Here is a 144,179-nt window from a genome sequence, read left to right as displayed (position 1 = left end):
TTACACTGGATGGTTGTTACCAGCGGCGATACTGGGTCTGCTGGTATTTCTCTATGGTATCGTCACCATGGATCAAAATGTTATTGCTCAAGAGGTCTGCAGTGAACAAGCTAAAAAGTAAGTTGAGAACGTTACTAGAAATTAAGGGATAAGACAATGGGCGATAAATTGACATAACTATTCCATGGTGCTATACAAAATTACCCCTTATGTTGATTTAATTTATTGGTTGAAAAGTTTGGACACTAAATTTAAAGCAACCAATCAGGATTGTATGAGTATATAAAGTTTTAAGCCATGAAAGTAAAGAGCGTGTGTATAAAACTTTATGTACTAATGTAGTTCAATGTCCCCTCAACCACTGATTTTGACACAAATTAAAGCTCATCAAAACTTTGTCACCACTTTCTTGTATTTGCAATTTAATAGTTTTAGATTTAGAAATATGATTTTTTTTGTAGATTGTAGATAGTTTAACACGTTCTAGTAAATCAATTTCCATTTTTTACATGTTATTTAATAAAAATAAAACTGAAATCTAACGTAGTGGTGGAAATCCTGTGAAACCCCAAAGCCCCTAGAGACTAGGTACGCAGTCGCTAGTATTATAACTTAGTGCAAATGTAAAAAGGCTTAACTTTTGTTTTCTGTAAATGTTTTCATGAATTTGTTAATAATTAATGTTGTTTCTACATGTCTATCCAACCAGAACTCAATCATTTTTCTTTTCAAAATTAATGTTATTTTAATAGTTTTGCTTTGAAGTAGACAACCACTGCGTTTAATTTAAAAAAAGAAGCTAAACGTGTATTTTATATAAAGTAGCGTGTTTTTTTTTGTCTGAAGCTAAAGATTTCAATAGGTAATTACTTAACTGATTGAATTATCATTTTTGGGAAATTTATTTTTTAATAGGCCAATGGATGGTTTTAGGCTATTTTATTTTTAGATTTAAACTTTATATTTTTTTGCCATTATTCTGCCCCCTTCCTAGACTGTGAGACTGTAGACTGCCTAATGAGTGACTGTTTTGAGACTGTAGAGTGAGGGCTGCTCAGAAACTCTTGAGTTCAGACTGCGTAGAGACAGACAGACAGACAGACGTACACCCTAGTTAGTAAAGTTAGTTCGTAAAGATTTTTAATGTGTACCTATGTGTCCACTCTGTGAAAATATTAATTATGATTATCACTCTGTGAAAATATCAATTATAATTATATTTTTAGTGGAAATATGTGTCCACTCTGTGAAAATAATAATTATAATTATATTTTTAGTGTAACTATGTGTCCACTCTGTGACAATATTAATTATAATTATATTTTTAGTGTAACTATGTTTCAACTCTGTGAAAATAATAATTATAATTATATTTTTAGTGTAACTATGTGTCCACTCTGTTACAATATTAATTATAATTATATTTTTAGTGTAACTATGTGTCCACTCTGTGAAAATTGTCGAACTTGGGACCTACATCAGGTATGAAATATTAAAAACGATTATGTCCAATACAAGCCAATTATTATTAATCATCTTAAAGCACAGCTGTTTGGACCCTAATAGTTATACTTAGCTGTATTGTCTGTCTCTTCGTCTGTATGTATGTAAGTGGATTGGAGTTTTTCAGTCCGTGTGTCAATATCTCCATCTGTCTGTCTGATTTTCCGGGTGTCTGTTTATCTTTTTGTCTGTTTGTCCGTATGTCTGCCAGTCTTTGTGATTCTTAACTTTTGCCTGTCCATTTGTATGTCCGTCTGTCCAGAATACGATTAAGATCTCACTAACAGATTATTAAACTATTGGGTTCTGCTGATAAAGTTCACATTTATGTGACCAGACGTAAATAGCATTTCTAAGAAATATTATTCATCGTATATAACTGGTTTTAATAAGCTAGTTCCTCGTAGTTACTTTTCCATTAATTTAGGTGAGTGTTCACGTTTAGGTTAATATAAGAAAAGTTAATGTGAAAATTGTGAGAAATTAACTTTCAGCAAAAAGCTTGAAAATAATTTAGCAACTTCTTAGTAATTTTAGTTTCTTTTAACAAGAACAACACAATTTAAAAGTTACAGAAAGTTTTCTTAAATGAATACAAATCAGTTTTGATCAATTGAAGATTTGTAAGAATACGCATATAACAGCCGGCTGCAGCTGTGTGTTATTAGATATTACTGAAAATAGACACCTCGGCTTGAATTGCTTGGTGATGAATTTAAACAAAAAGTTAGGCAGCTGCAATATGTTTTTTTTTTGTACAGTATGGCTTGGCTTAATTTACAGGCGGCAGCATTTATGGCCTAAGCTTAATGCGGCATAAAAATGCTGTAAATAAAGTTTTATTTTAAAAACTTTGGATTAACGTTCTTTTTATCGTATAAAACAGAAAAGGTTGCTACGTTGATTAAAGTAATTTAGTAGCCAATGGGCAACCATTGTAATTTTTAGCGTGCATTGTGTAGAATACAATACAATGCAGGCAATTTTACTGCAGCAAGCACACAGTGGGATAAAATTAATAGAAAACAGAACCTTAAAAGATTTTTCTGTTGTATTACAAATTATCAAAAATAGATTTAATCAATTTGGTAGATATAAAATACGTTAAAAAGTATAGAATGATTTGCTACATTAAAATTTGAAATATGAATGAACTTTTCCTTTAGATATGAGTTGTGCTAAAGTGGTATAAAAACATAAAAATAAAAATATGCTTTCTTACACCAAACTGGATCACTGTGAAATAAAAGCCTAGAACTACATATACACTGTGAATACGCATTTAACTTAATATTCACTGTAAAAACTATAATATGACATGTGAAAGCATATGATAAATGCATTTTTATAGATATGTTTAACTTATTTCACTATTGTAAAGTATTTTTTTTTTTGTTTGTTTATATCTGTAATTGAAGATAACGTAGTTTTCCTTCAGTTGAATACAGATAAAATTTATTTATCATATTCGAATAGCATAAATAGCCGAAATCACCCTAATAATTAAAGTAATAGGTTTTTTGTTTGTGTTTTAATGTAGGCTTTACATCACTTACAGCATTTTACAAAATGTGGTTAAATTTTAACAATACATCACAACAGAAGGGAATGTAGAAAGACATCTACAAAAACGAGTGGTTTACCTAAATGTGCCTGATCCAGCACAGACAAAAGCTACAAAAATAAAGGGGGAAGGGAGTATGAGGAGCTCTGAAGGCACTTTAAGTGAAAGTACCTTAAAAATATTTAACTTATCAACCAAATTTTATGATTTTGTTTAGATTTGTTTTTACACGAAGCTTGCGTATCTGTTTGACCATCCTGGAACTGTTTTCTACGCTGTTTTCATGTCGTTTTGGGGTAAGTTTATTTAATACACCAAGTGTGTTCTATACAGTTTAGTTTTCTTAATTTGACAGTCTAAGTTTAAACTCAAAATTACCACTTCTGTATATTATAATTAGTGGTTAAAACGTTTGGACACTCAACTTAACTCAACTCAAGAAAACGTCATTATAAAACTTTGGGGACCAGTGTAATTGTCCATCATTGTCCATCTCTCTTATATCACGAAGATATATGTAAAATACCAATTATCTGGATAGGACTTCAATAAAGCCTTCATGAAAAGACCTCCAAAAAATTTTATTGTACATTTCCTCAGCCATATAACAATGAATATTTTATTACTGGGAACTTTCACCAGATTTTCATGACCTCTACTAACATATAAATATAAACTTTAATGAAGGTTAATATTAATGTCAGGCAATGACATGACAATCGCATTAAATTGTCTGTAGAGTACATAATTATTTTTGATGTTAGGTCATGGCATGACAAATATGTATATAGTGCGAAAATGATAGTAGTAAAGTTACTAATTTTGTAAGGTTAGACATGACAACTGTCTATATAATGTTAAAAAATTGTAGGGACAATATAACTACATTTACTTATATATCTAGTGTTAATATAACCTTTAATAAAGGTTAATAATAATGTCAGGTCATGACAACTACATTTAGTTACTATATAATGAAAGGTTATTCGGAATTTCAATACATCAGTTTGGGTAATAACAAAAAAAAATATATAATAGAGGGGCTAATATTATATAATTTTTTTATAGACGTTTTCTATTTTGCCTGTCTTAATATTATTTTCTATTACGGATCAGAATATGTTTTTAAGCAATTGAAAAAAAGAATATAATTTTAGGAAAACTGTTTTTGAAATTGTTTTATATAATATTATATAAAAACTGTAATCTATGCATGTCAATATTACAAACAGTATCTCTATCATATCAACAAATCTGTTTTTGTCCAAACCATAATTTTTTTTTTGTAGATACTTTTATCAAAATCTAAATACTTTTCTGTAACTTGAATCAAGCTGATTAAGGAAAAATAAAAAAATATTATTTTAGATGAAAATAATCACATAACTGTTAAGGTTTATGTGTGATTATTTGAAAATAAAGACTATAAAACCCAGATATGATTCTGTTTTATTATGTAATATTTTCAGCTGACAAAGGAAAAGTTTAAAATGTAAAACATTTACGCTTAGACTAGTAAGTTTAACCCTTAAATACCTGTTTAGTGTTATTTAACCCTTACAGATCGGGGGGGGGGGGGGCGGGGGGGGGCGGGTCATATTGACCCCCCCTCTATTTTTTCAATGTCATTTTTTTTGTAGGTAAGATAGAGAGTTGTGACTTCATGACTTTTTAAGTTTAGTAATTATACGTCGGCAAGAGTTGATTTTATTAGGATATCTGGTCTGTGTCGGTCGTGGTGTCCGGTCAAAGTCGGTTGGGTAGCACCAAAACTAAAAAAAAATTCTAAATAATTCTTAATTTCTACATTATGACTTTGTATATAAGATAGAAACCTAAAATTTTTTGGTTGAATACTGAGATATCAATGACCTTATGAGAAAAGTGGTGTTATGACCGTTTGACCGCACCCTGACCGACTTTATGACCGATTTTTGTCCGGCTTTTACTACAGACATATATCATGAATATCGTGGCTTCTATTACAGCTAGAGACCTATAAATTTTTTTGGTAAATCCTTGAGCAATAATAAACAGAAAAAATATTAATTGGCGCCGCCAACCGCCGTTTTACCGCCGTTTTACCGCCGTAACCGCCGAAAAAGGCGGTTTCCGTTATTTGCCGTTTTTTGGCGATGATCAGAAAAAGTAATTTTTTTGTTATGAAAAATAAAAGTTCGTCGTAAAATTTGGTCATCCTAGCTGCAAAATTGGCCGCTCTACAGCTGTTTTAAAATTTAGCGGCTGGCCGCTAAAAAGCGGCTAAGGAGCGGCCTGACTGCTATGAGTAGAAAAAGTAATTTTCTCTAAAAATACACATGAACCACCAGAAAAAAATTTTACGTCTTTATCTGTAACAGCCGAGATAGAGGGGGGGTCAATATGACCCCCCCCCCCCCCCCCGATCTATTAAGGTGGGAATAGGGGCCCGATCTGTAAGGGATAAACAGAAAATTTCAGGGTTAAAATTTCACTACTTTTACAAAATAGAAAAATGTTGAATATAATTTTATGAAACAACAGACCTAACTTAATTTAATTAAATGCATTGATTGGGTTGTTTACTCCATATCATTTGATCTTTTCAAGGGTTGAATCAAGATTTATTTCCTTTATCTTTCCTTTCAACTCTAGCCTATAGTAGTGAGAAATCAAACGTTATTTAGTGAATAGGCCGGAAATTTGTGCCCGACCATTTTCATCCAATATTTCCGTGTCATAAGAATATCATATTTTCATTTATATATATGTGTGTATTATATAAATAAATGCCTGATACATGATATTATTATCATAAATAAAACTTCCTTTTCTGCAGTCATTGGTGGAAAAGTTTGGACACTGATATGTTGTGCTATTAGAGTAAAACACTAGAGGGGGAAGGGGTTAATCAACTGTATATCTCAATCTCAAGGACCTTGTGCCGACTCTCAGTTGGGTCTTTGAAAATCAAGCAATAGTGTATTGATTAAAAAAGGGGGGCAGGTAGTTATCTGTATATACATCTGTACCATAGATCTATTGTTGTGCTACCCAATTTGAGCCAACAAATGAGAGAACGAGTTTATAAAACTTTGGGGACCAAGAATATAAGACCATCGATTTCAAAGACATAATTGTTTTATAGGTTTGAAGTGAACTTAGATTATTAAATCGAACGCTTTGTGGTTATCTTGTAAATTTAACTTTGTTGGTTGTTTGCAACGCAGTTATAAATATTGGAAATTGCGTTGCATATATTTATCGGTTTTAGGATTACATGTTGAAGGAAAATCAATTTTCACTAGTATATCTTAAGATGACCATAATATGTCAATATTTTTGATCAAATACCTCTTAAAATTGTACTATTTTAATTTTTAAAACGAAAATTTGTTGTACATTTTTTGAGATAAGGATAATAAGAGAGTATTTTTGTTTAGCTGTGACATTTCTGGAGTATTGGAAGCGCAAGTCTGCTAGTCTGGCACACCACTGGGACTGTATAGGATTCCAGGTAATGTTCTGGTAGTTTGTAGCACCACGGGGACTGTATAGGATTCCAGGTTATATTGTGGTATTTTGTAGCACAACTAGGAATGTATAGGATTCCAGGTAGTGTTCTGGTAGTTTGTAGAACCTCTGAGACTGTATAGGATTCCAGATAATGTTCTAGTAGTTTGTAGCACCACTGGGACTGTATAGGATTCCAGGTAATGTTCTGGTAGTTTGTAGTACCCTGAGCCTTTATAAGATTCCATGTAATGTTCTGATATTTGTAGCACGAGAACCACTAGGACTGTATAGGATTCCAGGTTATATTCTGGTATTTTGCAGCACCACTGGGACTGTATTTGAATACAGGTAATGTTCTAATAGTTTGTAGAACCTCTGGGACTGTATTGGATTCCATGTAAAGTTCTGGTTGGTTGTAACACCATTGGGACTGTATATGATTCCAGTTGATGTTCTGGTAGTTTGTAGTACCACTGTATAGGATTACAGGTAATGTTCTGATATTTGTAGCACCAATGGGACTGTATTGGATCCCAGGTAACGTTCTAGTAGTTTGTTGCACCACTTGAACTGTATAGGATTCCAGGTAATGTTCTGGTAGTTTGTAGCACCACTAGGACTGTATAAGATTCAAGGTATGTTCTGGTAGTATGTAGCAACTCCAATCCTTTACTGGATTCCAGGTAAATTTCTGTCTATTATTCGATTAATTATTTATCCATAAACGTTTTAGATAAAAAGACTTAAAGCTATAAAAAAACAGGAAAAGAAAATACCAGGACACATTCCATTGCCAAGTTTTTTGTCTGAAGAAGATAATAGAGTAGGACTGCAATAGGAATAAACAATATGGCGATAAACAAAGATATTTGATCATTACATTCCTTAATATCTTATGATTCTTTAGTATTGCTATTTAGTCAAGCTTTTCCGTATAGGGTGCAATTGCCTTTGATGTTGGAATTGTTGTTCGTTAAGTTGAAAAATTTCTATAAAGCAAAAAGTTTCATTTCATAACTCAGGTATTTAGATGCATAAGACAATGGACAATATATTGTTGATGATAAACAAAACTACCCCTACTGTAGATTAAAACTTTTAGATACTCATACCAAACATAATTTTATAAAAGTTCTCAAAGTTTGAAGCCTCAAATAAGGAAACAATATCATAGAACTTTGAGTACATGTTAAAATTACAGCCCAACATTCCCTCCATTCCTGATAGTAATCAATTTTCAACTCATTCTAATTTAATGTAAAACAGCATTAAATCAAATTGTTTTAAATGGATATACAAAACTTCAGATAATTGCTATTAGAGTTGAAATTTATATCTTACTGCTACAGAAATCGTCATACGGAAAGAGTTTGTAATCGTAGTGATGTCTATATTACGTCCTAATTGATGGCGGAGAGCTATCCTTATTTTCTTAATAGTTTATGTATGATGCTAACTACCATAGAGTAGAGTATGTATATCATTCTCGTGTCAGTTTTACAACTTATGCACTTAGTTAACAGCAAGGCTTTTACACAATTAATTTTGTATGTCCGTGCATTAAATTACAAACCATTTTTATATTCAAAATTAATTTAAGGATTGTAAATTATTTAAACTGTACAATATCATATTTTGCGAATTAGCAAGGGATCTTGAGGGATAAGTCAATGGCCGATAAGTTGATGATGTAAATCCCAATTGTGTTAAACATAAAAATATCGGTAGATTTAAGTTATTGATTAAAAAGTTTGGACATTAGATAGAGCTAAGCAATCAAGTTTTAAAGGCAGGTCCAAAAACTTCAATCCAGCTATGAGAAAACTCGTATTTAAAACTTTGGGTACTGATATAATTTACAGTCCAATGTTCCATCCATCCCTGTAATAAGACAAAGATTGTTTTATGTTTTTAAACTCCTTGATTACTTTTAGTGCGAGCTACGCTGTCAAGAACTTTGTTGTTCTTGATAATTTTATATTGACAGTGTAATAATATGAAAGTGTTCTTATCTTAATGTTGGAAGGATATACTTTTTTTTGCACAGATTGGGATTACTTCCAGGGATATAAGGATATGACAATCCAATGGACAATAACCAACATCAACGAGTGATATGTTACTTTTCTGTTGATTGTATTTTTGAAGTTAAGAAATTTTTAAAGGTAAAGTTGCAAATATTGTCAATAAAAAAAATTCCAATTATACACCTGACATTGTAATTGACATAAGCACTCCAACTTGTCGTCAAAAAATAATTGACTATACTTTTCTAGTTTTAGAAAAAGCCGCAATCGGTGGCGTGCATAGCGATGTATTAGTGGGGGAGTGAAACTATTTGGGGGTAAAACAGAGGAGGGCAGTCCTTTAAGTAGGTATTGACCCCCCCTACACTACTCTAACGCACGCCACTAGAATAAATTTTTAAGATTAATTTAAAAGTATCATTATACCAGTCCCTGATTATACACTTCAAATATCTGTTTATGGATTATTATCTTAATGATAGTCCTCCATTTATTGATATTATTTTCTATCGTCTAATAACTATTATTGTATTAACATGCAATTTAGTAGTAATATATTAAAGACTAAGTCTAAATCAAATTTAATCAAGTTGCTTCACCTAGTAAAGTTTAGATACACAGTAAAAGTGCTTTTTTGCCTGATAGTTACTTATTAAGTTCATCATTGATGTCTTACTAACGGAAAAGGCATTGAGTTCGAGTCTTGTCCACGCTCCATCATTCTATAGACATAAAGATAATACTTACGGCTTATATATCGCGTGACATGAATATTTCTTAGGACTAGTAGTAATGCCTGAGCCCTTGGCCAGTTGCAGTTCATCAATCTGGACCTCCATAACCTCCAGGATGAAGAGGATGGTTGTCTATTAAAGGGTATTCAAAAAAACCAATCACTCACAATTCAAACCATCTTAACAACTTCAAAACGTGGAGATTGATCCTATATTGTTTAGAGTTTTTGATGGGGCATGTAAAATCTTTCTATAGATACCCTAACCAGATTTCTAACTCAATTAGTTTTGGACCAAAACTGTTAGGTTTTTATTGAAAAAAAGTGAAGCGATTGTTTTTTTTTTCCCAACACCTCTTAGGGAAAACAGTAAAAGTGTCGAACTATGACGTCAGAAAAAATTAACAATTAACCAATGAGTGGCCGCTATATATTTTACCACAGTGAATACAATTATTGGTTAATTGTTAATTTTTTCTAACGTCATAGTTCGACACTTTTACTGTTTTCCTCTTAGGCGTTAAATTACCTATAACCTGGTCGTTATTCTCTTGAAAAGATGTTCCTAAATGTAAAGAACAAACAGCGGACCAAACACCAAGGACCTAGTTACTAACTTAAACTATGTATTAATAATTTGTTACTATTCTACTACATTCTAATTTTCCATAATTCAATAACAACTCCAATTTGGTTGATAATACATTGGTGTAATAATACATATTCTCTTTAAAAAAAAGAAAGACTACTGATTATATGCAATGTAGTGCACGACTTTCCTCAGAAAAAAAATGTATTATTTTCCTAATTAACTTTTCTGTTAACAAGAAAACCCTATTAAGCATGGCTCTGTGTAAATTGTAGCAGCATAATAATAACTAAAAAGAGGCTCACTTTGTATTTAACGGTACTTTGTCAGACACGTGACATTAATTATAAGAGTATAGGATAATGCCTCAGCATTTAAACAGGTGCAACTTATTGTAATACCAACTGTAGGCCGCATTGAGTCAAGAAAAGCGGCAAATTTACCGCCATTTGGCACCTTAAAATGTTTCAGAATGTAAGCAATGCAAGTTTAGATATGCATCTTGGTTTAAGAAAAGAAAATCGATTTCATTGCGGTATATTTACGGCTGCCGAGCCTTGCAAAGAAAAGTATACAGTGCAGTGTAAAGAAGCAAAAAAGTTTTTCTTTTCTTAATTAATTGTTTTTCATAGTTGATCATCTTTATCGCATTCCCTACAACTTTGCAACAGGAAAAAAAACAAAATGTATAAAAAACTTTTTTTGTATAAGCTACTCCAAAATTAATGTTGATTGCCTGCACGTTTCTTTCTGGTTTTTACTGCGTTAAATCATAATTATGTCAAGAAATATTAAGATAAAAACTTTTAACATTCTGTTTTGGGGAAATTTATCCATTCTAACCACCCCAAGACTTGACAAAAATGTAGGTATAAAAAACAATTTGAGGTTGTTAAAAATTTTAACATATGCATTACTCAAGCTAAATAAAGTAACCTAAAAATGTTCTTTCAACGTATTATAGAAAATCTACAAATATCAGATAAATGCTAAACAACTCCAATAGATACTGCATAATAACTATTTACTGTTAGGTTTATAGGGATAGGTCAAGGGAAAATTATTCAATCATCTCCAGATGAGATATTAGTTATTTCTCGCATCTTATTATAAAAGCTTTCAGTGGACATAAAAATTATAGGATTAAAACAAGTATTTTTAGCCCCGAGATGCCAAAGGCACGGGCTGATTCATATGATAATAGCAACCTAATTTTTTAATGATATAATTTCCCATTATCCTAAAAAATTCATATATTTTCAGCTGTCTTACTACATATATAAAATTAAAAAATAACTGCCCTTTCGTACCAAAATTTCTACACTTTTTATTTATTACAAGCCCCTAGCCTCTAATTCGCCCCTGGCCTCTAATAATCCCTGAAAAGTAGAGCCCAATCGGTTCAGCGGTTACTGAGATCTTAAGCTTCAGACGGATAGACGGACAGACAGACGGATAGACGGACAGACATCGTTCTACTTTGTATTATAGATTTCTTGGATCTTTCAATAGATTATCATGTAACATTCCCTTTACCCAATCCCCTTCCCTCCTAATTGATGAACGAACTGACCTATTAATGATGCTCATGTTACCAATCTAAATCTTCCCCTGCCAAGATATCCACGTATATACTAAATCCATTATTTTGTTATGCAGGATGAGGAGGAAAGACCGCGGCCTGACTTTGCAGCGAAAGCTCCATACCTGGAGAAGAATCCTATTACTGGAATCCGGGAGCCATCCTTCCCGAAGGCCATCAGGCTCCGCAGGATTGCTGCGGGAAGTGGACTTATACTTCTCATGGTATGTACTATACATTTTTTTATTGACTTGCTGCTTCACCCAAGGACTCTTGGGGACGAAGGGGAAGTGTCAGAATAATAGTCTAAAATCACCCCAACTAATTTTTAAAGGCTTCCTAAAAGGACAACAATATCAGACCAACTATTCCAGAGATCTTTAGCTTCACACAGAAAAATCTTACTACTTTATAAGTCATCCTTTGTCTCATCATCTTTACTTTAGTTACACAAAAAGTATATTTCTCTTTTTAATTCTTTTCTGAGAAAAGAATGGCAAATGCTCAAACTTTTCAGATAAGCATGAAAAAAACATTAAAATTAAAAACTTTTGATTACTTTTCTTATTTATTTTCCTTTTTAGCTTATATTTGTGTTATAAAGAATAAAAATCAGCTGATTTTGGATACTATTCAATTTAGGCTTTTTATCAATACTATTAAAATGAAAACTATATTAATCTTATTTTCAATTATTCCTTATCATTCAATACAAGAATTGAGAACTTTTTTAATGTATCTTTCTTTTAACAAGGTTAACAACATCCATAAAAGCGAATATCTGAAACGTTAGGACAGACGGACATTAACACTTGAAGAGTGTCAGAACTTAATAATCAGAATATAAATATATAAAAGTCGAGACAAACTTGTAAGTAAATTTGTTGAAAAACTGAATAAATACAGGATAATGTTTAAGGACATACTTACATTTTACGACTCTTGATTATAGAGATGCGTTGCTTATAACATTGTACTTTGTTGTACTAGGAATCAATAATATTTTTTTTTATTTCAGATATCTCTTGTGATAATTTTTATCTTGGCTGTGATAATCTATCGAACCCTGGCGTCCATCTACCTGTTCTCCAGCCCAAAGACAAGACCTGTAGCACAAATATTAGCCTCCACTTCTGGCGCTGTGGTAAGCTATTTTCACGTAATTCGTTATTTATTACTAGTGGCTCCGCCCCTATCGATGTGTGCTCCAAATAAAATTAATTTAAAAGTAAATATTAAAAAAAAAAAGTGTCCATTTTTTGTGGGTTGTCACATCCTCCAGGAAAAAAGGTTATCGGATCAGCTGTTACCGAGAACTTGAGTTACTGACAGGCAGACAGCCATCATACTTTTTTGATGATATAGATTACCAGGGATCTTAAGGTATAAGACAAAGGGTTGTAAATTAAAGAACTTTTTCTGTAGATTAGAATAATGGGTTGAAAAGTTTAGGCACTGCTATTTGAATCAGGCAATCAAGATTTAGAAAAAATGGTTAAGCTTATTTGAGCCAACGAATCAGATAAAACTTTCATGACGTTGACGATATTGAATTGCGTTGCATGTAGCTATTCATTAGGGTTCAATTTGCAACCCCCCCCCCCTGGCAAAACCCTGTGCACGCTACCATACTGAAACGGCTTTATCATGAGTAGTTTCTCTACTGAAAACGACTTCGTAGAAATTTAATAAAAAAAAAATTTAGTTGATCAGCAGTATGAAACAATAAAGAATCTTTTTTTTTTTTTATAAAATTATGTATATTTTTCATTGTAGCCATTGATAAAATTATTGATAATTTTTTTTTATAAGAGGATTATATTTTTTTGTATTTATTTACTAAGTATATTTGCGATTACTTTTATTTAATGAAATCTTCTAATTTTTAACATGTACAAAACGGCCTGCTGTATTGCATCAAGATCCATGTCAGATCTATATAGGAAATAAATGTCTATAAATGAGCTCAAGTCTTCCAAGAAATATATGTTTAAAACTTATAGTGCTCCAATAATCCATAATAAAAATCCCATTGGCCAGAACGATAAGACCCATTATTTTACTCTATTAAAAATAAATTCATTTTTTTCATTTCATGTTGCTATTTACATTATATTGAAGTATTTAATTTCTAATCATGAAAAAGAAAATTTAAATTTATAATATAATAAATTTAAGAAAACTCTGTTTTAAAAGAATTCGATTGTGGCGACACTTTGTGTGTTCAAATATTAAACTAAAATTGTAGTAATCATATTAACCCTTTGGTGATGGTATTGTAAAGAAAAAAATATAATTTAAAAAATCTTTTTAAAACCATTTAAATTATTAAATATTTACTTTCTTTAAATAGTAATGCCGGGTGAGGAAAATAGATTTATTGAGAAATAGATATGCATATAGAAAACTAGCCAATAGATAGTTATATCGAGCAAACTCTAGTAGATATATAAAAGAAACATTTAGTTGAATGAAAATACTATTAAGATAAATATTCGAATGAATCCAAAGAAAAATGAATGTCAGATTTTCTAAGAAACCAGGTCGTCAACATAAAGCCACATTATTAAAAGCTCAACAGTTTATTAATTTTAATGATCTATCGATAAAAATAGCCTTCTGATAAAGTAAACTCAGGAATTAAATTTTCTTCAAAAATGGTAGTCTATTTAAGCCTAAAAAAGAATACAATTGAAAATGAAACAAGGATGACAACATCCATAAGTAGCGAAGCATAAACAATTAAATAAGAATTTAGATATTAGTTGACAAAAGCATAAATATTAGGAAAAAATCACTAAACCTTTTCAACATTTGTTAATTTCTTAATATTTATTTATATTTCAGTACTATGACTAACAGACTGACGGTCAAAGTAAATTACATACTGGATGCTCAAAACAACGGGAAATTTAATTTTGATATTTATAACTACAAAAATTTAAAAAAAAGGACCATAAACACCAAAGATATGAAGAAAAATGTGAAAAATATAAAAATAGCCAAAAACCTGCAAAAAGGCAGTCTGACCGCCATTGATGTGTTCTTGAAACAAAAGGAAATTTAATCTTGATATCTATAACTGAAAAACTTTGGAAATTGGGCCATAAACACCAAAGGTATGGAGAAAAATGTGAAAAATAAAAAATAGCCTAAAACCTGCTTAAAGGCAGTCTGACCGTCATAGTTGTTTTCTTGAAACGACAGGAAATTTAATTTTGATTCTATAACTGAAAAAATTTTGGAAATCGGACCATAAACACCAAAGATATGGAGAAAAATGTGAAAAATACAAAAATAGCCTAAAACCTGCTAAAAAGCGGTCCTATCGACATTGATGTAAGATAGTTAATTGTGCTCCTTGATAATGGGAATGTTGTCAAAAAATTTCAGCCTTTTATCTTTTATAGGAGCCGAGAAAATCACGTTTCCCCCAAACTAAGACGGACATACGGACAGACGGACATACGGACATACGGACAGACGGACATTTCAAATTATAGAGTAGCTTCGCTACTAAAAATATAATCTGAAATAAAGTTATCCTTTGCCGTAAGTCATAAATAATTAGGTTAATGGTTGTTATACCAACAAAAACTTCTATCACCATTCCCAGTTAGATTAGCTATTTTAGAGATCTAAACACAATGACAGACTCATTATTAGAAGCGAAGCTACTCTATAATTTCAAATGTCTTTCTGTCCGTATGTCCGTCTTAGTTTGGGGGAAACGTGATTTTTTCCGCTCCTATAAAAGATATAGGGATGAAATTTCTTGACAACGGTCCCATTATTAAGAAGCACAATTACCTATAAAACATCAATGGCAGTCAGACCGCTTTTTAGCTGGTTTTAGGCTATTTTTGTTTTTTTTCACATTTTTCCATATCTTGGTGTTCATGGTCCGATTTCCAAAATTTTTTCAGTTATAGATATCAAAATTGAATTTCCTGTCGTTTAAAGAAACCAACTATGACGATCAGACTGCCTTTAAGCAGGTTTTAGGCTATTTTTGTATTTTCACATATTTCTCCATACCGTTGGTGTTTATTGTCCGATTTCCATATTTTTGTTTCAGTTATAGAAATCAAAATTTAATTTCTTGTCGTTTAAAGAAAACAACCATGACAAACAGACTGCCTTTTTGCAGGTTTTTGGCTATTTTTAACTTTTTCCCTTATTTTTCCATATCTCTGATGTAGATAATCCGATTTTCCAAAATTTTAAAGTTAAGAATATAAAAATTAAATTTGCTGTCGTTTTAAGAATACAACCATGGCGGTCAGACTGCCTTTTAGCAGGGTTTTGGCTATTTTTAAATGTTTTACATATTTCCCCATATCATTGGTGTTTTTGGTCCAATTTTAAAACTTTTTTGGGATATCAGTATACACTTTAAATCTACTTCTACGTATTCCCATCCATATTTTTTTGTGCTTCGCTACTTAATGATGTTGTCATCCTTGTATTATTATTTGTCTTAGATACGTTAAATATCATTTAGAAAGTTTAGAATGGAGAATTTATACAAAAATTTCTTTACTTCTTTCGTCAAAATCATATCGAAATTAAAGGGTTTATACTATAAAAAGTGATCTTGACTGACATTATACCGACATATCAACAATCTAATATCATTACATCTACATACTTTTGTTGGCATATTAACGACACAATTTAAGGACAAACAAAACGAGTAAAACAAAAGTTGGCGACCCTGTTTGAAGGCTAAGGTCCGTGTGTATACTCTGAATAAGATTTCTTATCATTTTCTCTACTCCAGAGGTGGATTCTTAAACAAATTAGGATTGCTGAATCCGGCTATGGTAGCCAGATCACCAATTTTTTTTTGTACAAATTCATTTATAAATTAAAACATATTCGCTCTAAAATCATAGAATGGTTATTAAAATAAAGATTTTATATAATTTTTGTATATTTCTAATGTGATTTTGGAGGATTTTTTTACATAATCAGTTCTGGTGATCTGGCTACCATATTTTTTTTAGAGAATCCACCTCAGGTCTTTTCATCCATACTTACACACTATATATTGGTTTATATACGTCATATAAAAAAAGGATGACAAGGATACATAAGTAAAAATATCCAAAATATGAAAAAAAGAATAATAAAGCTACTTGTCCTTTCATCTATGAATACTCCATTACCTTAGAAAGACGGACAAATTTTAAATCCGACTAAAAACACCAAAGATATGTATGTATATAGATGTTATATAATCAAATATTGCCTGTTAAAATGTAATGTTAACAAGAAAAATTAAAAGTATTGCTTTAAAAGAAGGAAAGAGTTGTAATTTTTTGCCAATTCATATTTTAACACAACTTCCTCCCTTCCCCCACAAAAGAAAATTTGGATCAACTGCAGTTCACGGTAAAATATTCCTGGTAACGAATATTTCCAAAAATCTATGAATTTTAAAGGCTGCTAGCTGCCAAACGGCTGAACGTACGAATTATACCCGCACACTATTTTAAGCTTCATAAGAAGGCATACAATAGCCAAGATCCAATGATGCACATGGAAAGCTTCACTGAAGAAAAAACGCGTAAAATTGTTTTTTTTCGCGCATTTCTCTGCACTGCGAGATAATTATGCATTATTGATTTTTGGCTATTCCAGATTATTTGTAGGCCTTCCTATGCCACTTAAAACAGTATGCGGGCCGGGCATGATCTGTACGCGTAGCCGTTTGGCAGCTAGCAGCCTTTAAAATTCATAGATTTTTGTAAATATTCGTTACCAGGAATATTTTACCGTGAACTGCAGTTGATCCGAAAATGTTTTACACATGCTTCTGGTATTATTTTGTGCACCAATAATGTGTACAATGTAGTAGTGAACAAATATCAAAAATTTATTTTACTCAATATCCTATGTAACTAAAAAGATTCAATAAATCCATAAATTTTTTATGCCTAAATTGTTTTTGAATAATATTTTTTATAAATAGTCTTCTGTTAAGATTAAGATTTTTCCAACGCAAACAACCTATTAAAAATAATATTATGTCAAATATATTCAATGTTAAATACTAATGGTTTAAATATTAAAATGTCAAAAATAAGTATTTAAAACTTGACCGATTTACAACGAATGGAGGGATAAAATAAGTCCAAATAAAACAAATAGAAATTCAAGAATATAAAATTTTGTAACACATGTAGATAATGTTATTTTGTATTGGTGTAGTGTATACTATATTTTCTAAACCTCATTAATTCTTGCAATATAAGATGCTGCAACACCGGTATAGGCAATTTCTAGTGGAATATTTTCAAATAAAAGCTTTTCATACATAGTATGTACTGCACTATGTTCCACGGGTGACAAAAAATCGTTTTTTACATTTTGGAAAATACACTTTTAAACAATTGTTTAGTAATATACACAAGTTTTTGGAAATAAAGCCGAAAGAATTAGCTCTTTACTATGAAAAATAAGAATTTTATGTGTAATTATACCAGAGGTATGGAATTAAGTTCCTTTTCATCATTGTTAACAACTATTTTTAAGGTCAACTAAACTACATTTCAAATCAATGTGGACCCTTTATTTTTAAAGCTATTTTTAAGTATTATATATTTTTGGAATCAGTACGTATTAATTTATACGCTTAGCCTTTAAAAGTAGTCAAATTGTCATTTTTTGTTGTAATTGTAGGTGGTTTTCTTAGCATACCCGATTTCTGTAGAATAAACAATTTTCTTCTAATGAAATTTTTACGTTTGGTTCCAGATCTTTTAAGACCAAAAAAGTCCAAGCAAATCCTCTTACATGGTGATATTAGATGTATGTATAATATCAGAGAACTTTACCCTGTGTATGCGAAACTATGCGAAGTTTGTTTTTTTAAGCCCCAAAGACACTTGGTCTATCAAAAAATAACAATTTTTCAAGATATAAAAGTAATTTATTTTTCTACTTATTCCAACACATATTCAATTAAAGTAAAGAAAAGTTTTAAATAAAGATTATCCCTAAATGTCTAGGCTCTTATCTGAACCATTATACCTTTTTTTCATTGGGGGGGGGGGGGGGAATGCCTTACTAATATCCACATCTGAACCCATTAAAGCTAGAAGTTTTAAAAATTTTATGTGGTTTCCTAGTTCAAATATATATTCTTATTTAATTCGTCAGCATTATTTACTCCCTTCACCCTTATATTAAGCAACCTTTTTCCAAAGGTGCCCTCATACTTATTAAAAAAAGACAAGTAGACTTTGTATTGTTTAAGTTAGAAAATGCTTCCTTTCAAGTAAATTGAAAATAAAATGAAAGTTAGGGATTATAGGGATTAGAAAAAGGCCGAAAAATTAATGTACATTCCCAATGCTGATACACAAAATTGCCCCTTCTATAAATTACAATTAGTGATTGAAACGTTTGGACACTCAACTAATAAACCAACCAATCAAAATTCAATAAAAGTCCCACAAAATGTTATGCCTACAAATAAGAAAACGCTATTTTGTGAATTTGGGGACTATTTAAATAAACAGCCTATTGTCCCCTCCCTCCCTACATTTACACACAGAAAATAAATAAGAAATAGGCTTATCTGTATGTAAACTTTAGATTAGAAATCTCAAAATATAAATTTCAGCGGCGGCGATCGGCGGGAAAACGGCGGCAGATTTTCATATAATTTCCGTAGGTCATACATACTTGTTAGAAAAGAATATGTTTAAAATTTGAAGTCTATAGACTTCAAAGGTCTCAAGAACTGTTTAAAGATTTCTGATGGATTAGGACCTGCAGGATCATACCTGGACCCTGAAATTGACTTAAACACTTAAATTTCATATTGGTATGTAAAAGTATAGGATATTTTAGTATTTGGTAACTTAAAATGTTTAGTTTAAGGCAAACAAAATATTTTTGCTCTTTACCTGTATGACCCTGCCAGGTTTGCTGGCATCCTGTGCCAGCCAGGATGGAGATATTTAAAATTTCGCCATTATATTGAAAGATATAAGGATACTTATTGCTATTTAAATAAAATTTCATCAAAATTTTAAAATATACACTCTCTATGATTTTTTGTCATTTTTTGGCTTTTCTGGAACACGGTGTACTGTGTATTGGGCTATTTGACCTGAGAAATTTAGAGATAAGAAATTAGATTATTGCTTTAGATCATCTAAGATTTAATAAAATGCTAAAAAAATGAATTGATGTAGAATGTACATACATGGATATTATAAAAGGGGAAAATTAAGGTTAATTTAAGTTGCTATTTACCCTGTCATTTATTGGTCAGCTCGTTTATCTAGTTGAAGGGGAGAGGGTGGAGGGAAGGAATTTTTTATCACCAAATGTTGCATATTTGTGTAATTTCCTATATTTGGGAACATTTTACGCAAACTAATTCCCCGAAATAATTTATTTTTTTTGTCAAATTAACCCCCCCTTTCAAAAAAAAAAAAACTCTTAGGAATATACCCTATAAATTGTTGATTTCTAGTACAGTTCATAAGTATGTCAGCTCTGAAAAGAAGAGAATAATATTTAGTGAATTCGACCCTTATTGATCTTCTTGGAACCTAATTTTAGCAAGCTTTATAGGCTATATTATTATTTTTCTCATAGCCTTCTGACTTATTTTTTATTGTCAATTTCATATAGTTGGGTAAATGACATTATCACCTTTTGTTATTAAAATAATGCATTTTGGATAACATGACCACTTTTATTTATGGAGATTGTGAAGATTGGTTTTTGGCACCAGAAGCCTTTTAGCTTGCATAATAGCTGAGTAAACTAAATGCCATTGTACTCACGTATTGTCATATCCTAGCTTTATAGTAGTTGTGCTATAAAATTAATACATTCATATTCTTAAATAAATGGTATCTCCCAATTAACATTTTCTACCACTCCTGACCAATTTAACCATTGGTATGCGAAGAGATTCTATACTATTCCTAGAAGATAAGCAATGTATATTTCATTAGTATTGCTTAGTACTAAGATTGTATTGCTAAGCAAAGACATTTATTCTTATCTATCTAACTTTTACAGCGATAAAAAGAAATTGTCATTGGGTGTAGAGGCTAGAAGCAGACAAATAAAATAAATATAAATGATATTATTTCAAGTTAATGGATATTAAATAATCTAAAAGAAATACTGAAACATAATTTATTATTATTTAGATTGTGATTAGTTTATTTTCAAAGATTTTCTAAACTTGTGTCTATCCTACTGTATGGTATAACATGCTTAAAGTTACTTTAAGCTAAGCAACTCTACAAGAACAGTATAGTAAAGAGACGACAATTTTTCCATTTCTGAATGAGAATTGGTGTGCGAAAAACTTTTCTATAAATTTGAAGTTTGAATGTAGATTTTGCGACAGATTTTAATCTAATTTTTGGTTAAGACATCTAAATAATATGCTGTTAGGATTTAATATTTGTTTGTTCGGAGCTGATTTTTTAGCTTTGTTTTATTGATGTTATCTTCCTTGTTTTCAATCCAATTCTTATTGCTGTAAATACAAAATAAAACTAATAATAAAATAACAAACTTTAAATTAAATTAATTCCTAATTTCCATTAAATATTACTATAATGATTTAAAACAATTTTCAATTACACTAATTTGTATGTTGCCATGCATTTATAATCAGTTAAAATAAAAATAAAAGGAAAATAATTAAATTTTTATGTTGGTAAAAGTGAAACTACACATTAAATTGATTTTTTTTCAGTATTTTTAATTTCAAAGATCAAAGCTGCCTTACAATTTATGAATCCGTATGGCATACGCTAGAAACAAAATGCACTTATAAATCAACGTAATAAATTCACAGTAATACTTTTTTTGTTAAAATCAGTATCTTTTTCAAATGCATACGGTTGAAAAATATCCATTTTAAGATTATTCTCCAATAAACTTTTAAAACTTTTCAGCTATTGCACTGATCGTTCTTATCAATGATTTACTTAAGTATTACCAATCAACAAGATTCTTCTGGGAAGTGCTAAAGAAAAGATAAATTTGAATCTATGTTTTAAAATAGCAAAAATATGAACCCAGTAAAAGTGTCGGACTGATTATGACGTAAAAAAAATAATTAGCCAATGAGAGGCCACTATAAATTTTACCATTGGTCAATAATGGCCTCTCATTGGCTAATTTGTTTTTTAAGTCATAATCAGTCCGACACTATTACCGGGTTCCAAAAATATCAATATTATTTTCTAATAGCGGGAAATAATAGCAAATACTAACCCTCCCATGTTTACCCGTGTAATATCATTGTTTTATATCTTGTTATATCTTGTTTTGGCGAAAATTAAACACTTTGCGGATTAGACATTATGCAGAACTGATTGCCCAGTATTTAAATTATGCACTTAGTTTTGTTGTTTGTAAAATGTTATGTCTACAATCTGCTGCTAGAAATTTCTATTTTTTAACTTAAAAGTTTTTAAATTCTTTGCATCTCTATAAGCGGTTCTTCCCCATTTAACTGGCTTACTTTTACATTATTTTCACTAATGTTTTAATAGCGAAGCTACTTTATAATTCATTTTATCTATCCGTCAGTCAGTCAGTAACGCTGTACCTGTCGTGATTTGAGTTTTTACTCTCTTGTGACAACTGAACATTACTATATAACTCACTTTGTCCGTTTGTGCAACCTATTATTTTTAGTGTGCTACTTATGGATGTTGTCATCCTTGTGATCAATGATCATATTGATTTTTATTATAATTTTGTTTTAGATAAATCTGATGGCTATTATGGGGATGGGCAGATTCTACGAGAAGCTAGCATTCAGACTAACTAACTGGGGTAAGTTTATAGTAGTTGCGAAGCAATTCTACAAGGCATTTTGGTTTTGTTTTGTCTGTTGATAGTACACGAACATTTTTTTAAATCTTAGAAATGTACACCACAAACAGCTAATAATGAAATTTTATTGAATATATGGAACCACCAAGTGAATCTTCAACATAAGAAGCAATTAAATGCTGTCAATTATTCTAAATTGCAATTCTTTTATTTTTTATAATTGTTTCGATGTTTTATAACTGTCATAGAAAATTAATACAATTTCAATTTGACTAATAAACACTAAAAGACTGAGCAATAGAAATTTAGATTAAATTTACGTAGTCAAAGTCATGTAAAGTAATTCCTAAAGGCCTTTAGAATTTGTCAATAACCCTTTTTTTATAAATAAAAACTTTTATTATGTGTGAAAATTTAAATTTATTTGAATCAAGCACTATGGTATATTATTAGAAAAAATAAGTATTTTAAATTGACTTGAGAATTCTTTTCTTTACCAACATATGACACAGTGAACCCGGGGCAAAATTGGGTACCTGCCCAATAATTTATAATGATCTATGGATCCTGTTTATACTTTTGTGTGTACTCTTCCTAATTAGTTGTTTAGATTAAACAACTATTTTAATGCATTTATTTTAGGCATACAGGGATATGTTATGGGGAGATAAATCAATCCTCCATCCCCACACTAATCATTGTTAATCTGCCTTTGATAGCTGGATAATACTAGTGTAGAGAATAATTTACTTTGATCATTTTTCGTGTATTTTTTTTTGATCAAATGTGAAATCATATCTATTTGAAGAGTAGTAATCTATAGCATCATATTAACTGGTATTATTGTTATGATTTTTATTTTAACATTTAAGGAAAATTGTCTGTAATTCGATGCTATACATGATTTTTCAGTATGGCTGAGAACCAGTTCTAAACCAGCAGATATTAATTCTTAAATAAAGTAAACAGTGGAAACTGAATAATGCTGCAAAGTTAAAGAGTGTGAAACTAAAAAATGTAAACTCTATAAGCTTTGTAAGCTATTATTATAGTAAAAGAAACAATGGAAAAGAGAAAGTGTCTCTTTGGCCTTGCAACTTGTTTGATCTTAAGATGCAAAGTGCTTACAAACAAGGATGACAATATCCATAAAACTCTAAAATTAGACTGTAAGACAAGCGAAAATCAACTATATAGTATATAGTGTCAAAAGCAGAATATCAATTTATAAGTCTAAACTAAATTGCAAATGAATTTGTTGCAAAATTGCTTAGGATTCTCTTTAAGGACATATATTTTTAGCACTTGATTTTAGAGATGCTTCGCTTATAATATTATAATCGCTTTAAAAAAGATGTAAATTTATTTAGTGGCAAAAACAATATTTGTTTTATAAAAGCTGCTATGCTAAACGACCAATATTACTCACAATTTAATCTCCAAGAAATAAAAGCTATAAATAACTTGTGCAAAAAACAACTTTGAGAATGAAAATATATATATAAATCACATGGTTGTAAATTTTAAATTCCTTATCTGTAGTTGGCACTTCACTTTCAGAGATAAATAAATAAGTAAATTTATTAATAATTTTAAAATAAGCATTTCAAAATCTTACTACACGCAGTGTTTAAAATTGACAAAAATGACTGCAAATGAAACTGCCCCTGAAAGTTTTAAAACTAACTCTATTAAAAAATATTTGTCGTGATCGATCATTTTGCAATTGGACAACAAACAATTTTTGTTTAAAACTTTGTTTTGATGCAAAAGTGACGAGTTTAAAGATAAAAAAGCTGAAAGTCTTGGAGACGGAACTAGTTGGAAGCTGTTTATAATGCCTGTAAAAAATAAAGTCATACTATCCAACCATAAGTCAATTAAATTATATACTGCTATGCCATTGGTAATATAATCTGTGTATCGGCCTACATTTCTTTTTTGTATTTTATGACTTCATTTTTTTATAAGCACTATACACAGCTTCAACTAGTTGATATATAGAGGAGTTATAAATAATATTTATAAACTAAATTGCCTATCCTGAAATATGTGATTTTTAAACTTTACCTGGAAGTTGATATATGTGTACAATGTACATAAATATATGTAGAACGATATCCCGTAATAAGTTTAAAACATTTTCTCAAAGAAGAATTGAGATTGAGAACAACCGCAATATGAAGATTGAAAAAGAAAATTTAATATTTTCCAAAAACAATATAACAATTCATACACCCAGTTTTTCTTTTAAGAAGCTTTTTACAGTGCCTATAAAAAAATGACGTTATACTGGCCTACAATTGGCCAATTAAAATGTATGTGCCATTGTTAATTTAGTCTGTGTAACGGCCTATCATTGGTCATTTATATTGTAGGGCGTCATTTTTTATAGGCACTATAAAGAGCTTCATTTTTAAAACATAAGTAAATGAAATGTTGACACCTTTTTTCGAATCCTTATCAGGCTTAAGGGTGTGTTTTAATTGTATCAAAGGAGAGGGTTATGTATAACATATAAATATATACAGCACTTCAACTTGAAGTAGGTATTTCAATGCAGCAAGTAAGTATAAGTTTTTGGCTGTAGCCACTCAAAATGCAAGTCCTAAAAAGTACATTGTACATTATTTTTTTTTGAGTACAGCTACTCTAAATAGAACCTTAAAAGTGCAATAGTGCAATCATCTTTTCAGAGTACAGCTACTCTAAATAAAAGTACATAGTCCATTCATTTCTTACTGCATAAGTTACTTATCTTCTTAGTTCTATCAGTGGCTTCTCCTTTGAGAAATAGGGAAGTCAGAAATAAATCAAAAACATTTTTAAATAATTGGGGGTGGGGCAACCGACTTTCTTAAAAATTAAAACTTCCCTGGAGTTTTTCAAGCCTCTTCAAAGATCCCCACATTTTAAAATAACAAACATAGAAAATACAATAAGTACCAAAATGATTCTTATATCACATATATATCACACACAGACATCCTGTTACTTTTATATAAGCATAAAAGTGTATTCCAATGTCATCCATTCAACATATTTTATCATCTTTGAAAATGCCTGGGTAGTCTTTCACCAATAAATATTTGTGTGAAAATAAAAATGATGACGCAGGCTTTGGTTAAGTCAGGAAACTATAGAAAAGCCTTAAATTTCATAATGTATTTAATTCAATTCCAAGGATCTTAAGGAATAAGACAATGGATGATAAATTAATATGCATTTCTAATGTTGCTGAACAAATTCACCCCTTCAAAATATTGGTTAAAACGTGTATTCACTAATTGTTTGGATACAACCAATCAAAATTCGATAAAAGTATCCAAAGAAATACGTATGTGTTATTTACATTCCAATGAAAATAAAAGAATGTTACTTGTATAGAAAAACGAATCAATCAGAAAACTTTTTTTAGAATACAAAACTACCTTCAGTTTGATAAATAAGCAGGAAAGTTTTCAGAGGCGGTTGGGGGTCAATTTAGTTGGGTTAATGTGAAGCCATTCATGAGATTTTAAGGTACAAAAAACATTAAGTCAACTTACCTTTTTTACAAAATATACAAGAATATCCTTTATTCCTGGCATAAAAGACAGACAGAAAATTTTAAACAGTGAAAAAGTTTTGACAAATTGTGCTTAGCAATGACGGCAACAATATAATAAACGGGGATTTCACAAATTCAAATTCATTATGAAAAAACTAACATGATGTCTCTCTGTCTAAGTCCGTCTGTAACGAAAGATCTCACTAACAGCTGTTCTGATATTGCTCTTTTTTCAGATGAGCTTCTCATAGTTCCCTTAACGTTTTGTGGGAGGGTGCCTCCATCCTAACAAGGGAATTCACCCCTAGAAAAATCCCACCCCCCCCCCATAAAAAAAAATATTTTTACTTTCAAAAACTCCCCCCCGGCTCCACAGAAAACTTCTGAAAGAACGTTTTTTTAAAACTTGGGCACAAGTCTAATATCCCTCACCTTCTTGGTAAAAATGGTATATATAGTCAATTTACCTAACTTACCCAAATTTACTTTCCTTTTTAAAAGTCTGCGGTCAAAAAAAAAAAAAAAAATAAACTCCACAAAACATTTAAGTATAGAAATTACTATTCACCTCATGCGTACCCAAGATTTATTTATTTTTACTTTTCTTTCTGCAAAACAATAACTCATACGTAATGGGGTATTCCTATCCAGTTTTTTGTTTTTTGTTTTGCTATCGCTCCATCATTTATTCCCTTGGGCAAAAAATATTTATTCCTAAACAAAAAACTGGATAGGAATATCATTCTCATCTAAACAAAAACTCATTTTTATGCTAAAATGTGGTTTAATTTTGGTTTTTAATTTTCATTTTTCTCCCTGAGGTAGTCATTTATTTCCCTGAGGTAATTATGCTTTCTTTTAGTAATTAATAAAAATTCTAAAATCTTCAACAAAAAAATTGAAAATCTTCAAAAAAAAATTCAAAAATCTTCTAAAAATATTTTCATATAAATATGACTGTATAGACAGGGGAACTTCAGTCGTGCGAGGCTTGTGGTGCAGAACTGAGATTCTGTTCACCGGTTGCCATCGAGGCTTGTGGTGCAGAACTGAGATTCTGTTCACCGGTTGCCATCGAGGCTTGTGGTGCAGAACTGAGATTCTGTTCACTGGTTGCCATGCTTGGGGGAAAAAATGACTACCTCAGGGATAAAAATGACTACCTCAGAGCTGGATCTTTAAAAGCGTAGCCGTTGCCGTAGTCGTGGTCAGAGTTACAGCCACCAACCTAATAGCGATCTTTAAATCATATTAACCACGCGTTGCCGTGGCCACAAAATAAAAATGCGATCTTTAAATCATATTGGCAACGCGTGGTCGTAGTCGTAGCGTGGTTAACCACGCTAAAAGTGACACAGTCCGTTAGTGTGGCTAAAGCGTTGCTAAAGCCAAAGCCATGACTACGGCCACGGCTACAGCCACGCCAACGGCTACACATTTAAAGATCCAGCTCAGGGAAATAAATGATACCTCAGGGAAATAAATGATTTCTCAGGGAAATAAATGACTACCTCAGGGAGAAAAAAGAATATTTACTTCCACTATTTAAGGAGTCAATTATGTGAGAATGTATATTTCTAGTATGGCTTTTTTCTAAACGCAGATATGAAAATAACAAATTATAGAAAATACTGTAATTTTTGTGTTGTTAATGTTTATGAAAATTAATTTATCAATTTTGGGTATAGTACCTTTGGTAACATCGCACCTTAAGGGGCGATTCTTCGTATTTTTCACAGTAGCTTTTCTCCTATTTCTAGCCCCTGCGGGGCCAATTACCTAACCCCGTGGGGCAATCACCTAACGCAATATAAGCTAACCTAACCTAAAATAACCTATAAAAAGCCATTTCAAAAATACGACGAAAGGGACTATTCCCAAAAATTTTTATTATATATTTATTTCAGAGATGCATCGAACACAATCTGATTTTGACGACAACCTGACGTTCAAGGTGTTCATCTTCCAGTTCATCAACTTCTATTCGTCCATCCTGTACATCGCCTTCTTCAAGGGGAAGTTTGTTGGTTACCCCGGCAACTACAAGCACATCGTTGGCTCCGTTAGAAACGAGGATGTAAGTAGTTTTTTTTTATTTAAAATTGAACAGCCGCGTCTTAGTGCTGTTTGCGGGTTTCAATAAGATGTGATTTCGGGTTCTAGAGTGGGAGGGAGAAGGTTCCTCTCCACTGCACTGCCTTAATCAAGCCTTATTCTTGTCCAACAAAGAACCACCCCTATTCCTTTATATATTTACTAGCGGCTACGCCCCTTTTAGTTTTAGTTTAGTTTTTTTTTTGGGGGGGGGTTATTTTTCATTTTTTGGGGGGGTTGGGGGTGTCCCACCCCCCAAGAAAATAGTTATAAACCTTCCCGGGACCTATGAGAAGCTACCCTGTTAAGGAGAACCCGATCGGTTCAGCGGTTAGCGAGATCCTTCGGTACAAACACACAACAGGATTCTACGTTGGCTGCATCTACGCTGCGAATCTACCACCAACAACATCGGTGCCAAGAGCCAACACCCACAACAGGGAACTACGCCCTGTTTCCAAAGTATCACCGTCATCCACTACCAGCACCAGAGGCCCAGGTTTTTCAGTAAAATCGACAATGAAGTTCTACACTCAGCTCCATCTTTTTAATTAGTTTGACAAAGGATCAACCCCTTCCAGCCTGTTTGATCCGGCTATTACTTATCAAGGCTGGCATTGAGCAAAATCCAGGTCCTACCTGGATCTGTCCAGTGTGCAGCAAACAAATTTCTGAACACAGACCATCCGTAGAATGCACCAAATGTAATCTCTGGCTCCATGTGAAATGCTCCAAACTTAAAAACGCAAATGCACGAAAAAAGCTACCTAACTGGATTGGACCCTGCTGCCCCCCACCCCCCGTTACCCTTCCTTCCCCCCCTCCCCCTCCATCAAACCCTCCACCTTCCCCCCCTCCCCCCCGCCTCCACTCTATACCAACACCTCAACTTCCATACAACAAACTAAACATCCTACAGCATAACATCAATGGTTTATCCAGCAAAGTAGATCAACTACTATACTTTATAAGGAAACATAAAGTACACATTGCAGCAATACAAGAAACAAAATTTACCATCAACACAAAACCCACTGATATTAAAGACTACACACTTGTTAGGAAAGATCGCCAAACCAACAAAGGAGGAGGACTCGCCTTCCTTATCCACAGATCCATCCAATTCCAGACTGAAATAACATCTCCAGCACTCGTCAACGATCAACATATTGAAATCCTGACAATAACCATCCCAGGTAGAATGGATGCATTACAAATCAGTAATGTATACATTCCCCCAATCAGCAGCTGCCAACAAGATTATGTTCCAGACATTACCAGCATCTTTGAACAGGCCACCCCAAATTCTTTAATCTTAGGTGACTTTAATGGCCACCATTCTTTATGGTATAGTGAATCTACTGAAAACATTAGAGGTAGACAAATTGCAGATCTCATTGGCGACATCCCTTTTGGTATCTTGAATGAAGACACTCCTACTCGAGTCACAGCCAATAGCTCATCATCACCAGATATATCAATGGCATCATCCAACTTACTACCTACCTGTGACTGGAAAGTGTTACCTGCTTTAAATTCTGACCATCTACCAATTATTATCTCTCTAAACACAACAACACAGAGAGTAAAAGCAGAAAACAAAACATTTATCAACGTATCCAAGGCCAACTGGGAGGGCTTTACTGACTTCACAGAAGAAATCTTTGCAAGGATTCCACATAACAACGACGTACACAAGTCTGAAAAATCATTTAGAAACATCCTAAATAAAGCTGCAAACAAATTCATACCAGCTGGCAGGTTACCCAATGTCATCCATGAGGTTCCCACCGAGGCAGCCAGGCTTATAGATGAACGAGATGGCCTCAGAGCCAACAATCCTGCAGACCCTAGAATACCTGACCTAAACAAAGAGATAAATAATAAAATCAATGAACATCGGAAAACTAAGTGGAAGGAACATCTCAATACCTGTGATCCCGGCTCAAAAAAGCTCTGGAATACGATCAAGTCTCTGTCAGGCAAGCCAAACCAGCCAGATAATCAGGCCATTTATTTTGGCGACAAACCTTTCTGTGACAGAAAAAAGCTCGCAAACAATTTCAACAGCCAATACACACCAGGACCAACATCTAAACCAACAAAGCAATTCAGACGAACACTGCGCAACCTTCAAAAATCTACCAAGGACCAGAAAATAATCATCACCACCCAGCAAACATCCGAAGCCATCAAGAAATGTAAAGCCTCGAAGGCTTTAGGTCCAGACAACATTTCACCACTGATGCTTAAACATCTCGGCCCACATGGTATAAGGTATTTGACTAATATCTTTAACAACTGTGTTTCCAAAGCCATAATACCATCACTCTGGAAGACCGCGCGCATCATACCCTTACTCAAGCCAGGCAAGCCATCAGACCAAGGCAAGAGCTACAGACCAATATCTCTTCTGTCCCCAGCCGCCAAAATTCTGGAAAGCATTCTTCTCCCCCAGATTACTGAATCTATACCTTTCGCCCCCCATCAACATGGATTCAGAAAAGGACATTCTACCACAACTGCACTTCAAGAGATTAAAACATACATCGAAAAAGGTCTCAATAAACCAAGGCCAGTTGAGAGAACTATTTCTGTTGCTATTGACCTTACCCAAGCATTTGATACTGTCAACCACGAGATTCTGCTGAACGACATCTATGAACTTAACCTGAACCACCACCTTAAAAGATTCTTGGCTGCCTACCTCCGAGGCAGACAGACTTTTGTTGAATTTCGTGGCCGCAGATCCAGGTACAGGAAAATGAGACAGGGTGTACCACAAGGAGGGGTCCTTTCACCTGTTTTATTCAACCTATACATGAGTAAGATGCCTAATCCATCAGGTAACATTAAATTAGTCACGTACGCTGATGATTCAAATGTCCTCAATTCTGGCGTACACCTGGAACCTGTCTGCTCAGAGATTAATGCTTATTTAAACACATTAGATAATTGGTTCAAAGAAAGGAATTTGTTTATCTCCCCAGCTAAGTCAACAGCCACAGTCTTCACCACATGGTCTAATGAATGCAGTGAACAGCTAAACATTTCCATCAACGGCACCCCTGTTCCCACTGTCAAACACCCAAAATTTCTAGGTGTAACCTTCGACAATTTGTTGACATTCAAACACCATGCTACCGATATTAAATCCAGAGTTAAATCTCGCAATAACATCTTAAAATCACTTTCTGGCACCACCTGGGGTATGGAAAAAGAAACTATTCTTACTACATACAAGGCAATAGGACAATCAGTAATTAATTACTGTAGCCCTATCTGGACCCCCAACCTGGCAGACGTTAACTGGAAACATCTCCAAGTAGCACAGAGTGAAGCATTAAGAGTCGCACTTGGCTGTGTTAATAAAACGCCCATCGATCACTTTAACACAGAATGCAAAATCATGAAAGTCAAGGACCACTCTGAAATGCTGTCTAGACAATTCCTCCTTGCCACTCAAAAAGATGACCACCCTAATCATGTTGACCTTTACGGCCCTCCACCTCGCCGTATCACTAAGCAAACCCTCCAAACTAGATTTGGAAATGAGACTAGAGACATGATTCCAGAAAGTGGTGTAAACAGTCAAAATTATAAACCACTACTTAAACAAATCCATACTGAGTGTGTAAGAAAATCCATCAACAACCTTACAGACAATAAAGTTCTAGACGCCCCTCCCCCCCCTGTTAACGAGGCTGAAAGAGACTTTCCCAGACAAACAAGAAGTATGCTATGTCAACTAAGATCCGGATATTCTTCTATGCTCAACTCGTACCTGTCAGCTGTTACAGAGAATACTATACAGATAGAAGACAAATGTCCCAAATGTAACCAACCATCACATACAACCAACCATCTCTTCAATTGTCCTGCTGACCCAACCAACTTAACTGCTGAATCACTATGGAACGACCCTCTGGCTGCTGCGACATTCCTTGGCCTAGATACAGGCCAACCCTTCGATGATCATGGATAGACGGGCGATACTTTTGGCTACAACAACAACAACAAACACACAGATACACAAACACACAGACAAACAAACTTCCTGTTACTTTAGTATAAGGATAAAACAAAAAACATTTATCTAGCCCCTTTCCAGGTTTCTATCCCTGTGGGGACCTATCTCTTCGGGGAAATATCCCAGCAGGGCTCTTTTTAACCGTTACCTAACCTATCCTAATCTACAATAAACATAAGATAACTTTTTAAAAATTCGTTTGTGGTTCATATTCGATGTGAAAGAGAACTATAACATGGCTTTTAAATTTATTTCATATTACCATTCATCCTTTTTTACAAGTTTCTAATATTCTGATTATACGATTGCTAATATAAATCCCACTACCCCCTTTCCTCTCAATATAATTTAAAGAAAAAATGTGCAATATCTGTCAAGTAAAGTAGCAATTTTCAAGTTTTCTATTGTTGAACCATATGTTTGAATGGACAATATGAAATGGCGCAGCAGTAATAAGATCTTCCTTTTCTTAAAAAGAAACATACATCTTAATTTTAAAACTTGAATATTTAGTTCATCGAGGTAAAAATAGTATACTACAATAATGATTTAACATATATAGTTTTGGCCATTGAAACAAAGCATGTGGTTAAAGCTTTTGATTGTAAAGTGGCCTCGCTCTTAATACCTTTTCTGTTTAAATACAAAACTGAAAAATTTAATTTTCGTATTTATTTGTTCTCTAATTAAAAAAGATAAAAATATATTTAATTTTTGAAACAAAACAGTTAAACTTTAATGGATATATGATTACTTGGAGGTTGCACAAGATTTCCATGTACTTTAATAAAGTGTTACTCGAAGCTAGCTAAAATAACGACACACCCATCCATCCCATTTACCACATCCCCTAACCCCTTACTGGATTAACAATAAAGAAGGTCCATATTAACAACCTAAATTGACGACAACATTTCCCTGTCAATATATTTACGTATATTCTATATTTATTTAAACTTTAATGCTTTATTTAATGGTTGATAATTTATTTTGATAAAATGTTAATGTCGGAGTGTTATGATATTATGAATGTGCAAATTGTGGGTATAAAATGAAATGTCTGAAATATGATAATTTTACTAAATTTCTTATTCTTTACAAGTGGACCAACCTTACTCACTTCCATAAACGTCCACGGAGTGGGAGGAGGGATGTTTTTTACCCCCCCCCCCCCTCAACTTTTAAAAACCCCCCTCTACATTCTTAAAAATGTATTATTGGCTATTATTTGTAAAAATTTTAAGTTATATTGCTGCAGTCTACAAAGGAAAACTACTACTCAGAGTATGTTTTAGCATTAATTCTGAGCCTTGCCTAGCTATGCTTGATATAAAAAAAGGGATCTACTGAGATGGGTTCTTAAAAGATGCCGCGTTTTTTCGACAATTTTTTAGACATTGCTTGATTGAACGAAGACATAAGAATCCAAAATTTTAAAATTATTATTTTAGCCATTTGTATAATGTCTAATACAACTTAAATCCATTTTCGCTGCATATTTATTAATGCATCCTTTTAGATCTGTATTAGACATTATACAAATGGCGAAAATAATAATTTTGAAATTTTGAATTCTAAATTTGTATACTCTGTTAAAAACCTTATTCCATCTCGAAGATCAATGCCCCGTACGATTTTAACAGAGTATTCAACTTGAGAATTCAAAATTTTAAATTAATATTTTAGCCATTTGTATAATGTCTAACACAGCTCTAAAAAGATGCATTAATAAATATGCAGCGCAAAATGGATTTAAGTTGTATTATTTTGAATTCTTATGTTGTATACTCTGTGTTGAAATCTCATCGTCTTCGTTCAATCAATCAATGTCTAAAAAATTGTCGAAAAAACGCGGCATCTTTTAAGAACCCATCTCTGCAGTTGACGGTAAAATATTGCTGGTAACGAATATTGCCAAAAATCTATGAATTTTAAAGGCTGCTAGCTGCCAAACGGCTGAACGTACAGATCATGCCCACACACTGTTTTAAGTGGCATAAGATTGCCTACAAATAATCTGGAATAGCCATAAATCAATAATGCATAATTATCTCGCAATGCAGAGAAATGCGCGAAAAAGTCCTATTTTACGCGTTTTTTATTCAGTGAAGCTTACCCTGTGCATCATTTGATCTTGGCTATTACAGATTATTTGTAGGCCTTCTTATGCTGCTTAAAATGGTGTGCGGGTATGATCTGTACGTTCATCCGTTTGGCAGCTAACAGCCTTTAAAATTCATAGATTTTAAGCAATATTCGTTACCAGCAATATTTTACCGTCAACTGCAGTAGATCCAAAAAAAGCATAAAATATTTTTTTTTTTGGGGGGGGGGGGCTTTGTTTAAAAAAATAATGCAATATTCCAAACATTTCTCCAATTAGCATTCATATTGCCAAATTTTCAAACTATCATTTTAGACAAAATGAGATTTTATGTAAAAAATGATTTTGCAATTATAAACTGAAATGTTCCTCGTTTAGAACTTATATATAGAGGTTTCGCCCCTAATTTCTAGTCCCTTTCGTAACATCGAACCATATGGGGCGATTCTTCGTATTTTTCACAGTAGCTTTTCTCCTATTTCTAGCCCCTGCGGTGGGGCTCTAACCCTGCAGGGCCAATTACCTAATCCTGTGGGGCAATCACCTAACCCAATATAACCTAACCTAACCTAAAATAACCTATAAAAAGCCATTTTAAAGATACGACGAATCTCCCCTTATGGGGCGATGTTACGAAAGGGACTATTCCAAATTTTTCTTTTCTAAAATACGTTGATATTATAACAAGGTAAAAATTTTCGTCAATTTAGCTCGCAAATTTGGAACACGTTTATTGGCCAGTTCGTTCATCTAGTAGGGGAAGGGATGGGGAAAAGGGGTTTAAAGGGGAAACCGTTTTTTTTAGCCCGCTGCAAGTTTCACTTTATTGCAGATTATGAAATCTAATGTAAAATCCAAGTAATAACATATCCTTTGATATACTGCGAGTTTTAGAGATTTTTTGTCACATTAATCTTAAAAAAGCTTATGAGGTGGAGCTTTTTGTTCATGACTTAGTAACGTCAGGTTGAAAAATCAAAAGCCTACCAATTAGATGGGGGGAAAGTCTTCCAGTTCGAACGTCCAAGGTATTAGATAATGTATCAACCTACAAGCAACTATACTAACTCAACATTAACTCCAGGTCGGGAAAGGTATTTGTATAATTAAAAAAAGGCATTAGGGACTATTTTAGCTTTTTTTTGTACCAAATTCGTAGTTTTACACAATTAAATTGGTTGAAGATTGATATTTTGTCCATTGACCTATCCTGGTATTCCTTAGGAGATGGTTTGTTTTTGACAAGCTGGCATAGCCAGGAAATTCATTACATTCTTATAATTGTCTTGTGCCATAATTAAGGGCGTAGTGTAAACTACTTTTGGAGGGAAGGGCAGGAATTGTGATTCTTTAAATGTGCTAACTATTTTGATAAAATATTTATCAAATGCTTTGAAACAGTCAAACAAACATGAATTTTAATGTAATGTTTTCTAAAATTTGCATTGTAACTAGCTCATGGATTGATTCAAAACTAAAGTAAAAAAATATTATAAGATTATATTAATCTGTTTTCATTTTTTGTCAACGTTTATTGAGAGATTTATTACAAGATTTATGTAATTAAATAAAAATAAAGATTAAAAAACTACTAAAGTAATGGATGTAGTTTGTAGATTGCAAAATATACGTCAAATTAGCTTTCTAACACGGAACTCGTTTATTGGTCAGTCCGTTCATCAAGTAGGAGATAAGGGGATAAGGTAAAGTTGTGCACGGGGGAAATTGTTATTTTAGTCGGATGCATGATTCCCTTCATTAGGGAACATGAAAATCTGGTGTAAGATCCAAGCCCAGCAATTATAAATCCACCCTTAAAGTGAACTAAACAAATCATACCAAGAGATAAAAAATTATTCATTTATTTAGTAATAATTTTTTAATATTTAAGTTTAAAGAATACTCATTGGTTATATACTGTAATGTTTTTATAAAAAAAAATTATTTTTAAAAGGTTGATTACAAAGATGACTTTTTTTGTTTTGTAACGCAAGTGATATTTAGTTTTTGCAGATAGAAAGAAAAAAATCGTGCTAAGATTGTAAGCTTAATAAAAGAAAAATAAGTGTTCCATAATTTAATATTTTTGGTGCATTCCCGCAAAGTGCTTATTGAGCACATAACCCCCCTCCATTTTATCCTTTATGACTAGCCACAGCGAGTGGTTTAACACCCTTTACCCAATATAACCTAACCTAACCTGACATAAAGAAAACACAACCACAGGAACCTTATTAATTTATTTCAAAAGAGGTAGTGGGGGCGGGGTTTTCTGTCCTCGACTAGGCACTAATAGGTCTATTTTTTTAGTGTGGTAACGGAGGATGTCTGATTGAGCTGGCTCAACAACTTGGTGTTATTATGATGGGTTAGTATGAACATTTTTTAGTAGCGTTACTATTCTATAACTTGCAAGGGTGTGTCTGTAAGTCTGTATTTTTAAGTTTTAGCTTTTTTTATCCCGAAGGACAACTACTTTTCATAGGTTTGATAGGAGAAGTACTTTCATTTTCAGTTGCGTATCTAATCTAAGTCTTTGTAAGTCCGACTTTTTAGGTTTTGAAGAGTATGCGTTTACCGTTTAGGAAGGAAACTTTTCTACAATAAGAAGTCTATGTATATATTTAGTTTTTAATAATCTCAGCTGGGAATTTGTGTCGTTATGATGTGATTTTTAGTTGTGTACCATTTGTCAAAATAGACATAATATTAATTTGAGATAAATTTTATTATTATTTTTTTAAACTTTTGAAACCCATTTTTGAGTTGAACTTTTTAAACCCATTTTTTTTTTCTTGGGAGGTACCCTCCTCTAACATGGTTATACACCTTCCGAGACCTATGAGAAGCTACCCTGTAAACGGTTAGCGAGATCCTTCGGTACAAACAGACAAACATCATGTTACTTGTTACATGTAAAACTAAAACGGACTATTAAAAAATATAAGACCAAGTCTAATTAAGGATGACATTGACATTGAAAACTATCTTAAAAACACTAAGGATTACCGTGTTGAAAGAGATGATTATAGATTTATAAAATGCACACTACTACTACTAGAAGTTAACTTTCTTCACTAGCAGTACAACAACTTTACCAATGTCTCTACATTCAAATCAAGGTTGTTTATAAGGTTGAAAACGACAATTACATCATATAGTAGTTGACTTCTAAAATTGAATAAGCCTAACGTATAGAAAATAGTCAATAAACTCAAAATAGAGGATAAAAAAAGAAAGATGGACATACAAATAAAAGTAGCTTCGTCACTAAAAAATGAAAAAGATTATCTTAAAGATTGCTTTTAACAAACAGCCTTGATAAAAACCTGCACATTCTTGATTACAAACTTGGATATAACTTTGTGAAAAGAATGATTGATTGGGTTTTAGATCCATCAATCACTCCGCGGATCCCTCCATGTTAGAACTGGAAAGATTGTAAAGACTATAAAGTTGATCATGTGAAAACAAGGATGACAACATCCATAAAAGCAAAGTTCTGAAATGGTAGGACAAACGAACATTAACACTTTTAGAGTGTCAGATCTGAATAAGCAGAATATAACATTGCACTATGTTGTTCTAGGAATCAGTATTCCAAAAATCAGATGAATAGGAATATAATTTTACTGTTATTGGAATCATCTTGCAAAGTTTGAATCGATAGGACAACTCTAACATTTCTAAATTAACGAAAATAGCGAACCGTTACGGACGGACGAATGGACCGACCTTAATTGTAGAAAAGCTTCGCTTTTAAAAAGTATTCATTATTATTATTTTTTATTGTATGTACAAGAATCTTATGTTGATATAATAACATAATCAATGTTTAACAGGTCTACCTTTTTTTAAACTCAGAACAAATAAAATATAGAGTATAAAAAAGATACATAGGGAGAAGAAAATAAATTATTTTCAAAGATAATTCTTCTGTGTATTTTTCTTGTGATGGAGCTATTCTGTAAGTCATATATGTTGCTCTAATTGGATGTTTTCTTTAATAGTCCTTGTATATTATTTCAACGCCCCTAGAGATCTCTAATGGAACTTGAGAGAAAGTGGGAGGAGTCGACCTTCAACTTTCAATTTTAGTTTTTTTTAGAAATTTCAAAAATAATTGCTGCTAATATAATTTTCACTGGATGTACTTAAGCAATAAACCATTGAAAAATTAAAACTTAGGCCGTCTTAAATTTACAAGATAATTTATTAAATCCTGGAAAGGGCAATATTAAAGCTTTTCTGAAAAGCACAGCCGCTAAGACTCTGGCTTTAAGAGTTCTTAATCAATTTACCAAAAAAAAGAATAACAAAATTAGATACATCGATAAATTTACTTACTATATAAAAACAGGTTTTTTTTAGAAAATGCGAAAAGGTTACAAAATAAAGGAAAAAGCTGTAAATGTTTTTTTCACAACAGAAAGTTTTTTATTTCTTTCAGATTTACGACTTTGTCTGGGCTGGGGGAAGTGGTGAGTGAGGTGGGGGTAAAACAAAACTTTATCTATTAAGATTTCAACAATTCGCAAAAACTTATTTTTTTAGTAGCGTAGCTTCGCTGCTTTGTACTTAGTGGCTGTTGGTCATAAATGCATCAGAATTGCATGACAAGGCTCTCCTAGCAAATAAACACAGTCCAACAAAATAGAATTTTAACAAACTCGTTTGCTGTTAGACGTTATCATCCTTGTTTTCATTTGGATTTAGAAAGTTCGATTCATTTTTTTCGATTTTATTTCATTGTTTTAGTTGACATAAGAATTAGTAAGTTTTTAAACGAAAATTGAAATTTGTTTTTGTTATTCATTAACAAATAAATGAACAACAATAATTCTATCCTTTTAGCTTTTACAACATACAGTTTATGTAAAGAAACACACACAGACTGGCAGACATCAGTCTACTTTTCATTACAAGTAAACTTATTATTTAGGTAAACAAATCATTAACAATGCACAAGAAGTATTTATTCCAAAGCTGAAAGCTTGGTGGCATTCCAAAAAGGTAATTGCAGTTTTTGTACCACAGCTAGTCTAATACTAGTCTGTTTGTTTGATATCAATAATTTGTATTTTTTTATAGCAACCAAATATACCTTTAAAATAGACGAGGCATTTTCCCTATGTGAAGCGCAAACAGCGACAATTTTTAACATCTTTAGTATAACAAGATTGAGAGAGACTTAAATACAACTCAAAAGCATGTATATTACATGTAGTTGACATATTACAAATTGCGATTCAAAAAGTATATGACGAGAAACATATACATATCTTTCAGATCATAATCTAGGGCGTACAACCTGCTGGTTGGGGGAGTTGTTAAAATTTTAACCCCTCCCTAACCAAAAATTCTCAAGAGGGTTAGTTTCAGGGTCTAAAAACATACTGTATAACCCCACAAAATTAATATAACAATTATTATCTTTTTAGTCCAAATTGAACGCGATAGGTGGCTCCCAGATGGAGGATGATTATAAACTGGTTGAAAATGAGGGACTTTTCCAAGAATATCTGGAAATGGGTAAGCAAAGCATGTTTATTAAAGACAGTTGCCCACAGAAACGTAAATAGAAAGACTAATTATTTTTGTTTACCATGTAATATAAGAATTGTAATAATAAAATAATATTTTACAGTATTTCGAAAAAACATAAATTATTTAGTTGATTTTATGAACTTGAAAGTTGTATGTTATTAATTTTGATTGAAAAGTGTTCACCGCGTCGCATAATTAATACAATTACAGCAAAGTAAATCAAAAAGCAATCTAGAACAAATATAATTCATAAGAAGGAAAATGTTAATTGGTTATTGATATTAAAAATTGATATCAATATGAATGGCATGCATATTTGATAGAAATATTTTAGTAATATTTTCCTTTTTTGAAGAGGATAATTAATTTATACATAGTTAAACCCGGATTGTTTTTTCTTACTAAATTAATTATCATAATAACACTTATTTTTGGTGCCTATTTAGATCTTGTATGTTAACTCAGAAGGGATAGTACCTAGTATGGATAGGTTGACTTAGTGTTAGAACCACCCGTCAAGGCTAAAATATGATTTTTATCTAAAAAATTTAAAAAATGGGTGTGAGCGGGGTACTGTGGTCTATACACGCATTATGTTAATACAATTCAAGTAATAATTACTTAACTAAAGTCTTCCCTAAACTTTTAAAGATAATCTATTTTTGTCAAATTTTCTTTTTATTGCAGTGCTTCAGTTCGGTTTCATCACCATCTTTGTGGCCGCCTTCCCGCTGGCCCCGCTGTGCGCGCTACTCAACAACTGGATGGAGATCAGGCTGGACGCGCAAAAGTTTGTGTGCGAGACGCGGCGGGCTGTGGCGGAGAGGGCGGAGAATATCGGGATCTGGTTCAAGATTCTTGAGATGCTCGCACAACTTGCGGTCATCAGTAATGTTAGTTTTTTTATCATATTTTTAATTTAATTGATATTAGATTTAGTAGCAAAACTTTACTTTGAGTATTTGTGTCTGTGCTTCTGTCTGTCGGATATGCTAGGATGGTCAGATTTTTATGATATAATTCACTATCCAACCCCTTCCTGTCACTGTATTTCACTTACCTTCCCTTTAGCTACTTTTGAACCTACTCGTTCTTCTTTAAGACAAAACATGAAATACTTTTATATTATTTTTGAATATTTTCCATTTTCATTTTCTATTCTTATGAAAATAACTAGATTTTCTTTCTTGTCACATAAACAAAATTAATATTTAGAAACTCATTTTTAACAGCCAAAAAATCATACAATTTTAAATCTGGTACTCTTTATTTTTGTTTTTATCAGGAAGGGAAAAGTCATTTAACTGTAAAATATACTGGTACCCAAAATTTTATAAACTTTTATTGGATTACTATTGGTTAGTTAGAAACTAGTAGAGTACAAACTTTTCAACCAATAATTTATACCTACAAAAGAAATAACTTGTTTATCATAATTGAAGATGTATGTCTTATCTCTGGTTTACATTTATTTATTTTATTTAGGCATTTTTGATAGCATTTACCTCCGACTTTATCCAAAAGCTTGTGTACAAATATGAGTTTGGAGAGAAGGGAACAATGAAGGACTATGTCATGTTCACACTCTCCAAGTCACCTTACAAAAATTGGATAGAAAATAATCAGGTGAAATTGTTGGCAGATTTTTAATATTTTCTACAATTTATCCATATATTTGATCCATTTTAATTGTGGCTTAATTTCATATTTTTGTATTTGATGCAAATATGTCTTTTTCTTCAAACTAAGACAGTTAACTTGTCAAATAATGTGATTTAGGGAGGCGCCTTCGGCTGCCAAGCCCTGATCATAGATATATTAAAAATGAGGTTTCGTGAATTTGTCAAATAATTTGCTATTCTCATTTTGAAATAGTTCAAAGTGTAAAGTTATTATAATTCGAATAAATACTAATACAAACCTTCCTCAAGCAGTACCGAATAAAATTAACCTATTTTTGGAATATAAGAAATTGAATGTGCCATGTTCATCAAAATGTATTTCAAATAGGTGATTATGCAGAAGGGGACTTCACTGCAATGACTTTAGCAAAATATCTAAAATTGTGATATAGATTCCCCCAAAAAATCTGTTTTGTAAAATAAGACAACATTTTGGTAAATGTATCATTTATTTTAGGAGGAATGTTACTACCGCGGGTTCCGCGACGACCAGGGAGTGTTGACACCCGTACACTGGAAGATTCTTGCCCTTAAATTTGCCTTTGTCATCATCTTTGAACACGTGGTCTTCGGAGTGTGCAAACTGATAGACCTGCTCGTGCCTGATATACCTGAGTCTCTGGATATTAAGATGAAGAGGGAGAGGTTCCTGGCGAAGGAAGCACTCCAGGACGCTGAACATGTCCTCCAGGTAGTTTTTTTTTGTATAATTTTAGCCAGGGATGGGTGTTACATTTCGAAAAAATACAATATTTACTTTTTTAATGTGTTACTTTAAAATCTTTACCTTTTTTATAATTGTACCTTATACATTTTGCATTCATTTGCATTTTGACATGCTCATTTGTGTTGTTATTGGCCTTATATTTCAGTCAAGAAGTATAAAAAAAGATGAGCTTTATTTAAAAACTTGGAGGAAAACATAGTTTAAATAAAAAAGAATACTCAATAAATTGTACAAAAACTTTTCCAAGTCCATCCTGATTAATGGGGTACTTAACATACTAATCAGCTGACATGGTGCATGTATGCAATACTCAGAGAGTCATTTAAATGTGCAATTAAGGAGTAAGATAGTGGTGGGTATGAGAGGACTAATATGTACTAAAGCGGAACTTTTTTCTGCTATGGGTAATAATCTAGTAAATATTAAATACAAAAAAATATAGGACTTGTTTAAGTTTGTGCTTACATACCTAATTACTTCACACGGGCGGGGATGCTGTCCATGACACTCAAACGCCAGGTCCAACAACCCAGGATAACCAAGGGGGGTTAAATGTCTCCTCTTTCTTTTCTTTTTTTTAAATGTTATTATTAAAGATACCTATGGATTATGATACTATTTTCAATTGGGCAAAAAAAAGATCTATAAAAGATTATCCGTTCAAGTTATCAGAAATCTATTCAAATTCCACACTGCTTCATTCCTAAAAGATCGGTAAGAACTTGACTTTGTGCAAAATTGCAATTTTAATCTTAATACTAATCATTCATTTGATCCTTTAGTTTAATAGAACACTTCTAGATTTCTTGGAATCATGGAGCTGTTTCCCAATAATTGTCTAGTCGAACACAGAACCCCTCCCACATTTATTTTACAAATAATTTAAGATAAGGGAAGGTTATGTTGTTTTTTATTTAGGTCAGGTTAGGTTAGGTTATATTTGGCACAGGGTTGCCCTGCAGAGTTAGGGTACCTCAGGGGTTAGACATAGAAGAACATAGCCACCCGTCCCCCTTATTATTAATGTATTTAAAAAAAGGGGGGGGGGTGGATGTGCTTGCTCTGGGGATTTTACATACATATAAATATTACTAAGGATTAATGCCTCTGGGGACGGATAATAGCAATATAGAGCAGACATTCATTATAGGTCCCAAGGCACCAAGAACTAAATTATTGCAGACAACCAACACTTTGATTGTACGACTTCTGTCCAAAAATCTTAACTGTACATAGTAATGAGTTCCACCTGTTCTAGGTGATGGGATGACATTCTCTCTAATCCTAATACTATTGTCGCGTATTGGCTTTTCATCAGCTGGCACAACTGTTAATGTCATTTGTTACGACGCAGTTTAGGGCGAGAATCAAACCATCACCCTCGATAACGAACACCGACGACAACGGGCGGGTACAATATTTGTTTCGTTAACTTGTAAGTTTTAATGACCAAAAACATAAGAAAACAGGAAATTTTAAAGAAAATGAGTACTTCTTTGCATCGTTAAAAGAAATATAAAGGAACACAGTAATAGTGTCTGACTGATTATGACGTAACAAAAAAATTAGCCAATGAGAGGCCACTATAAATTTTACCATTGGTCAATAACGGCCTCTCATTGGCTAATTTTTTTTTACGTCATAATCAGTCAGACACTTTACTGAACACTGTAAAAGTGTCTGACTGATTATGACGTAACAAAAAAAAATTAGCCAATGAGAGGCCACTATAAATTTTACCATTGGTCAATAATGGCCTCTCATTGGCTATTTTTTTTTTGTTACGTCATAATCAGTCAGACACTTTTACAGTGTTCACTATTACTGTGTTTATATAAAGTGGTGAAAATTTTCAACGCATTGACAAGATTCATAAAGACTCATATATTTTTTCTCTAAATTGGGCATATTATGTTATATATGCAATTTTACAATTGAACTTTCTTTTTTTTTCTGTAAAAATGTATTTTATGACACGTAATATTTATCCAAATTCAATTTAGAAATTTGAATAACGATAAAAGCATAATTTTCTTCTCTTTCATCTTTTCTCTCTCTTTTTTATTCACACACAAGTATTGAATCTTACACACACACACACACACACACATTTAAAAAGATCATTTATGTAAGAATATGTGGATTAGAATATACGTGGATAATTTGACAGGGGAAAAATTGTCGTCAATATAGGTTACTAACATTGGTCAGTTCTTTCATCCAGTAGAAGAGGAGGGGATGGGGTAAAGCGGGTGGAAGCAGGGAGGATCATTGTTTTAGACAACTACAAATGATAATCTGGTGTAAGATCCAAGTTTTAAAAAAATCTATAGTAAGAACTAAGGTTCTGCAGTTCAGCAGAAGATAATTAAAATCCCTTGACAGATTATGACGTCATATGATAGAATAGCCAATGAGAGGCCAGTATAAATTTTACCATTGGTCAATTACAGTGTATACTGGCCTCTCATTGGCTTTTCTATCGTAAGACGTCATAATCTGTGGAAGGACTTTAATCATCTTGGTTCAGCAAGATAAAATTTGAAAATATTAAAAATGCGATATTTTTTGTAGAAACAAATTTATGACATTTATTACATGTATTATTAAAAGTCATATAAATTAATTCTTTATTGTTTAATTGATAAATAATACTTATTAATTATAAGATAGTCAACCCTTAAACTACGTGCTATTTAAATGCTTATATAAAAATAATAAACAAATCAAGAAGAGAGGGGACATTGGACTATAATTATACTGGTAACCAAAGTTTTATAATCATATTTTCATATGCATTGGCTTCAAAAATCTTGATTATTTAGTTAAAACTAGGGCAATGTCCAAACTTTACATCCAATGGTTATCTACCTAAGAGATAATTTTGTCATTTAATCATCATTGGGGATGTGCATCAATTTATCGTCAATTGTATCATCCCTTAAGAACCCTGATTAAAAATACATCTATACTATACTATGTTCTCCATATGAAAACTCGAGGGGGCCGGGGGGATCATATACCCCATCTTGAGCAAGTTTTTTTCTGGAAACTAATAGAACCTGATTTACCTGCAAGAAATTCTTGATTGAGTCTCAATATCATACAATCATAATTACACACACACACCGTGTTTTGTAAGCATACAGGGGGATCTAAAAAAATTGAGAATTGAACACGGACACAGGGAAATGAAACTAGGAAAATAATTCAATCAATAGCAGGTTAAATCTAATCATTAAATACGGTCAAAATTTTTACCAATCTGAAAAAAAACATCGCCAATTATACACCTATAATTGAAATTTATTGGAACAAACCGACACAATTCTCCTTTACAATGAGGCTTGTTATAGGTCCAGGGAAGGTTTGTAGCTTTTTTCGGTGAGGGTACTTCAAACCTTCCAATCCCCTGGAGAAAAAATCCCACCCACCCAAAAAAAATCTTCGATTCTTTTTCGTACTAAAATTGATTAAGAAGAGGGTCGACTTACTAAAACATTCAATTACATGTGACCAAGGAAAAAATAAGAACATGTTAATTTCTAAATAATACATTTATTTTATTCACATACGACTTTTTTCTGACCACCCTGTATGTGTGTGTGTAGTTTGTGTGTTGATTATCTTTACTTGTCTTTTCATTTAATTACGCACACGGAAAAGCATAGAAAAAAAATAACATAAATTATGCGTATTGTTAATATAATTCTACTATTTAATAAACAACAAAAAGAATGCGTACCGTCGTAACACTCAACGATAAAAATAAAAGAAGATGCAAAAAATATAAAAGACTTTTGATTTATCATAAAATTATTTTTTTTAGAAAGTATTAACGGAGGAAGATGAGAGATTAGACTCCGACGCGGACACCACCCCCATCCCCAACAGAAAGAATAAGAGCCTAGGTGAACTCTCGGAGAAGTTCTCCACGACTCTGACGGAGCCGGGACAACAGAAGGTCGGAGCTACCAGGTCTCCGAAGCTGAGAAAGTCGGGAACACAAGTTTAGAAGTGGAATTTTGCAATTTTCATCCATTCTAACATTTAGAATTTTATCAGGGGTGAAATATTGATATAAATATAAACATATGACCAATTAATTACAATTTTATTCTTATCTCAAAAAATTTACAAAAATTTCAAAAAATTACTTTTAATGATATTTGGTAGACGTGAATACTAGAAAATATAATATTATATAAAACTTGTACCTTAACTTTGTAATTTAATCTTCTTCTTGCTTTAAGTGTTTAGGGTCCAATAAGTGAATTTAAAAGCTTCCCTTTAAAGTAAATAATAAAATAGAATAAATGTTTTTATTATTTGTCGCTCTAAACTGTAAAATATTAAACTTGTATTAGTTGCTTTTTATGCAATTTAAATGATATAAATCAAGCTTTTAAATATTTTTTACAGTGCAGTGCTATGTAGCTGAATGAAAGCTAAATTACAAAAATAAAAATATAGAATTTACAAATGCAAAATATGAGACTTTACAGATTTGTATTTTTTAAGTAAAAGTAAAATTTTTAAACATTCCAAAAAGGGGTGAATACTTCCTTGAAGAGTCATTAATATATTTAACGCATTATATTCAAAGGCAGTTTATCAAAACCAAAATGATAAGAGGCCAATAAAGTCATCAGGCAATTTAAGTACCCGAAGAGAATTAATTTTTGCCAGGGGGTAATTTTGGTTACTATTTTGTACAGTACATATTTTTACATATTAGTTTTTTCTAGTTCAAAAATGTACAAATTTGCCATTTTGATTTTTTTAAAGCATACATTCTCGGACTACTGGGTTTTGTCACTAAATTTCCTACATCATGGCCTCTTCATGGAATTATCCCTCCTAATAAAAATTATATTTCCAAGCATGTACAAAGTTAAAGCTAGTTAAAGAAAACATATAAAAACATCCATTAATCATAATTTGTATTTCATTCTTTTTGTTCTTCTGAAATACAATTATTATTTAGTATAATCTCTCATAGAATACATTATCAAAGCTTTTAATATTGTAATAATTAATATATTTTATTACCAATTATTCATAATTCATCATCAAAATATTTATTGAAATGTGCGTGCGAGTGAAAAATTTATTTTAATATTATAAATTAAAGAGATTCTTGATTTTTTTATATCTCAAATGTTGTATGTGGTATTAGATGAATGATTAAAAAAATCAATATTATATGAAATATTTAATATAAAAATCATATTAGAGATATGGCTTAAATAATAGGTCCAAAAATGGTTTTAAGTAGGACTCGGCAGCTGTGTGTAAGCCAGCAATTGCAATTTTTTGAATGATAAAGGAAGGATTTCAATTTTAAGGAACGGGTTTAGTGTTTGTTTACTAACAAAAACAGGTTTTAACTTTTAAATGCAATCCAACGATGATTAGGGATATATTATTACAATAAATTAATCTTCCCTCTATTAGATATTAATGAAATTATTGCTTTTGAATCTGGTAATTTTGAGTGAAGAAAGTGTTGTAATCATTTATCTATTACCAAATTATTTTTTCTCTAATGATATTTCTAGTCTAAGATTATGCTTTTGTGATTTCTGAGCTTTTTCATCTGATTACATTATATTACTATATTGCACCCTAAAGGGACTATGCACTAACGAATGCAAGTGGTCTTAGCCCCTTACCTCTAGATTTCAAGCTTTTTCTTAGGTCTATAATATACTATATTTCTGTTATAGATAGATACTGATAGATTAAATAAATGGGAGAGAAAATTTAAGTTTCACAGTTTTATTATATATGTATTACTATTAACAAAGTAGGTAATTGTAATTGTAAATACATATTTAGCTAACATTATATTGACTTTAAAAGCACTTGCCTATACTTTACTGGATTATTGTTGTCACATGAAAGTCAACAAAGCATTTGATGATTTATAGAAAAAAAAACTTTTCTTCCCTGTTGTGATTAAACTTACTTTTTCTTCACTTATATGATCTTATTTGACAGGGGCATAGTATATGAACCAAAAAAAAAGCTTGAAATCACATCTGTAAGGTCATATGATCACTTGATCTAGTTCTTGAAGAGTTCCTCTTTGAATCATATTCTGTATTTTTTATAACACAAACTTTCATTTCATGTATTACAAATAATGAAAATAACCATGGTTATTTAAAGATGGTATTATAACTTGTAGGTTTATTTTCAGTTTGATATATTTTTTTCCAAAATACTGTATTATTTAAAATTATATCATCATTTTTGAAATCTTTAAGAGACACATATTTATTATTTATTTATAAAAACATTGACAGCAGTAATGTCTATAAGTAGCAAAGCAAAAAAAACAATATTTTAGCAAGAACAAACGCAGTAAGATATTTTTTGGCATGTAAGGTCATAATCATAAATCATAATTTAAAAAAAAAAGCAAATTGTATTATAAGATTTGTAACGTCTGTAAATGGAACAAAAAAGTTTTATATTTTAGCAAACATTTTTAGTCAGACAGACGGACAGAAACACCAAAAAATATAGTAGCTACGCTACTACTTATATGTTGTTAAAATGACCATTGATATGATATATGTGTGTGTGTGATACTTTATGCATTTACTAAATTGAGTGAAGAAGCTGTGCAAATTTTTGCACAGATTTTATTCTCAACAAATTATTTAATTTTCATAACAGTGCATTTTTTTGCATTATCTGGGAACATAAAACCATTATTTTTACGCCCTCCACTCCCAAAGAACCATACCCCCCCTAACATATTCTTGGATGGGAAGCTGTTTATGACGCCATACGATACAAACGACCAATGATAGGCCAATACACAGACTAAATTACCAATGGCAGGCCTGTCTAGATTTTAATAGACCAATGGTAGGCCAGTAATTTAGGCACTAAAAAAGCTTCCTTGGATAGTAGTTTGACTGTGACACAGGTGTTGAGGGTGCAACTCCTTCAATGGAAACTCTACTGCTTCTAGAAATTTAAAGAGACAATGAACTGTAATTAATTTTTCCCTAACATTTTGTCAGAGGTAAAGGGTGTACCATAATTTTGTTTATCATAATTTGTGGGAAGATCATTTTATCGTCAATTGACCTTTCCATGTTACCAATTAAGATCCAGAAATGAAAAAAATAATATAATGACCTACCAAGGTTAGGTTAGATTTTAAATTCTTATGAGAATCGAGGGTGAGGAGGGGGGTTGTAATATACTAATTTTAAAAAAATATTTATTCATTGCTATTATGTACAACATGATTTGATTATGTACAAAATGCACTTCTAAGTAAACTTAATTAGATTAAATCTATTTTATCATACTTCAATATTGGGATAAAAAAAATTTAGCTTGAAGACAAATTTACAACAACTTATTTTAGTGGATTTTTTTCTTGCAATTTGTTGAAAACAAATATAAAAACATGAAATAAACTAATATTGGGACTATTGAAGATAATTTACGTATTTCTATTTATTATTTGATGATATTTTTTTATTTTGACTGGTTATTTTATTGTTTTTAATTCAATTTAAGGGTCAATGGCAAATAGATTAACCCCAATAACCTCTACTTTTAATTTTATGGGGAGATAAATTTGTTTGCGCTTGTCCTACGCCTGTCTCCCTGATTTGTTTGATATTTGTAAAGTTGTGATCTGAAGTAATATAAATGAATATCATGTTTTTATCGAAGTGATAAAGTCTTCCTTTCAAATAATAATATTAATAAATATATTTATATATTAATTCTTTTTTTTCTTTTATATAGTAATCATAGCATGCTACGCTGTAATAGCATTGTCTGTACGTCAATATATAATTTTTTGGTGCAAACTGTAGCATAACTAAAAGGTTGAATATTTGAGCATAAGAAAAATGCGCTAAAACCATTTTTAGATGTTGACACCTAAGTTTTGAATTTTAGATTTTACTGTACTTTTTAAATAAAAACTGAAATATTTTTTTGTTGTTCTATTAATTGCATTAAAAAAGGAAGAAAATAAGCCATTAATCATTAAATTCTGATAACTATAAGTGGGGTAAAATTGCTTTCAAAAAAGTTCTCATAAAAAAACACTGTATTTTGAATATTTAAAAATTATGCTTTGTTTTATTGGGTTGTCCGTCTTTCTGTCTGCCTGTCCGTAAAAGATTAATCTGTACAGTGAGAATTCTTATTATCTGTCCGTTAGTCCTACTTATGATAAAAAATTTATTTTTGTGTTTCGCGCCACCAATGGATTTACAGAGCATTGTATCTATACATATGAAAATCGTCAAATGTTCGATTTCGTGGATGTTATCATCCTTGTTCATGAAATGAATGCCTTATAAATATTTCATAACACCTTCTTTCTATATATTTTATCATGATGATATTATTTAAATTAGAGTCATTCAGTACGCTTTAGGGTTTATCTATTATACTAGTAGATTCTATGCATTCTTTATCAGAGATAAAGGCAATGGAAAATAACTAAAACAAGGATGACAACATCCATAAAAGCGAAGCGCTGAAACGGTATACAAACATTAAACACTTATATAGTGTCAGAACTGAATAATCAGAATATAAATGTATAGGAGTCCAAGCAAAATTGTGAGTAAATTTGTTGAAAAACTGCTTGATACAGGATAATGTTTATGGACATACTTACATTTTAGGACTTGATTATAGCGTTGCTTCGCTTATAACATTATACTTTGTTGTCCCAGGAATCAACATATAAAAAATCAGATCAATCGGATGTTTAGATCACATAAAAATGTGTTGTTAAAGAAGTAAAAAAATCAACATGTCTACAATGGACGTTCGGACATTCTTATGATAATTATAGAGTTGCTACACTTTCTAAATCGTACCTAACTACTAAAGGAATCACCATGCAAAGTTTGAAATCGATAGGACAATACTAACATACCTAAATTAACGAAAAAAGCTATCCGTGTGTGACCGAACCTAATTATAGAAAAGCTTCGCTTTTAAAAATCGATAAAAAAATACTACCCTTTCCTCCCCAATATTTATGAATTATTTTATGTGTAAGGAATGTGTTATAATATCAAATTATTGTCCATTTTCAAATCCCAATATCCTTGAATTTGGTAAAAGTTAAAGTGTACATTTAAGAACTCTCACCTTCATTCAGTAATATTTCATCATTAAACCAAACTTCCCTGACCGGCAGAGTTGGGACCAATAAACCACTTTTAATTAACAGGCAATATAAGTGGCGGGGGGGGGAGAGGTCAATTGGATGTTTATTACAATAGTCACCAAAGTTTTATAATAACGTTTTCCTATTCGTTTGCTTAACAACTTTTTATTTTAGTTTTGATTGGTTGGTTCATTAAGTTGAGTGTCCAAACGTTTCAAGCACTAATTGTAATCTACAGTAGTCATACACTCCTCTTATTGTCTGTAATACATCACCTTAAAGTTCACAACCACCCTCGATTTTAGTTGGGGGGGAGGGGGGGGGGTGTTAAAAATCGTAAGAAGGGTGTCAACATTTTCGGCGAACACCTTTGGCAAAACACTATGCACGCCACTTGAATACTCATTTGTCATGTTAGAATTGTCCTGTCGATATTGAACCATTTATAAAGATTCCTGTAACAGGTACATAAATCTAAATAACCAAAATGGCAAATGTTGTAAAAAGAAATAAACTTAAAATGTCAAATTTCTTACCTAATTCTTAATATTATTTTATCTGCTTTTAATTATCTAAAATGTATTGAGTAAATTAAAACATAGAAGTTATGAAAATTTTAGATTTCTAATATGAAAATTATAAAACAACTTTGTTACAAAAGTACTTTCCGAGTTGCAAGATGACGCACAAAAAAAACAGAAATGCGTCAATTTCAAAGACCTTTTGTAATGCAAAACACAATTAGAGCTATACCCAAATACATTCTACTAACAAAAGTGAAGTAATGTCAAAATTGAATTTTAAAGAACCAACTTTAGCCAGCACTGCATGTACATGGTTTTACGTATAAATGGTCAGAGTTTATTAGGATAACATTTTTATGATTTTTAAACAAACAAAAAAATAGGCGAAAAAAATTTAAGATTCAATGGATAAAAATAATGATGTCAAAATTAAATTTTTTTATGGGTCTTAGTGTACAAAATGAATATTTTAATGTGCATTATAATGAATTGCACCTGTTTATTAGCCAAGACATTGCCCTTACTTTGCTAATAGGTCGAGATTTAATTCTTTTACCTCCCAACGGCACAGCAAACTAGCATATGTAGAGAGAGAGGGGACTATGGGCTGTTTATTACACAAGTCCCTAAAGTTTTATAATTACACAAGTCCCTAAAGTTTTATAATAACGTTTTCTTATTCGTTGGCTTAACAATTTTGAGGGCTTTTAATTAATTTTGATTGGTTGGTTTATTAGATTAAGTTTACTTGCGTTTCAACCCCTAATTATAATCTACAATAGGGATAATTTTGTGTATTAACATTGGGGATGTACATCAATTAGTCGACTATATTCTTATCCCTTTATATCCCTGAGCATATGACGAAATATGCCTAAGTTCTTTATTGGTTGAAACCATTGCATCTAAAATCTAACCAATGAAATCTCTCTCTACATATTGAGGTGTATCATCACTTCTGCATAACGTCATAATCGCTGAAAATCTCAGAAAGAAAGATTTTGAGAGATAGATTGCTTCATTACCTTAAAGTGTCTTCGGGGCAAAGAACACCTTTCTCAACCTTCCTATTTTTGAAATAAAAAGTGAGGGGGTATTCCTTTGTCTAACCACTGCGGGGGGTTCCTAACCCTGTTTGGCCCTGTTCCTAAACCTGCAGGGCTACTCAGTACCCAATGTAACCTAACCAAACCGGATCAAAGTAAAACAAAAACTTCAGGCACTTCAAGGAAACCTCCGAAAAGTGACAACTTACGATTCTAATAATTTTTGCAATGTGTACCATTATTCGGACATGATGGTACACTACATATTGTTTGACAATTTACAAGTCATGATAAAAATAGTCGCCACAGATCTGACACCTTTGTGTTGACTCAGTTCAGAAATAACATTTGGTTCTCTGTGTCGTCATTGAACAGTTTTTTTATGAGGTAAAACAAATTTCAAAATTTCTATAACTCATATTTTTTTAAAATTTCATTTATTTAGTAATGAAACTATTCTATCATTCATTTTGTATGTCAATCAATCTGTAATGCCATGGCAGAAGTGCGATTTTCTTGACAGACATAAGATTTTATAGCATATTCAACTTTCAATATAGACTAAATTGGTATTGTTTATTGTTATATTTAACGCGACCTATCATTTTTAGACAGTTTAAAAAGTCTATAGCAAAGATAATAATTTTCATTATCGTTGAAGGTTTTTCAAAATCCTATTTTTCTTATTTTACATTGAAAAATTAATTTTTTAAAATCTAAAACGTAATTTTTAGTAGAAAAGCTGTTATTTAAGACATACAGCTTAAATTTTCGGTAAAGATTCCTATGATATATGCTCATCTAATTTTTACTTTGTTTCTGTTGTTCATGCTTCAAAAGAAATAAACCTATTTTTAGTTTCTGCATATCCTCTCTCTTCCTTTTCTTTGTTAGGAAAACTGAACATAAGCTCCATAACTCACTTTGTCCGTTTGTACATTCCATGATGTTTTGTGCTTATGGATGTTGTCATACTTGTTGATCTATAAATACACCTCAAACTAAATATTGATAATCAAAATAAAAAGAATTTTTTTTTATTTGCTGTAAAAATAGAAATGATTCAGCTCAAAACAATTCATATGTGAAGTGTTATTTTAAAATACGTTCAATCACGTACGCGAAAGTATAATAATTGCAAATAAATGATTTCGTAAATATGGCACTAAAAAGGTAAAATATTGATATTTGGCATTCGAGTGCTAGGGTTTTTGTTACAACTGTACAGTTCTGTTGTTGACTTAAACTTACGTGCCTGATAGTTTTTGGTCAGTCAATGCAAATGCTAATCTTCATTTTAAAGCATGCAAATTTTCATAAGGAGCGATGCAATGGTCTTAATTAATTTACTAATATAACAATGGTAATAATAGACAGGCGGACAAAGTAAGCTAATACGGAAATGTTCATTGGACAGCATAATTCTTTAATAATAGTCATTTGTCAGCAATACAGCTGAGTAAATAATCACTATTCTTTCCTTTAGATTAGCTTCGCTATTAAAAAAAAACATTTAAAAAATACTTTTGCTAGATGGTTAGAACATTGTATAACGAAACTGGATTCTATATCCGAACAAATATTGACGGATTTCTGACGTAAAAAAGTTGTATGTTTATAAGGCGTTTTCATCAACTGGTGTAGGAAACTAGGATGTCGGCGTTCGTAACACAAACATCCCATTCCCCTGATCCTTATATAAAAGTATCAGGATGTCAATGTGTGTGTAGCAAAGGATCTCACTAACCACTTAACCGATATGGTTCTCCTTTTCAGTGAAGCTCTCATAGGTCAAGGTAAGGTTTATAACTATTTTTGGGGAGGTTAACTACAACCGCCCAAGAGAAATCGCCCCTAGAAAAGAATGACCTACCCCAACATTGTTTCTTTCTTTTACTTCTAAATCTAAAATTGAAAGTGTTTCTAGAGGCCTCTTTTTGCGTAGCCAAAAATGTTAATAATAAGTTAACTTTTACTTATTGAATAAAGTCAACACAATACTTTCAGCTTAACAGGGAGATATATATTTAAATTTTATAGAACACGTATAGAATGTCAAAATCTCACTCATTCTTTCTACAAACAATTAATATTTACCAGGAAACTAAATCAAGGCAAATGTTTCAAGCCTTGATTATTCATGAAATTTAAAGTTTCTAGCGATTAAATCATTTAAATCGGCTTTCAATTTTAATGGTTTTTAAATAATATTCTATCATTAAGAATGTATTTTATAAACCTACTCTTTCCCAAACCTTTAAGTTAGTATTCATCGATCGGTTTCATTTAACATTATTTAGCTCTGTTTCCTTCCTCTCAGTTATCTAGTTGGGGCAAAGGCATTCCCCCTTCCCTAACTATCTATGCAATGCACCTAGCATAGTAGCAGTAGGTACCATTTTAACATCTCTAGTACGACGCAAAGTATTCCAAATTCGAAATTTCTTAATTTTTCTTAATTTGTTACATTTGCAAAAAAATTCAATGTTGCCCTCTCCATATCTGCAACGTAACCACTTGTTTGTACTTTGTAAACAAACATTTACAGCTCATTGTTTATAGAAAAAAATTCTGTGGTTTTTTTTAATGTAGGAGTATAGCTGTTCTAAAACTAAGGCACTTTTGCACATTAAATTTATAGACATTAATAGATGCTTGTATATGTGGTATACTTCAATTTTTTGTTATTATTCTTTCTATGTTACTAGCGGCTGCGCCCTAGTATCTAGAGGCTCCCCTTCAAAGAGAGGGCAATGAATAGCCTAAAACCATCCTATGGCATAAATCTAAAAGTTAAATAGCCTAAAATCAATCTCAGGACCAATATAAAGCTTGTATAAAAAGAAGAACTTAATCAGTTCAATAGTTATGGAAATCTTAGGATTTAGAAAAAAATCTTGACTACTTTATATAATAGGATTAAGCTTTGCTTTTAAGGATTTTGTAGTCCATAAGTGAACAAGGCTAACCAAATGTTTTGAGGCATAGCTAATGTTATGGCTACTAAGATTTTTATCTGTTTCTATTTATAAAATGAAAAAAATAGTAAATGCATATAAAAATGTAAATGTATACATTAGAGAAAATTTCCATATTTAAGTTGATATTTGCATACTTTTACAAGGAACCAATATTGTATAACAAAACTTGTACAACATAAATAATGTACTTTTTATATCAATAATATATAAGAGCAGTTTAAAAGGCTAAAAAAAATATGGTTTAATGTAATATGAGAAAGTGTAGGATATCTAAGAAGAAGGAATCTAGCTATATTGTATTTGACCTAGCCTAATCTGTTGAAAAAAATATTTATTATTGTTTAAACCGTAGACCAATACAATTATGAATAAAATTATCTGTTGTTGAATTCGGATCGAAGCTTTACTACAATTTGAATATAAAGAACGTCCGTAGCTTACGTCCAACACACTAAATTATCACATAGATTTTTAGCATTTTAGACCATGAACGGCAGACCAAGTAAATTATATTCTATATCTTCATTGGTGTAGTAAATATTAGAAAAAATTTTATCCGTCCATCTCCAAAAAGTTTGATACAAATAGTCTTACATACCTGATATAATTTATTAGCAGTAAATTAAAGATTTATTTTGCATATTAGAAATTTTATTAGATAAAATAATTTCATCATTGAAATTATTACATAAATCAATAAAAAAGGGTAACTATACTACAGGGCCATTCAAGTCAAACATGGCCGTCCTATGTACAACTTTTCATTCATTGGTTCATGAAACAGGGTATGCCATATAAATACAGACAGATAGACATATCGGAATAGGATACATCGCACAAATTTTACAAACACGTTATTGACCTAAAATATTGCTTTTTGTTCAATAAAAAAAACATACTTTTTAAAAAATGCAAAAATGTACAGTATGTATAAGTCTTGTATATGAATCTAGAAGGCCGTTTACATCATATCTAGCATCTGTGCAATAAAAACATAAACCCAAAATAAGCAGCCGCTAAAACTCGCAGCTAAAGAAACATTTGCTTTGCGGCTTGATATGGGTAAAACAATATTAGCTGGGAAGGTATTTCGTTTTCTCGAAGCTGTTTATAGTGCCTATAGAAAAATGACGTCATACAATACAAATTACCAACGGATCGTATTCGTCACTTCACAGACGTAATTACCAATGGTATGCAAGTATACATTATAATTTACCAATGGTAGGCCAGTATGAGGTTATTTTTATAGGCCCTATAAAAAGCTTTTATCCCCAAACCTCCTTTTTTCCCAAAATGGAAATTGATTTAAAAGAAGTATTTAACTTTTCCAGGATGAATATGAAGCATCACTGACATGGAGACCTTATCGGTCCAGTGGTTTCAAATATCTTATTGCACATGAACACATGTCAATAATAAAAAATTGCTCATATTTTTATAATCTTTTTATAGATGATAAAAACTCCATTTAAGTTATTTTTAGGCTAAAAATTTCATAATAAATCATATTTTTAAATAAATAATAAAAAAAATCATATTTTTAAATCTTTAAAGTTTTATGTCAAAAAATTATAAAAAAAATGTAAATTATGAATTTACTTTTACCTAAGCATAAAAACTTATAATTATGAATGATTTATTTAACGAGATAACAAATATTTGATAGCGCAGTTATTTATATACTAGCGGCTTCGCCCCTAGCCTCTAGGGGCTTTGCCCAAGAGGTGATAAAAAAAAATTATTGCGAGAGACCATAAAGGAACATGGAAATCTCCTTCAAAAAAAAAAAAAAAAAAAAAAAAAAAAATGGGGGGGGATTTTTTGGTTTTTGGGGGGGTTGGGGGTGTCCCACCCCCCGAGAAAATAGCTTAAAACCACCACAGGACCAATAGGTAGATACCCTGAAGAGTAGAATCCGATCGGTTCAGTGGTTACCGAGATCTTAAGGGACAGACAGACAGACGGACGGACAGACGGTCAGACGGACAGACGGACAGACAGACATCGTTCTACTTTGTATTATAGATTATACAAGTAGGTATTTTACATCCCCTACTAAAAGATTATTAATGACTTTATCAATTTTTACAAGCAAAGCTTTTTTATATTGAGGATCTATACGTCCGTACATAGGTAATGGAGGGCTATTATCGTTGATTTAGGCATGTTAGAATTGGCCTATCGATTTCAAACTTTGAATGATGATTCTTGTTAAAGTTAGTTACGATTTAAAAAGCGTAGCAACTCTATAATCTTTACTAAAAAGTACTTAGTCTATTTAAAACAAACATTTTGACAACTATTTTTTATTTGTACAATATTTTAAGCGAAGTCCCTTCCTTCTCCAAAATTTTTACTTTTTTCTTTTACAATACTTATGTTCTTATAATTTCTAAAGCTTATTAATGCTTTGCTAACTATTAACATTACAATATCCTTGTTAATACAAGATAAAGGTTAATTATATGTTCATTTCATTAAATAATGTTTAAAAGGCCGCCTTTTTACCTTTGTAGTAATTTTTGTATTAAACTTGGATTTACGCAAATAAAATTATGTTCGTCAGAAATGTTCGGGAGAAAACAAGGATAACAACATTCATAAGTTTCGTAGGTGAATATAAAACTAAGAACTGCTGAGAGAATGTAAATGGAAACTGATAAAAAAAAGTACATTTAATAATAAAAAGGGCAACATATAACTGGGTTTTAAAATAAATACAGCCATACAAATTTTAATTTAATCTTGAAATTTTTTAATAGAACTGGGGCCAGAAATAATCAAATTTTTATTTTACCGTGAAGATTGACGGACTGAGATGAAGTCTAGAGTAGGTGTGCACCTAAAGGAATGGGTAAGAGGGAATGGGGGGGGGGTGTGCAAGAAAGTAGGTGGGGAAGGAAGGCAATAAAGCAAAAGGTAAACAGTTTGAAACTGTCAGTCTTTTTCAGGAGTTTTATTGTTTATTTTAAGATAAGAATAACAAGCAAGGTGAGGTGTGCTTTGATTGATAGAAACAAGACACAAATATATTCATATATATATAGGCATATATACACTCTAAAGCACTATTTTATTTTCAGTTGGTTTCAGAGTAGCAAGCTGACAATACATTATAAATATAAAAAAATTTATTAACAGTTAAAGTGATAAAATAATAATAAAAACAAAATAAAGAGTGAAAAAAGACATAATGGTGTCGCTGGCGGTTGGAAATAATTCTGGCAAACCAAATTACCGTTCGGCCATCAGTGTCGACTCTACCACAATGAGCTTCGAGCCCGGCGACTATCTGGACGTTGAGGCGGAGCAGCACAAACACTTGCGGCGGCGGCGGATGACAATACTCGCCATAGTCGCAATTTTCACCATTGCCGGCTCTATACTCATCTTCAGCGTGGTGCATGATCTGACCAACAGGCCGGAGATTGATTATGTGGATTTTCCGTGTCCCGAGGGCGATACAGAGTGTATACAGCTGTTTTGTCCAGTGGGATGGACTTGGAATCCGCAGGAGCAGGCCTGTAATCAACTTTCTGGTAAGTTCATCTTGGGCACAGCTTTAGCCAAAGTACCATGACTATAAAAGTTTTAAAGACACGTTAGGGAGGACAGATTTTGATATAGAAATAATTTGCAGATCTAAAAGGATTTGACAATACCAAAAAATCTATAATGGAAGTAATGTGGCTATCTTATTAAAAATTAGGTTATATAAAAAGTAATATAGTTTTGTAAGAAAAAACTTTCTACAAACGAAAGTTTTCTATATTTAATGTCGGTCCGTCTGTAACGGATAGCTCTTATCGTATATCTAAGCATGTTAGAAATTGTTAAATCGATTTAAAACTTGTTTTATAATATTATTTTATGAGTTTAATTTTTTTCTGGAATTTTTATTATGACGAATTTATTATGATTTGATGGAATTTAATAGTATGATTATGATTTCATTTCTTTTGATGGGCATAGTGTAAAATATGAATTATTTTGTCAAGTCATGGCTTTAAATTTAATTTTGATCTGAAAGTGCTTGTAATTCTGTAACAGGATTTGGTCGGTTTATGTGTACTATTCAGCAGGGATCTAAAGGGATAAGTCAATAATAAATGATAATACACAAAATTACCCCTTCTGTAGATTACAATTAGTGGTTGAAACGTTTAGACACTCACCTTAATGAACCAACCTAAAATCACTAAAAGTCCCCAAAGATTTTAAGCCAACGAATAAGAAAATATTACAATAAAACTTTAAGTACTAGGGAAATAAATTAGTATATCTATTAGTGTAATAAATAGCCCAATGTATCCTCCCTCCCTAACTATCAGTATTCATAGTATTTTTAAGTAAACAAGGATGACAACATCCATAAAAGTGAAGCTCTGAAACGGTATGACAGACGAACATTAACCCTTGTAGAGTGTCAGAACTGAATATACAAAATATAAATATATATGTTTTGACAAACTTAAACGTAAAAAAAACTTTTTAAATACAGAATACCGGACATACTGACATTTTTAGGACTTGATTAAAGAGTTGCTTCGCTTATAATATTGTAATAAAAATCAGCACTCCAAAAATAAAATCAATCGGATGATTATATCACATAAAAAATTGCTGTTAAAAAAGTTAAAAATATATATGTTTAAAATGGACGTACGGAATTCTGGTAACGATTATAGAGTTGCTACGCTTTCTAAATTGTACCTAACTACTACAGGAATTATCATGCAAAGTTTGAAATCGATAGGGCAATTATAACATGCTTAAATTAACAAAAAAGCTATCCGTTACGGAAGGACGAACGTACAGAAAAGCTTTGCTTTTGATTATCAAAATTGAATGATGATATTAACTGGGAGGGAGGGTACAATGAACTGTAAATTATTCTTGCCCTCAAAGTTTATGACTCGCATTGGCATTCGTTAGCTAAATAACTTCGGGGGATATCATTGAATTTAGTTTGGGTTGTAAAAAAAAGTATAATAGTTATTTATCGCAACGTATTATAGACAGCTTTCCGCTGATAAAAATTGTATATTAAAAAGATTCAAACCAGTTTTGTTAGCCCTGGTGGGTATTTTAGACAATTTTATAAGAAAAATTCAAAAATGTCATTATTTTTCTTTGATATTTCTTTCTGTTAAAAATTGTCTATAATACATTTCAATAAATATTTTTAAAAAATTCTAAGTTCATAAAGCCTTTAATTTAAGAAAAATTGACTACCTAGTACTTATCATTAAATTATTATTATGACTTAATCCTTAGGTAAACTGAGTTATTTATAAATTATCATACAGTCTCTAAGCGAGAAAGCTTATATGTAAAATTTATATTAATACTTAAACTAAGTACAAATAAAAAGTCGGAAAGAATATCCTTCTAAAGTTGGACATATTTTTGTGTGTGATTGATCATATAGGGTAAGAAATCTATTGAGTATGCATCAATCGGAATAAGCTGATCTACGAGAATCAGTCTGTTCCTAATCCTATTATATATAGTAGTAGCGAAGGATCTCGCTAGCTGCTAAACCGATTTGGTTCTCCTTTAAGGTGAAGCTTCTAATATGTCCAGGGAAGGTACATAGCTATTTTTTCAAAACTCAATTCAAAGTGGGGGGGGGGGGGGGGGGGTCGACCTTGTTGAAGCATTGTTTCACAAAAAAAAACATCTAAATTTTTTTTGTGAAACTTGAGTTTTATACTATCTTTTCTAAATACATAGAAAACCCGAGGTTTTGAGTAAAGTAGCACCCAACAGACAATCAATCCGTTGATTGGACAACCCTTGTCACAATGAATTACATGTGTTTATGAGCCAAGAGTGACATTGCCATACACTTACTACTGGGAGCAAACACCTGACAAGTAACACTAGACACCTTTTTTAACGTATCTAGTATTACGCAGTGTGGTTCAGATTTAAACCCGACACAACCCCCTAACTCAATATTCAATATTCAATAGATAACTTAATACAGGTTTTGTCATGTGCTTCACGCTCTACTCGGAAATAAATTTTTACACAGTATAATATACTCAAGAAAAGCTTTATCTTAAGAAATGCGACTACAAAATTTTAATGAATGACATGTCTGGAATGTACCTCCACTGTTTACCTATTGGCTTATTTAGATAGTATGTCTCTAGATTATCTCTATTGGCTAATCAAACTAAATAAATTAACAATAATTTGTTGTTCAGATTACACATGTTGTGTGGTACCGTACAAAGTGTCCGGAGAATACCTGTACCACTGCTGGAAGTCAACGGAGGAGAATTCGCACGGATGCGTACCTCTGTCAGCTGGCGTTGCACCGTCCGCGTACAAACAGCTGTGCAGGCCCGGATACCTGTGGGTCCAGTGGAAAAAGAAATGCCAGAGGAAAGATTAATGTGTATGTGTGTTTTTTTATATGTGCTTTTTAAAACCTAAACTGGGATCTGTTCTGATGGACAGATTTTGATAAACTTATTAAACCTCTGCTCAGCCGGGATTCTCATGTATTGTATATAAAATAAATTAAATGGATGACCAAAGTGAATTTCCAAAATTTGTACAGCCTTTTCAATGTTTTACTTATAAATTCTTAGCTTCCAGAGAGGAATTTTATATAAAGAATAATTTATTTCAATTTCTACAGTACAAAAAGTACATATTTTGGAACAAACATTGGTAAATATTAAATAGATGTATAATTGTTTTCGCTTTACTAACGCTTTTTGGGGCTTGCTATGGGCTCTTAAATCTGTGCATTTTTTAAGCATGTAATATCAAATGTCTTGAAGTTGGAAATACGAAGAAAGTTATTTTTTACCAACTATTAAAACTTCATTTGCTCACAATTAAAACCGAATCTACATAGCCTATAAATATTATGAAAAAGCCAAGAACTTAAAATGAACATTGAGTGTACTACAAATTTTAATTATTTTACGCATTTACTTTATCCGCGCATATTCTGTGCATTAAGGGGTATTGGCTATTATATTATTTGTTGGCATTGTTTTGCTGGTTCTTATAGTTTGCTGCTGTTATAGTTATTACAACAAAAACCTTTGGATCATGGAAAGAAAACGAAGTAGCGGGTTTTGTCATATTGTCACAATTGCTTTTTTCCTGTTTCTAGCCCAGGTGGGGCAATCATTAATATTTACCTAAGTTAACCTAAAATAACCTATCAAAAGCTACTGTGAAAATACGACGAAACCCGCTACTTCATTTTCTTTCCAGGATTCAAACCTTTCTAAGTAATTCTAACTTTTTCAATGTTTTTTTCTTCTTCGTTAAATGTTAACTAAAAGTGTGATATTACTTTGTTAAATTAAATAGAAATACTATATTGATTTAGGTTGGAAGGACTGTAAGGAAATAATACAGATATCCAAAACAGTGCTTTACCAAATCTGAAGATAGAAAGACAATTAAGACACTCAACAGTATTAATAAAGAATAAGTTATCAAACATATAAAGACACTATTATATGAAATGTGAAAATCAGTCAAAATCTAGGAAGGTAGAGGATTTCCCCTCTAAAAAATATCCTAGAGGGACTAGAAATTGTTTCATTCTCGTATATGTATTATTATTTATGTATTATGTAACTGTACTACAAATATATTATTTATTATTGTCAGATATATTTTATTTTTTTAAAGAGGAAAAGTACATTTTCATTTGTTCAAACATCTCAAATAATCAGGGACAAGGGAATGATATTCTGACAAATTTCCCCACAACCCCCTTCCCCTTTTCCTATCCTTCTTTCCCATCCCCCATCAGTTACATGACAAAAACAAAATATACCACCAGATACTGTATTAAAAATCGGTCCTGAGTCATACTGAAAAATCGTGTATTGTAATGTATTTCAGAAAATTTTAAAAGTAAATCATAATTTTATTTCTCGTATTCATTCGAATCCGGTGGATAGGAACCGGTTCTCATCCATACGAAAAAACTATGTCTAGCATCGTATTATATCCAGTTTTCTACGAATATAGAAATGTACAATCATAAGATTAAAACCAGTTTTTTTTAGCCCGTGCCTTCGGCATCTCGGGGCTAAAAAAACTGGTTTTAATCTTATAATTGTACATTCTATATCCGCGGAAAGCCGTTTATAATACGATGCGAGAAATAACTATTCCTACTTTTTTAGCCCGGGCAACCAGCCCGTTTGGGGCCCACAAAACTGGAATTCGTTATTTTCATTGATTGTTTGCAAAAAAAAAGTCTATAATGCGCTTCGCAAAATTGACTAACCCCTTAGGGCTCTGAATCCGATTAATTCCGCTTGTTTAAAACTGGTTCTGATTTTTTTTCGGGATAAATCTATTACTCGACTAGGGCCATAAAAAATCATCCTATATTTTTCATTTTCCTTTCCGCAGATAACTGTTATAATCCGATCCTACACATGTGTATTAAAAAGTTTAAAAATTAAAGAAGTACTTTTTAAAACTTTAGATTAATTGCAAAAAAATTACTAAGAAACATTTGATACAAATTAAATTGTAGAATCTATTTGTATTGTTTAATATAATTGTAATAATTTATAATATAAAATAATTTCAATTTTGTTTTGCATAAAATTTCTTTATCATACTGTTGGTTTACTACTTTTTAGCAAAGATGACAACATCCATAAAAACGTACCACAACATATGAGATACTGTGAGGAAGTAACGTTAAAATTACTATTTTAAAAGACTGGTCAAAATTCGAAATGTTCGTATATCGTAATGTTAAATACTATTAAGATGATTACCTCTTCAGAGTTAATTGTTACGTCAAAAACACCGTGCCTATTTGTCTTAGGAATCGCCTAACCTAGTACTTAAATGGTAAAAATCTATCAAACTCAATTAATCTACTCAAATAAGTGAGAAAGGGTTTAAAAAAAAACAAAGTTACGTGAACCTTTCAAGATCAGGCAATAGGAAATCAATGGAGGTACAACCCAGTCATACTATTGGTTAGAAAGTGTATAGATTTTCGTGTGAAAGGTGTTTGTCTGCAAGAATTTCCTTTTTAAGTTTGACGAATTGTAAAGTTATATGGACCATCTAGATATATTATGTCTATTTCTCTTGAACACATGTCTGTTTGTTTTATTGAAAATACAAACACACCTTAGACAAAAAGAATTATAGAATAAATTCGCCAATAACTAAAATACAAAATGTAACATAGTAAATATATTTGAAAGAAGATGTATTATTAATAATAATAATAGTATAAATACTAGAAAGCCAAATCACATAAAGTATTGTAACTGTCACATTTGTTACACTTCAATAAAAATTCTACAAAAATGGAAAGAATTTCAAGTGTCATGTCTTTCATTCATCTTATAATTATGAGAAGAAAAAAATGTTTTTAAAGACAAAATTTCAAATGGAGAATGCGAATATATAAGAATTGTTTGATTTGATTTAAAGAAGACATGTTATATTTTCTAAGGTCTTGTAAAGATTTAAGATTAAGAGTATATTGTTTTTTTTTAAAGAGGGGATGGGTATAAGCCTAATTTTTAAACCTTGCAAAATATTAGGCACTGGTATTGTATATTACAGTTTTGAAAATATTATTTAAGAATATAAAAAATAAATTTAGGTGGAAGTTGCCTTTTAACCAGAACTATACCACTGCCCTTCTCACCTCAACAAAAGAATATTGGGGAATAGTCCCTTTCGTGGCCACGCCCCTTAAGGGGCGATTCGTTGTATTTTTAAAATGGATTTTTATAGGTTATTCTAGGTTAGGTTATATTGGGTTAGGTGATTGCCCCACAGAGTTAAGCTATTGGCCCCGCACGGATAGAGCCCCCCGCAGGGGCTAAAACTAGGAGAAAAGCTACTGTGAAAAATACGACGAATCGCCACGAAAGGGGCTATACCCCAATATTGTACCCTTTTACACAATACCAACTTATTTTTGTAATTTTAGTTAGGTGTAGCAAGTTTGCAAATTAGCTTGAAAATTCATTAAAGTAATCGTTTACAACTTTATCTTAAAGATAAATATTTAAGTGATATTTTAAAATCTCTTTACTTAATAGAAGCAATTCAATGTATAACAAAAAATGACATCAAATGCAAGTGCACAAAATTTAAATAAACAGTTGTCTCAAATCTGTCATTAAATCTTTTTTACAATATAACACACAAACAATAATAATTCATAATATTATAATAGCACCAATTAAATTTCTTAAATTAACAAGAGACTATAATTAATTCGAAAGCATTTTTAAAAAGAGTAAAAAATCTAATTTCTAAGATTCAAAATCACATATATTATTAAGATGGACATGTCTGATCGGTTTGAAACCGTTAAGTTGGAATGCCAACAAAGACAAAAGATTTTGTGCATTAGTTTGCCATTTTTAAATAATTCATATCTATAATTCTAACTAAAGTTAAAAAGATATTTTCTCTGTCTTACTGTAAAAATATCTCATTATAACATGAAGGACATAGTTTAACCATGACAAAAATAATCCCTTAGGTCCTGATAATACTGTTTGCAATGCTAGTGGGATCCCCTGCTCAGGGGGGGGGGGGCATAAAAATAAGTGGTTGGAGGGGAAAAATATAAAAATTAAGAAAACTGAAAACATTTTTTCTATTTCCCCCCCCTCCTTGGTGAAAAAAAACAAAAAAAAATGTGTGGTAGGAGGGATAAAATAAATAAAATATAGAGTTCTTTAAATATTTTTCCATTTTCCCCCCTTCTTGGTGAGAAAAAACTAGGGGGAAAAAAGATAAAAAATTTTGTAGCAGGGAAAAAAAAATAAATCTTGTGCAGAATATACACCCCTGGTCAAATAGGTGGAGGGGATTTCGACCATCCCAGAAAATTTTGTAACGTTTAAAATTGTCTAGTTGTTTACGAGATCTAAAAAAAACTATCATACAGACAGATAATCTATTAATTGTCCTTTTCAGGTAGATATACATACAAGTATTTTAAATATAATTACTATTATTTAAGTTATATTAGTGAAGAAGGTACTATTGTGAAATTTATTAATATCAGTTTTTAATTGTTAGGTTATGATTAATTTTAATTAGGTATATCAAGGAAAAGTTTTATTTAAGGGTTCTTGCTGGTTTTAGTTTTTTTTATATAAATATTTTTATTCATATTTATTGATGTAAAGATAAATTGGAAGGCTGAATTTATTTTTTAACTTTTAAATTGATATTTTTCATGAGTTTCTGTTAAAGAGAGATAAAAATGATATTATTCTAAACATAATTGAGATCATAACTCCATGTAACTTGAGAACAAGGTCTAGTCGAGAAAGAATCTATGTAACAATAATCTGAAACATTATAAAACCTCGGAACATATTTAGCAAGAAATTTTGGAATGTCTTTTGAGCCTTGAAGATTGTTGCTGTTATTTTCATCATCATTAATTTTTTCAGATTTGTATTGTTCAATATTATGATCAAGTATAATTCCATTGTCTGGATATTTAGGTAGCACCAGGAAGGCATGACTATGGATCAGACTGTCCCGGTGTGAGCAGACCAGCCGCCAAACACCGGGCATCAACGGGAATACGTTATCGCTGCCAGCTTCATAGCTGTCATCATCAGCGGCTAAATTATCAATGCCCTCCTCAATGTCAAGTTCAGCTATCACAGCGTTTGCATCAATATCAACATAATTCACAGCCACAAGCTGACCCGCAGGTGACAGCCAGCTCATCTTGTACGTTTCATTGGTCTTGCCGCCGCTAAACACCGCCCGACCGCGCAGCATGTCGGGCCGCGTTTTCGTGGTTATCAGCCGGATAAAATTTCTAAATACTTGTTCTTTAGGGTCGAAGTCTACACCGGCACTGAGATGGGTAAGACGGGCGTCTTCAATAAGAGAATCTTCAAGCGGGACTTTGATTTGAATATCTCCGTCTAAGGTTGGATTTGTACTGAATTGTATTATTATACTGTCCAAAACATCGTGTTCTTTGAATAAGGTCACCTCTTTAACATGTCCGAACCTCCTGAAAATATTATAAATATTTAAAGGTTTGACAATTGTAAATTAAAGAAAATGCGCAAACTCCTTCAATTAGATTCCCTTACTTACAATTCCAATTGAGTGTGAGAAATGAATTTAAAGTAAGGAGATAGAATCCAATCCCCTGTTGCTTAAATCTGTTTATCGCACACACCCCTTAATTTTAAAATATTTTTTTTTATCTCATCGTATTAGAAACAGCTTTCCGCGGATATAAAAATTTACAATTATGACATTAAAACCATTTTTTTTTATGATTGTACAAATTAAAATTTGTAGAAAACTAACTATAATACGATGCTATAAATAATTTTTCAGTATGGCTGAGAACCGGTTCTAATCCACCGAATATTAATCGGATTCGAAGCGATACAGGAAATGCTATTACCTCTGTTGAAGTTGACTATTGCTGGAACTCTGTAAGAAATTCTGGCAGATGAAATTAAACAGCATAAAAAATTCTAAACAATTCAAATTCTTAATCTATGATTTTGGGGATTTTTAATAGAAACAAAAAGTAAACCATAACAAACTATTTTTTCCTGATCCTTTAAAATGAAAATTTTTGTATATTTGCGGAGCAATTTAGAACATCTAAAATTGTCTTAAAAAATCAACAAAGTAATAGGTAAAAGTAAGTAAAGTTATTAAATTGTCAAACAAATTTTAGTTGTCTGTGAGTGAAATTATCCTGTTTTATACTACCAGAGACAGCTTAACACATTCATTGGTTTATGTTGAATAAGACGTACTTACATGTTATAGAGTAGCTACAATACTTTAAAAAAAAAATAATTTCAAAATCTAATTTTGCCAGACATAAATATTTCGCTGTAACTTTGACATAAAAACACAATAATATAACAAAAGCATTTTATAAAGTAAAATGTATAAAAAGGACACAATAATTTCTCTTGCAAAAATAAAGAAAAAACTGTTCTGGGCTTGCAGAAGTGTAATCTGCTTATATAACTTGCTAGGGGGTTCCGCAGCCACGCAGTTAAAAGATGTCTGACTTAGATTAACAGGGAAGTATTTCTTTTTTTTTGGTAACAGTATTACAAGGCATATTATTTTTTCGCTTAGTTATAGAAAATAAAACATTTTGAATGGAGATGCAGATGAATAATTTACATACAGCAAAAACCGCTAAAAATGACATAGTTCCAATCGTTGAAAAAGTTCTAGCGGATTTTTGTAGCTGTATGTCCCTTTTTTTCAGGTACATAAATCTTTTATGCAATGGCTTGGCCTACTTAATTGAAAAAGTTTGGAAATCTGACATCCAATTTTACCAGGTTTTTCTAACAATCACAGACCAATTTCCTCATCATTAACCATCATTAACAAAAATATTGTTTTGCTTTTTATTTTGCAAGAGTTGTAGGTAACTTGAACATTAGGTATGTTGCTAACATTTTTTTTTATTTTTCTTTGGGGGTATTTAGTGAAGCTCCTCTATAAGATTTTTTTTTCAGGATTCATAAGTTTAAACGAATTAGATAAAAAACACATGTTGCTCTGGTAGGTGCGTGACCTTATTTAAAATATAATGATGAGACTTCCCCCCCGCCCACACAAGTGTCCTTAGAGGCCTCTAAGGGCGTAGCCGATAGTAGAAATATAAAGTTTAAATGAAGCTGATTAAGAATAGAACTATTCCTTGACTTTGTTTGCCCTCATCGTACTGTCTGGTGTACACACTCTGCCAGTATTTGGTTTGGTTTGGCCAGGTGGTCAGGCCCAGCCAGTCATCAATCTTGTTTAATATTCCTGAGTGGATAATTGGTTCAAACTTTCTTGCGAAGAAAACTTGTTTTGCCCTGGTGGCCTCTATCTTGTGCCAGTCCTCTCTGAAAATATAAATAAACAAATTAACTTTTGCACAAACATCTTTTTTTAAAAATAAGTAGTTGGATGTATGTCTGCAAACATGTCCGTTTAGCTATTATAATATCCAAAACAGCTGCTCTTATTCAGAATTGTTTTGTGACAGGTTTCAAGTGGGAAGAGGGTCAAAAATCTAAGAGAAAACTGCTACTCTGCCCCTTCGAATAGTGTCCCTGGAGGCTACGAACGTAGCCGCTAGTATTAAATATGTGTGCACTTGTAATATTTAGGAATAAAGTAATTTTTTAAAAGTCAGATAACAATTTATTTTGATGTTTAATCACAAACAAAAATCGTCTTGGAAGTACTATTTCATATTAAACATAAAGTAGCTTGATGTCTGTCCGTCCGTCCGTCTGTCTGTCTGTCCGTCCGTCTGTCCGTCCGTCTGAAGCTTAAGATCTCGGTAACCACTGAACCGATTGGATTCTACTCTTCAGGGTATATACCTATCGGTCCTGTGGTGGTTTTAAGCTATTTTCTTGGGGGGTGGGACACCCCAACCCCCCAAAAAATGAAAATTTCCCCCTAAAAAAAATTTTTTCGTATTTTTTTCTAATTTTAATGTTTTTTAAGTTTTTATATAATTTTATATGTTTTAATTTTTTTTATATCTTTTCATATTTTTTTATACTTTTTTATACTTTTTTATATTTTTAATTTTTTTAATTTTTTTTCTTTTTAAATTTCTTTTCTTCTTTTAAACTTTGTTTTTTCAAATTCAAAAAGATTGTGAAACCTTCCTTCTCCTGTAGGGGCGAAGCCCCAAAAAGGCTAATGGCAAAAAAAAATTTAAAAACATGAAAAAAGAGAAAAAATTCGAAGGGTTTAGAAAATATAAATTAATATAAATAAATATAAACAGTTATAACAAGTTATAAAGAGTTATAAAATGTTATAAAGAGTTATAAAAAGTTATAAAATACAGAAAATATCTAAAAAAATGTAAAAAAAAATTTTTAATTCTCCCCTGAACCTTTAGGGAAAAAGCCCCTAGAGGCTAGGGGCGAAGCCGCTAGTTAAACATATTAAACCCAACCTAATTCCAAATGTTAAATGTATACTTTTCACAAATTTGATCGTTTCATTCGAGTATTTACTTTAACTCTTGGCATATTTATTTATTTCATGATTTCTTGTGCCTTTTTAAAATTGCAAATATTCGTACTTTTTACATATGTACTTATTCATGTTCTGGAATAGAGAATACTTTTCTTTAATTTGAATCCTGTAAAGTTTTAGAGAAAGAAAAGACAATCCGATTAAATAAAATAATAAACTTTTTAGTGTCTAGCAAAGGAACTCGCTAACCGCTGAAGCAATAGGGCCATCCTTTACAATAAAGCTTCTTATAGGGCTCGGGGAGGTTTTTTTTATAATAAAAAGATTGGATATAGTCTATGGTTTCAGGCCATTTTTTGCCCTTCCATATTACTTCGAATATAGAGCCCCTAGTTGCTAGGGCGCAGCCGCTAGTCAGACAAGAGACTTTAATTATGTACCTCCCAAATGAATATAAACAAAATTGCCTCTTCTAAAGATTACAATTTTTGTTGCATCCAACCAATTAAAGGGGACTATCCACGAACGAGAACAAGTGATTCTAGGCACCTTCCAGCATTGATCCATAGTATTTTTTTAGTGAATATACTAGGTTTATGTTTAATATTTGGTTTATCAACTAAAAAGTTAGGTTTCACCATGGTTTTATATGAAAAAAAAACTTTGAAATGTAAAGCATTATTTGGTGCAATGTCCCTTTCAATAAAAGTACTTAAAGTTCAATGTCCAAAATTAGTGCGGTCTGCAGCTGGAAGAAAAAAAATGCGGCAATAGTTAACTCACAAATATTAAATTGTTTGAAAAATCCAAATCATTGTCTAAATTCGTAATTGAATTTTTGCATTTATTTCTACAAATAAAATGATTTAAATGCTCAATCAAGCTTCTTTACAACTTTTAATATTCATAGTTGCGGATTTTTAATACGCAAAGCATACTTCTGAATTATTCCAAGTGTGTTCTATAAAGTTTTGCTTCCCTATTCTGTAACTATGTTTGTATATCAGAGGGGGGTGGGGGGGAGATTTGGCTGTAAATAGGTCTTATCAAGCACTTTTATTAAATCTTTATTAAATATACAAAATGGCAGTGTCCAAACTTTCCTCCATTAATTTTAATCTACAGAATGAGTATTTTTTATCAAACATTAATATCGTCCTTTGTCCCTCAAATTTGCTGGCATTTATGTATGTAGTCTTTAATTGTACTTCCTATCTCTTGATTCTTAGTTCCCTCCTTTTTTCTGAGATGAACTCAATATTAAATACCCAAAACTAATACTTTGATACTGTTAAGTGTTTTGGAAAGTAAGGACTTTAAGACAAAGGGCGTGCAATAATGCTATATTATAGTATTGATTTAATAAAAATTAAAGTTCTAGAAAGGCAGCAATATTAATATATCTTAATACTAATATTATTGTTCTTGCTTTATTACAACGCTACAAAGAGGCATTCAACATGTAAATAAACAAACAAACTATAAATGACCGTGTTACTAAAAATCAAACATTTTCAAACAAATATTATTAACTTTAACTATGTAGAAGTTTAAATTAATTATTTTTTACACATTTAAAACTTTAGGTAGTCTTGAAAACATTTATAAGAGAAAGAAACTCTCTCGTAAGATAATGCATGGTTAGGCAGGGAGGGAGGGTACATTGGGCTGTTTATTACATTAGTTCCCAACGTTTTATTATCACGTTTTCTTATTCGTTGGCTCAATAACTACGGGGACTTTATTTTTTTTTTTGATTGTTTGGTTCATTTAATTGAGTGCTCAACTGTTTTATCAATAATTTAACTGTTTAATCAAATTTCGTCGCCCGTACTACCTGGTATATAACAAAATGTAAACAATAGATTCTGTCTGCAAAAATTCCCTTTTTAATTTTGACTAAAAATGGGGTCAGTTGGACTAACAAGATATACTATATCTATTTATATAAGTAAAAGTTACATACATATATCTAGTTCTGATAAAGTATGAACTTCAAATAGCTTTGTTCAAGTAGGGCGTCTCGATGTGTAAAATTATGTAGTTTTTTGTTCGTATCAATTCCTTGGCAAAGTAAAAAAGAGCAATAACTTAATATCATAAACGCCTTAAAAAGTAAAAGTTAAAAGATATGTAATTTGAAAAGATTGAAAACATTTTATTGTAGCTTCTTTCTCACATGCAATAAAAACTTACATCCAAAAAATATATATCAACATGAATAAAATGGACATACAGACTTACTGAGAATAATTATAGAGTTGCTACGCTTCTTTAATTGTTCCTACATATTAGCGGAGTAACAATGCCAAGTTTGAAATGAATAAGGCGGTTCTTAATTGCCTTGTTTAATGATTCTAGCAATCGATTACAAACATACGGATCTTGAATATAAAAACTTCAATTTACAAAATGCTTACTTTAGAAAATCATTTGGGCTGCAGCCACACCAGTCCACCACATTCTTGTACTGACATTTACATCCTTGTTTTCTGTTCCAGTTAGTCAGGTGAAGGTTGTTGTTGATGTAACTTTCACAAAATCTGTAAAAATAATAATCTTTCCAGTATAGCTTCGAAACCGATCAATATCCGGTGGATTAGAACCGGATCCCAGTCCTACTGAAATATTATGTATAGCATCGTATTATATCCCTGTTTTCTACGAATACAGTCATAGGCTAATCAAAACAACGAATTTTTTTATTAATTGCCTCCTAAAAGTCGGAGGGCAATTAAATAAATCAACTACCATGCAAAAACGTAGTACTGTAATCTTTTTTGGCTTTATGAAAAGTTTTAAAAAGTGGCCCTCTCGCTCTCCTATTTTTCAGTTTTAATGCAATCCGATTATTTTTAGACTGATTTAACATAACTATGTATAAATAAAAATGAGTAAGCCACAAAAATATTTGTACATATGTGTAATTGTTTACTTCATTTATTACCTAATATTTGTATGTAACGGATTTTAAATACATACATAGTAAAAATATTCCTTTAAATAAAATAAAAATAAAGATATTAATTAAAGCTGTGAAATGAATTTTCTTAAAGTTGGATCAATATTTATCCCTTAATATGTTTTAGTTTTCTGAAAGTTATCAATCAATTTGCCTAAAAAGTGATTTGTTTAATTTTGGCAGAGAAGACTGTTTGTCGGCCTCAATCCAACGTCATCATTGTATAAATAATATTTGATATTAATAACCGTGATGCAAACTTTCTAGATTTTTCAAATTTGATAAACAAAATAGAGTAGGTACACTTAATTTATTCATGCCTTTTAAATCATTAATAAAAAGTAACAGGATCTCTCTCTGTCTGTCTGTACCGAATGAATTCGCTAGTCGCTGAACCGATAGGAATCTCCTTTACAGTGTAGCTTTTCATGGGTTATAGCTATTTTGAGGAGGGCTACCACCACCCACCATCTCATGTGCCTATTAAAGGCCTCTTGGGTGCGTAATCGATAGATGTTTATTGTTTAATAAAGCAATGCTACTTTATAACTAGTGTATACAAAACTGTCCGAATATCCGTATACAAAGGCATTCATAAATATCTGCTTTTATAACAACGCAAGTTGCTTCGCTCTTTTAAGAAACAGCTTTTGGTAAAATAATCAGTGTCCTCAATTTTGAATCTACACTAGGAGTACTGTTTTTTTTAGTTTAAGTGTGTTTTAATTGTCTTATCCTTTAAGATCCCTAAAAGTAAAATTACCTGGAATTTCTGAGGGCGACATGAAAGAAAGATTCAGCTGGCAACAAAGTTAAATTAAAGAATGCCTTGAGATCTGTGATAAGACTGTCCTCAGAGTTCACAACATACGAGGAAAATTGTCTGTTCAAACAGATCCAATCAGATCCTCCATCCCACTAAAAATAATACCAATGAGGATCCAGTAGGTATATGATTTAATTAGTAATTTTTTTTCTATGGGCGATTTCTCTTGGGAAAGGTGTAGTATCCTTCCCCAAACAGTTATTAAGTTTTCCAGAACCTGTGAGAAGCTATGAAAAGGAGAACCATATCGGTTTAGAAGGTAACGAGATCCTTCAGTACAAACAGACAGACAGACATCCATGGACTTTATGTTACTTTTATATAAGGATAGATTATACAACCGGTGAATAGACACTGAATATAGAATGCAATTAAAAACCTCAAACATGTTTCTTAGTCACAAATGAAATAGGTACATTAATGAAAAATCAAATAAGTCATCCATTCCAAACATGCTCTTTAGCTTTCATGAACTTGGGGGGGGGGGGGGCCGGGGGGGGGTCAATTTGTAAGCTTTTTGGGATTTTCACATTAGTAGCATAGTTCGTGCATAGTCCCTTTTTTCAAGAAAATTTCAATCTTAACCTGTATTCCTTCTGGCATAGTTCTTGTCCCAAGTCTCCACATTCGGTCCTCACACTGACAATTTTAAAATGAAAATTTAAATAGATAAAATATAAGTTATGATATCAACTTGCCCCCTGCGAATATATTTCTATGAGGATAAGGGATAAGACAATAGACTATAACTTGATATTCATTCCAAACATAAGTTCCTACATAGTTTACTCCAACCAATCAAGATTTAATATAATTACCTTAAGTTTTTAAACATATGAAAAGAATTTTTTAATGTTTATAAAGCTTCGGGTACCAGAATATTTAACATTCCCCTCACTTCCTGGTCTCACTGACTCTGTTTTGTTTCAAGGCAAGTGTGTACAAATTTAAATAATAATATCATTAACATTTTTTCCCTGATAGAAAGTTCTGTCCAGCCCTTGTTTTCTGATGAAAGTAGCTAGCTGTCTTCCATGGGATTTTACAAAATTGTTTCCCCTGTTGGCGGACAGAAATTCAAACAAACTTTTCCTGAAATATTATATTTGTTACAAGGTGACAGTTTTTTTACTGTTAGGTAACAAGCAAAACAAAACTTAGGGTTATTTGATGTATTTCCTCAAAATGCCTTTTAAAAAAGGAGGAGAGGGTAGCTTCTTTCGTTATCATTTTAGGTCAGGTCAGCTTAGGTTATGCTGGTTACAAGGGTACACAAGCAATGTAAAGCCCCCCCCCCCTTCCCAAAGGGTGCAACAAAGGGGAGGGTTAGATTGCTCAAGTGTTTGACATGCACTTTGTGGGAAAGCACGAACTAGTTATTTTTTTACAAAGCAAAAGAAGCAAAACAATGAATAATAAAACAATCTGCCGAATCAAGATATTTATAGAAATATCATCCAAAGCACAAATTTTGAAATCGTAAAATCATATTTATTGTTACGCAATGAGAAAAAACAAACCTATAGATATTTGATATTTAGTAGGTAACATATTTACCTTGTCTTTACAGGATAATCTGACTCGGACAAATTGAGAACAAAATCCCACTTCCACTCCTTGATGAGTAGAAGCTGACTTATGCATGTGAGAAGCATACTCAGGAGTGAGGACCCACCCCAGATAGTTGTGAACCTAGTCTCCACCATCCTCACATTCTCCTTGTCCCTGGTGATCTCTGTCAGCCTGTCGTACAGGTAGTTCTGTCTGGCGTCCACGTGGATGTAGAAATAGCTGCCGGGGCCGTCTAGCCGTTCCATTAATCTAAGCACCTAAAACATAATGATATGCAAAAGGTTCGAGTAAATAGGCAGTTATTTTGAGTAAAATATATTGATTGTAAAATATAATCTACATTAGACATCTTGTACATTTTTAGATATCTTGAATACTAAGGGTCCCAATAAGCTTAAAAAAAAACGTGGGACACTCTGTAAAACAACTAGTAAAAAGTTTTACCTGTTGCAAGGCGCGTCCATTCAAAGTTAGAATAAAAACCACGCCAAGGCGATCCACTTTCTCCTGGAGGCCATGGCTGTTGGCGGCACTGTCGTCATGTTCAGCCGCCAGTTTGGGTGGAATCAAAGGTTTGTGTCCAGTCAGGTAGAGATCCATGGCAAGATATCCACCGCATGTTAACTTCTTGTCACCTACCATAATAATTTGACATGGAGATTAATCATGGACATATAATGCAATACAAAAGTTCTATCTGTAATTAATGATTTCATTCTAAAGGGGTAGTTGCACGAATTGCATTTGAACTTAATTTAGTGAACCGCATTTTTTTTCCTGGTTAATGGGTTCAACTACATTTATATGGCAGACATTTGAAAGAATTTCAATTTTCTACCACGTAGTTTTTAAAATATCAAGACTTGAAAAAAATCGTCTTCTTAAATTGCATTACATCACAAAAAGATGATTTTCAAGTCTTGGTATTTTAAAAACTACGTGGTAAAAAATTTAAATTCTTTCAAATATATGCCATATAAATGTAGTTTAATTTAACCCATTAACTAGGAAAAAATATGCGGTTCACTAAATCAAGTTCAAATGCATTTCGTGCAACTACCCCTGTAAAATTGTTTAAGGTAGACTTAACCATGTGGTGCATGTAATAGAATTGATCAATCAAAATTATTTTTGGCAATTTATTTTTAAATGCTGGGGGCGATTTTCATAAACTAATCACAAAACCTTGTTTACCTCGACAAAATTGAAATTGCAGCTCCTAAAAGAAAGTCTTCCCCCTTTCAGAGATCTTATGCATCAAATCCTCACTAATTTGTATTATATTACGTGGTTAAAAAACTTTGAAACTAATGTAATTTAAAGTCCAATGTCCCCTATTAGGCGAAAAGTTTGTCATTATTTTGAACTTATTTAGAACCAACCAATCACAATTAAATAAAAGTGCCCAAAGATTTTTAAACAACGAATTGGAAAGCGTGGTTAAAAACTTAGTTACAAATGAATTTACAGTCAAAAGTCACTTCCCGTGAATAGACTTCTAATACCAACCTGGACAGGGCTTGTTACAACTTGAATCAGAGATCTGTTTATTTTCAGTCAGCTTGTTGCCACAGAAACATTCCACAGCATACTGCACACCAGCAAACTCAAATCCATTATTGCTGCAATACCTGCAATATTCATTTGATTGATAGGAATCTTAGGGTTCTAATACGTCACGTGATTACTGATTAATTTAGACACATGCATAGAAAACTGATCGCAGAGAAATAAGATCTTTCAAGAGCAACATTTTGGAATGCATAGGAAATACAGAAAGATGGACGGATTATTGTTTTTTATTTAAACATCTTGGGTAATAAATTAAAATGTTCCATTAAATTCATAGGAAGATTATACTATAGGACACCTGTCATATTGTGGCCAGGTAAAAAAAAGATATTGACATTTCCTATTCATGAGTATGACTCTTTCATATTTAAAATTTTAAAAGGTTAGCAATTTTTTACCGTATGCATTTATTTGGAGTATTATCTCTGAACTTTTCCATGGCTTCTGTCAAAATTCTGGTGGCAGTGGAATCCTGGAAACATCCCAGCCTCCTGCCCACCAGGCTACTGTCAAATCTGCGCGGGCATAACCTGAAAAAGAACCTTGTTTATTTTCAAATTGTGTATTTTCAATTAAGAACATTTATGAGTTTAGCGTACCTATTAGTGATACTTTAGGAACATAAACAGATCTTAAGGAGTAGATAAAAAAAGAAAACAATAGAAATAAAACTTTATTTTGAAAGAAAAATGTATTAGTAAAATTGATGTTTGAATTAAAAATAGTTTAAAGACTAGGTAGGTAAATAAAATGATATATACGCCTAAGAGTTTGTAAATATTTAATTTCGTCATTCTAGTAAAGAAACTACTATAAGGTCAAGTAATATTATATAATGGGTATCCCCGCAGAGGATAGGCCTAAGAAACCCCCCCCCCCCTTGTTTTAGTTTTTTTTCCAAAATAAAAGGGGGGATTTCAATGCTCGAAAAGCACTTTGAGGGCAAGCCCCAAAACAAATCAAAGTGTTGCTACTCTACACTTACCCCTGAATACTATGTGGATAAACCTTGCCGGCATAGATGCCGCAAGCAAGGTCTTTAATCTCTCTCTTGCATTGGTCTGTTCTAGCTCGGGATATTGCAATCACAGTTTCGTTTGGCAACACACAACCTAAGCAAAATCAAGATTATTAACTTGTCTGCGTTCCAAGCCACTAATAATGTCTCTTCATATAAATAAAATGTAGTGTACTACACACATTCAATTTAACCATCAACTCACACACACAAACTCACGAACACACACTCACACATAAAACCCTGACCATGACACCGAAAGCTTACCTAAAATGTAGAACTCAATTGGTATAATGGAACGGACAGACAAAAACCGTAGGTAATTGCTTTATTTAGAGGAAATTGAGATAAAAATTATAATAAAAAAATCATGAAATGGTTTAAAAAGTAATCTGAAATCGGAACGAAATCTCCCACTACCAAGAATAATCTTAAAAACTAGGCAAAAATATTACAAAGCCCAATTGACATGAAATAAGCTAACTACAGGGTGTTTTTTTTTTAATGAGTTAAAAGTATTGCTTAATTTAACCCACTTGCCATTGACAGAAATTAATAGGTAATCTATATCTTAATTTCTTCATTGATGTGGGACATTTTGTATGAGAAAAAAATATTTAGCGATTTTCAACAAATTCTGCCTTAAAAACCGGTTTTTCTAAAGTATCTATATTTGGAAGATTTTTGGATCATGACAAATTTTAAGAGTATGCAAAAATGCGTACTTTTTTAAAAATCAAATTGCGCGGCTTGTGTTAATAGTAGAAAAATGTTACGCATATCGTTAGAATTGTCATAAACTCTAGTTTTTGGAAATATATGTAACACATACATGCTATTTGTAGTATAGAAGCTACATTGGAAAATGTGAGAAATGTTGAAAATTTTAAGTAAGTTGGAACATTTTACCACGTAGCTCCTAAACTATACGTAGCACAGGAATAGTTCTTAAACACCTAAAAACTAGAGTTTATGACGATTCTAACGATATGCATAACATTTTTCTACTATTAACACAAGCCGCGCAATTTGATTTTTAAAAATGTACGCATTTTTGCATACTCTTAAAATTTGTCATGATCCAAAAATCTTCCAAATATAGGTACTTTAGAAAAACCGGTTTTTCAGGCAGAATTTGTTGAAAATCACTAAATATTTTTTTCTCATACAAAATGTCCCACATCAATGAAGAAATTAAGATATAGATTATTAATTTCTGTCAATGGCAAGTGGGTTAAATTAAGCAATACTTTTAACTCATTAAAAAAAAACACCCTGTATAACTAACTAAATTCAATTGCTTTCTTTGATGTTTGGAATACGAGAAATCTACATTAATATTCCCCTCCACCTTTACATATTCATTTACCTTTCTCATGGGCATAATGTGGTGTTGGATGGAGATTTTGATTTAATACTGTTGGCAGATTTTCTGTGGTCAAAAGGCCAGGCACGTTTAAGGCCAAGTATATCTAAATAGAAATTTTTTCTCCTTTAATTTTTTTTTTGTACATTACATTCTATGCTAGTGTAAACCCTATTGATAATTTCTTATCATCAGGGATCGAAAGGGATTAGGTAAAAGACACAAAATTGATGCATAATAAAAACAATAACAAAAATACCACTTTTATAAATTAAAACTATACCTAATTAGAAAAGTTTGGACACTATTATTTAAACCTACCAATCAAAATTTAATAAAAGTGAAAGTTTTTTTAATAAAATTTTGAGTACCACTAAAATTTTTAGGCCAATGCCCCCTCCCTAATTTTTTTTTGTAAAAAATGTATCCTAGCCACAAAATAATATTAACCTGGACGGAAAGAATGAGACCAATGACCAGGACCAAGATCTTGAGGCTGAGGTGCAGCCTCCTCATGGGAACCAAAATTTTCTTCGCGACAAATCCAATATTATTGTTTGTTCTATTGTTTGTATGAGGGGAGGTGGGGGCCCCGGGGGCGTTCCATACCCTCCCTCTCTCATTACTTGATAGTCGGCGCTTCATCCTTCTAGAATAATAAAGATTATTATTAGGGATGGCAATCCGTCAAATTTTTAGAACAGATTCGGATTCTTACAACAAGAATTCGTCCAAAAAATGGCGGATTCTTTTCGGATTCCGGATTCTTATTTTTGGCAGATTCTGGATTCGGATTACAGATTTTAACACTATTTTAAAGGGCTCTTTTTAAAAATTTAAGTGCTACATAGGTCCTAAATATTAATGTTCTTGGTGTTCTCTATAATTCACTTCCGAGAATCGAACCAGATTTTAAAAGGTAGTATGTATAATGATGATAATCTTTTCCTTCAAAAAGGGAAATTGAAAGAAAAAACTCAAGACGCTAATTTTAGCCTACCAATTAAGAATCCGAATCCGCTATTAAAAGACGGATTCCGGCTAAAAATTAAGCGGATTCCTGATTCCTGATTCTGGATTCGGATTGCCAACCCTAATTATTATAGTACCAGACCTTTATATTAGGACCCAAGGAACTAACATCCAACTGTTGCAGACAACAAACGCTTCGACTGAAAGTCCTAATTATGCAAGGCAATGAGTTGCACCTGTTTTGGGCCAAGACATAATGTCGCGCAACTGATATAGCAACAGTGTAAATGAAACTTTAAACTTTTTAGTTATTACGCGGTTTAGACCGAAATTAGAACCCCTTAACTCCTAAATGACGTAACATTTTAGGCAAAAATCGTTGGTTTTTATAAATTTAAATTTTCACTTACCTACCAAAACGTCTACAACTACATGCGTGTAAATATTCGCGTATTAAAGTCCGGCATGAACCAACACCACTTGCTGCTGCGTCCGTATCAACCCAAACATTTTTTTATTCTATAATCACCTGAAATAGTATTGTAGTTTAAATAATTGTATTTAACGTTAAAACTTGTAGGGTGTCGAAAATATTGCCAAAAAAAATTTAAATCTACATGTTTTAAATGGACGTATGGACTTTCTAGAGATGATCATAGGATTCCTACGATTTTAAAACCGTTCCTATTATATTTAAACAATGCAATACAAATTTTAACTTGCCTAAATTAGTTATAAGAGATATACGTTACAGACGGACAAACCGACTCTAATTATAGAAAAAGCTTCGCTTCTAAAAACACATTTAAATTGTAAATGTCACTTCCCATGACTAAAATGTAGTGTACTAGACAGATTTAATTTACCCATCTACTCACACATACACACACACACAATTTACAGTTCATATTTAAATTGATATTTATCTCTGCACGCAAGGGCGTTCATAGGAATTTATACAGAGGTGCATGAATCAAATTAAATGAGGGTAATGTGAGGTGGGACATTGCATAAAAGATGTATAAAATATTTTTAAAAAAAATAAATATGTAATTGAGTCTAGGTATCTTTTCATAACATTTTTTTATTGTCTTGCATGCAGACAAAAAAATGTACACCCAGTTTTTCCAATAATTTCAGAATAGACAACACAATCATATCAGGAAAGCGGGATAAGGGAATATTAAAAGGGAAAAAAGTAGTTACGTATAAAAAAAGGAAGGGGGAAGACAGGGACGTCCTAGCTTTTTATTTTAAGAGGGGTAAAATAACGGATATCAAATGTTTGAGGGGGGTAAATGAGGGGTTTCTTATTTTTGATGGGGGTAAATGAGGGGAAACACCCCTATACCCCCACCCTTGGACGTATATGGGGAAAGAAATAAAAAGATAATATAAGATTTGCGAAAGAAATCGATTAATCATAATTTGTAAAGAATCTACGATCCTTAATGTAAATGCTTAATACTTTTCAAAATTATCTTTATTAGGTATGTAATTGAAATGTGTATTAATTAGGGTTGGGCCGGATATCCGGCCATTTTCAATATCCGGCCGGATACCGGATATTGAAACTATCCGGCCGGATATCCGGCGATATAATCTTTTTTATATTTTACAAAAAAATATCTGTTTTTTTAAATCTTAAATGGCTGTAATTTTCTTATTATTAAAGCTAGAAGAACAATTTTTTCTGAATATGTTTATCTTTATGTAAATTTTATATTAGAAATTTCAAAACATAAATTTTAGCGGTGGCTCAGTTATAGCCCTTTACCTTTTATACACAGAAAATGGGATAGAAAAAAACAGAGAGGGGGGGCTCTAACCTTGCGGGGCCAATTGCCTAACCCTGCGGGGCAATCACCTAACCAAATATAACCTAACCTAACCTAAAATAACCTATTAAAAGCAATTTTAAAAAATACGACGAATCGCCCCTTAAGGTGCGTTGCCACGAAAGGGACTATATCCTTTTTGATACTTTAATATGCAGTAATTTTGCCGGTTATCCGGTAATTTTGCCGGATATTTGCCGGATATCCGGCGTTGGCCGGATATCCGCACGGATACCGAATATCCGGCATTTGAAATCAGCCGGATACCGGATATCCGGCATTTGAAATCAGCCGGATATCCGGTATCCGGCCAAAAAAATATCCGGCCCAACCCTAGAATTAATAATCTTATGTACTTAGAAAACATATGCTGATATATTTAAAGTTTTAGAATATTACATAAAATATCAAGTACTTTCTGGATTAATAAAACTGAAATAAGAGATTATATTTCTCATACAAAAACCGAGGACAGGCAAAAACAGTCAATTTCATGGTTTTATCTCGAGGTTTACAATGAAATGTTTTTTACTATAATGTACAAAACTTAGATTCAAAAATAAATAGGTATTGTTTTAACTTTTAGAAACAGTATTTTATTCGATACCTCAACTTTATACATTTTTAACTTGCGTACATTCTCGGACTTATGAGTTTTTGAAACAAAAAAAATCATATGGACTTTGTCCTGAGCTGGATCTTTAAATAGTTTAGTGTAGCCGTCGCCACTGCCAGATGTACAGCCGCTCACCTAATAGCGATCTTTAAATCAAAATGGCTACGAGTAGCCATGTACCGTAGCTGGCCACGCTAAAAGTGGCTACAGTCATTTAACGTTGCCACGTAGCCACAAAGACAGCCAATTTTTAATGTTTTATTTAAAAACTAGCGTAAAACCATTGAAATTGAGGTTTTTATAAATGATTAAGTAAATTATATAAAAAATGTATAAAATGTCGAGCCATAAAAGATTTTAAAGATCCATATTGCACTGTCGAAAATTCTTTTATATTGGCCGCTCTGGCAGCTACGGCAGCAGCTGTGGCTGCAAAAAATAATTTAAAGATCCAACTCTGATGTAAATTAAACACTCATCGAGAGAGAAAAAAGTGCGGGGGCATAGTTGTATGTACAAAAGTCACTTAGTTCCCAAACCTGATGAAACTAATTTAACGAATTTTTACTTCATGTTCAATCTCAAAAATTAACCAACTTTCTTTCCCGAGAGTGATCATCTTCCTTGAGTAACATTTTTACATATTTCTATAATTAATCTGAAAGAAACCATATTTATCATGTCTTCATTTTGTAACGTAACCATTGAATAAATTAAAATCAAATAAAAGAAAATTAAATCAGTAGATATAATTTCTCTCAAGTGAAGCAATATCAACTAAAAAAAACTAATAGCTTCTCAACTTTGACTTTATATGGTTGGATAGTTGCAGTGACTTGTCAAAATCTTTAATTAAAAATTTCTCCTTAGAAAACTAAAGCAAAACAAACAAATAACAATAAAAAAAGAAACAAAATAATAAAAAAAGGTTTATTAATACTAACATATTTGATAATAATTTGGTTTCATCCAGTACAGTAGGTTAAAATGTATGTATTTGGTTTAAACGTGGAAATTATTAGGATTATTTACAGACTGTAAAGTTATTATCAACCCAAAGTCTCTAAATAAAGCTAAAGATACAACATGAAAAAAATCGCCTTGATATTCATAATACATAATATAAATAGATATTAAAATAGCATGTTAACAATATCTTTTAACGTAAAAATATTGTTTAACTTTCTATTAGTTATAATATAAAACTAGAACTATGTTTTACTTCCACCAGAATTAAAGCAAAGCCAGAGCAATGGCAGCAATGACCGCCAAACCGACCACAGTGTAACCACTCTTGTACAGATCAGCAATCTTGAATCCCATGCCCATATCCCAGGCAAGATGTCTGAGACCGTTGAAAAGATGGAAGGTGACAGGGAGGGCCAGCCCAAACTTGGCCAGAGTGATTAATGGCATGCCGAACTGCATGTCTTGTACAAATTGCATCCACATGGGAAAAGTTCCTATACAAAAAAAGGTTTAAATACATGAGCTTCTTATTCAAAAGCTTTACAATGTAAAGGGATAAGAAATTTTCCTTTAAATTGATGTACATTGTACATCCCCCTTTGATGATAAACAAAATTACATCTTCTGTAGTTTACAATTAGTGGTTGAAACGTTTGGAATCAAAATTCAATAAAGGTCCCAAAAGTTGTTAATCCAACGAATAAAAAACCAGGGGTGTATATTCTGCACAAGATTTATTTTTTTTCCCCGGCGACAATTTTTTTTATTCCCCCCCCCCTAGTTTTTTCACCAAGTAGGGGGGAAAATGGAAAAATATTTAAAGAACTCTATATTTTATTTATTTTTTCCCTCCTACCACACATTTTTTTAGTTTTTTTTACCAAGGAGGGGGGGAAATGAAAAAAATGTTTTCAGTTTTCTTAATTTTTACATTATTTTCCCCTCCAACCACTTATTTTTTATCCCCCCCCCCCTGAGCCGGGGATCCCATGTAGAATATACACCCCTGTAAAAAACGTTATTATAAAACTTTGGGGAGAGCCCGATGTCCCCTCAACTGTCAAAATGTACTTGGATATCCTGATTTATCAACTAAACATTAAAGTATTAATAAATTTTTGATTGAATGTAAAAAAATGTTTGTTTCATTTGATCGCATACGTAATTTTGCCTAAAATGGCATAAAATCTCCAAAAACCTAATTTTCTATTTCTATCGTACCTGGAAGAGTCATGGCGGCCACTGCGAAAGCAGACAGGTAGGCTGATTGCAAAAGACCAGTGCCTCTGAAATTTTATGATAATTTGTAAATAATACTCGATTAAAGACAAGCATTATTAAAGTTTCATTGTAATAAAAACTAACAAAGAAAGAGATTTGCTAGTAAGCTATACATTAAGAATTTACATACATAAAGGTAAAACGCCTTAAAGTTTAAAAGGGGTTAGTATTATTTTGTTAGTTGCAAAATCAAGTACTTAGTTTTTATTTATTCTTTTTTTTTGTTGTTTAGTATTTTACAGGATATGAAATTCGTCTACAATCTACTTTTAGTTTGATGATAACAATCTCTTCATACATCTCTATTTTGGATACCTGTGAGTAATTGAGAGCATGCTGGTCAGCTAGAATTTATAAATATTTTGGATACCTGTGAGTAATTGAGATATGCTGGTCAGCTGGAATTTATAAATATTTTGGATACCTGTGAGTAATTGAGAGCATGCTGGTCAGCTGGAATTTATAAATATTATGGATACCTGTGAGTAATTGAGAGCATGCTGGTCAGCTGGAATTTGTAAATATTATGGATACCTGTGAGTAATTGAGAGCATGCTGGTCAGCTGGAATTTGTAAATGGTTAAATGAGGTGACAGGGGACGGTTCAGTGCCTTGTTCTTGTCCCAAAAGTTAGTTCTGGAAATTTTGTGCTCCTGAAAAAGAGAAATATGTTATCCTTATTTTTTTATTATCATCAACACCTAGTTTAAACCTTTCGTAGGTAAAAATAAAGGATTGTTTGAAAGTTATTTTCTAATAATTAAGAAAAGAAATTATTTTAAATAATCAAATATAGATAACTAAAACACATATTCATTTTAATTCTTCTTAAAAGATTAGAAGAGCTGAAAAAAAAAGAGGTTTACAGTGAGTTAAGGTAAAAACTTCTATTAAAGCACATTTTTGCAAAATATAAAAAGATATATGTAGGATCGATGATAATCGACAAAAGAATAACAATGTTGTCACTGATTTACTGGCCATTGAAAGTGAAACTTATTGGAAAAAATAAGTATATTTTCTTTTGCTGGTCAATCTTTAAAAAAAGTAATTGTCGAGTTGCTTTTAAAAGATGGAGAAACTTTTATAATTAAATGTCGGAAAAGTTAACAGTAAAATAACGTGTTAAGACTCATTCTAAGGGAAATCCTACCTCTGGACTCATTGGCTTCATGACGGCCATGCTTCTGAGAGCAGTATTTGCCTGCTGGGAAGGAACCAACAGGCTTCTGCAAGAGGCACGCAATAACAAACTCATCTTCTCTGTAAATATATTATTTTACATCACAGCAATTTTTACATAAATAATATTACCTTTTAAGAATTCATATAAATATAAAATGTCAACAAATAAATATAACAAATGCAATGATACAGTAATTCATAATGTAGAACTTTATGATGATAATGTAATGAGCTTGTTGGAATTTGCTGCAAGATCTGTGATGGAAACCCGGCCTTGCTGGCGAATAAACTTGGCAACATTCTCCAGTTCTTCTTGAGAAATGTAAATAAACTTGCCACGATCATCAATAACGCCAGTGAGATCTCCTGATTCTTGGAGACTGTTAATACGATCAATAACATCTTGAGTTTTGATCTGAAATTGAGCAGCTAAATCTTCCAGCATAACAATCTTCTTTTCCTTTATATAACTGATAAACAATACAAGTTTATTTTGTTCAGAATCTTCTATTTCATCACAACCTTCCTCGTCCACAGTAAATGCTTCTTTGAGCTTCAAATATTCTTCATATTCTTGTCTTTCCTTTTCCTCTGCTAATCTTTTCTCCTCCTCGGCTAATCTTTTTTCTTCTTCAATTTCTTCCTGTCTTGCCTTTTCTGCCTCTTCATCCTCTTGCTCCCGTTTCTTTTTCGCCTCCTCCCTTTCTCTGAGCTCAGCTTCGCGTTGAAGCTTTTTGTCCGCCTTTGCCTGCAGCTTCTCTAACTTTTTCTTTCCGATTTTACCGTCGGGTATTTTGATGCCAGCTTCCTCCAACTCTTCTAGCTCTTCGTTTCTGTCGGCGTCTGGGTCAGCTTCGTCGTCACTGTCGTCTCGCACAGGGCGTCTCAAGCGTGGACCACGCCTTCCACCTGAAAACAATAATGATAAATTGTTGTAATACAAAAATAGATGTACGAAACCTTTGAATGTAATAGGTAATCTTCTTGTATTTGAAATATTAGGGATAACAAGGTTTTTAGACCCAGTAAGCATTAGAAATATTTTGGTGTTTGTTTATCATAAGTTAGAAAGAATGCCGAAATCTTATACCTGGCCCCCTATTAGCTTCTACACCTCGTTGCTGTTGACCTCCAGATGAATCATCACTAGATCTGGTATATCTAGAAGAAAAAAAATATTAGGCGCTATGGTATTTTGGCAATTTTTCAATGCTATATTTAGAACTAAAAGATGTGCCCCTGGCGTTTAATAATCCACAGTAGGATGTAAATGTAATTGGGGAAATTACAGTGAAAGGGGGGGGGGGGGGCGCGAAAGTGACACTTTCTGAAACCGAAACTGAAAGTCAAAGGAACTCAACTAAAAAAAGAGTTACAGGTCTGACATTTTGCATGGCAGTTGCTTTATAGGGGTACAATATGGAACTGTGAAGAAACGGCGGTGCAACCGCCGAAAACCGCCGAGAAAAGGCAAAAAAAAATTCGGCGGGAAACGGCGGTTTTCGGCGGTTGCGCCGCCGTTTCTTCACAGTTCCATATTGTACCCCTATAAAGCAACTGCCATGCAAAATCTCAGACCTGTAACTCTTTTTTTAGTTGAGTTCCTTTGTTGACTAATAGTTTTGGTTTTAAAAAGTGTCACTTTCGCCCCCCCCCCCCCTTTTAACATTCTTTAGAAAAACTACAGTGCGATGCACTGCAGCTTTGTCGCCAATGTTCATGTTCATGCACTTTCCGTACTTTTTCGTTGACTTACACTTGACCAATTTTAATTTTTTATTTGTTCCTGAAGAATTTTACTATCTAGAAATCTTTGAATTCTATTTGCTTTCCAAGTTTATAATTTTCAGGGATATCTTATTCCTGCAGAGATCCTCGATCCTACACACATTGTAGGTATTATACATAACAAAACTGCAGTGGATGTGATCGTACCTGAGGAAAGTTGGGATGGCAAGGAGAAGACAGAGAAAGGTAGCTACAGCCACTAACAAGAAAACATCCATTGTTAGTCTGAAAACAGCTTATTATGATATATATTTCATAAATAAAATACAATTTAAAACCTAGTAAAGCTAAGCATAGATGATAACATCGAAGAAATCGAAGTTTAGCAAATTAGACGGTCAAAAAAACGAACAAACTTTAATTAACAATTAAATAAAGCTTGATTACAAAACAATAAATAATTTTGAACATTGCTTAATCTGAATAAAATTCCGTATAAATCTAAATAACTAAATGCTCAATAACATGATGCCTATACTTAATTTTACACTTGTACCTAACAGTTACAGGAATCATAATTTCAAGTTTGGAATCGATATGACAACTCTTAACACTTGCTAAAAATTAACCAAATCATTTATCTATTATTTACGGACCGTAAATGTATAAAAAACTTCACTTTTAAAAATAGTAACATTAGATTTCATTCTACAAATATGCACATTCTGAGTCTGACATTAATAAAACTGAAATAAAATGTATAATTTATAAAAGTAAAAGTGTGTCTGTCTGTTGGAGTCGTGTTGTGTCTAAATCAGCTGTTCGAGCTTAAAAGGACAGTACACACAAAAATTTTACTTTCCAATAGTTTTTACTATAAAAGATAATATAGAAACGTTTTTAGTCTAAAACTTAATAATTAAATAAATACTGAGCCGATTAGATTTAAATTCTATGAAAGATTCATATTTATCTGAGTCGATGTTTTTAAGATAATTTTTTATATTTAAGACTTGGATGGTTTTAGCTGCTATAAAATAAATATACAGCCTCTAAGTGCTTAGTGCACAACCTTTAGTAATTGAATAAAACAGTAAGTAGTTTTTTTATGATGGGTTGAATTTTTTCAGAGAAAATTCATATTGGCTATAAGGTGATTTTGGGTTATTTTCTAACCTTACTCTTCCTATATATTAAAGCCAGAGAAAATTTTGGCTTAAACTTAAAATATAAAAGATATAACAATAACTAGATAAATATACAATTTCTATTATAATAGATATAGTGCAAAAAATAAAATCAATTTATAAATTAAGAAATCCCATTATTTAAACAAAGAAAAATAGCAAAATAAATAAAAGTACTCTCCTTTTTGTAAAAAGTCGTCGTTTTAGAGATCCATTTTTAAACGGGTAAATATTCTTTCCAAAGATATTTGGTAAAAAATCTACAAGATTAAAAGCAAAATGATATTTTGATTTAAATAATAATAAATAAAATTATATCTTTTGCGAGTAATAATTACCCGTTTTGTAATTTATCGCGGCATCCTGCGCTTGAGTAATGTTTTCATGACCTTGATGAGCAATCGATCCACAACAAGAAATAAAGAATTTTATACAAGCAAAAAGTTAAATCTTCTAACAAGCAAAAAGTTTGCAGAGTATTGGAATGTTTTTGTGGGTATTTCATGATTGGGGAGTACATTTAGTCTCAGGTTCAAGGCCAGCCTCCAGCTCTTTGTAGTTTTTGTTATTTTATTTTATGAAAAGCTTTAGTTTCATAATGGTTGCAGATAAGAAAATAATATTTTTCTCATTTTTATTTATTCATTCAATTCTTTTTCTGAATTCTCAAGCTAATAAAATTGTGATATAAAATGAAATAAGATTGTAAGTTTAATATTATATATTTATTACTTCTCATATATTTTTTCATTTATACAAAAAGAGACTGAATTAGCTTAGATATCTCGTATTTTAAAGTACGGATTCTTATTATAATCAGACAACCAGTAAAAATCTCAATCATTTTCTTTATTAAGGTAATGTTAATCTAAATGAATTAGTTATCAAATTCTTAATTTTTGATCGTTGAGATATCGCTATATGTTGAATATTATTAATTATATATATATATACATTTATTAACATAAAACTATTTATTTGCAAGGTGAAAAATTAAATAATATTAATACGTTAGATTTTTGGTAATTGGACTATGAAATCAATATAATTATCAAATTCCAATCCAGCTTCATTTTACTTATTTACAGGAAGCTGAATTAAATTTTTAAGCTTTATATAGGATGTTTTAAATGTACTTGAAAAAAATAAAGAAATTTTAGATATTATATAATAACTACCAGGTACAGATAAATTAAAGTGTACCCAATTTATGATTATAGGACAACATATACCTATCTACTAATCCTTAATTTTTATATTAATTAAATTTTGATTTTGTATCTGAAATGTTTTCATTTTTCAGAAGAAAATGTCGTTGACAAACAGTCTGTATGGCGAGAAAAAGGAAACAATTCACTTGCAGGCCGACGCCACCTCACTGGCCGACCTCAAAGCGGAAATGGTGAGAAAAAAGGCGGAGGCGTTACAAAACCGCCAAAAAGGAAACTACCGCCCGGAAAAGAAAGGTGGCGATGGCAAGAAAGCAAATATTTGGTCCAAAGAAAATACGGGTATTCTTGCTCGTATGCATAAAGATATGGAGAACGAAAAAGAGGAAGAAATGACCTGGCAACGTTCAAAGTCAATTATGGAACGGAAGGCCAAAATTTATGCCAGTCTGAAAGAGGGCAAGGGACGCAGTGAAATTGCAAGTAATTTTTTGGTAGAGTTTGGCAAAAAGAGTGATAGTGATTCTGACAGTGATGATGGAAGGAAGAAAGATTATAAATATGATTATCCTGCAGACGGAGAAGATGATGAATGGGTGGAATATACAGACTCACTTGGTAGGACAAGAACATGCATGAGAAAAGACCTTAAAAAGTTGCAACAAAAGGACAGAAAAATTGAGACTAGAGAAAGAAAGGAAAGTAGTTCAAGTGAGGATGATAATAGAAATAATGATGACAGAGATAGATCAAATGACGAGCCAGATATGCCTAGTGAAGATATGCGCAGAGAAATGATCAGACAAAAGTGGGAGAAGGAAGAAATGGAGAATCTTACCAAAGATTCTCTCCATTATACAGATGTCAGATTTGATGAGGCCAGAGCTCATGGCGCTGGTTTCTATGCATTTTCTAAAGACGAGCAGACTAGATTAAAAGAACAGGTTACACTTAGAAAATTACATGAAGAAACTGATACTGCTAGACTTGAAAAGGAGAGAAAGGCTGAAAAGAGAAAACGTGAAATGGCAGATAGAATATGGAAGATTAAACAGAAACGCAGGGAAAAGCTTGGTTTACCTCCTCTTGAAGATGAACCACTTAAATCTGACACAAATGGGGACGAAGATAGTGAGCAAGGTGTTGATTTTACCAAAAGTGTTGTTGATGGTCTTAAAATGTTCAGAAAAACTCAAGAAGAGGAAGAAAAAAGAAAGAATGAGATTAAGAGACGTGAAAATCTACGAGATTGGGATTTGGGGAAGGATGGATTGGACGATATGAAGAAAGAATGGAAGGTTCTCACACAACAAGAATGGTTATCCAAACAAAGACTTGAACGAAACCCAGACTTTGCTCCGCCCACAGCTTTTAACGAGGCTAAAAATATTTTAAAGAAAAAGGATGAAGAATATAAGAAGAATGCAGAAATGAAGCGTCATAAAAGTAAAGCAGAAAATTTTAAAACATTCAGTGAAAAGCCTTCAACATCAAAAAATTCCATGCAGTATTTAGATTCATACAATAATAGTAATGAAACACATAATGTGTATCAAAATCCAAGAGCTTCAACTAACAAAATTGATCCTGTGGCGGTGGCCGCTTTAGAAGCAGAATCTATAAACCCTATGGCAGCTTTGGACAGAGTATCCTCTGATCCTATGGCAGCTTTGGACAGAGTATCTTCTGATCCTATGGCATCTTTAGATAAATCTTCAGCTAATGAATGTTACATGCCATCAAACATATATAATGTACCTCCCCCTTCATATAACGTGCCTCCGCCGTCTTTCTCTAAGTATAATCAAACAGAAGAAACGAAAAAACCGCCAACTGCATCGGGATATTCTACCGCCATGCGGTTAGATCTACACAGAAAAATGCAAGAATCAAGTTATTTACCACAGCCGGGACTCAACCGGCGGATAATTAATGAGCTGGAGGAACAAGATTCTGATTCAGAAGATAATGAAGAAGTTGAAGCCCCGCGGGGGAGGAGAAATGAAATAGCCCCGCCCTGTGATATGGAATATTTTAATAATACAGAAGTAAAAAATAAAAATAAAGTTAAAATTTCAACTGATATGAGAGATTCCTTTGCACAAGGCCTACAAGCTAGAAAAAAATAATTTGTACAAAAAAGACAAAGCAGAGGTGGATTCTTAAAAAAAATTTGCCCCACTAATCGCTTAGTGGGGCAAAATTGTTTTCGTGAAAAATCCACCAAAATCACATTAAAAATCTACAAAAAGTAAACCAAATTATAACCCTTCAATGATTATGTTTAATTTTTGTAGATTTTTAATGTGATTTTGGTTGATTTTTCACGAAAACAATTTTGCCCCACTAAGCGATTAGTGGGGCAAATTTTTTAAAGAATCCAGCTCTGATAAAAATATAAAGCAAGATTTATTGTGCATTACACTTTATTAAACATTTTTTACTTTCATCTGTTTTTGTTTTACTTGTCTCTATTTCTTATAAGATAGGTATTGTTATTTGTTACCTATATTTTTATATTTCAGAATATAAAATGGCCTTTAGTTTAGGGCCAGATGCCAATAGGCCGGAGCTTATGGAGGAAGTAAAGTTGTACCGAAATCCCCGGGAAAGAGAGAAGATAGACAACCTGGCTGAACTATTTGCAGTCATTAATACACTGCAGTGTTTAGAAAAAGCATATATCAAAGACAGTGTTCAAGCTAAGGTCAGAATCATATAAGATTAAGTTTGTGCAGCAGTAAAGAAAAGAACAATAAACTGTAAGTGTAACACATAAATACTAAATATGGAAATATTTTAAAAATGACTGACTGAAATTTAAAGCATATACACAATTGTAAGTAAACCTCGTATGACAGAGAGCAAATGGACGTATAAAGTAGCTGCGCTATTAGCAAGCAATCAAAATTGAATGGATACAAAATATAATTTTAATTGTTGTAGACTCAAAAAAACAACCATTTTTATATTTTAGGAATATTCTGGAAATTGTTCAAGACTGTTAGTACAATTTAAAGCAGCATTTAAACAGGTAGAATATAAAAGAAAAATTATTAATTTTTACCTTGTAGTTTTCAATTTGAGCTTTTATCCTATAATTTTTGCAACATGATACCCAGACTAATTTTACACAAAGCATTTGACTCGAGATCTAAGAACAAATATCAAAGTCATCCCTGATTATCTTTATAATAAAACTCAGGGAGGACGGGGATATTGGTCTATAAATTACTTTGGTACCCAACGTTTTACATCCACGATGTCTTATTCCGTTTGCTTAAAAACTGTTGGTACTTTTTGGTTTATGAACTAGTAGTTCCAAACTTTTCAACTTATTATTAAAATTAACAGAGGCCTTGTAATTTAGTTTATCATATTACGAGATGTACATTAATTTGTCGTCCACTGTCTTATCCCTAAGATTCAAGAATTGATCTACATAAATTATCCTAGTCTGTGAAAATATTTTAAGTAACTAAACTCTAGAAATACCCTTCGTGGAATTCCTTTCTAGTGTTTAGTTTAGCTTCAAAGATGTCAATTGAATAAACAAATAGAGAGAAATGCATTAAAAACATTTAATATAGGGCACACTTTTTTTACATGCAGAAAATACATTTAGAATAATCTTGTATAAGTGTTATTAATATTATTTTTGTGTTTACAATGCTGTTTTTATAATCAGGGAAGATACTTATGCAAGCGGAAACACCTAAATAGTCGTATAATTGCATTTCTATTCTTAATAGGTATCTATTGTGTCTGTTAAAACTTTATATTTTATGAAATTAAAAAAGTTTTCTGGTGTTTCTGTTAAACACTAAACTTTTATATGTAACTGCTTAGTAGGGTATTTTGAAATTAATTGAAAATAAGGGGTGGGGATAATTTTTGGTTTATTACTTTAGTCAACTTAGGTTATATTGGGTAATGGCTCTGCTGGGTTAGGGAACGGCAGTTAGAGGGCCTGCATGGTTATAAAGATATAAAGATAAAAACTACCACCCCTTTCCATCCTTATTTTTAATTTTTAAAGAAATAAATGAGATAGGGCTTCGGGGCTCAATAGCCACTTTGAGGATAAGAACCATAATTTAAGTTGTTTAATGTTTACATAATAGAAACACTCATGAAAATGTCGCTGGTTAATAATTTACATCATGATTTTTTCTAGGTTCAAGGAGACGAATACCCCACACTAGAATCTTTCATGTCAAAATACAGACTTGATGCTCCCGCAGCTCTAGGTATGTAGCGTATCTAGTCTCAATAATGAGTATTTCTAGCATAGACGTCCAAGGGTGGGGTAAAAGAGTGTTTACCTGCGCAAACTTTGAAACACCTCATTTAAACCCCCTCAAAATTTCTATAATACTTTATATATACCCCCTCTAAGCTTTAAAATCTCCCTATTTTGCCCCCCTCAAAATAAAAAGCTTGGACGTCCCTGATTTCTAATATACTTACTGAGCCTCTATGAAGAGTTAGGGAATGTTCAAATGGAATAAAATTAACATTTTTATTCAAAACTCGACATTTATTTTAATCCTATATAAGGAGAAAAGTAAAAAAAAACATTCTAGGGTTGTTAAGAGAAAAAGAGTAGTCTTTACTAAGCATTAACATTTTCTCTGTATAACCCTAATTATTACCTATGTCTATGTCTTAAAACCTTATGTAAATGTAAAGACAGATGTGCAAAAGAACCTCTCTAACCTAAAGAGATTTTATTTTAGAAGAAAGCCTTACTAATAAAATTTGACGGTGCCTAAAAAATATATTTGAATTTTATTTGTAGAAAGAATCAAAGAGGATCGACCCATCACAATCAAGGATGACAAGGGGAACACGAGCAAGCTGATAGCAGAGATAGTCGCTCTTTTCATTACCGTCATGGACAACCTCAAGTTAGAATATAGGTCTATGGATGCCCTACACGGTGAACTTAAGGTAAAAAAGGGCTTCGTTATCTTTATTCAACTAGTGACTGCGCCACTAGCATTTAGGGACAACGAAAAGTAGGAAGAAAACCTCTTAAAACAGTTTCTTTAAGCACATCTCAATATGACTTTATGATAAAGTAGTTATATGTACATGTCTAGTCTATGTATTGTAAGATCTCTTAAACGATTGGACAATTTACTCCTTAACAATATTGATTTATAGTATTGGTTGACTGTCTACCATCTCATAGGTATAAAGGCTTCACTATTTGTATTTAACTGCGCACCTTAATCGAGCGGCATAAAATAGCATAAAAAACACCCCAAGACCAAACTTAAATCATATTAAAGTCCAAAACCATTTTAAGACCTATACAAAGCTTCCATACAATGGAGAACTCAATCGGTTTGGCTATTTTAAAATTAAATCTTGGGAAATGTAAACTAACGGCATCATAAATTCAAAGAGGTCAATTTTTAAAAAATTGGATTTGACAGGAAACTTTTTATTGTTCAGGATCTAGCAGATAACCTAGATAGGCTGAGTATGTTGCCCGCAGACTGGCAGAGCAAACAAAAAATTAATAACTGGCTCAATACTTTGTCTGGCATGCAGGTTAGTAACGTTACGGGGGTTGGATAGTCCCTCTTTCACCCTGATCAGGGGATATTCCTAACCTATGATCATTCTCTCATCCACAGTTCTGTGTTGTTAAATTGTGCTTTTGTAGATTGCATAATATTTATTTTGGGGGGTGTGGGTGAGTTCTAGGTTAATTTAAATATCTTCATTTCCCTTGAATTTCAACATATATTTGAATATTTAGACATGAATTATATGGACGAATGAAAGGTTTAAGCTTGAAATGTACGTGGGTGAAGAAAGAAAATGTCTATAATATTGCCCTTTTTTAATCATTAGGTACTAGATACGTCAGGTTTCAGTTTTATTATTTAATGTAATGATTAATGAAATATTTAGGTATTGCTCTTTTAGGAATGCAAATCCATTTGATTATTCAGGGGAATTATTGCCGAAGTAAAACTCAATTTTGTACAAAGACAAAGTGTAAAATAACCTTTGACTCCTGTTTTTTCTTGACATAAACGTAGTTAACCTCTTTCATATCCTGAATAAAGTTTATAAATTAGGGTTGGCAATCCGTATCCGAATCCGGAATCCGCCCATTTTTGAAATCCGAATCCAGAATCCGTTTTTTAATAGCGGATTTAGATTCTTAATTCATTGGTAGGCTAAAATAGGCGTCTTGGGTTTTTTCTTTCAACTTCCCCTTTTTGAAGGCAAAGATTATCATCATTATACATTATATCTTTTCAAATCTGGTTCGATTCTCGGAAGTGAATTATAGAGAACACCAAGAACATTAATTTTTATGTAGCACTTAAATTTTTTATTTAAAAAAAACCCTTAAAAATATTGCTAGAATCCGGAATCCGAATCCGGAATCCGCCATTTTTTTGGACGGATTCTTGTAAGAATCCGAATCCGGTCCAAAAATTTGACGGATTGCCATCCCTTTTATAAATAATCATTGTTATTTTGTAGGCGAGTGAAGAATTGAATGAGAGCCAAGCAAGACAGCTTAGTTTTGATCTAGAGACAGCTTACAATGATTTCAATAAAATTCTACACTCAAGTTAAACATAAATAAAGGCATTAGGATTTATTTATATTGCTGCTTGCGGTTTTAAATATTTTTTTTTAAGCAGGCAAAAATTACTCAGACATTTTATTATATCCAGAGTTATAATTCAGTGATAATATACCTAGAGAATGTAAAAAGGGGGAGGTCATTTTCTAGTAAATTCCGTAAAGGTGTGTGTGTTATAAGGCCTAAAAATAGTAGTAGAACGATAAGGTGCTCCCTATTGTTCTATTCAATAGGGAATACAAATATATAGAGCACCTTATCGTCCTACTACTATTTTTAGGCCTTATAACACACACACCTTTACGGAATTTACTAGAAAATGACCCCCCCCTTTGATTGCTTGTATTGGTTACTTTTAGATAGTTAAATTTTGGTCGTTTCTTTCTATATAACTTAAAGATTTTTTAATAACAGTAAATGTAAAATAACTTTTTTCTTATTATCCCCTAACTATTATTCCCCTTTTTCACTCTATATAGAATAACAAAATTAATAACAATTCTTGTTCAAAAAATCATTCCATTACATTTTTTAATATTTCTTTTTCAAATTAGAAAAAAAACGCATTTTGTATCGACCAAACATTGTATTAATTTCGTTTTATTATCTTTGTATCAAAATTACTGGTGTTAAAGTACTATAGGTAGTTAGATAGCTTTATAAATTAAAGAAATTCTTGTATTATGTGAAAAATTGTTTGCATATTTGTTCAAGCTCTGTTATTTAATTTAATAGTGTGTAGGCATTGTCTTGTAAATCAGGGGTTTCTTATTTATTTTAATTAATTTTTTTTTTTTTGGGGGGGGGGTGTTAAATGCTTTGTTTTTATCTGTGTAAAAGAAGGATGTGTCTATCGTTCTGAATATAAATTTCTCGCTTATCACTGTAGATCGTTTTTTTATGTCCTGTAAGGTTTTTATATATCTTATTCAAGGGAGTGTATTTTATCCGTCTCAAATGAATTAAACTCCACCCCCCCTCATAAAAATTATTAATATTTATTTCTACACTTTGCTTAATTGGTACCTTGCCAAAATTACATCTTCTTGATTAAATTTACAAAACTAAATTAAAAATAATATTACATAATATGTACCTAACGCTTTCTTTTATTATTATTCTATTATTTCATTTTGATGCTTATTGAACCTGTGTTATGATTATTGTAAAAATTATTCCTTATATTTAGAAAATATAAATTAATTCTAATATATTATTTACATTTTTACTTTGTGGTAAACAAGAACAAATATGGTTACTAGATTAATTGGCAACAATTGACCTAGCCCTGAGTAAAAATTCTATAACCTTGATAAAGAATTTAAACAAGAATGACAACATCCATTAGCAGTGCAGCGAAACAAGAAAAATCATGGAATGACACAAAGTGAATTATCAATCAGTAAAATGTTTAATGAGAAGAAAAAGAAGGAAATAATTATGAAAGATATTAGGAATGATGAATTCACGAAACCTTCGAAAAATTATTATTTACCTTTTGCTTTACAGCCGCTTTTATTTTTACAACTGATTTTCTCAGATACTACAAAATATAGACGGTTGAAATTCTTGTCAATATTCTTATCACTATGGAGTATAATTAAGTCTGAAACATTCATGGCGATCAGACTGAATTTAAGGAGCTTTTTAGACCCATTTTCGTTTCAACTTATTGTCTCGGTGGCTGAAATTTCTTGCCTAATGTAGATTTTGTAAAAAAAAAACTAATTCGAAAGGTTCATCTGAAACCTTTTTCAAAACTAAATTTTTTGACATTTTATGGGATTTTGGAAAATTATAGGTGAAAGGACAAGTGGATTTATTTTTTAATAGTTATTTCTCGTATCGTATTATAAACGGCTTTCCGCGGATATAGAGTGTACAATTATAAGATTAAAACTAGTTTTTTTGGCCCCAAGGTGCCGAAGGAAACGTCTAAAAAAACTGGGTTTAATCTTATGATTGTACATTTCTATATTCGTAGAAAACTGGATATAATACGATGCTAGACATAGTTTTTTCGTATGGATGAGAACCGGTTTCTATCCACCGGATTCGAATGAATACGAGAAATAACTTTAAAATTATCCAACTCTATTCCTCTGATTGATACTAAGCTACTCTTTTTGTTATTTTTTAATATCTTAATATGTTTTTTTGCTTCGCTTTGCTACTTTTGGATGTGGTCATTCTTGTTTGAATACATATAAAAACAACTTTAAAATAAAATAAAAATTATACGTAAAAATGATAGGTTTATTAAATTTAGGTACAATATCTAAACAGGATATTTTTATATCACTAAAAAACTATCAATAAGGACGCGAACAAATACATACAAATAATTAATCAATTGAGTATCCATCAATTAACATGTTATTGAATAGGTTACAATATCGTGATTAGATTTATTTTAACAGCAAAGAATTTTTATTATAAAAAAAACAGCTTTGATCAAAATTTAAATGCGAATAATTTCTTGTATAAAATTTTTGTTAATTACAGGGATGTGTATGTGCAAGGATTTACAAAACAAAATTTTGCGGCTCCAGGAGACGGAGGGGGGAGAAGCAACCAAAAAAATAAGCAAGAACTATGGGGATAACCAGATACCATGATTCAGTAAATTAATTGCATTTGAATTGATAAAATTTGGATATTTTAGTGGCGAAATGTTGGCGTAAAACTTGTTTTGGGCTTTATCTAAAGGAAAGTTGACAAGAAAGAGTGAAAAGGAGGTAAAGGGGTGTGGAGAAATTTTCACTTAGAATTGTTTGTCAGAATCATGGTTCCTTGTCCATAAGGATAACAAAATATATGTATACACAAAATTAGTGTGGCATTTGCAAAAAGGAGTTACGTTAAAAAGACTCGTCCACATCCCTGAAAATCAAACATGTAAATATTTTTAAAATGTACATTAGATTAAAATTTAGTTCACATCAATAGTTTGAGGTGGGCTATCCTTTCCGCAGAGTCGCATATTCGCAAAAAAAAAGCAACAGGAATTTCATTACCTTCATGGAATGCCTATTTGAAAAATTTAGCATAGAAAAATTTGCGGTTCAAATTTTTTTAAACTTTGAAGTATGATACATTTGCAGAAATGATCGCCCATTAATAGTAATCTCCTCGAATCTACAAAGGGAAAGTTTTACGGAAGTTATCATGTTAAAATTCTCAACATTTTTTTAAAAAGAATAAAACTGTGTTAGATTACTTATTTTGACTCAAGTAAGGGTTTGGATAGACTGCATAGTTGAGGCCCCGCAGGATTAATGCTCCTCGCTATGACTAAAAATAAATTGTTTAAATGAAAAAAAGTTGGGTATTTTTGTGAAAATTTGAACACAATAAATTTCATAAACGATCCTTAATATAAAATAATAAGAATAATAGATTGAAATATCATTCATAGTTTTTTGGAACAAATTATGTAAATTTTTAAGTTTGACAATAAAAAGAGATCACCTTAATTTAACGTTATATGGCACTTAATTTGTTTTGATTTTTTTGAGAAAATTTTCTGCTGGTCAATATGACCAAATTGTGTTTTTTTGAGACTTTCGACAAATGTGCGTAATTGGTGAATTTGATTTTTGATACTTGAAAAAAAAAAGTTTGATAGTTACCTATCTATTTAGACAATATTTCCGCGAATAGTAAAATGAAAGATTATACGATCATAAGCCACGAGGAGCAAGCTCGGGCCAATAAAACTGATACAATTCTCACGATTTTTATTTTATTTATCGTGGAAAATTGTCAACGATACGATACATGATTTTTCAGTAATGCTCTAATAAGCCGGTTCAGCGGAAACCATAATGAAATACTAATATCAAATACTGATGAAAATTAATATCTTTAACTTCCCTTATTAAAAAATAAACTGATAGTTTTTAAGTGTAATGGTGTAAGAAAAATCTACAAAAATAATATTAATACACTCGGATGAACCTATTTGGTTTTGGTTTATAAATCACAGACTTTTAATTTTTAATAAACACCCCACTCATGAATATTAGGGGATGATAAGACAATGGACAATTAATTGATAAATAACCCCAATGATGATAAACAAAATTAACCCTTCTGTAGATTTAATTATTTGATTTAAAAGTTTACATATTAAAAGTTTTGAACCAACAAATCAAAAAAAAGTCCCCTAAGTTTTAATTTCCAGTCCAATGTAACCTCTGAGCCTGCACCCCACTTAATATCCAATAAAAAATACTACTTGTATATTCAAATTTTAATAAGGTGCGCATTTTTTTAAAACTTAAATATTATGAAAAGTTGTTAATTTTTAATCTCTTTTAAACATAATCATAATAGATAGTTATAATATGTTTAATATGTAGGAAAATATTTAAAACCATAATACAAAAATGTACACCAACATTCGACCATTTTTGTCACTGGACGCAATACTGCAGTTCTGTGGGATAGGATTTATTTCAGTTCTGTAGATTTTTTTCTTTTATTTTTGTCACTTGGATTTTTTTCTTTTTTTATTTAGTTTTCTTAGCTGGTTGCACAATAAGAACAGTTCCCCAATCACCGCATCTTAGGGATTCAATCTCGCTACCCCTTGCAAAAAAAAGATAATTATTAGATGGCCAAAGGGGAGAAGAGGGGGGGGGGGGAGGGGGTAAATCACTAAAAATCGATGAACCCTTTTCTTAGATAAATAATAGTAGAGAAAACACTGTACTTCAATTACAATTAAAAAGATGTGTTTCTAGAGAATTTCTTTATTTCTAGTTTTCACACATAATATTGTAAGCTGCGCTAGATATGAACATAACTGTTCTCGTTTATAGATAAATTGTGAACTTATAACATATCATAAAAGGCAAGTATTTTTATATGAAATTGAAGAACTTAATACCTATAAATATTTTAAAATCTATGATTACCTCCATTATGATATCATATGCTTTTAAAGAAAGAGTTTTGTAAAATCTTCTAAGTAAAGCCAGAGGTTTTTAATAAGAGTTCAATTATAAGCAAGGGAGGATATTTCATCTTCAGAAAAACTAATTTCTATTAAAAATTTACCACTTTTGAAATAGTTTCCTCAATGTCGTATTACTTGCTTTGAAACTTTTTAAAAAGGATTAAAGATAATATATTTATTGAATCTAATGACTTTTTAGAAATAAATAATTTTTAAGGCTAATAAGACGTCGGTTTCCTTTTTACCTGTTTATTGACTTTGGAAGAGGAACTTTGGCTATATGATCTCTGGACTTGTTATCCCCCAGACCCAGCTGTCCATGCTTATTCCAGCCGAACGACCAGACCTGGTTGCCCTCTGTGAGGCACACAGTGTGCCTGGACCCACACCCGACATCAAGCACGGACGCTTCACTGTTGTTCTTTCCACTAGACAAAAAAAATAGTTTATTTATTCAGCGTTAGGTGGATATAATTTGAATTTTTATCTACAAAATAGTGTAAACTAATACAGAAACGAATTGCAGTTTTTAGGATGATTGGTGTTTAGGGCAGAGGTTTACATATCAAGTTCTCATTGATTTACTTATAATATCAATGAACTTATTGCTCTTTTTAAAGGGTGAAACGAAACAGCAAGGAGAAGACACTCGAAAAAACTATTTTGCCCTAAATTTTCCAGCTTATACCAATAACGAAATTAATTCGTAAAAAATCACGAAACCTATACGTGTTTTTCAGCTGTCGTTTTGGGGCAACACATCGTAAAATTGACAACCTCTTTCAATTTTCTACAAAATTATAAATACTGTTCTGTAAGAAACCGAAAATATAAAGGCTTATTTTTTTCAGCTTTTATACTTTTAATGTTGAGAAAGATGGAAATCTTTTGGTGCTCTTCCATAAGCGCCTTAGTCAACCTTTTACCTGATAGTGATAAGTAGTGGAACAGGTTGAACCATAATATATTCATTTGAATTTTCACAAGCAGCTGGCGAATAACAACTTAGACCCTCCTGAACATAAAATATTTATACATATAAATATCGAAGTATACCCTATCAAATGTTTTTAAGGTGAGAAATATAGAATCACAAATGCTTAAGTTCAGGATCTTTAAGGGATAAGATAATGGAGATAAATTGATGTACAATTGTAAACAAATTAAATTACTCCTTGAGTCCTTATACATATTTGTTAAAATTATTGGTCAAAAAAAATTCTTAGCACTGCTAGTTTGTACTGACCAATCAAGATTAAATAAGCCAACAAATTAATGCTAAAGTAAGAACCACCGTTAATTATACCTTATCTGGATCTATAATCTGGCACTCACTGTCCTCATCGCCGTGTTTCCTGTACACCTCCGTGTCCTCTGTATCCCCGCGGGGCAGGGCCGCATCCTCCGCTTGCATTGTGCAACACGCCATCAACAGCTTCTCAACGGCTGAGAAGCACTCGGCCGGTCGTGCCAGGTTGGTTGGCAGGGCCAGCTGGCCTGACTCGTTCCAGCCGAACATGTAGAGATCATTGAATTCTGAGATTACGGCACTGTGCCAACCACCAGCGGCAATCTAATAATAAAGTAAAATCAAAATAAAGTCTTGAAACTATTTCAAAATGATTTAGTAGTTGTAAAAAACTGCTAAAACTCTAATTTGTGTCCAGTCAATAACTTTCATAACCAGAACAGAGAGCCAAACTTGTTGGAGACCAATATTCATGAGATCCAAAATATATAAAAATTATGTTAGAACATAGGTATAAAAAAAATTGGCCGAAACAAATAAATGATTAAAAATACCTTTCGTATTCTCATGCCATCAAGTGCCATGATTAATTTAGGTTTGTACTCTGATGCAAGAATGCCGTGTCCCAGCTGTCCACGTGTGCCACCTCCCCAGGAATAAACCTGGCCCGTCTCTGTCAGGACCATGCAGTGCTCCTTGCCGCATGCCACGTCGGTCACCTTCAGCGCCGGCGAGCCCGGGAACCCGTGTATGTGCAGCGGACTAGGAAGACTGAATGCCTGGCCCTGAGCGTCCAGACCGAGGTTGTGATAATCTCCGCATGCTGTTTTCACCATAAACACTGGATTTTCCTCATTGTCCGGACTGTTGCTCACCGTCGAGGCTGTCGAGCCGTGGTGGAGTGTGGTTGGCTTTTCTTTCGGGCATAAGTCTGTTTTTGTGTTTGTGTCTTGATTGTTAACAATTATAAGCTGATCACGCTCTAGGGCTGTTCCATCGCTGCTCTCCTCTGCTGGTGGCTCTTCCAGCAACAACGTTGAGGCGGTGGTGGTTGTGTCATCCGACGGCGTCACAACCTCAGGCAGTTCTGTTTCAACTAGAACCCGTCGCCATCCTTTCCCCTCCTCGTGGGTCCAACATTCACCGGTTGATGTGACCGACAGGAGGTGGCGGGGAGTGGCGGATAGTTGGATGAGGTCTCCGCTACCTGGCGGTGGATCTAGCCGCTGGAGACCGGGTTTACTGTTGACCAGGCCATATTTTGTGATCCGGTCCTTCTCTGCAACGACTAAGTAGTTCCAGCAAACTGCAACATCCACTACCTGTAAAAAAATCTTAAGTCAGGGACTGAGTGGATTTTTAACTTTAAACTTTCTCTCATTCGTGGGCTTTATAACTTACATTTCTAAAGTTCTTGAATATCACAACTTAAGGCAATCAATTTTCAAGGTAAGCCATGAATTTTCAGCTAAGATTTAGTTAAAAATGGACTTCATTAAACTAAACTTACATATTTGAAGAAGTTTAAGGAAAATATTACTATTCTTTTCTTTTAATCCTTTTTACATCCTACTTAGAGTAACTATTATTAAGTCTATACAAAATATTACCTTGGCACTTTTGGTATGAAGTGTGAGACAAGTAAGAGTATCCGAGTTACCAGCAATAGGAACCTGGCGGAACCCATTGAAGCCACAATAGTAAATATCCATGTTCACAAGCTCTCCTTCCTCTCACCTTGTTCGTTCTTGATAAAACATTTTTTATATCTGAAAATATTTAGAGATCATTCGTTTCTTTGTGATTGGTTTATAGCATATTCAGGGGTGTATATTCTGCACAAGATTTATTTTTTTTCCCCTGCTAAATTTTTTTTTATTTTTCTTCCCCCCCTAGTTTTTTCTCACCAAGTAGGGGGAAAATGGAAAAATATTTAAAGAACTCTATATTTTATTTATTTTATCCCTCCTACCACACATTTTTAAAAGTTTTTTTTACCAAGGAGGGGGGGAAATGGAAAAAATGTTTTTAGTTTTCTTAATTTTTACATTTTTTCTCCCTCCAACCACTTATTTTTTATTTCCCCCCCCCCCCCTGAGCAGGGGATCCCATGTAGAATATACACCCCTGAGCATATTTAAAAAAGCTTTATAATAAAATATTTCAAGTTGCTTTGATAAAAAATTACAAAGGCTTTTTGGTGTTTTCTGTTTTGTTTGCTATAATTGGGTTAGAGTAGGTAGTAAGTGTGCAAGTACAAGAATCTTTGGTTTTTATGCTTTAGTCTAAAATATATCAATGAATACAATAAAAAAAACTTTAAAATAGGTTAATAAGACATAAGTAGTTAAAACTGTTCAATTGAATGTACGTTGATTCTTAATAAATTTTCTGCCACCTCAAATATATAATATATATATGGTTTGAGCCGCGCTGCAAAAAAAAATTTGTTTATTTTTTAAGTAGCGAAGCTACTCATTAAGTTGTGAAAGAAGATAAGAATATGATGCACAATAATGTATGAATGATATGGTGTAACAAAACACTTTGAAAGTAAATTTGAGAACAAATATGGACTACATTTGGCATTCATACTTTGCTGCAAAATTCTTGTTTTTTAGATTCGCAAATTATTACTTTAATTTCACTCCTCTACATAAAATTCATCACATTGGACGTCCCTGAAGGGGAACAGGTAAGGGGGTGATTAACCCCCCCCCCCCCAAAAAAAAATGATTGTGCTACGGCACCCCAAAATTTTAATTTTCAATTCCCCCCCCCCCTCTCCTTAAATAAAAATGATTGGACGTCCTTGTCCCCCCCCCCAAAAAAAAAATAAAACCAACTAATCTTTGTTGTATATGGAGAACTTCTAGTACTTATGAAAATAGCTAATAAGAAACTTTTACTCTAATGATAGAACACCCTATCTTTAGATATACATTCCTAATATCTATATGCACCATATTATGCATTATGTAAATAACGAAATTTAGTCTTAAAAGTAGCACAGCAATAAAGAAAACTGCAAAAAGTGTTATCTACATTTTTCTGTAATTGATCAAATATTTCAATCAAAGGTATAATAGAATTACTTTTTTTTTATCGTTGTGGTCTGATATTATTATTTTTAACTACCAATAAGATAAAGCATAAAAATAAAGTGCATAATTCTTAAATAAAAATTCATAAAAACAAATAAACTTTGAAGAAAAAACAACAATGGAAAAAGAAATGCAAAAATCACAGAGAGACAATAGGACGGATAAGTTGACTAGAATTGTGTTCACAAAAAAGCTCTTAGTTTTCTCATGTAAAGGGTGTCCCTAAAACTTTTTAACTACTTACAAAATTTTGCTATTGGAAAAGATTGAAAAATAGTTTTAAATTTCTGACTATAAATGTAAAAATTGAAGAAAATGGTAATAAAACATTTAGGTAATCTTTAAAAAAATCAGTTTAATCTAAATTTTTGGGACACCCTTTAAATTAAAGTTATTTTACATATGGTTATATATCTATTTACTATATGATGACATTATTCAAAAAGCATAACAATCACATTCACATGCATATCACAAAAAAATATTCACATTTTATTTGTGACATTTGGACATTGAAATAAAAAAAACTGTAATAAAAAGTGCACAAAGCTTTTGGTATGTGTCAGTTTTTCAAGGAATTATACGCAAATTAAAATCCATCAATCAAATTAATAATTTTAATTAAAGAATGTTTAAAAACACAGTTAAAATGAGGTAATATGTGTTCTGATCAAAAGCATAAAATTTTATAAGCACAAAGAAGATGGTTTCAAAGCAGTAAATTAAAACTAAAAATGCATTTTATCCTGTGTGCATATTTGAGTTTAATAATAATTCCATGGGGTTGGGTGGGTAGTTTGTGCATCCTTTTCTACTTGGACAAAATGTGACAAGGTCAGGCGAGCGCTGGGATGCCGCACCTTATTTTTGAAAGTTAGATACACGAATAGATGTTGAAAGCACTATTTTTCATGAGATATCCAATACAAGAGAAAAAAAAAAAAAAATTCCCATTCCAGTGAAATTACTAAAAACACTCATTTTCATATAATACTGCAGTTTTGTTAATCATAGTTTTCAAATACAAGATTTAGTCTTCTCCTAATGCACATATATCTATTCATGTACTTAACTGTTTCATACAATGTCAATATGTTGAAATAAAAATTTATGCTTTTGTTGTTGTGCATTATCATATCTTGAGATCAACTTTGTACGTAAATTTTCAAAGAGATTCGCTTTGTCAAAGGTTTTATAAGTGCAGCAAAAAAAAATAATAAAGAACAACCCTCTCAAAAAAGTGTTAACCCAGCATCGCTTCAAAAAAAGGTTAGGATAAGTTAAATAATAGTTATAAGCGATATTTCTATTTAAAATACTATTTTCTGCATTTACATGACAGAACATACTCCAGAGGTATTGGCGTTCGCCTGCGGATTTCGCGGCAGGGCATCCTGCGAATACTTAACAATCTCCGCTTTCATAACTGCGCCGTGCTGTTCTTGCTCCTGCTTTGTGAGGCGGATGCCCAGTAGGTCTGCGGCAATCTTCTGCATGCATAAAGACACTCCCTCCCCCGTCTTGGCGGACACGGCGTAGGTGAGGAGGCCGTGCTCCTGGGCAAACTTGTGATGGCGGTCAGACTTGATGGTCCGCAAGTGTTCCAGATCTATTTTATTGGCTACAAGAGCGTAGCTTGGCGGCTTCTCTTGTTGTAATAAAAGTTTTCTAGAAAAAAAAATTATCATAAAAAATAAGATGGCCAGGAGAAATGTATTATTTCTGATCAGAGGATAACGCCGAATTTTATTTTTTATTTGTTAATTTACTACCTTGTTTGTTCCAGCCAATCCTGGAGGTTGTCAAAGCTCTGGCTGTTGGTGACGTCATAGACAAGCATGATTGCATGGGCTCCAAATACATATTTGTCAAGCATTCGCCCAGTCAACACTTGTCCACTAAGATCCCATAGCTTTAACACAAGATTCTTAGATCCTGCAAATCAAGGTTTCATTAAGCAATGAATGGAAATAGCAAATGTTCGAGAATGGAAAATAAAATATAAAATTAAATGACATCCTATTATATAAAGTATTAAGGTTATTTTAATAACTACTGAACCTATTAATTTCAAAAGGGGGGAGGCGGATGTGCCACTTTTTGAAACGAAAAGTAAAACGTGCATGATCTCAGCCCATAAAAAAGTTACAGCTCTAAAATTCTGCACAGCAGTTGCTTTTGTGGTGAACAATATGGAACTGTGAAGAAACGGCGGTGGAACCGCCGCTCCCACCGAAAACCGACGTTTCCCACCGAATTTTTTTTGCCTTTTCTCGTCATAATAAACAATTTTCAATCATCTGAGATAAACTTTTTTTTCCATAAAAATTTCGCTTATATTTTCAATCGACTCTTGTAAGATTTTACACTTGCAATTTTTTTTAATATTGACATGTTTGAAATATTACAAGTGTCACGTAAAAATATAAGGAAAATTTTTATGAGAAAAAAAGTTTATCTCAGATGATTGAGAACTGTCTAATTTGGAGAAAAAAAGGCAAAAAAAAATCGGCGGGAGCGGCGGTTCCGCCGCCATTTCATCACAGTTCCATATTGTACTCCACATAAGCAACTGCTGTGCCGAATTTTAGAGTTATAAATCTTTTATGGGCTGAGATCATGCACGTTTCAATAAGTGGCACATCCGCCTCCCCCCTCCTTAAATGCAATACAATATGAAACTGTTAAGAATCGGCGAGGGTATGTTTTTTGTTATTTTTCGTAGAACCAGAACATTTAGAATCATCTGACACCCATTTATTTATTTGATTTATAAGAAGGATTACCATTGCAATCCAAGTATAATGATAACTTTAAAAGAAAAAAGAAAACCTGGTAGGGTTGTTCTTTTCAAATAGAAGTCTACACCAGTGGTAGGATGGTAGTTCTTGGTAAACTGGTTACTTGCATATCTACAACAATATTTTCAATAAACAAGTTTTCAATGTTTTGTCTATCCATAGGTTAGGTAGTTATATCTATACTAGAGTTGGCTCGATATAATTATCTCCCTATTGGCTAGTTTTCTATATGCATATCTATTTCTCAATAAATCTATTTTCCTCACCCGGCATTACTATCTAAAAGAAAGTAAATATTTAATAATTTAAATGATTTAAAAGATTTTTTAAAATTATATTTTTTTCTTTACATTACCATCACCAAAGGGTTAATGATGATGATTACAATTTTAGTTTAATATTTGAACACACAAAATGTCGCCACAATCGAATTCTTTTAAAACATAGTTTTCTTAAATTTATCATATTATAAATTTAGATTTTCTTTTTTATGATTAGAAATTAAATACATCAATATAAGGTAAATAGCAACATGAAATGAAAAAAATGAATTTATTTTTAATAAAGTAAAATAATGGGTCTTATCGTTCTGGGCAATGAGAGTTTATTATGGATTATTGGAGCACTATGAGTTTTAATCATATATTCCTTGGAAAACTTGAGCTCGTTTATAGACATTTATTTCCTATATAGATCTGACATGGATCTTGAAGCAATTAAGCAGGCCATTTTGTACATGTTAAAAATTGGAAGATTTCATTAAATAAAAGTAATCGCAAATATACTTAGTAAATAATATAATTTTATGTATAAAAATGAAACTGCATTGGAGGGCAGAAAAATTTCAAAACACTGACCACAAGATATTTATAAAGCTTCCCTGAAAATTGCAACCCATTCGGATCACACAGTGGGATCTTTTGAAAAAAATCGGGACATCCAAAAAATCTAAAATCGACTTTTATCTATCCTAGGACCTAATAATGGCTGTAAGTAGACAGCTAGAAAAGAAATTTTTAAAAAATATTAATTTTTGGCGGGTTTATGCCATTTTTAAAAAAGGTAGTGAAAAATTTCTTTTCAGTTTTGATGATTTTCCAGATTTTTTTACACAATTTTTTCAAAGCAACAAAAAATACATTTATGTTCATCTTATGAAAAAAAAAATTTATTGAGGTACTTTTCAGATACAGGACAGGAGGCCCCGGGTTTTGCAATAATAATATCAATATACAACATGTATTGTGTATAAAACAGTTTTCACAACCTGGGGCCTCTTGTCCGTTTTTGAGTAATTGAGCATTTTACATTGCATGGTTTGAACAATTTCGTTCTTGTTAATTTCAAATTTTCCCCCGTTAGAGGGGGAAGGAGTCATTTTAGAGCCCAAAGTCATCTTTGCAATGTTTTCAAACTTTTTGAGGCGGATCTTACTTTACTTCTGCATTATTTGCCTCCGGCCAACCGTTACGCCGTTATTTGCCGCCGTTGGCGAGATTTTTAACGATTTTTGCCGTTCTCGCGGTTTTAATGGACATTTAAGGGTTAAAGGAGTCGTTAAATAAAAATGACTTATAAATACTTTTATTTTAGCAATTAAATTTGCTAAATTTCATGTGTTCTAAAAAAAATTTGTATTTCTAACTGGTTTTGGTCCAGCAGAAATTCAAATTTGCGAATTAATTATAATATTGCAAAAACATTATATACGCATCAGAGAGAGAGAGAGAAATATACGTTTGAGAGAGAATATAATATTAGTAATTATGTTTATATTCTTATACAAACTTTAAATGAAGATAGCTAGACTTAGAATAAAGGTATTAACACAAAATCAAAAGTGTTTTGAAAATTATGTTATTGTTGTTTATATCTGTAAAAAAAACATTTGAAAACATGCCTTATAAGTGTCCTATTTTACTTATACTGGACCTACCTAAAAATGCCGGGACTCGAACTGGGTGCACCTGACGCTATATTCATGTTCACAAACATTGTTTGCATTGAAGAAATATTTACATAGACGTTGATTTTGTTAAAATATTCCTATCCTAACTAAAGTTATGAAGTTTTATAGATTTTTTAAAAATAGGGTAGCTTCGCTCCTCCAAAACAGCAAGACGTACATACCAAATGCACAATAGAAGTTAACAGGCAAAATTTAAGTTATTTCCGAGTTGAAGCAAAAGAAATTACATCATTTCTTCTAATACAAGCTTATTTATTGAAGTTTACTTTTGTCTACTCTAAATGTCCCGTTTTTTGGCAAAAGATCGCACTGTGGATCAGTAAATAATCATACAATATCATATGCCCAAAAACAAGGTACATTGGTAAAAGAACCAAATGATACCAAATACTAACTTTATGTTTCTTAATAAAGTTTTTATGACAAAAAAATTCGACTCAATTCCTCCCATTCCCCTGTCCAACAAGTTTACCATATGATATAACTCATTAACAGTTAAAAAGTAAAAGTACAGAAAAATAGGTTTTGGTATGTTTTGAACACAATTTTCACTCAACTCTTTCCTATCTAATCTCCGAATTTTCTAATACTGCCAATTTCAAAATAAAGTTAGATTAAAATTTGAGCCATTTGTCTTCAACGTTGTTTTAACCTTTTAAAATCCCCCCCCCCCCTTTTCAACTTTAGCATATTCTTATCTGTAGATACTAGTGGCTTGGCTTCACTCATATAATCTAGAATTCGAAGGGGAGATGGCAAAAAATAAGTTAAAAAACATTTCTGAACTTAAGTGAAACTTCCTTAAAAAAAGAGAATTTAAGGCACAATGATAATAGAGATATTTGCATACAGACCAAAACCTCACCTACCTACTTTTTTTTATAAGACAGGACATAAAAAAAAATTCAGTTTAACCAAAATTGTTTCGATTATTTTAATTGAGAGTTGGTCTTATTTTGGCTCATGAGAAATTCATAGGAATTTTTGACTTGTGCTAAACAATGACACGAGGGAATATAAGAACGGGAAATTTATTCCTATAAAATTTTTACAAATCTGATATTAAAGAAAAATATTTGCTATAATTTTCCTTTTAAAGATTAACGCTTCCTCTCATAGTCTATTGGACACTGATCCTCCCCTCTCTTCTTTCGGAGAAAATTTGAAAACAATTGGAGTGGGGAGGGTTCTTCGCTTGCAGGGCCACAACTACCCAATATAACCTTAACTAATCTGAATAAAAGTAATAAAAAACGAAAAACCTTTGAATTTTTAAACTTCTGATTTCTCATGTATTATGCAGAATTCTATTCCTTATCCATGCTAAATATCCTTCTGCCTCTCACCTTTGACATATAGAAGTTTTGCCTGACTGGGTGTCACCGATCAAAACTATTTTAAACTGTTTCTCAACCCCTTCATCGTCAGACTCCGACATCTTAGTGCATTCTGAAAGTATCACAATCTTCTAAAAACCAGTATCTTTATTACACGCTTAGCTCTCTAATTTCATATTTTGTAACATATGATAAAATAGTTAACAATTTATTGTTTTAACAGCCTTTTTTATATATATTATGTATTAGGTATCAGGTTACTGTAAAATCTTGATTATGTTTACTTGGGTCCCAGCATGTCCTCGGGGCGCACCCATTGGTCGAACTGTTCCTCGTTCAGATATCCGAGTCTAATGGCCTCCTGCTTCAGAGTGGTGCCGTTCTTGTGCGCGGTCTTGGCAATCTTGGCGGCAGCGTCGTAGCCGATATGGGGGTTGAGGGCAGTCACCAACATAAGAGATTCATGCAGAAGACGGTTGATCTCCTCACGGTTGGCCTCGATACCCACGACACAGTTGTCGGTGAAGGCCCCGCAGGCATCTCCAATAAGACGGATGGAACGCAAGACGTTGGCAACCATCATGGGCTTGAAAACATTAAGCTCAAAGTGGCCGTTGGAACCGCCTACAGTCACAGCAACGTGGTTGCCCATAACCTGAGCGGCTACCATGGTAATAGCCTCGCACTGGGTGGGGTTAACCTTGCCAGGCATAATGGAGGATCCGGGTTCGTTTTCGGGAAGAGACAGCTCTCCAAGGCCGCATCTGGGACCAGAGCCCAAAAATCTGATATCATTTGCAATTTTCATAATGGCACAGGAAATAACATTGAGAGCACCGCTGACCTCAACCATAGCGTCATGGGCAGCCAGAGCTTCAAATTTATTGGGAGCGGTAACAAAAGGAAGGCCAGTTAAGTCGCTAACTTTAGCGGCAATTTTTTCAGCAAAGCCAATGCGAGTGTTAAGACCGGTGCCAACAGCAGTGCCACCAGCAGCAAGCATGTAAACTCTAGGCAGGCATGCCTTGACACGGTCAATACCGAAGGCAATCTGCTGGACATAACCACCAAACTCCTGGCCGAGGGTAAGAGGAGTGGCGTCCTGGGTGTGGGTTCTGCCAATCTTAATGATGTCGCTGAACTCCTTGGATTTAGCGTCCAGGGCGTCGTGCAGCTTCTGAAGGCCGGGCAACAACACTTCGTGAATCTCAACAGCCACGGCAATATGCATGGCGGTGGGGTAGGTGTCATTACTGCTCTGGCTCTTATTGACATGGTCGTTGGGGTGGACGGGAGTTTTGCTGCCCAGCTCACCGCCCATGATTTCGATGGCTCTGTTGGCGATGACCTCGTTGGTGTTCATGTTGGACTGAGTGCCGGATCCTGTCTGCCAGATAACCAGGGGGAAGTGGTCATCGTACAGCTTGCCAGAAATGACCTCGTCGGCAGCCTTGCTGATAGCAGCAGCAATCTGAAAACAGGAATAAGTTAGTTGCAGAAAATTAAAACTTTGAAAAAAAAAAATGGAGAAAAATTAATGTATATTGTATAAGGCTATAAAGTAATTGAGTAACAGTAAAATGGAGAAATAATGGTTCTCTTGACATTTTAAAGTTCAATAAGACTTTACATGAGGGAAATACTGTAATCATGTAATTTAAGGAAGCAAATGAGTGACTTACTGAAAAAATTAGAGACATCTCATTTATGTATTAAGAGCCATATTCTATTAAAAGCGAAGCTTTTCTATAATTAGGGTCGGTCCGTACGTCCGTCCGTTCGTCCGACACAGTTAGCTCTTTTCGTTAATTTAAACAGGATAAAATTGTCCTATCGATTCCAAACTTTGCATGATGATTCCTGTAGTAGTTAAGTACAATTTAGAAAGCTTAGCAACTCTATAATCAATACCACAATGTCCGTACGTCTATTTTATACATGTCGATTTAAAACTTTTTTGACAACAAATTTTTGTATGTTAAAATTATCCAAATCTTCTGATTTTTTAAAAACTGACTCCTAGTACAACAACAAGGTTCAATGTTATAAGCGAAGAATCTCTATAAACAAGTCCCAAAAATGTAAGTATGTCCTTAAACAGTACCATCTTTTTATGCCGTTTTGCAACAAATTTACTTGCAATATTGTTTGTACTGATACATTAATAATCTGCTCATTCAGTTCTGACAATCTACAAGTGTTAATGTTCGTTGTCCTTTCATTTCTGAGCTTCGCTTTTATGGATGTTAACATCCTTGTTTTTATTCATTATACCGGCACTAAATTGAAGGCCTGGTTAACGATCTATATACTATTAATAAACCTTGGAAAAAATTTTAATTCTAAATTGATTGTTCATATTTATAAAATTTAAAAAAAAACATGACATGAATATTTATTTAAGTTATGATACATCATTTTAAAACAAATATTTCCAAGAGTTTCAAATTTCAATGATCGCTACATTAATAGCTTTTACTTTGTTTTAAAAATATCTTTTTACATGAATGTAATAAAAAATATATTAAATTATATAATAATGATTAATTAAGATATTTTAGACTGTATCTGAGCTTAATTCATATTTAGCTTCCTATAAACAGGTATACCTAAGGAAACTCAATGAATGATAATTCAAATTGTCCTTTTAAAATATGGGAATTCTATAGATTATTTTTTTGGTGCAATCAATCAGAATTTATATAGAACAATTAAATCCACAATTAGCGTAGCAATAATTTAGTATTCGATTTGATTGATATAATTCCATGCGGACTAAGGGGTCAATTAAAGGAAAACTTTTTAAAAGTGATATTTTCACTGGATTCACGATAGTTTAAAATTCATTTATATGAAATAAAACTTAAAAATAGTTATATAATCAGTTGACTTCGAGTGTGATTTTTCATCACCATTTAGAACTTTTTGTATTCAGCTTAAAGAGAAAGCGTGTATGTACCCATTGCATGAACCTCAAAAGATATAAATACTAGGCAAAGCTATTAACAGAGTAGCTCCGCTCTCCAAATCTAATTACATAACACATTGTTCCAACAATTTTACAGCTTTTGGTTTGGTTTTAATTATTTTTTGTGTAATATGAAAAATGCATACATCATGTTTACTATTTTGTAGCATAACAAAGTATATATCTTATCCTAATAATAAAGTAACAGGATGTCTGTCTGTGTGTTTGTATGTTTGCACCGAAGGATCTCGCAAACCGCTGAACCGATCGGGTTCTCCTTAACAGGGTAGCTTCTCATAGGTCCCGGGAAGGTTTCTACTGAAAAGATTCGGTTCTCTAATTTAGGGAAGATTTACATAGGTCCCGTGTTGGTTTTAGGCTATTTCATTTCAAATTTAAGTCTTGGGATGGTTTTACGCTATTTTTTAGGCCCCTTAGCTTTCTGCCCCTATATGCTAGGGGCGCAGCCGCTAGTTATACTAAAAAGTAATACATTTTGTTCAGCGGGATCTCGTAAACGGCTGGTCAAATCGCTCCACAATTTTCAGGGTAGTTTGCTATTGGAAATTTGAAAATTAAATAGCCACACAAACTTAATCATTTAAAAAAAAATTCGAGGCCCTTATAGGCTAATAGCGAAGCCTCTCACATTGAATTAAACTTGTGACTTGTAGAGAAGCTACGCCACAAAAAAATATCTATATAATGTCTTCAATGACTTAATCCGATTCTATAACATAAGATTTGATTTACAGCCATGATAAAAGATTATATTATAATAACAGATGAAAAAAAGGATAAAAGAGATCAATTTTTATAATAAAGAGGAAGTTTTTCCAACAATTACGTAATTAAGATGTAGGTATTAACTTAAGATATTCCCTTTTAATAAAAGTGGACCTTTTATTACAACCACCTTCTAAAATTGTAATATTGTTTTGTAAAGGACATAACAAAATTCGAAGAGTTGTTAAAGGCGATTTTTCATCGTTATTTCTTCATAATTACATTTTGTACAATATAGAGTGGAGGGATGGGGTATTAAGTCCACCAAATCAATAGGATGGGGATTTGAATGATTGTCATTTTCGTTGTAGAGAAAAAAACAGGTGTTTTTCTTCTAAATATTGCAATTAGGAGATAACAAAAAGCCCCAAATTCTATGAATCAAATGAAGTCATTTGTGTCATTTTAGTTTATTTTATTTGGAAAAATGAGAATCATAAATCATTTGACATACAATAAAGTTTAAATTATTCAAAATTGGGTGAATCTAATAAAAAATAAAACTAGTCCCATGAAGACATATTTTAAGAGATGAAAACCTTTAACAGTTAGCCAAAATTAAGAGCTAAAACTTTTTAAAGGAGACACTCACTTACGTGTAAAACCTGCAAATTTCATATTAGCAAGGTGCAAGTCAAAATAAGGCCCCCATGAAAACTACAATAATCCTGTAGGCATTACGTTTAAATAAATGATTTTTAAGCTGCTGCGCTATAAAAAAAGGTACTTTGCCTACAAAAGCCTGGCGAACACAGAACCGCAAAATATTTTTAATTTTTTCTAAAAAGGGGGTGAGTATTCTATGTTCGACAAGGCTCTTTGAGAGAAACCGCCAAAAAACAATACCTTAGGGTCCAGACCAAACTCTTGATTTACTTCAGCAGCCGCCTTCTTCAGGACACCGAAGGCCTTGATAACAGGCATGGGCATCCTCTCAGAAGCACGGTCTCCGATGGGGAAGTTCATGACCGATCTCAGGGTCTGGGCTCCGTAGTACTTCTCATTTGGAACCTGAACAAACAAAAATATATTAAGAATTTAAAGAATATGCTATTCGTCAAGAAATATATACTTTAGATCCTCTATTTAAACCTTTCTTTTAAGAATAACATGAAGTATTTCTCTTTGTAATTTATGCAAAAAATGGGAAGGGACATTCGAATGTAGTTTACACTGGTAACCAAGTAATAATAACTATAATATCTTAATAGTTGGCTAAAAACTTTGAACATTTTTATTGAAATTTGATTAGTTGGTTCCAAAATAATGTTGTCCAAACTTTTCAACCAATAATTTTAATCTACAGAAGGTGTAATTTTGTTTATCATAATAGTTTTCTCCCTTAAGATCCCTGAATTAATAAGAAAACTCCAAATATCTAAAATACTTCAAATGACCTCTATGAAAATATTCAAATGCTCAAAAGGCCAAAAATGTTCAAAACTAATTGTATAAGCAGACGGTTTGAAATTTTATGTGATGTACTTTAAAAATTCAAGTACTTTAAAACTAAAATGCTAATTTCAGCAAATATGATGAAAATTTCAAGACACTGCACATTGGGGCAAATCAATCAAAAAGGGGATTTAATTATTTAGTACCCTTAAAATTCATCCCACAAAAATTTCATTTTATACTTTTTTGTAGGCAATTTAACAACGAACAAATTTGCTTTTATGTTTTTTTCTGTCATTTGAAAGAAACAGGGAGATAAAGGTCATTTAATGAAGGTAGATGGAAAATTACCGGATTAACCCCTCCCTAAAAATAGCGCCCCCTTAACTTATCCATCTATCTATTAATCTATCTATCCATCCGTCTATCTATCCATCTATCTATCCATCTATCTATCAATCTATCTATCCATCTATCTATCCATCAATCTATCCATCTATCTATCCATCTATCTATCTATCTATCCATCTATCTATCTATCCATCTATCTATCTATCCATAAATTTTTATTGGCTAATAACTATATTTATAATGATATTATGATTCTTGTTTACTGTTTATATGTATACTAGCAGTTTCGCCCCTAGCCTCTATGGGCTTTGCTCCAAGAGGTAATTAAACAAGGATGACAACATCCATAGAAGCGAAGCTCTGAAATGGAAGGACAAACGAACACTAACACTTGTGAAGTGTCAGAACTAAATATTAATGCATGTCTATACAAAATTGTAATTAAAACTGATTAAATACATGTTACTGTTTAAGGACATACTGACGTTTTTAGGACTTTTTATAGAGATGCTTTGCTTATAACACTATACCTTATTGTACTAGGAATCAGTATTCAAAAATCAGATGAATAGGATATTTTTAACATTCAAAACCATTATTTGTTGTCATAAAATTAAAAAATCAGCTTGTTATAAATGGATGTATGGACTTTCTGGTAACGATTATAGAGTTTCTGTGCTTTCTAAGTCGTACCTAACTGTTGTAGAAAACGGCATGAAAAGTTTGAAATCGATAGGACAATTCTAGCCTGTTTAAATTAACTAAAAGAGCTAACTGTAACAGACGTACGGACGGACCGATCCTAATTATAGAAATATGAAAAAATTTAGAGGATTTTTTTTTGTAAAATAGCTTTAAACCACCACAGGACCAGTAGATATATTCCCTGAAGAGTAGAATATAATCGGTTTAGTGGTTACCGAGATCTTAAGGGACGGACGGACAGACAAACAGACATTAAGCTACTTTTTATTATAGATTAACGCCCAGGGATCTAAGGAACTAAACAATAACCGATTAATGTATGTACATCCCCAATATTGATATATAAAATAATAAATTATATTACAAAATTGATTGTCTGTAGATGACAATTAGTGGTTGAAAAGTTTTGATACTCATCTTAATGAACCAACCAATAAAACATCAATCAAATTTCCTAAAGTTGTTATGCCAACGAATATAAAAACGTTATTATAAAACTTTGAAGTTTGGGGACTAGTGTAATGTCCTCTCCCTTTCTAAATAAAACTGCTGATGCTAAACATAAAGACCATGTAACTACATAATTTAAAAACAAAGCATTACCAATAGACAGACAGATAGACTACTTGCTAATTCCAATTTAGTATGATTATTAGAACACTTCGTTATTTGAATATTATCTTTACCTTTCCGCAGTGAGAGAGGGGACATTGGGCTGTTTATAAAACTAGTCCCCAAAGTTTTACAGTTGTGTGTTCAAACGTTTTAACTACTAACTTTAATCTACACAAGGGGTAATTTTGTGTATTACCATTGGGGATGTACATCAATTTATTGACCTTTGTCTTATCCCTTTAGATCCCTGATATTTGTAATAATCCATAGAAACAATTATTCAGTTACATTAAAACATCGAACATAAAGAGGTTTAGATTTAGGTTTAGCCCCCCCTTCCTCGCCTCTCAATCATTTAGTGCAATAGAACTTGAAAATATTCATTATCAACTTTAATTCAAAGTCTGATCAAATAAATATTTCTCATAACTATGTTTTTGCGTCTTTTATTTATATGTATTACATCTCACATTTTGACTTTAAAAGCGCATTTAAAAGATTTTTCTAACAAACTTTTCGTGCACCCAACCTCAGAAAACGCGCTAAAAACCTCTACGGGGGCGCGGGGGGGGGGGTAAATGAGACCAGTACAGGCGATTATAATATGTCTTTGGGTAATCAAATATCGTATTTTTAGCCGGTGGCAACCAGTGAAAACATGTTTCCTCTCACTGTCTACTGAAATGTTGATTATAAAACAAACAAAAATAAACTAAAATCTTAACTTCAACTAGAATTATTTAGGACTAATATCTTTAATCTGTGTTTTTTTCTTTTATATTGTCAAAATAAATGTAGTGCATGACTCACCTGAAGTTATTTTGTCTAATTACGTTAATTCTAAGAGATTTTATAATACTTTTAAAATTCTTGGTGAAACACAAAATATATGCCTTTTTCTGTAAGAAAATTTTTGCATATCTTGACTTTCAGACTTTAGAAAGCTTACTTAAAAACAGTGGCGTGCGAACCGAAGGGGGCATTTGGGGCAATCGCCCCCCCCTAGCGACCAAAACGCCCCCCCCTGCCCCCCCCTAGCCACCGCCCCCCCTGCCCCCCCCTAAATGTTGAAAAATGCCCCATTTTGCCCCCCCCCTGGTTAACAAAAATGCCCCTTTTTGCCCCCTACCCTACAAAAAGCAAAACTATCCCAGTTTCCAAAAAAAAGATCAAGAAATACTCCAAAAAAAAATTTTTGGCGCTTCGCGCCAAACAGACAGTTACTATTCATTTAACCTTACCAAATTTTTTAATTAGTGTAGAAATTAGGTTATAATCTTTTTTCACTGAACATAACAAACCAGGTAATAGGAAGTATTTTATTTGGTATAATATAAACTTTTTACCAAAGAAATTTTGTACATCCCCAATGATGATACACAAAATTACACCTTATATAGATTACAATTAGTGGATGAAATGTATGGAAACTCGACTTAATTAACCAACCAATCAAAATTCTATTAAAGTCCCCAAAGTTGTTGAGCCAACAAATAAGAAAATTTTGTATGAATTATTTGGGATTAGTGTAATAAATAGCCCAAAAACCCCTCCTTCCCTGCATATTTGAAGAAAAAAAATTGCGCTTCGCGCACTTCCAAATGGTTTCTGCTTTTTATCACATGCATTGTATATTTTGTTTTTTTTTAAACATTTGCAAACAACAAATATTTAATCAAAAAGTTATTTTACATAAAAAAGAAACAGCGTTGATATTTATCTAAGCCTTTTTCTCAACACTGTGTCTGTCTAAATGTCTAAAAGTTTTTCATTTTTTTGGTTTACATACCCTTACAAAAAGACATGTTTTTTTTATGGCAATTTTCATTAAAAACCCTTAAAACTAACTACACTCTATATTCCTAACTTGATAAATACGCCACTCTTGTTGTCTTTAATTGATTTTAGTTCAAAGGGGGAGTAAATATTTTTAGATGCGCTTCACGCACCGCACACATATAAGTTTTAAAGTGCCATTTAAAGAGGGTAGGATATGTTGATATAACTTTTTAGCTTCTCTATAATTCACTATGGCTGTCAGTATGTAATGCTAAAGGGGAAATGTGATTTTTTCAACTGCAATTAAAGATAGAAGGCTAAAACTTAATGTTAACATTCCCAACATTATGGAGTATAATTAACTATTAAAAATTCATGGATGTCGGACTGCTTTTCAGGACGTTTTGGGCTATTTTGTATCTTTTAAATTTCGGGTATAGTCCCTTTTGTGACATTGCCTCTTAAGGTGCATTTCGTCGTATTTTCACAGTAGCTTTTTCCCTATATAGCTCCTGCGGGGCCAATTGCCTAACCCTGCGCCTGCGGGGAAATCACCTGACCTAACTTAACCTAGAATAACCTATTAAAAGCTACTATGAAAATACTACGAAATACCCCTTAAGAGGCATTGCCACAAAAGAGACTATACCCCAAAGTTTTCTATATTTCTAAGAGATTTTTATATCTGTAGATGAAAGGACAACTAATTTTTTTAAATTTTTTACATAGTTCTTTATATCTTTGGTTTTTATGGTACGATAAATTTTTTTGTGGATTATAATATTAAAAAAAATAAAATTTCTCGCTGTTTGGAGCATCCAGTATGTAATTTACTTTGACTGTCATCACACAATATGCAGGAAAAAGGATTTGTGACTTTTTCTACCTAAAATATATATTTATTTCAACAGATGCTCTTTAAATCTACTTGTCTGTATTCTTATTAATGATTTTTTTTGCTTTGCTACTTAAAGATGTTGTCATTCTTGTTGTCATACTAAAGAAATATTTAAAATCAGTTTTACATATTAGGTTAATTTTTGGTAAATTATTTCCAAAATGAGTGTTTTTATCTCCTCCCCTCCCAAAATTTTTTTAATGGGGTTATTCATCCTTCCTGCTGAGATTTTATAACATCCCCTTCCACCCAAAATGTTTTGTGGTGGGGGGGGGGGGGGAGGTTAAATTATATTCTGTACTTTTTTTTGAAGATGCTTTCTAGCTCCCTTCCCTTCGGTCATTGCAGGGTGGGGAGAAGGGATGGGGGAGAAGAGATGGGGGGGAAGAAATAGGGGATATAAACGGGAAATAGGGATGGGGGAGAAGAGATGGGGGGGAAGAAATAGGGGATATAAACGGGAAATAGGGATGGGGGAAGGGATGGGGAAGAAGGGATAAGGACTAGAAAGCCCATAATCAAATAATCCCACCCCTTAAAACGCCCTTATTTAAAATTAGTATATATAATCAAAATGCCCCCCCCTAAAGCAAAGTGCCCCCCCGGGGCACTTTGATTTAGGGGGGGGCAAAATTTTACAAAATCTTCAAAATGCCCCCCCCTAGACAAAGTGCTTCGCACGCCACTGCTTAAAAAGCGTATTTTTACGATTCCTTTGAAATCTGATGTACATTGGGTATGATAATACTCATAGAATGATTAAAACTTTATTTGGGGGTGGTGAATTGAATCCCCTTGTTGCCCCTATGTGCACTGTAAAAATATAATTATAACCTCTCAAGTACAAAACTTTTCTATATATATTATCTTAATACAAATATATTAAATATGATTTTAAATTTTTATAACTTAGACATTATAGTGTGTCGATTAAGAATATAACAATATGAAATAAACAGTAACACACCTTAAAATGTTTTGATATAAAAATTATTTTTACAGTATGTAGGTATAATACCTATTAAGTTGCGACTACATTGCACTTTTTCGGACATGATTTGAATTAATTCTTATGTGCATTCATTGTTTGGCAATGGTGAGAAAATATAATTTTCTTAAGAAAAGGTAATCTAAAGAATTGATAATAATGAATATCAACAACTTTATTAAAACACTAGCGGCTACTCTACTAGATGCCTCTAGGGGTACTTGAAGTTGAATTCGCTCATTATTCGGTGGGGAGGAGGGGGGAATACCCTTACTCAATATATTAATAATTCCCAGGACCTATGAGAAGCTACATTGTAAAGAACAAAATCGATTCAGCGATCAACGAGATCATTCGGTACACACACACGCAGACATTGATCCTGTTTCTTTATTTTTAGGATAAAAAGAGATTGAATGAAGAAATTTGAGTCAAAAGTTAGATATACTGCACTGGAAGAGAAGAAATTTAGTAAATTAGGCTAAAATAAAAATTTTAAGCCAGTTAAAAAGCTAAAACAATGTCCCTGTCTAAAACCATAGCCAACAGACTATGATATAAGGATTAGGAAACCAGAGTCCGCGAAAGAGCTATTATTATTGAGCTACTCAAGACTAGGAGATAATATTAAATTTTCGTGCAATGTCTTACTCATGTTGCCCAGTAATCGTCCAATTCATAATATGTAGTAATTTAAAGTATTGTTAATATACAATTATCTTTTATTATCTATAAAATAGGTAATAATTTAGATTAATAGATTAGATAAAAATTATACATTGTTGCTTAAGATATTGAATTCAATTTAATCAGATAGCATTCTCAAATTAACTAAATTATTTAGTATAGATTTTCCAGTACGGCTTCGTAACCGATTGGTATCCGCTGGATTAGAACCGGTTACCAGCCATACTGAAAAATTATTTGTAGCATCATTTTACAGACAATTTTCCACGTATATTAAATAAATCATATATTAATACCAATTTTGTTAGCACGGGCCTTCGTCCCCTCAGGGCTAACAAAACTAGTTTTAATCTTATTTTTCATTTTCGGAAAGCTATTTATAATACGATGCGATAAAGAACTAATTTATATTATTTTAAAACTTAAGAACATAAAAACAGCAAACCAACCAAAAAAGATGACAACAAGATTGAATTTCCAAAATGATTCTGTCTGATTTAACTCAAAAATAAATTCTATATTAATCAAATATTCATAAATGTTTTCTTCAAAAATGAATCGATTGAAAATTGCATTAGTTTTAAAATAAATTTTGTAATAGGATTAGTCCTATTTAGATTAATCAATCTTAACTTGATTATAATTCATATAAGATAAAAAGACTAAAATTCATGGGAAAAACTGAAAGGAAGTAGTTCTGTATGGTCAAGATACTTAAAATAAAAATAATAAATCAGGGATGGATTGGAAATTACACTGTTTTATACTCAAAGTTTTATTGGCTCACAAACTTTGGGTAATTTTTAAAATCTTGGTTGGTTGGATTTAAAACTAGTTCAAACTTTTGAACCCCTAATTTTAATCTATTGAGGTAGAAATTTTGTTTATCCACATTGGGTATTTGCATACATTTTTCAATAATTAGCTTATTCTTCTAGATCACCAAAAAATACTTATCACATTTGTATCAATACCCTTTCCTAAAAAAAAGTTCAATGATACTTTATCAATAACCTGTTGAGTTTATCTAACAATTTCAACTGGTTTAGTTTTTGTTATATTGCCTTTTTATTTTGTTTCAATAAAGATATCAAAGTTTTTCATAAAAATAAATCCTCGAAACAAAGCTAAGAATGTTATATTAATCAGGTAAACAGTTTTAACATCAGATTTTTTTTGTCTTTGTAGGGGAGGGTGGGAGGTCTATACAGAATTCACTGTGGAAACTGCCAGAAGTTGACTGAGGTAAAACAATTTTGAATTGAATTGAAAAAAAAACTACGCACACATGACTCTGAATTTTGACATAATAAGATAAATGTATAATTTACTGTATGTGCATAATTCCCTGGCTTCCTTTAAATCCATTATCATATAATAAATACTTAAACAAGAATGAGAACAACTTTAGTATCGCAGCAAATCATAAATATAAAAATATTTGGTCTCTTATTAATCATATGTATTTCAATTTAAACTTGGGACCAAGGAAAAAGGTTGTTCAATTGTCTACTATTTGTCTGTTATAAAGGATCTCAGGAAAAGGTAATAGAAGGAAAGAACAAGAGGGCGTCCTTCAGAAACTTGGAGTTCATATATGTAGCTCTTGGGCATTTTTAAACAAAAAGAAGCCTTTAAGATGTCTTAAAACTCAGAAAGAAAAATGTGATTTAAAAAGTAGGATTGCAACAAATAACCCTACACATATACATAGATAATATGAGTTTAGAATTGCATGAAATTATGTATGTATGCTTCAAGGCGGGATCAAACATATTATGGCCGTTCACGCAAACAATTCTCAATTTCAAGTAGCGTAGCTTCTCTAAAACTATATTTTTGGACCAGTATTTCACTTTAGGAGTCTGAGAACTTATTAAGTTCATTGGTTGCTTTCTAAAGCATATGTATTCACACACAATTAGATTTTCCAAGTTCACATCTAAATACAGTTTTAAAAGCCTTATTTCTATTGAAAGCAATCATCCTTGTCATTTCTTTCGGATCTTTTGCATTTATTGTTAAGTGGGGTTAAGTTATATAGATAAAAAAATTGTTACATCTAATGCTATAATTGACCAGAGAGAGAGAATAAGAATAAATAAAATAGTAGATCATATGAAGGGAGGGGACATTGAACTGTAAATTACACTGGTACCCGAAGTTTTTAAACGAAGTTATCTCATTCATTAACTCAAAAATTTGGATAGTTTTATTTAATTTTTTATTGGTAAACCAGTAATGTCCAAACTTTTCCACCAATAGTTTCATTCTATATATGGGGTTATCAGATCTATCATCATTTAAGATGTAAATCAATTAACTGGACATTGTCTTATCACTTATTATCCCTGAGTAGAAGAGAAGGGACAAAATGTTATTAGATATTAAAGTAAGACCGCGTGAATTCAAACATGATTTGAAAATTAACAAGGATGACAACATCCATAAAAGCGAAGCACTGAAACGGTAGGACAAACGGACATTAACATTTATATAGTGTCAGAACTAAATAATCAGAATATAAATGTATAAGAGTCGAAGCAAAATTGTAAGTAAATTTGTTGAAAAACTGCTTAATACAGGATAATGTATATGGACATACTTATATTTTTAGGACTTGACTAGCTTATAACATTATTCTTTGTTGTCCTAGGAATCAACATACCAAAAATCAGATCAATCGGATGATTAGATTACATAAAAACTTGTTGTTAAAAAAGTAAAAAAATCAACATGTTTAAAATGGACGTACGGACATTCTTGTAATGATTATAGAATTGCTACGCTTTCTAAATTGTACCTAACTAATAAAGGAATCACCATGCAAAGTTTGAAATCGATAGGACAATTTTAACATGCCTAAATTAACGGGAAAAAGCTATCCGTTTGTGACGGACTTACGGACGGACGGACGTACGGACCGACCCTAATTATAGAAAAGCTTAACTTTTAAAAACGTTATAAGCATTCCTGAAATGATTTGGAATTAACCTATTTCATTCCCGTTTTAATGCACATAAGATTAATCTTAAACTGGAAAAAAACATAATAGTATGTCGTATTATCAGTATGAATGACAAACCAACTCAAAATGCTATAAAACTTTAATTTATAAAACAATATATTAATATCATTGTTAATATAATATAAATATATTTCTACATATTATAAGACATGTTGCACGTGTGTATGTAAAATAGCCATAGTTATATGATTGCTATGCATGTTAGATAACGAAAACTCATCATGCAATATTTCGATTATGTTATACGTATGCTTAAATTCCTAAAAAAAAACAAATACATTACAAACGAACAAACCTATTTCACAAAAAGGTTTGCTATAAATTATCACGCAAAAGTACCCTTCTGGCCAATTTGTATTGAAAACCCTAGTATCCAAATTCCTTAACTCTACCAGGTAAATAACAATTAACTACAAATTTGGTTTTAAATTTCAAAGATTTTCATTTTAAAATTTCTGTTGAATCTTAATAAATCAGGGAGCTACAAGACAATGGAGTAAAATTGAAGGACTACTAAGGATAAAATAGCTGGCAACATATCCTATATTATCATATTATCACTTTACTGTCCTAGAACGTTTTCTTTAGCCACGCGCTCCCTTACCATATTTAAGCCTTTATATTTTTTTGATTTTTTACAAGCCAATTCTAGCAATGGATTTATTATTACACGGATCTTTCACCAAATAATCATGTACTCTAATAAAATGAACCTTGTAGCAGGCTAAAATCATCGTCTCCCCAATCCCCCTGCCTTTACCCCATATTTTCATGCTGGATAACTGACCGATAAATGACAGAGGAATAGCAACTGAAATTTACGAAAATTTTCCCTTGTCATAAAATCCACTTATATTTCAAATCCATTGTTCTAACGGATCCAATATTTAAAAAAAACCTAGACTATTTCTAATATTCTAAACATTATTTTTAAAGCACTTGTAACAGTCTATTACAATATCATTAGATTTAATGATAATTGTTGTGATAATTAAGAAAAAGCTTAACATCATATTAAGTGTAATTATGATTATATTTATATAATGTTTTGTGACTTAATGTTCTGAGAAAAACATAATATAGATTGTGTAGAATTTGATAAAACTTCTTTCAAAAATAAAATTGTTAAAAAAAAGATGCAAACAATACTATCATCGACATTAAATAAGTGCTTAACACACCCTTTTTCACACAAATATAAAAATAAAAAATTATTGATGGGCAAAAAATTTGACACTTATTTTTATACTGAGAGGTGAGGAACAAAAGAGAAATAAAAATTTTCCATATCCTTTTGTGAAAACTTTATAACAAGGATAGCTAACTGCTTTTTTAACAAACAAAAAAGGTTGCTTAAAATGTCAAGTATAATAACTAAAAATTCTTCAGATGCAATCTCCTTTCAACTCTATTGCCATGATGTTTTCAAGGGGGGGGGGGGGGAGTTCTGACACTTTTGCGTAAACAGTGATTATAGGCTTTATCTTTGGACTGAGAGGATAGGTTATTAGGGATAAAATCATTCTTATATGATGAGTTTCCCCCAGATTTAAGATTTTTTGGATAGGCCTCCAGGTGGTCTCTCTACAGGTAAAAATGAAATTTTTTTTTAAAGAGTTAGATGTCAGCTTATGAGACAAAATATGTATGTTTTTTCTTCAAATATGTGAATAACAATCAAAAAGAAGCATATTTTGTTTAATAAGTTAACCTCTAAATCTTCAAAAAAAAATCTTATTTTTAATTTTTACCTGTACAGAGACCACCTGGAGGCCTGGAGCTCCGGAACCTGGAGGCCTATCCAAAAAATCTTAAATCTGGGGGAAATTCATCATATAAGAATGATTTTATCCCTAATAACCTATCCTCTCAGTCCAAAGACAAAGCCTATAATCACTGTTTACGCAAAAGTGTCAGAACTTTCCCCCCCCCCCCCTTAATATCAATATGAATCTAGCAGTTCTGAAAAATTTTTACCGCAGCTTAAGCGGCTGCGGCTAAAGGCCCTTGGATTATTTTGTATATAAAATTATCTAGCATGACTGCTTGAGTGACCAAATCCTGTTAAAAACAAAACAAATTTTCAGTTTGAAACAATAACAAACTATAATGTTGGATATAGATAATCATATACGAATAAATTCAGAGGATTTAAAAATATTTCTACGTTTTAATATCTATAAAAACAAGGATGACAACATCCATAAAAGCGAAGCACTGAAACGGTAGGACAAACGGACATTAATACTTGTATAGTGTCAGAACTGAATAATCAGAATATAAAAGTATAAGAGTCAAAGTAAAATTGTAAGTAAATTTGTTGAAAAACTGCTTGATTCAGGATAATGTTTATGGACTTACATTTTTAGGAATTGATTATAGAGTTGCTTCGCGGATTACATTAAACTTTGTTGTCCCAGGAATCAATATATTAAAAATCAGATCAATCGGATGATTAGATCACATAAAATTTAAAAATTAGTTGTTAAAAAAAGTAAAAAAATCAACATGTTTAAAATGGACGTACGGACATTTTGGTGATGATTATAGAGTTGCTACGCTTTCTAAATCGTACCTAACTATTAAAGGAATCACCATGCAAAATTTGAAATCGATAGGACAATTCTAACATGCCTAAATTAACGAAAAAAGCTATCCGTTACGGACGTACCGACGGACGGACCGACCCTAATTATAGAAAAGCTTCGCTTTTAAAAAACAGATGGTGTCTAGTAGTATGATTGTCTGTATGCTTGTACTTAAAGATTTCACGAACTGCTGTACCGATATGGTTTCTCTAAATATGTAGTAAATATTTTCTACTCGTTATTTTTTAAGTGGCCCTTCCAATCCCCCATCCCAACAATTTCAAAATATCCCAAGAGAGCAGCAACTATTTATTTACAAAATAAAAAAAATAATTCAACTTAACGTACTAAGGCTAGTATTATTGTGTAAAAGAGAAGAAGACTTAAAAAATGTAAGTTACATCATGTTGTGCAAAAAAAACAATAACAACATCTCTTACTCTTTTGCACTTGTTGTATAATTAATTAACTCTTAAATATATTAAGACAAGAATCACAATACCCATAAATGAGAAGCTTGATATATCAGACTCAATAAAGATAGAACGACTGCGCATTGATTATTGAATTCTGCAGATTTTAATTTGTTGTAAAATCGTATATTTAAAATGATATAAATTAGATAGGTAGGTAAAAACAACATCTTTTATTTAACTTTTTATTATAATATAGACTTTCTGTTTTTATCAAATTAACCTCATTGTCCTAAGAAACTACATGTGAGGTTTTAAATCGATAGGACTATTATAACCCTAATTGTCGAAGAGCCTCGATTCAAATAGTTGGAAGCTATGCTAAAGATTTTTCTTTATTTTCGTCATGACATTTATCAAGAATCAATATCTAATAAAAACTAACTGCAATATTAACATGGTTTTTATGCACTGAAAGATTATTAAAAAATAAAAAGTAGGTACATAAGATGTTAACTCAAGAATGACTACATCCATTAAATGATTTATGGTATTTCAAAATTAAAAACGTTTTCCTTAACTTGCTAGATAAAGGATTTTAAAATCAAATAAAACAAAATGTTGTGTTTTAAGATATCCAACTATTGATCAAGTGTCAAAATCAATGTCAACAACAACATTAACAGCTGTTCAGTAATCAAACATTAATTATAGAGTATGTTTGCTACCAATAGAATGAAGACCAACCTTAAGCTCACCGAAGGTGTCCCTCTCCAGCCTGTATCCCTCCATGTTACGAGCTGTTGTACTAAAAGCTGCAGACGCCACCGCTGTGGTAGAAGTTCCAGTAGTAGTAGTAGAGCTGCCCAAACACTTGGGTGTCGAGTTAACAACTGTGCGCAAAGTCGCAGGCAGGAGGGAAGAGAGCTGCATTCTAAGATACTTAACTCTGAAACAGGTTTTTCTTATCAATTAAATCGCTCTAAAACTTGCACACAAACACACTCAGACACACACACACGCACACGCACACGCAATTACTTATCAACAATTGCAAGGTATACAATTTAAATAAAATCATGCCCTGGCGCGTACAAAATTTACAATGTACTTTTACAAACCTAATTTTAATTGTAAAAAAAGATATCAAAATCAGAAGAATTGGATAAAAATTTATTTTTCTTAATTTTACCTACTAATATAACTAACTACAGGGGATGGTAAATTGTAATGTTATTGATAATAATAATAAATTGAATACAGACTTAAACTCTTAATAGTTTGACTGATTAACAGATGGATTCTGCTAAGTGATATCACAAGTACGGAATTAAGTATCCAAACACACACAACATAAATATTTCCTTTAGCCAGAACTGTATAGTAGTATCATGGACTTATGGATCAGTAGCTTTTAAAAAAAAAAATTGGGAAAAATGCAAGTGTATCTCTTATGAATAAATCAAAATCTAATCTACACTTTCTTTAAATGCAAACTATAAATATAAACATTACCATTTCTTATTTTAAAATATGTCTTTTTGAATATCTACTATACATTCCTTTTGTTGAGTTGTTTACTAGGCGAGTAGAAATTCAGAGATTATGGCATTGAAATTAAATTGATTTCTATCTTTAGCAAATTCTTTATAAATAGAATCTATTTAATTTTGGCTGTATGTAAAATTGTCCTAAACTGTAGAGAATAATCTATTTGCAATGATTGTCCACAAACACGAAAATAAAATCACGTGTTTTACCCCAGAATTGTTTGGTATTCGTGGTCATTAGTCACAAAAACATCCGAGAAAATTGTATTACATAATCCATAATCCCTGAAGGGCAAGTCACACGACAAATACTTTAAAATGCCCGATTTTGCTTTCCAAAAACAGAATTCGATGTCTGAACTTACGCCTTTTTATTCATAATTACTTTAGGAGTATTTAAGACACCAAATTAAAAAAAAAACTTGTTAAGAAAAAAGGCAATTAAAGTTATTTACTCACGCTAATAAACAATAAAAATGGAGAATAAGGACAAAATTTTGGTATTTTAATCGCTTTGAATCATGATTCATTATTTTTAAGCCAAATTCTTGCCATTTCCGAGGGGCAAATTCACCAAAATTTTCGTTGGTAGTCTAACAAAGTTTATACCAGTTATTGATTCGATTAAATCCACTAAATGTGAGTTTTATGTCCCCAAAAAAATAAATCTATATATCTATGTTGTGTGTATGGAGACAATAAACTACAATACTATAGAGTCAATAATAGAGAAGAATAATTATAAAATATTTATCTTAATACAAAGATATTTAAACTAATAATCATGATATACAATTCATTTTTCTCTAATAATAGAAATTTTTAATAAATAATAAGTTGTGACTTTTTGTATTAATACATCAGCTTGATTTTTTTACAATTATTTTAAGATAAAAACATAATAAATGCAAAATTTGTTGCTGTTAGGCAAGATATAAAATTTAGTAAATAATCTATAAAAACATAAAAAGCATCAAAAGAATTTGAAATTAAATTAATGAAAAGTTTTTTTTTTAAATAATGTCTTATTTAAAATGAAATATCTACCTTCTGTCTTTTAGAATAGGAAAATTTGAAATATATTTTGAAAATTAGGTTGATCAGGTAAAAAGGAACAATGAAATTTACGCGAACACTTTACTGAAGAAATTTCAAAAACAGGGTTTTGCCAGGGGGGTTGTGAATACTTGAGGGGGAGAAAAAGGAGAAGGCAGTCATAAAAAAATTCAATTGACATGCGCTTATGGTAGGATATGATAACTTATCTATTGTGTCTTTTAAAAAGTACAGTTTGAATAATTCACGAAAAAAAGTTAGGTATACTATTATGAGATTTTATTTTAATTATTTTAATGGAAAAATTCCTACTAAACACCTTTTCCAACAACCCTTATTCCCCCGTACAATAAGCCACTCTTGCGAAAATTTAGCAAATATAATTTTGCAAAGAATGAGATATCATTTTATCAAATTTGATTTCCATTAAATAATGACCGCATCTAATATAATGCAATTCTTAAGATCCTTCTTCAGAATTTGATCAAAAAATCTTAATTGAAATTTCATCACCAAAAATGAGGCGGATCTTACGCCTAATTGAATTTATTAAAACAAGAACCACATTGAGTATAGGTTACGTAGCAAAACAAAAATAAAGTAAAAATTAAAAATAAAACTATTAACAATACCTAATTTTCATTGTGGTTTAATTAAATAGTAGCTACGCCACGGAACATTAACCGTTAAATTGTTGCGAAGTATGATTGGTTGAAAATGAAATTTTCATAATTGACAATATGGCTAGAAAGTTTGAATATTAAATATTATTTGATTTCTTTAGAACTACATGTGGGACCCTGTCATATTAGCATAAATGTGTGATGTTAAAACAAATATTTTTTCCCTTTCAAATTACAAAATTACAGCAATTTATTTAATGATGTTAATATTTCTAAAATAATATAAAATACATTTATGATATTATGCATAAAAACATATTAATTTTGATTTCTCTTGGCGTACACTAAAGGCACTTGTCTTATTGAAAATCTACCAAAACAACGATCTAATATATAGCTAAAGAAATTGACAAATCAAGTAACCAAAACTTTAAGATTTTAACGTATGAAAAAAAGCTGTTTTCTCCCTAAAAAGTTTAACATTTTGGGTAAATTTGTGCATTGCGGCTAACTAACTATATAATGTGTTTGAAATCAGTATTCAAGTATTTTGCTATTAAGAATTTTTGTTATTTTGAAGTGACATCTGTAAAGAAATGGCATATGGTTATAAGAACCAAGGTTGAATAGTCATAACAATGTGCGCTCTATACAATTATACCAACACAATTTTTTTTGCATTCCATCAAATTGTAAACAATTTTTCCGTGAGATTATCCACCAGTTTTTTTTTCTTCTCTACATTTTTGCATTTTTTTGGATTGCCGCTTGCATTTTATGATTTTACGGGAATTAAGTTAAGATTAAGAATATTATTAAAATAATTTGATTTTTAAACACGAGAGGAACATTTTAAAACTAGATAGAAAAAAGATAAGTTATAACTCTTTAGAATTTTTAAAATAAAAAAAACCCTAAAAATTAAGATTTTATATTTCTTATTTGAAGAAGTTAGCGTGTTAATAACCAGTTTAGAAACCATAATGAAATTAAATTTTAATTTCCTATTACAACACATGTAATATTGTGTGTAGCTGTACTGTTTTTATTTGTTTAACAGTTAAGATATAATTACAATCTTAATGTTACTTTGAAATAAGTAATAATGATTTTTTCTGCTTGTAAATTTCGTTAGATTTTAAAATGAGATATTTCTGTCTAATAAAACTTGTATTTTACCAATTTTGACCGGCAAATATAATAGTTACAGACAAAATAGCTTTTCTTTTCGTTAAATATCCCTTAATAAATTATCAAATGCACTTAAATTAAACGGTGGAATTAGTTTTGAATTTTCAAATTAAACTATTTGTAAAGTATATTAAGACTAATAATTGCTTGCTTATTTTATTTAAATGACATAAGGTGGTTGGTGGGGGGAGGGGTGTCAATTAAATATCTCATAATATGTATAAAGAGAAATACAGGCCTACTGGAACATCCCATTAAAACGCTATGTCCCAAAAAATACGAAATGACACTTTATTTTAGAAGGTTGAATCTCAAAAAAATCATTAAAATATTTTTTCAATGACAAAAAATGACGATGATTAAAGCAAAAAATAATCAAGAGATGAAAAGAAAAAAGTAAAATTCATGAAATAGCCGGCAGAAACATTATATCACTTTATGTGTTTGATAACAATACAACACAATGAAATAATTAACGCTTTGAAGTAGTAATGTAATGATTTTATCAAACAATGGCAGAAAAAATAAAAGATTGGTAATGAAGTAAAATAATGTTTGGGTTTACTTGTATGCCAAGGTTAAAATGCTTAACATAGAAACAATGGAATGTTCAGCTCATGTTCAATAAACCCAACTATGCCAATAGAAAGGTAACAATCATTTTCAATATTTGTACAGCTTACAAAATGTACTTTTAAATGATTAATTGATATTAAGACTACTATGATTGTAATTGGTGATATAACAAAAGTAGTTCAAACTGTACTCTTATCATATGAATGGACAAATATTTGAAATAGTTGTTGGCAGCTTGCCAAAAGTACCCCTTACTTACCCTAGATATCAGGGATAAAAGCAAAAAGTTTCCTCTTTTAATATTTATTATTCCGTCTTAAGGGATAAGACAATTGACGATAAATTGATCTCTAATTACTACCCTTTTTATAATTTAAACTTATTGGTTGAAAATAAGACACTACTAGTTAAAACCAATCAATAAAAGTTTTTAAAGATTTCTAGCAAACGAATTAGATAACGTGGTAATAAAACTTAAAACTTTAGGTACCAGTGTCTCTCATTGACATTATCCACGTTTATATACTAATAAAAGAAGTGGGATGGACAAATGTGTCATCCTATAACTAATCCAAAATACTATTGGCAAGAAACCTTTTTTTTTATATAAAATCTTTTATTTTAGGTTTGATTCAAATAAATAAAATCTCCCCATTTGCATAAAATATATTTTTTTCTATATTTATAAAGTATTAATTTGTTTTTAAACTTTCACTGCTGTCGTTGATGATCTCGCAACCCTGGCTTGATAAAACTTATTACTATATCCATTTGTAACCAGGAAATGGTTAAAACAGCTATTGTGTCTCAATTTCAGTTTTCAAAATAACATTTGTGTACATCTTGGCGAGACTTGGCATTTTTCATCATTTATAAGGATGATTTTATAAAAATTATCTTTGAAAGATTGAGAAAAATAAATGAAAAAAAGGAAACATTTGTTTGCTTTAAATGACAAAATAAATTAAGTTTATTTCAGTGTGTCGATCTTTTCCTAAGATCACACAAAACCCTATTAATGGAAGATTAATTTTGTCATCAGCAGGTTTTAACCCTTTTTGAGGAAAGATAGCTTATAGGACAACTATTTAAGAGAAATGTTCCCGAAAAAGTGTTACCGATCCAATTTTTTATCTTTAAGCTTAAATCTTAGTTGTTTAGTCTAGGTGGTTGGGGAAAAAAAGCTCCTGAAGGCTAGGGGCGGATCCATAAGTAGGAAATTTGATAAAAATCTAGCTTTCTAATAATAAATGATAATAAGAAAAACTGTGTTGGCAAATATTTAATTTTCGCCACCAACACGTACATCTTCTGTGGCTTTTACACTTAATTGAACAAAGAACAATACTTAAAATTTTTATAATAGCATTCCGGCATTATGCAACTTAATCCATGTTACATTTAAAGAAAAAATTATTGTTCTAATTTCAAATTCTTCTGTAGCATTTTATAATTGTAAAGATTATTTAAATAATTAGGCAAAAGAGATATTTTACTCTGTAATTATTAGGTATAGATGAAAATTAAATTAGGATAAATGCTTAAAATGCCTATTATTATACAATCAGCAATAAAGACTAAATAATAATATTTTACAATATCACAATAAAACAAACATAAAAACCAATCAATGTTAAAAAAAAAATAAAAAAAAGTGGATTGTTAAAATTGGCTAAATACAAAATCTATATCACTTCAAGAAAAAAATTTTGATGCAAAATAATAATACAAAATGGCATAGAATAAAATAGGCATGTAGAGTAGATAATATAAAAATAAAAAATGCTGGAATCAAATTCCAAATAAAAAAATAACACACTGTACAAAGAATGAATATAAGACGGACAAAAGTACTGTTCTTTTAAAACAGGTAAATTAGGAAAAACTATAAAAATTACAAAAAATAAATCCCTAAAATCATAAAAAAAAGGAAAAGATAGTGTAGGTGAAAAAAATAGTTAAAGCTAGGTCATAAGGTGTAAGGCTCTAGAAAATAATCACAAATGCAGGTTTTACCGGCCGGCGTCTAAAATCCGATAATGTTCAATATCATGCTTTTAAGGATTTACATAATGTAAATGGGATGTAGAGCGTTTTCTTTGAATTTATCTAATTCAGGTTTCTAACTAATAAGGTTTTATATATCAAATATAATATAGAATAGGTATTTTTTAAAGTATAGGTAGTACATTTATTAAAGTATTGTCTTAAATACTTTGTGTTTTAAGGTTAAATAAAGGCTCTAAAATTAAGGATAAGGTAGAAATAAAACTAAAACTTATTGTCGCCTTTTTTAACCTGTCCATTAGAATTTCAAAATTTTGGCAGTCATTTTTGACATATTTATGATTAAAACCTATCCAATATGACTCATTTATTTGATATAATTTTTTTGAAAAGATATCCAAGAACAGAGACATATTCAATATAATTTAAATATTAGAACAGAACAGAGAATAAGATTAAGTAAAGATTAAAGATAGTTTCAGCTGATTAAATTGGGAGTAAAATAATGATTTCTTTTTATATTATGCCTAATTCTTTGTCCTGTTCTACTATTTGTTATTAAGAGGATGTGTCTCTGTCCTGGGACAATGAAGCACCTCTGATATTGAATATAAAATTTGATATGCTGACTAGATCGCCTGAAGGTGAAATCAGCTGGATAATAAAAATGTATTTTGACTTCATCTCATGGCAATACAAATTATTTTATTAGGTAGGTATTCTTGTAGATTCAAATATTTATCAGAAATAATTCTTTTGAAGTAAAAGAAGACATGGAAAATAATTTGTTAGGTAAGTACCTATGTGTAATTTCTGATAAAATATTTTTTTTATGCGATTAAGAATAACTAATACAAGGCAATTTGATTCTCAAAATTAATTAAATAACATTATTGATAAATTTCTTGCAGGTATCATTACTAAAAATGCTAAAAAAAATGCATCTTACCTTTATCTTACAGAAATTCTTCAAGTCTTCAATAGGTATTAAGAATGAAAAATGAAATCATAAGCAAAGTTGTTGATAATATATAGAAAAATTTACATTTTTAGAGCATAGAAAAGCGATTAAAACAAAATATTTCTTTTTTTAGTGAAAACCATTATTTTGCGATGCCTTAACATTTTATGAGCAATCATATTATCATTTTGTGAATTACAAAGTTGTTCCACTACCAAAGATTGAGCTGACTGAATATCTGATGCTATAGCTTGGACGCGTCGAAATTCTGAAATCTCCATCGTTGCCGCACATTCTCCTCCGTGCAGGCCTCCATGGTAAGCTTGTCCTTGCTGGCGTTGATGGTGAGGCACAGCTTGGAGCTTCCGTGGCGCAGCGACTCCGTGTCGTGGTCGTAGATCCAGTATTGGTTGCCCTTAGAGCCATGGCACGGGTACAGGATGACTCCAGCTCCGGCATAATCCAGGCAGGATTCGTCCCGCCGGATTTCTCCGGTCTTCGACAACATCCAGTACTGGTTGCCGCCCTGGTTGTGGCAGGGCCACAGCCCGACCTGTTTGTGCATGTCCTCGCGCTTGGCAGGAGAGTCGACACACTGTACTGACCAGGGGTTTCTAATCTCACCGGAGGCCACGGCTTCGCCAGGTATAAATAGCTCTGGGTAAACATTATCTAGGTACCATTTAAAAGATTTGCACTGCAAATCACTTCTTAGCTTCTTACGGCTCGATACATCACCAAAATCTCCTAAATCATGGCCGATTCGATCATAGTAATACTTTTTATAATCGTCAAGCCATACTTCAGCCAGACGGATGGAGTTTCTACGCAGCACATTAACTCCAGACCTCCATTTGTACGGAGACCGTTTTCTGAAAATATGTCCGACATGGGAGCAGGGAACAATCTCCAGGGTACCTCCACACATCCAGGTTTTAAATGACAGCTCCAGATTCTCACCTCCCCAGATATCAAAGCCAGAATCATAGGTACCTAACTTTTCAAAAAAGTTTTTGTCTATAGAGAACAGGCCACCCGCCATGGTTGGGCTCCGAACAGCTTCCGCCGTGTTGGAATGGCGTCTCTTTTCTTTGTCCGGCACTGCATGCCAGTTGAACTGTAAATTCCAATCGAAGCCACCTACATTAACACCACCAGAGTCTCTATAATGATATTCCAATGTTTCATCATTAATAACATCAATCACAGGACACACAACATTGGTATTATTTCTGGCGATCCTGTCTAGCAGGGGCTCCAGCCAGCCTGTGGTACACTCACAGTGAGAGTCAAGGAAAGTTACAACAGGGGCCTTCACATACTTGGCTCCCATCAATCTGGCACGTATAAGTCCCACCCTCTCGGGGGCGCGTATCACTCTTACTTGCGGATAATCAGCAACATAATTATCCAGCTGCTCTTTTAAATGGTCCATTGTGGAGGCATCGTCCACAAGGATAATCTCATCAAGTAAATGCTGTGGAGATCTATCAAGAATGGAATGAACTGTTCTGAGAAGCACTGACCATGCCTCGTTATGGAAGCACACTACTACACTGGTTGTTGGCAGGTTAGGCAGAAACCTGTTGTCAGCTTTACACCATTCGTCTCTTGGGTCAGGCAGAGATCTGTGCACTGAAATCATATCACTTACATACTGGTTGAATGCATTATTTTTCCAACCCTCGTCAATTTTGCGTTTAGTCTCTTTGTCTGGGTTATCAATTTTCACCGGTTTCCCCAGCTCGCCGGGGCCGTTGGGATCGTGTGGCGGAATTAGCACGCCCATCTCCGCTTTACGGTCGGCGCCGCCTTTTTCACTGGACGACGAACTTTTCCGCGTCTCGGAGGGCACGATAACCTGGGCCGCCGGTGCGTCCTGGACAAGCTTTTCAGCGCCGTTCACGTGCGGCTGGTCAACCTTTCTGTCTGTGTAGAAGAGCATGATAGCTATAAGCCACAGCAATGGTACACATACGAGCACCTGAACAAGATTGGTTACATTATATTTGAACTTAAACCTCTTAATTCATAATGAGAGAAGAATGCGTAGGTATGTTTATTCATTAGATTTATACCTATTACATATATGCCTATATTTGTATGAACAAAATGGTAGGTATATTACATACATTTGTGTGCTTTATGTCTAATTAAGTTTAACATTTTTAATAGGTAAAAATAAAGTAGAATTTAAGGTTGTTCTTTCATTTGATATATATGACAGAAACATGGAAAAACTTGTCATCAATGCTGATTCTGCTGAAGGTACTTATACTTGATACTTGGCTTGTTAATCTTCATTTTCTACTGGTGTAGCGAGTTGAAGATGTTGGTACTGATAATTTTGTTATCTTTTGCTAATTCATATATTTTTTCAATTTCAGAATAATATCATAATATGGCATAATATCACTTGTTCCAGTTAGTGAATACTCCCCTTTCTACGAAACGAGAGACTAACTTGTTGTATCTGCTAAAAACATTTTTGGAAAAGAATGTAATTTTTAGTAGTACTACCTATTCAAGATTAATAGCATAATATTTTATCCATTTATCATATTATTATATTTTTATGTTGGTTTGATAAATTATGGGTTATATTAATAAATAATTCAAAGTTTATTGAATTAATAAGTATTAAATGCATGTTCAGTATTTATATTTCCAATTAATTTTTTTAGTCTTCTTATTAAGATATCATGTTTAGGTTCAAATATAATGTAAAAAAATCACTCGCCTTGCACAACAGAGACCTATGTCTCCGTGGAAACATTGTAAAGTTTTTTTTTGGTTTTAAAAATTTTAAATAATCTAAGAGTCTACAGTCTACATACACCCCATTTTAATCTGAAAATAAAATATTAGTTCAGATTCTTATCACCCAAATTCACATTTATTTATCGAAGAGTATCTGATTTTTTTTAACACTTTTTTCACAATTTAGCGACATGCTTATTTCAGCCACGAAGGTTGGAATTTGAAGATGATACTAAAGGGGGTATATAATATACATATAATAATAAGAATAATGGGCGCTATCCAGCAGAGATAACCAAGGACGAGATGATCGCACCCAAAAAGCGCGTAAAGAAGAGGCGCGGTCAACGGCTATCTTCTGTATGTGCATATTTTTACCCCTCACAAAAAGCTTGTCATACACACTCACACACATGAACTCGCGCATGCTAAGGATATGACACTGTAAAGATTGGTGCTAACTATCATGACTGCACGAGAAGAACTTCATAAAATAATTTTAAAACAGAAGTGTAGAAGAGTGGTGTAAAGTAGTGAGGCATACACACACACACTTATATTCAGTCAAGTCAAGCAGCTGATCGTTGTGTCAGTAGAGAGTGGGATGGGGGTAGGGAAGAGAGAGTTAATATGGATACGAGGAAGAAAGAAGAGATAGAGAGGTATGTAAAGAGTCGGCCATAGTGAAACTAAACTAAACTCAACTGGATTCAATATATTCAATGGTGAAGTACCTGAGAAAGGAGAGGGGGAGGGGTACAAATTATTCTGGGGGGAGGGAGGGGTGGGAGAATTACCTGAGTTGTTATGAATAAAGCACTAGGGAAGGGGAAGAGTTATGATTCCTCCCACACATTTTTAGGAGAGTGGGAAGTAAAGGGAAAGAATGTAAATATAAAGACCGGAGATACAAAAGAAGAGGACTAAGGGGGGGGGGGGGATTTTCAGAGACTTTCTCACAATAATGTAGGAGCTCATCCGCTCTATTATCATTATTTTATTTCAATAATATTGGTGTAAGGAAGTAATATTTGCTTAAATGCACACATAAATTAATTATTAATTTATATTGGAGCTTTAAGCATTCACAATCTTTAATACTTTATTTCTATATCCTTCTTTTTAAAGCAAATTACTTTCTTTTTCAACCCACTCAGTATCAAAATGTTTAAGCAAATTATTTTGGCAACACATTAAAAGCAATTTTTGTTTACCTTTTAGTCACCTTTTAATAAAAAATAATAATCTAATATATTTATATGTTCGTCCGTAAGAACCAAAGACTGAGAAAATCCGAATTTAGAAACTAAAGTAGGTGGACGTACAGATCTGTGTTGGTCCTTGAGTTATTTATACTTGACAGGTTTTTGGCTATTATTCATAAACCGAGGTCTTCTCAAAAAAAAGAACCATGGCAAAATAGATAATAATAATTTAGATTCATGCCAGCCAAGACTCGCCACTATACATTCTATTATTCTTGACTGAGGATTGTGCAAATGAATTTAAAGGGTTAAAAAGCTGAAAGAAATATACCTAGATAAATTGTTAGATAACAATAAAAATATAAATAAATCTTCTAAAGTTTGAGCTTAATTTTTAAAATTGCACAAAGAAGCATTGATAACTATCTTGCAAATATTTGATGCTTATAGTTTTTTTTCAAAGTTCGTGACCATTTGCCAAAAAAAGAAGAATTAAATGGCATTGCAAGTCAAAAATTTCTTCAAATTCAAATGCATACTTGGGTTTTTACTAAGTATTTTATATTCTAACTTCTTTTAATGTTGTTTTCTAAGATTTTTGGGCGATCAAAAAATTTCAGCTATCTATCTCAAATAGAAACCTAGTAAAGTTAACGTTATCTCCTCAGATAATTTCTGAAGTTTGGACTCCCAAAGTAAGTTAGGTATAGACTTGATGTTCAATGACTAAAGGAAAATGTCTTTTGGACATACTGACAAAGGGACTGACAGAAAAGGTATTCATAGAATAAGTTTGCTCCAAACAATTTAAATCTCCGCCCATTAACGGCGCCGGGTTTTGATGATTTTTGCCATTCTCGAGGTTTTAATGGGAACATAGGGTAGAAAGGAGTTGTTTATTAAGGTGACTCGGAAATAATTTTATTTGTGCAATTAAATCTATACTAAACATCATCTTCATTAACATTTTTTGTACATCCAACCGGTTTTTGTCCAGTTGAATTTCAATTGAACACGGTTTTTATATTATTTTTCTACATTAATGTTATCAGCGCCGATTATGGGTTAAAAAAATTCTAAATAAATGAGGATAATAATATATATAAAAAAAAGATATTGAATATCTAGAAATCTTATTAATACAATGCATTTCTAAACCCTTAAATCTTATAGTAGTTATTCTATGTAAATTTGCATCATTAAAAAATAGCAAGGATGTAATTTTGTAATTTGCAACTGAACCATCTGTTGTATCATTTAACTATCAAACTTGACGGCAGAATTACTCTAAACAACTTAACAGTGGACCCCACAACCCCCATTCATCACCTTTAACCAGAGCAGATAACAATCTGTGAATAAATATTTCAAGGGCCTAGTCGACTTTATAGCAATAAATGAAAATGGTCGTAGCTGACATATGTATAATACAAAGTAGCTTGATGTCTGTCCGTCTGTCTGTCCGTCTGTCCCTTAAGATCTCGGTAACCACTGAACCGATCGGATTCTACTCTTCAGGATATAACCTATTGGCTCTGTGGTGGTTTTAAGCTATTTTCTTGGGGGGTGGGACACCCCAAACCCCCCCAAAAACAAAAAAAAAATCCCCCCAACATTTTTTGAAAAGAATTTGCTAAAGATTTCCTTGGTCATTTACGAATTTCGCCTGAATTTTTTTTTTAAATCACTTCGTGGGGCAAAGCCCCTGGAGGCTAGGGGCGAAGCCGCTAACTACATGAGACTTTGATACGATTTCTTTAAACCTAACCTAGCATTACATTAAAAAGGCATTACGAATTTTTTTTGGTTAAAATTAAAAGAATGTGTTTGTGTGTGCGTGGGGGGGGGGGGTGATTGAATGCTCACAGGAAATTGGAGGGAACTTACCAACTTTGACAACTAACTTAATTCCTTGCAACAATTTTATGGAATTACAAGAGATTAAATAATTTATCCAAAT

The 144,179-nt window shown here is 32.0% G+C and overlaps 10 protein-coding genes across 22 annotated transcripts in view; 3 read left to right on the top strand and 7 right to left on the bottom strand.

Annotated features, from left to right (window-relative positions):
- The window catches only part of LOC145317278 (anoctamin-7-like), a 162,238-nt gene extending 112,418 nt beyond the window's left edge, over positions 1–49,820 (top strand). For all 5 annotated transcript variants that reach the window (XM_080158287.1, XM_080158288.1, XM_080158286.1 and 2 more), the window contains 15 exons: positions 1–117; positions 1,431–1,482; positions 3,285–3,363; positions 6,490–6,563; positions 11,571–11,717; positions 12,512–12,637; positions 22,257–22,326; positions 27,784–27,953; positions 36,415–36,472; positions 39,047–39,117; positions 39,546–39,636; positions 40,339–40,544; positions 41,137–41,277; positions 41,791–42,024; positions 45,890–49,820. The exon at positions 1–117 is cut by the window's left edge and continues 4 nt beyond it. In XM_080158287.1, the coding sequence (XP_080014413.1) occupies positions 1–117; positions 1,431–1,482; positions 3,285–3,363; positions 6,490–6,563; positions 11,571–11,717; positions 12,512–12,637; positions 22,257–22,326; positions 27,784–27,953; positions 36,415–36,472; positions 39,047–39,117; positions 39,546–39,636; positions 40,339–40,544; positions 41,137–41,277; positions 41,791–42,024; positions 45,890–46,075 (1,822 nt within the window). In that variant the 3' untranslated portion in view covers positions 46,076–49,820. The remainder of the gene's footprint in view (positions 118–1,430; positions 1,483–3,284; positions 3,364–6,489; positions 6,564–11,570; positions 11,718–12,511; positions 12,638–22,256; positions 22,327–27,783; positions 27,954–36,414; positions 36,473–39,046; positions 39,118–39,545; positions 39,637–40,338; positions 40,545–41,136; positions 41,278–41,790; positions 42,025–45,889) is intronic.
- Positions 49,821–53,089: 3,269 nt separating this feature from the next.
- Positions 53,090–63,435, top strand: LOC145317240 (uncharacterized). 2 transcript variants are annotated; one of them, XM_080158222.1, is made up of 4 exons: positions 53,090–53,189; positions 58,870–59,325; positions 62,002–62,195; positions 63,150–63,435. In XM_080158222.1, the coding sequence occupies exons 2-3, from the start codon at positions 58,980–58,982 to the stop codon at positions 62,190–62,192; spliced, it is 537 nt and encodes a 178-aa protein (XP_080014348.1). In that variant the 5' UTR covers positions 53,090–53,189; positions 58,870–58,979; the 3' UTR covers positions 62,193–62,195; positions 63,150–63,435. The 2 variants fall into 2 exon arrangements, with proteins under 2 accessions (XP_080014348.1, XP_080014350.1); XM_080158224.1 differs by lacking the exon at positions 53,090–53,189 and having other exon boundaries at positions 58,723–59,325.
- A 1,551-nt stretch (positions 63,436–64,986) lies between these two features.
- LOC145317277 (xylosyltransferase Oxt-like) lies at positions 64,987–82,267 on the bottom strand. Of its 2 annotated transcripts, XR_013878960.1 has the most exons (16): positions 81,485–82,267; positions 80,553–80,751; positions 80,106–80,208; positions 78,704–78,830; positions 78,117–78,248; positions 77,656–77,777; positions 76,591–76,781; positions 76,132–76,403; positions 75,556–75,666; positions 75,160–75,217; positions 74,512–74,666; positions 73,207–73,329; positions 69,499–69,687; positions 68,223–68,297; positions 65,714–67,817; positions 64,987–65,462 (listed from the first exon to the last, which is right to left on the bottom strand). XR_013878960.1 is itself a non-coding variant. In XM_080158283.1 (15 exons), exons 2-15 carry the CDS (start codon positions 80,745–80,747, stop codon positions 67,055–67,057), a joined length of 2,616 nt encoding a protein of 871 aa, XP_080014409.1. In that variant the 5' UTR covers positions 80,748–80,751; positions 81,485–82,267; the 3' UTR covers positions 64,987–67,054. The 2 variants fall into 2 exon arrangements, 1 of the variants encoding a protein (XP_080014409.1); XM_080158283.1 differs by having other exon boundaries at positions 64,987–67,817.
- A 2,177-nt stretch (positions 82,268–84,444) lies between these two features.
- SdhC (Succinate dehydrogenase, subunit C) lies at positions 84,445–87,085 on the bottom strand. The gene is made up of 4 exons (XM_080158282.1): positions 86,932–87,085; positions 86,313–86,431; positions 85,719–85,783; positions 84,445–84,991 (listed from the first exon to the last, which is right to left on the bottom strand). Exons 1-4 carry the CDS (start codon positions 87,034–87,036, stop codon positions 84,762–84,764), a joined length of 519 nt encoding a protein of 172 aa, XP_080014408.1. The 5' UTR covers positions 87,037–87,085; the 3' UTR covers positions 84,445–84,761.
- Ddrgk1 (DDRGK domain containing 1) lies at positions 87,041–89,474 on the bottom strand. Its single transcript, XM_080158281.1, has 3 exons — positions 88,899–89,474; positions 88,054–88,124; positions 87,041–87,872 (listed from the first exon to the last, which is right to left on the bottom strand). The coding sequence occupies exons 1-3, from the start codon at positions 88,967–88,969 to the stop codon at positions 87,175–87,177; spliced, it is 840 nt and encodes a 279-aa protein (XP_080014407.1). The 5' UTR covers positions 88,970–89,474; the 3' UTR covers positions 87,041–87,174.
- An 816-nt stretch (positions 89,475–90,290) lies between these two features.
- On the top strand, positions 90,291–98,875 carry LOC145317269 (vacuolar protein sorting-associated protein 28 homolog). Of its 3 annotated transcripts, XM_080158275.1 has the most exons (7): positions 93,131–93,201; positions 93,432–93,754; positions 94,025–94,081; positions 95,225–95,297; positions 95,849–96,000; positions 96,511–96,609; positions 97,561–98,875. In XM_080158275.1, the coding sequence occupies exons 2-7, from the start codon at positions 93,581–93,583 to the stop codon at positions 97,654–97,656; spliced, it is 651 nt and encodes a 216-aa protein (XP_080014401.1). In that variant the 5' UTR covers positions 93,131–93,201; positions 93,432–93,580; the 3' UTR covers positions 97,657–98,875. The 3 variants fall into 3 exon arrangements, with proteins under 3 accessions (XP_080014400.1, XP_080014399.1, XP_080014401.1); XM_080158274.1 differs by lacking the exons at positions 94,025–94,081; positions 95,225–95,297; positions 95,849–96,000; positions 96,511–96,609; positions 97,561–98,875 and having other exon boundaries at positions 90,291–93,201; positions 93,432–93,581; XM_080158273.1 differs by lacking the exons at positions 94,025–94,081; positions 95,225–95,297; positions 95,849–96,000; positions 96,511–96,609; positions 97,561–98,875 and having other exon boundaries at positions 90,291–93,201; positions 93,425–93,581.
- Positions 98,876–99,907: 1,032 nt separating this feature from the next.
- On the bottom strand, positions 99,908–105,680 carry LOC145317273 (E3 ISG15--protein ligase Herc6-like). Of its 2 annotated transcripts, XR_013878959.1 has the most exons (7): positions 105,489–105,680; positions 104,433–105,200; positions 103,936–104,202; positions 103,556–103,644; positions 102,875–103,057; positions 100,763–102,259; positions 99,908–100,631 (listed from the first exon to the last, which is right to left on the bottom strand). XR_013878959.1 is itself a non-coding variant. In XM_080158279.1 (6 exons), the coding sequence occupies exons 1-6, from the start codon at positions 105,588–105,590 to the stop codon at positions 102,181–102,183; spliced, it is 1,488 nt and encodes a 495-aa protein (XP_080014405.1). In that variant the 5' UTR covers positions 105,591–105,680; the 3' UTR covers positions 99,908–102,180. The 2 variants fall into 2 exon arrangements, 1 of the variants encoding a protein (XP_080014405.1); XM_080158279.1 differs by having other exon boundaries at positions 99,908–102,259.
- Positions 105,681–107,676: 1,996 nt separating this feature from the next.
- LOC145317274 (ras-related protein Rab-28-like) lies at positions 107,677–113,237 on the bottom strand. The gene is made up of 4 exons (XM_080158280.1): positions 113,099–113,237; positions 109,815–109,894; positions 108,755–108,917; positions 107,677–108,650 (listed from the first exon to the last, which is right to left on the bottom strand). Exons 1-4 carry the CDS (start codon positions 113,188–113,190, stop codon positions 108,314–108,316), a joined length of 672 nt encoding a protein of 223 aa, XP_080014406.1. The 5' UTR covers positions 113,191–113,237; the 3' UTR covers positions 107,677–108,313.
- LOC145317272 (fumarate hydratase, mitochondrial-like) lies at positions 113,200–131,224 on the bottom strand. Its single transcript, XM_080158277.1, has 3 exons — positions 131,038–131,224; positions 117,690–117,854; positions 113,200–114,560 (listed from the first exon to the last, which is right to left on the bottom strand). Exons 1-3 carry the CDS (start codon positions 131,221–131,223, stop codon positions 113,370–113,372), a joined length of 1,542 nt encoding a protein of 513 aa, XP_080014403.1. The 5' UTR covers position 131,224; the 3' UTR covers positions 113,200–113,369.
- Positions 131,225–131,238: 14 nt separating this feature from the next.
- On the bottom strand, positions 131,239–141,515 carry LOC145317271 (putative polypeptide N-acetylgalactosaminyltransferase 9). 4 transcript variants are annotated; one of them, XR_013878956.1, is made up of 3 exons: positions 140,995–141,515; positions 137,356–140,238; positions 131,239–137,171 (listed from the first exon to the last, which is right to left on the bottom strand). XR_013878956.1 is itself a non-coding variant. In XM_080158276.1 (2 exons), the coding sequence occupies exons 1-2, from the start codon at positions 141,028–141,030 to the stop codon at positions 138,499–138,501; spliced, it is 1,776 nt and encodes a 591-aa protein (XP_080014402.1). In that variant the 5' UTR covers positions 141,031–141,515; the 3' UTR covers positions 131,239–138,498. The 4 variants fall into 4 exon arrangements, 1 of the variants encoding a protein (XP_080014402.1); XR_013878957.1 differs by having other exon boundaries at positions 131,239–138,014; positions 138,243–140,238; XR_013878958.1 differs by having other exon boundaries at positions 131,239–137,947; positions 138,243–140,238.
- Between the last annotated feature and the right edge of the window lie 2,664 nt (positions 141,516–144,179).

The sequence above is a fragment of the Acartia tonsa genome, chromosome 4 (genome assembly GCF_053477335.1).
Source record: "Acartia tonsa isolate MP-2025a chromosome 4, ASM5347733v1, whole genome shotgun sequence".
In the NCBI taxonomy this organism is placed as follows: Eukaryota; Metazoa; Arthropoda; class Copepoda; order Calanoida; family Acartiidae; genus Acartia; species Acartia tonsa.
The sequence above is the reverse complement of the archived record's forward strand: the minus strand, read 5'-3'. Positions and strand labels throughout refer to the sequence as shown.

Coding starts and splice junctions, on each gene's coding strand:
- Ddrgk1 (XM_080158281.1), bottom strand. CDS start 88,969: ATGGATGTTTTCTTGTTAGTGGCTGTAGCTACCTTTCTCTGTCTTCTC. Junction 88,125..88,898: donor GCCATCCCAACTTTCCTCAG/GTACGATCACAT, acceptor TTTTTCTTCTAG/ATATACCAGATCTAGTGATG. Junction 87,873..88,053: donor AGAAGCTAATAGGGGGCCAG/GTATAAGATTTC, acceptor TATTGTTTTCAG/GTGGAAGGCGTGGTCCACGC.
- LOC145317240 (XM_080158222.1), top strand. CDS start 58,980: ATGGTGTCGCTGGCGGTTGGAAATAATTCTGGCAAACCAAATTACCGT. Junction 59,326..62,001: donor GGCCTGTAATCAACTTTCTG/GTAAGTTCATCT, acceptor TTTGTTGTTCAG/ATTACACATGTTGTGTGGTA.
- SdhC (XM_080158282.1), bottom strand. CDS start 87,036: ATGAGTTTGTTATTGCGTGCCTCTTGCAGAAGCCTGTTGGTTCCTTCC. Junction 85,784..86,312: donor ATGCTCTCAATTACTCACAG/GTATCCATAATA, acceptor ATAAAATTTCAG/AGGCACTGGTCTTTTGCAAT. Junction 84,992..85,718: donor GGCCGCCATGACTCTTCCAG/GTACGATAGAAA, acceptor TTTTTTGTATAG/GAACTTTTCCCATGTGGATG.
- LOC145317273 (XM_080158279.1), bottom strand. CDS start 105,590: ATGGATATTTACTATTGTGGCTTCAATGGGTTCCGCCAGGTTCCTATT. Junction 103,645..103,935: donor AGATTATAGATCCAGATAAG/GTATAATTAACG, acceptor TTTTATGTTCAG/GAGGGTCTAAGTTGTTATTC. Junction 103,058..103,555: donor CCACTACTTATCACTATCAG/GTAAAAGGTTGA, acceptor TTTTTTGTCTAG/TGGAAAGAACAACAGTGAAG.
- LOC145317274 (XM_080158280.1), bottom strand. CDS start 113,190: ATGTCGGAGTCTGACGATGAAGGGGTTGAGAAACAGTTTAAAATAGTT. Junction 109,895..113,098: donor AAAACTTCTATATGTCAAAG/GTGAGAGGCAGA, acceptor ATATTGTTGTAG/ATATGCAAGTAACCAGTTTA. Junction 108,651..108,754: donor GATTGGCTGGAACAAACAAG/GTAGTAAATTAA, acceptor TTTTTTTTCTAG/AAAACTTTTATTACAACAAG.
- LOC145317277 (XM_080158283.1), bottom strand. CDS start 80,747: ATGAAGCGCCGACTATCAAGTAATGAGAGAGGGAGGGTATGGAACGCC. Junction 76,782..77,655: donor TTGTAACAAGCCCTGTCCAG/GTTGGTATTAGA, acceptor TTATTATGGTAG/GTGACAAGAAGTTAACATGC. Junction 75,667..76,131: donor GATTATCCTGTAAAGACAAG/GTAAATATGTTA, acceptor ATAATATTTCAG/GAAAAGTTTGTTTGAATTTC.
- LOC145317271 (XM_080158276.1), bottom strand. CDS start 141,030: ATGTTTCCACGGAGACATAGGTCTCTGTTGTGCAAG. Junction 140,239..140,994: donor ATAGGTCTCTGTTGTGCAAG/GCGAGTGATTTT, acceptor AATCTTGTTCAG/GTGCTCGTATGTGTACCATT.
- LOC145317269 (XM_080158274.1), top strand. CDS start 91,188: ATGTCGTTGACAAACAGTCTGTATGGCGAGAAAAAGGAAACAATTCAC.
- LOC145317272 (XM_080158277.1), bottom strand. CDS start 131,223: ATGCAGCTCTCTTCCCTCCTGCCTGCGACTTTGCGCACAGTTGTTAAC. Junction 117,855..131,037: donor ACACCTTCGGTGAGCTTAAG/GTTGGTCTTCAT, acceptor TTGTTTGTTCAG/GTTCCAAATGAGAAGTACTA. Junction 114,561..117,689: donor AGTTTGGTCTGGACCCTAAG/GTATTGTTTTTT, acceptor TCCTGTTTTCAG/ATTGCTGCTGCTATCAGCAA.